This window comes from Carassius carassius, chromosome 13 (genome assembly GCF_963082965.1).
Source record: "Carassius carassius chromosome 13, fCarCar2.1, whole genome shotgun sequence".
Lineage (NCBI taxonomy): Eukaryota > Metazoa > Chordata > Actinopteri > Cypriniformes > Cyprinidae > Carassius > Carassius carassius.
The window spans coordinates 20,108,924-20,230,015 of NC_081767.1; the positions used below are offsets into that span (position 1 = coordinate 20,108,924).

General features: G+C 36.6%; 5 protein-coding genes across 16 annotated transcripts; 1 reads left to right on the top strand and 4 right to left on the bottom strand.

Annotated features, from left to right (window-relative positions):
- Positions 1–1,785: 1,785 nt before the first annotated feature.
- On the bottom strand, positions 1,786–7,701 carry LOC132156057 (E3 ubiquitin/ISG15 ligase TRIM25-like). The gene is made up of 7 exons (XM_059564880.1): positions 7,377–7,701; positions 5,409–6,232; positions 4,888–4,983; positions 4,292–4,540; positions 4,154–4,176; positions 3,925–4,073; positions 1,786–2,525 (listed from the first exon to the last, which is right to left on the bottom strand). The coding sequence occupies exons 1-7, from the start codon at positions 7,600–7,602 to the stop codon at positions 1,969–1,971; spliced, it is 2,124 nt and encodes a 707-aa protein (XP_059420863.1). The 5' UTR covers positions 7,603–7,701; the 3' UTR covers positions 1,786–1,968.
- Positions 7,702–8,355: 654 nt separating this feature from the next.
- LOC132156060 (CD81 antigen-like) lies at positions 8,356–20,430 on the bottom strand. The gene is made up of 8 exons (XM_059564893.1): positions 20,161–20,430; positions 18,222–18,336; positions 10,921–11,018; positions 9,818–9,892; positions 9,618–9,731; positions 9,430–9,531; positions 9,082–9,165; positions 8,356–8,978 (listed from the first exon to the last, which is right to left on the bottom strand). Exons 1-8 carry the CDS (start codon positions 20,224–20,226, stop codon positions 8,916–8,918), a joined length of 717 nt encoding a protein of 238 aa, XP_059420876.1. The 5' UTR covers positions 20,227–20,430; the 3' UTR covers positions 8,356–8,915.
- A 698-nt stretch (positions 20,431–21,128) lies between these two features.
- On the top strand, positions 21,129–23,218 carry LOC132156061 (small acidic protein-like). Its single transcript, XM_059564894.1, has 5 exons — positions 21,129–21,282; positions 21,695–21,778; positions 21,889–21,949; positions 22,372–22,481; positions 22,655–23,218. Exons 1-5 carry the CDS (start codon positions 21,226–21,228, stop codon positions 22,856–22,858), a joined length of 516 nt encoding a protein of 171 aa, XP_059420877.1. The 5' UTR covers positions 21,129–21,225; the 3' UTR covers positions 22,859–23,218.
- Positions 23,219–23,619: 401 nt separating this feature from the next.
- Positions 23,620–110,701, bottom strand: LOC132156058 (pleckstrin homology domain-containing family A member 7-like). 12 transcript variants are annotated; one of them, XM_059564883.1, is made up of 29 exons: positions 110,553–110,701; positions 110,369–110,445; positions 110,181–110,238; positions 73,618–73,701; positions 66,711–66,825; positions 63,322–63,426; positions 62,320–62,392; positions 60,680–60,780; positions 52,576–52,691; positions 45,648–46,115; positions 44,509–45,037; positions 40,019–40,102; positions 39,662–39,769; positions 37,706–37,759; positions 37,376–37,459; positions 35,635–35,703; positions 35,474–35,554; positions 35,243–35,392; positions 34,855–34,956; positions 31,677–31,785; positions 31,428–31,591; positions 31,133–31,318; positions 30,437–30,527; positions 30,228–30,313; positions 29,487–29,705; positions 25,093–25,227; positions 24,214–24,347; positions 24,001–24,131; positions 23,620–23,901 (listed from the first exon to the last, which is right to left on the bottom strand). In XM_059564883.1, the coding sequence occupies exons 1-29, from the start codon at positions 110,633–110,635 to the stop codon at positions 23,879–23,881; spliced, it is 3,819 nt and encodes a 1,272-aa protein (XP_059420866.1). In that variant the 5' UTR covers positions 110,636–110,701; the 3' UTR covers positions 23,620–23,878. The 12 variants fall into 12 exon arrangements, with proteins under 12 accessions (XP_059420866.1, XP_059420865.1, XP_059420864.1 ...); XM_059564882.1 differs by having other exon boundaries at positions 31,461–31,591; positions 52,576–52,751; XM_059564881.1 differs by having other exon boundaries at positions 52,576–52,751.
- Positions 110,702–116,429: 5,728 nt separating this feature from the next.
- On the bottom strand, positions 116,430–119,777 carry LOC132156062 (protein phosphatase 1 regulatory subunit 15B-like). The gene is made up of 3 exons (XM_059564895.1): positions 119,318–119,777; positions 117,567–118,663; positions 116,430–117,277 (listed from the first exon to the last, which is right to left on the bottom strand). Exons 1-3 carry the CDS (start codon positions 119,463–119,465, stop codon positions 117,068–117,070), a joined length of 1,455 nt encoding a protein of 484 aa, XP_059420878.1. The 5' UTR covers positions 119,466–119,777; the 3' UTR covers positions 116,430–117,067.
- Between the last annotated feature and the right edge of the window lie 1,315 nt (positions 119,778–121,092).

Here is a 121,092-nt window from a genome sequence, read left to right on the forward strand (position 1 = left end):
AGTTCAAACAGCTGATAAAAACATCAGAATAATCCACTCAAGTTTATCAAATCAAATAACAAATAACAAAAAACAAATCCGAAATTAATGTTTTAAAATTAAACCATCAATTCTGACTAAAATACTATACTAGTGCTGGTCATATAATTTTATATATATATATATATATATATATATATATATATATATATATATATATATATATAGCAATGCCCAGACACATTATGGCAATGAGGATTTGGGGAGAAGATTGTCAAGAATCACAACTGAGAGTAATCAATTTACCTTTTTAGAAAAACATTGCTTGTTTTCTGGGATTTTCAAATGTTTTTCATTTTAAAATCTTTTTTTTTTTTTTTTTTAAATAGAAAAGAATATTGGATGGCTGACTACTTAACATTTAAGGAAATCAAATTAATTGGTTTCACTTGTCAACTAAAGGTTAATTAAGAAATATACAATATAAACAAATGAATAATTTATCAGCATGGTAGAAGTCATTTAAATTTGTCAATGCATGTATTGAGTTGCCAAAAGAGTCTTACCGCCTCTTCATTGTTATGTTTTCTTCATTTATCATTTGGTTTTATAAACCAGGCAATTTGTACTGATTTGAAATGAATTGGACTGTGTGAGGGTACAGAGAGATGTTCTTGGAACAGATGACTCAGTTCTCACTCTGTCTTGTTCTTGATGGTCTCCTCCCACCAGCGGCTCAAATGAAAATAAAAGGGCATTATTTACAAAATGCACAGAAAGTGAAAAGCTTTTCCCACAATACAGTACAGAAAAAAAGCATTTGTGCCGTTAAACATCTATTAAGCAGATAACACTGAAAATAATCAGACCAGATTTTTAAGAAACATCTGAATTTAATTCCTTAAACTTTGCAGCACAGTTCAACAATCCTTTTTTGATTTTCTCAGTATGAATTAAATTATTTTCTGTTTAGATATTGAACAATACTGCCACCTAGAGTTGAAATGGAATAACCACAATATAGACAGGCTGAAATATTACTCTGCCAACAGTGGTTCAATATTAGCAAAACCTATAAAAAAATAACATAGATATGGTAGTAAATATTTCAAAACCATCAGAAAATTGCTTGAGATACTGGCAAAATATATATATATATATATATAAAAGAAATCCTGGATAACAATGTTGAAAAACTCAATGTATATTATTACATTCTACATTGAAATAAGAGTTTCATTTGGAATGTTACACTTTGTTTAATCTTCATTAAAACTTTTAGAAAGGCTTAGCTTCGACAGATTCCTGACAAATATTTTTCCTGGCTTTCATTTGATTTTAGCGTGTATGAAAATACAATGCAATTTCATATTTTACTCCGTATAAAAAAACAAATTGATGTACGGTATCTAAAGTTACAAAATGAATCCTAACAAAACCATAAAAGGAAGCTCAATAAATGGTTGAAAAAATTAAAAAGACTGTGCAAGATTGTTTTAAAAAACTCCTTTCCAAGTGATATACTGTGTATATATATATATATATATATATATATATATATGGAATAGTTAAGGAATAGTTTAATAGTATAATAAAAAATACTGTTTATTTACCCACTCTCAGTCCATCCAAGATGTAGGTGACTTTTTAATTATTTCGATCCTGCTGTTGTAAACGACAACGACGTTAAGTTCACATTCGCGCATTTGTCTGAGGGTATGGATTACAGGTGATAACATTGTAAATAATTTTCAGTTTCTTACACAGACTAATCATCTAGCTTCATAAGACTTCAATATTTTTTTTTTTTACTCTCAAAAGTGACGGTACATCATTGACTGGCATTTTATGAATCACCAATTACAATGGGTTTCGGCTCAAAATCAAAGAAAGACACCTACATCTTATATAGCCTAGGTAAATCAACAGCAAAGTTTTTTTTTTTGGTGAACTATTTAGTTAACATTACAATAAAAGCACAAAAATGGTCTAGTCTGTAGTGGTCTTGGTAAATATATCACAGATGCTGAGCTGAGTTTTAGAAACGGCCAGCGCTGGATATAGTGGCTCAATAAACGTATGCTCAAAACTGTAGAGCAAAGAAAGAGAGCCCTCCCTGGCCACGCTATAAAAAGACAAGCGACCCTCATTAAAATTCAGCAGCACCCCAATCTTCCAGAGCTCAGCCGAACACACAGGTGATGCCACCTTATCATGCAGGGCTTCCACCTTTCCCTTCTCATAAATTAAGCACCAAGAATTGGGGTAGAAACCAATACGGCAGATGTCCTTTTGCCCCTTTCTGGCTATCTGTCCATCACAGACCCCCACCTTCCAGCGGCCCTCATCCAGAGGGACCTCCACCTCCCAATAACAGCAGCCTCCGTCTATGGCACGAGAGCTCAGCACCTGAGGGAAAATGTTGAAGCGTGACTCCTGCTCGGGGTAGTCCTGCTGGGTCTCGCTGTACTGCACTGTCCTGTTCTCATCCGACAGCAGCAGCTTTGGATGGACAGTATCAGGATCCAGAGTTGGGCTTATCCCATCTGCAGACAGAATCATCAGAGTGTCATACAACGTGTCTTCCTGTTGTATTACCTCACCAGGCAACAAATAACAGACAATAAATGACAAAATACTATCATAATAGTGTAATGAAGATATATATAACCTACTTTGTGTAACTACAATAGGGTGCCTGAGGGCAAGTGGAATTAGAATTCCACCTTTCATCTTTTGATACTTAAAAAAAAATATATATATATATTTAAAAAACTAAATATAGAGTTTAAAAGTTTGGAGTCTGTATGTTTTTTTTTACATTTTCTATTCACGCCGCTATGTTGACGGAATTCGTGGGATTTCATGTGTTGCGTGATATCTCTGCGCCGAAGTAGCAGTGCTTCGCCTAAGCAGCAGTGCTTCGCCTGTGCTTCCCCATAATATAGTCCCAAGTCAATATCTGCCTAGGAAATCGCCTAGTGTTAATCTGGATCGCTATTTGTACTCGTTGTGAATACGCAGGCCACAAGAAGTAATTAGGTGGGTTTTTTTTTTATTTTTTTTGATCACTTTTACTCAGGCCATGCTAGCTGGCAACAAAGGATTCCATTCATTGTGCTAAGCTAAGCTAACGCCGACCCAGTCATACTAAAACAATGCATGCACTGACACAAAAATGCATTTGCCCACCTATCTAAATGTAGGAAATAATGTGAATAAGCCCTATTTCAAAAAACGGTGGAGTGTTCCTTTAAGAGTTTCACCTTTAAGGGGTAGTTCACTCAAATTAAAATTCTCTCATCATGTACTCACTCTCAGGTTGTTCCAAACCTGTATGAGTTTCTTTCTTCTGCTGAACATATAAGAAGATATTTTGAAGAATGTTGCTGGCGCCCATTGAAAATACTATGTGAGTTTATGAGGTTTTGGTTACCCACATTCTTCAAAACTTCATCTTTTGTGTTCTGAATAGAAACTCATCCAGGTTAGGACCAACTTGAGGGTGAGTGAGCTTTGAAATGCTTCAGTTAAACTGTACCTTTAAAATGCTTGTTAAAGATACAATATTTCAGTTCAGTCATACAAATCAGATTTCAAAACTAGTGTTACAAACTACACTTAACCTCACAGCCATGATAAAATGTTGACAGCAGATACCAGCGACAGCCTAAACATCTGTTATTCATTTTACCATTTAACCAACAACCTAGAAATAACCTAGAGCCATCAAAATATTAGATTGCAGAATTACTGTAAAAAAACTAAAAAAAAATTTCATGTCCACTGCTTCAAAATATGTCAAAGTAATATACAAATCTCAGACAAAGAACTTCAATGAGCTTGTTCTGAGTTGATATAATCACTATAGCTCATTTGATACTTTTTATATGTTCTGCTAGTATTATAGTATGATTTATAGTATGAAGTGTGTAAAAGACTCACACAGCAGTCTGAAAGGATCTCGATGAGGCAATGATATGAGCACAGTCTCCAGTCTCCTTTCAGTCCAGTCATTGAGACAGTCCAGTCGGTTATGGTTCAGTTCTTCAGGAGAGTCAAGATCTTGCACGGGGTCAGACAATTCAGTCAGTCTGGAAGGAGGACGTCACACAGTTATACTTAATATACATAATAAATAATAACCAACAAATAAGTGAACCATTTTACTTACCGTCCTGCCATCTTGCTGTATTCCTGAAATAAACAGTAACGGCTGCTTTACATATATGCATTTGTAACTGCATTACTAAAATAAAGTATCCAAATATGCCTAAAAATATATATTTAAGAACACTGCTGCTTTTCATACCATGATGAAGGCCTGGTCCTGGTACTGTGATGCCCCTTCAGCACTGGTCATTCCCTGCAGGGTGTTTAATATGCTCTGGCTAGATGTCAAGGCACCCTGTAATGTGTCCAGCTGCTTTTCAATGCTTCCCAGCACTCTGTCCTCTTCCTGGGTCACACAGAGTAATGCCTGCTCCTGCTCTTGCTCCAGAGCCTCCCACATGGACTGATACTGCTGCAATACGGCCGTCCGCACGTCCTCCAGCCCTGCCTGCAAGAGTCAGAAAACAGCTGCTGTACAGACTTATTTTATCCGATGCTACTGCATCTCATTTATTACTTTCATTTATAAAATAAAGCTTTTAGTCATTTTAGTACTTCAACTTCAAATGATTTAAGGACAACATTTTGAATTTCAATTGAACAGTTTTAAGTTTGTATTTTATTTCAGCTTTATTTCAATTAATAAAAAAAGACTTTTAATAGTTTTGGGTTTCGTTTATAACAAAACTGGACAAAGAGAGCTTAAACACACGAACATTTTTAATAATAACAAAATAAATCATGAAACAATTAAACCCTCTCTCTAAACTGTCAACAAAACTTTCTGACACATACCTGGACGCCAAGTTTTTTCTCGCTGAGCTCCGAGAGTTTTTCCTGAATGGACTTTTCTGTCCTTTGTATTTTTTGCATCACGTCCTTCAATGAGCCCTGAGAGATTAACGAAGATAAATCAATGAGCAGCACCTTTTTAAAGTCAAAAATTAATACTCCTATTCTATACATACAATAAATTGATCAAAAGTAAGAACAAAGATGTTTACGATGTTACGAAAGATTGCTATTTCAAATAAATGTTGTTCTTCGTGTAAATTGCATTTGAAAATACATTAAAATAGAAAACAGTAATTTTGAATTGTAGTTTTTCACAATATTACTGGATTTTTAATAAAAAATTACTTCAAAAACATTAAATAAATGTTACTAACATTTGAACTATAGTGTACTTGTATAGATCATATGCCTAAAAACTAGTTTTTACACACTATCAAGTAATCTGAGTTCTGAGCCATATATTAAATCACCAGTTAAAATGGAAAGGGGAAAGTGTTTAGAATCATTCAATGGTCTCTCACCCTGAGCTCCTGCTCTGCCTCGCGGATGCTGATGCAGTCGTGCCCCTTGTGTGACCCGACCAGGGAGCACACGGTGCAAACACACACTTCACATGATCGACAGTAGATCCGGTTCATCTCCTGGTGCTCTTGGCATCTCCAGAGAGACACATCCTCCACAGCGTTCACCAGCGGGTGGCTCTGGAACACTGGCTTCTCCAGGTGTGCCCGCAGGTGCTCGGAGCACATGGAGGCCCCACAAACAAGGCAGGTCTTTACCGCCACCTTCTGTTCGGAAGTGGGACAGTAATGGCAAGGCACAGAGCTGCTCCTGGAAAGTCTGTCTGATGATGTTGCAGAGATCCCGAGGGGCTCTTTCTGCTTTCCAGGTGTATGAGAAGTGGCATTGACTGCTGGTAATGGGTTTTTTTCTCCCTGAGGTGTGTTGCGTGTCCTGGGTGAGCCTGAGTCACTGCAGGAAGCCACAGCATGCTGGTCTTGCTGAGAGGAACCTGTGTTCCTCTCAGGAGGTGATTCTAGTTGAGGAGGTGTGACCTCATCTGTTTCTGGAGGTGTGCGTTGTGAGGATGTGTCATGCGTAGAGGTGGTCCCCCAAACCACTGATGGAGACTGGCTTCCAGAAGAGCATTCGTCCGCTGCAGCCTTTCTTTTCCGCGGAACTGATGTGTCTTCATCAGCGTCAGTGATGCTGATTACATCATAGGGACTGACGGAGTTATGAGATGTTGCTCTGTATCCATCACTGTGGAAAGCTGAACTGAACTTCCTCTTCCCGTGCCATTTTTTTGAATGCAGGTCATACAGCTTCTTTCCGAATGGCCAATCTACATGAAAACATAGAGCTGCATTAATGTATATAAGAGTTTGATTGCTACAGTATGTGCATGCAATGTGTAACAAGGACACTGCAAAAGTTAAGACTCTGCCACGCCCCCTAAAACGGCTCATTCAAACACGCCCCCACATATCTACATCACTATGTGGAAATATTTGCGTAATGCTGCCCAAATGTTCACTCAAAGAAAGAAAGCGTGGTTTCAGTAACCACAGTTAGTGTTGAAGGAGTCATGTCAGGAAGATGCTGTGTGTATCTAGGAGAAAGCTTTATTTGACCGTTTCATGAACCGTTTCAGTTTATTTTTGATATATGAAAAAAGTATAATTGTCTGAATAATTTCATAATTAAATTTTTTGATTTTAAATTGTATTGTTTTACACTGTCCTAGACTCTTTCGATTTTATTTAGCTATGAAAATCATTTGTACGATTTCAAAAAAAACTGACAATGATTTCACTCATTTTTCAAAAATTACACCTCCAAATTACAGTTCCATCACAACAAACAGTTTTACCCTATACATATATATATATATATATATATATATATATATATATATATATATATATATATATATATATATATACACACACACACACACACACAAATATATATATATATATATTATAACTTGTATACCAAAGAGAATGACGACCTTGAGTTGAGTGTGGTAAATGAACTGAACTAGATATTTTTATTGCACAGCATTTAAAAATAATTTGTAATTGTAAAATTATGCGCAGTATAAAAAAATTATTCAACAATGTGTATTATAATATTAAAAAACTCCTAAAATATATCCTAAAATATATTATAAAAAATGTAATTTCTATGACAGCATGCTATAAAATATATAATATTGTGGCGGAAATAGTCATGACTGAAGAAAAGACACAAATATTCTAATTCTCCTGACATGTACAGTATGTTGGACACTGTCATGCAGACAAATTAAATAAATTAATACAGAAAAAACATTATTTCCTAAAACTTTAAACATAATGCTTGGAAACTGATAGGAGACAACTAATCAACTACAACAGATCAACACACAGGAGTAACGTAAGTTGTGGCCTACACATTTGCGCAACAAAGTCGGCATTTATTTTGTTCTCAGTTAATGGACGTACGTGTGTTTGATGTGTCTGTCGATGTTGACGCTCCGTCCGTGTAGTCTGGCAGATGCTGGTACTCGTATCTACACTCGGGGCAGTAATACGGTCCGGTCTGAGACCCGCTCCACAGCTCTCTGATACAAGCGCGACAGAAGCTGTGAGAGCAGGCCAGCGTCACCTGCTCCCGACACTCCTCAAAACACAGAGGACATTTCAGCGGTTTGTCATTAGATGCGCCCATCTTCTAAAGCTTTATTTACAGCAGAAAACGACTCTCGATCAAGAAACGAAACCTTCTTAACATAGTGTGGGCGGAGCCTCCCGTTTTGAATCTTGAAAACAGAATAATTACTCTGCTCTTAAAGCGACAGTGCACAATATTTTCTGTGCATGAGAGAACGGTGTTCCTGCACAACCAGTGCATTTCTAGGACCCTGTTCTTTTGTTACAGCGCCACCTACCTATTGGGTAATAAAGCGGAGGCTGCAGTTTCAGGACTGCATTTCTAGAACCCTGCTGGGTAGTTTATTGTAATGCTTGTACATGTTGTTAAAGAATTGTTTTATTTATTTATTTCAATTGTGATTTTTCATTTAATAAATGCATCAGATGTTAATTATACCTGCTTTGAGTAAACAATTTTAAATCTAAATTACTTCAAACTTAAAATATAAAAAATAAAAAATGTATTTCAGTCTTTAAACAACTGAAAAATTTGGGGAGTACCTTAAGTCTTAGTTTCTTTAAATATGAACACCATCTATCTATCTATCTATCTATCTATCTATCTATCTATCTATCTATCTATCTATCCTTAAAGCGACAGTGCATAGTACTATATCTTAGTATCATTCTATTTCTAGAGTACAATATTTCTAGAGATTTCTACAAGTACAATACATTTTTCTGTCCTTAACCTTTATGGAAATATGCTCCAAATAAGGTAAGATTCAATGCATTACTAACAAAACATTCAAAACAATAATTTGGCAGATTTGTTTAAATAGAAGTTTTATTAGAAATAAACTGAATGTCAAAAAAATAAAAATACCACAGGCTCATTGAAAGTTGGATTTGTTTCATGTGGGCTATCATTCGATAATCATGACATCATTATTATTATGGGTTGGTAAAGTCTAATGCATGATATGTATTCTCAGAAGACACAAAATTGACGTTGCATAATGGATTCAAAACATTTATCTCTAAATAAACATCACAATGATTTATTTAGCAAACAAGCACAAATTCTAAAAGGAACTAAAAGTTGTACAACAGACCATAAGAGTCTCGAGAGTTAAATCTAATAAAATGATTAAATAAAAGTAAAACAATACAGCATAAAAGCAATGTTATCCATACTACTGTCAATCACATTAATCCTCCTCCCTGATATTGGTTTATTATTAATAATTGCCCTTGGTGTTGTATTCTGATGCCATTGGAAGTCCTCTCTACAAACACAGGGATCAATGTTAAGTGTGTGGCCACTTGAACTTGAAAAGAGAGGAAATGCAGAAGTGAAATGCATCATGATGGTCATCATCCAGCAGCTTAATACGCAGGAGCATTGCGGATTGCACAGCAGAGGACCATGGTGAAGATCATCTCAAAAACCTAGACACACAGCAGAGAGAATTTACACACACAGTCGTTTTTAAGGGACATTTTTGTGATTCCTAGCACAAGTCTGTAATTGTGCATGTGTGTTCATTCTCACCATAATGACAGCAATCACTAGGGCGGCCAATCCAATGACATGGAGCTTCTCAGTGAACACGTCCCTTAGCTTCACATGGCAACTCTGAAGTGAACAACATACCCACAATCAAACACACTGTCAGGAATCAAATATATGACATTTGCTGTTGTTGTAGTTTGTTTGTTTTTAGATCTATACTCAAAAATTTGATTTCAGTAAAATTTTCAAAATGCATTTAGGTTTAAATTGCTTAGAATAAGCTTAAATCTGTTAATTGTGAAAACTATTAAACAAGTTAAAAAAATTAACTACTGTACAGTAAAAAGTGGTTATGTGTGGTTATGTGTTAAAACATACTGAAGATACCTGAGAGATGAGTGGGTCAACTGGGATGGTCTTTTCGGGACACAGAGAGGACTGGACAGCTTTGAAAAGTTGATTATCATCCCCTTTACCACAGCACTCCAGCTAGATATTGAGAGAGCAAAAAAACAGGGATTATTAACTCTCCAAAACAGAGAATTTTGATGAAAGAATTGATTTCGGCAACTCACTGTGTCATGGAAGACCTCCAGGACTTTGGAAGCTGCCTGTCTGGATGTCGTTTCCACAGGATCCACAGCTTTCATGTATGCAGCATCATAGAAGTTAATGAGCTCAGTGGAGATCTGGACAGATAGAAAGCGAGAGAGTGACGGTCTTAAAATACAGATTTTATGAGTGTATACTGTATGTACAGTATGTGTAGCCTTACCGTGTCCCTGTTAATAAAGCCCCATATTCCTGCTGCCACCTCACAGGCGAAGAGGATCACTAAACATGTGAAGAACTGCGGAAGAAAAGACATAAACTGTGTGATGAAAAAAAACAATCCTGAAATATTGAGAATGGTTCAGAAGATTCGAGATAGAAATTATCTTTAGTGAAATATCTTTCTGGGTTTGCATATACATTTACATCATTAATACTCCTGTGAAAAAAGTGTGCTTAATTGTTTGGAATGCGCAATGTAGTGCACATTAAATCTTTAAAGTAAATTTTTTTAAAGGTGTACATGCAGATTAAATTATATTAATAAAATAAAAAGCCACTTAGGTGTGTTTAAAGAAAGTGCACTTTCAAAGTTAATGTACTTTGCTTGTAAAAATTTCAGAAACTTCATCATTACGTGTATTTACAAACCAATATGTATTTACATAATACATTTATTTATTTGACACAAGTTTCAATAGGAATTCTATTAAAGTACATAAGTAAAGTATATAGTGTTCATCATAAATGCTTGTCAGTACATTCAGCAGTACACTTTAACCATATTTTAAAGACAATAGAAGTGCTTATAAAAATTGAATATAATGATTTATTTAAGTCCTACTTAAATGGGTCTTTAAAAACTTTAAAGTTCAGCTTATTGCATTCATTTAATTGCAATTAACATGTGGCTAAGTACCCAAAAACATCAAATTTAAATCACATTAAAATTCTTTTAAAGTAAATTATTTCTGTAATAAATACATAAAAATATGCTAAAAAAGTGTACTTCTTTTTCACATGGGTATTGTCATCTAGTAAGAAAATCTGATTAAATTGTTATTGAACAATGAATGCATAAATCAATGGTTATTAATCTTTATGGATGAATGCTAACTCCTGAGAAAATAATACATGCCAGTTTGTAAATAATGCATATTCAATAACTGCATCATCATCAAAAGCTACTGGCTAAAGTAAAACTACGCCTATAATTTGGAACCACAAGTAAAGTGTAATTTAGTTCTTTTAAAGATCTTTTGAAGATGAATTGTAAATCTCTTAAAGGCATGCAGCATGAATAGTATGAGTTGATTAAAAACCCACCGTTCCTAAGAGACACTGAGATTCCTGAATAGCTCCATAACAACCCAGGAACCCAACAAACATCATTATAGCCCCGATTGCTACGAGAACATACACACCTAAAAGAGCAACAGAAACAATGTATGTATGAGCTTAACATCACATCTGAGATTCATATTAATGCAGATTCTAGAACACTCATTCCTCAGTTTTTTATGAACAGCTGTTGAGATGTGTAGAACTGCAGTTAATGCAAAATGTTGCCACTAGATGGCATGTGTGGATAAACTATTTAACTGGAAAAACTCTAATGTGGATTTTCCTGTTTGATTTAACAGAGTACCTCAGGCTTTAGGTAAAAGAGCACTTCACCATCCAAACTATAAACAGGCATGGGAAGTCAAATCTAAACAGGAACCCACTACATAACAGAGCCAGATTTGCTCTATATGGCTGTTTTTTTTAACTTCATTCACCCACAACACTATAGCAGCAACTTAGCAACCGCTCTGAACACACTAACAACCATATAGCAATGCACTGCATTGTTTTCAGACACTTAACTGTATGTTAACTGCTATTTAATGAATATTTAGTTTAAATGTATATCCCAGTACTTAAAGGGAAATTTGACCCAAATTTAAAATTTCTGTCATCATTTACTTATCCTCCACTTGTTCCAAACCTATTATCTTTCTTCTGCTGAACAAAGAAGGTATCTTGAAGAATATTGGTTGATGGTAGCCACTGACTTCAACCGTATTTTTTTCTCCATACTATGGAAGTCAGTGGTTACCGTCAACTGTTTGGTTACCAACATTTTTCAAAATACCTCATTTTTGGGTGAAATATCCCTTTAAGTACATCATTTCACATAATTTCTATGTACTGACAAGCATTTATGGTAAACTAAAATACACGCCAGTGTCGTATTTAAACATTTTTTGTCATTACACATTTGTAATGGAGTTGCAGTTTAGTCCATTTTAAATATATTAACTTTAAAAGTGTATTGCATTCAATGCAATTAAGCGCACTTCTTTTTAGCATGGGTTGTTTTTAGATGACAGTGTACTTGACGTGATGCAACTATGGGGTTAAATAAGACAAAAAAAAGTTGTGTATATGATGTATATACTTATATCCTCATATCCTATGATGATGTATACTCTTTCAGATATACGTCTCGTTGGACAAAATACACAGCTATCCCTGCTAAACAAGCTCCACTCTCTGTTTAAAACTTATATTTAGGAATCAGTAAGTATTCTCCAGCCAGACTCCTCTCTAAGCTATAATGATTTGCTGGAGCGGCCAGGCTTGAACATATTTTTAGGGTTGTCTAACCAGCACTTAAGCGAGCCCAAGCACTGCTCATTTTAATTTGTGGTGTAATGGGTACATGAGCAGGGCTTTTTCAATTACACAGATGTTCAGTAGCAGTGGGACGGGAATGCTTCATCTCTTTCTTCTTTCTCCTGGTGGGCCAGACCATCAACCCTAACTTCTTTAATCAGAAAAGGTTGTTGCTGCTATAAAAAGAAACAGGCGGAGCTCTAGTTCCTCCATGTACTTATACTGAGTTGAGAGAGACAACCCAATGCTTTCTACAGAATTAATGGGCGCTAACTCTACACAATTGCCCACAACATGCGGACCTTGTGCCACTGAACTCTTTGGATTCATCTGCTGTGGTAAAGTGTGTAAACGTGAGTGTGTGCACATGGGTGGAGTATGAACACGCCCTGTGGTAACTTTTAGTCTTTCCCTGGTTCTTTTAAAACACCCTGTGGGAGTGTGTGTAGAATCACTAACTTCATGTGAACGCAGCAGAATGCAGTGTTATTAAAGAAAATACAAGAACGACATCATGACTACATGGCAAACAGGATCAAAGCTCTTATGCAATGTAATTGTGCTGCTGCCATCATAGTTGTTTAAATATACTTGAATAAACACACACACACACACACACACACACACACACACACACACACACACACACACACACACACACACACACACACACACACACACACACACACACGTAGGGTTTCCATGGTTTGTACAAAACTGTATATTCTATCCCATTACCCTAACCCTTCTGCTAATCCTATCCCTTACACAAAACTTTCCGGATTATTAGATTTTCAGAAAACCTCATTCTCTGTAATGTATAAGTTGTTTTCCTCATGAGGACCAAAAAATGTCCCCACAAGGTGAAATGTTATTGGTATTGTGGGGACATTTGGTACCCATAACATAGGTAATACCAGGCACACACACACACACACACACACATTGGTTTAGAGTACAGTTTAGACACAGTTTCCTATTTCCATCTTTTTAGGAGACATGCTAATCTATTTTAATAGTAATTGTTTCTCAAAGTTCACAGTGCTAAGGCTTCTAGATCATGCATATTAACAAACTATTATAACAGCTAAAACATCTGGGTGAGGACAATGTCTTGTCCATTCATTTTGTTTGGTGTTTAAATTATTAAGAAGGTAGGAAGAAAGAAAGAAAGAAAGTTCAAAACGAAAATCACCACCACCACTAATACTACTAATTATTATTATTATAGTAGTATTATTAATGATAATAAATATAACTAAATGTGTGAATTAATTCAAATGTAAATATTAAATTATAATAATTCATTATTATTATTTATGCATAAATGTCACTATTTATACATTACAATCGGTATAAAGGTCTCATGTACTGTAAGTGACTGCATTACCTGTTCAAGTGCTGTTATGTTTACTTCATTTATGAATTGTTTATGCATGCTCCTTGTCCTTCGGTTATTGTATGTCTCTTTTGACCTTTTTTGTTATTTTTGTTGTAAGCAGAAGTAGAAATAAATAACAATTTAAAATAATAGTTTCATAATAATGAATAAAATAACAATTCAAATATTTCACATTAACAATTTAAAATATTCTGCTCATTACATAAAATTATACAGGATTACATACAGTATGACAAAGCAAAATGTTAAATAAGACCCAACTTACATTTAAATTACATCTATTAATTTAGCAGACGCTTTTATCCAAAGCGACTTACAAATGAGGACAGTGGAAGCAATCAAAAACAACAAAAAGAGCAATGCAATATAAGTGCTATAACAAGTCTCAGTTAGGTTAACACAGTACACATGTAGCATGGGCTTTTAAATAATATTATAAATAAAAAGAAAACAGATAGAATAAAAAAGAATAGAGCAAGCTAGTGTTAGAGGTCTTTACACACACACACACACACACACACACACAAACAAAATTGCATGATAAATGAAAAGAAAATAGAATAGAATACAAAAAGATTAGAAAGGTAGATTTAAAAAAAATGGACTCAGCTGCTCGGATTGAGTTGGGGAGGTCATTCCACCAGGAGGGAACATTTAAAGGGACACTTCACCCATTTGCATTTAGCTTTGTATTGTTAGAAACCCAGTCATATATTATAATTATCATGGATTTTTCCTTTATTTTTCCCTGAGATGGGAGAAATAAGGATTTAAGTGTTTGACTTCTTGCTTATTATGACGTAAAAATCGTCATTTTGCGTCATAATAAGCAGGAAGTCAAAATTCATTGAAAAGTGTAGAGACTACAAACACTATCTTATTATTATTCCAGGGGGTGGGACCCACTCACCCTACAGGCCTATTACAGATCAGTGGGTGGGACTAAACTTACAGAAACGAAAATGAAAATCCGCCATCTTGTTTGGAAGCTATGTAGCTAAGCTAACAAGCGCTTACGGAGTCAGATTTACGAGAATGGCTGGAGGAACAACTCATGATATGGAAGAAGAGGATTTTCAAAGTCTGTTGCTCGAAAAAGATGTACATGGCTATCTATATAGCGATATAGCGACCGCAATATAGCGCAGAGCAGCTGAGGCTGATGGAGGAACAGGAGGCGGCGGCTGCAGCCGAGGCCGGAGACCTGCCTGTCGCGTCCGAGGAGCCCGGGCGTGCTCGAGCTGGTGCGGACTGGTGGTGCCTGTGCTCTCGTTGTGCGCCTACGGACACAGAGCTAGAGTCCGTCTGCTGCCAAGAATTTCAAAGATGCAAATTTCTCCTCGAAGAAATGTCTGAGGCAGACAAGGACACGGATGTTTGCGTTGTGAACCATCCTAGTTTCGCCCCGCATATGGACAGAGGCGTCCTGGAGACATACTTCAGAATTCCGAAGGTAAACTGGAAACGCCAGCCGAAGCCTGCAGGGACAAATGAACGTCTAACTGTAAAATAAGTGTTTCAATTTTATTTATTATTCATTTTGTGAAATGTACACAATTTCTTCAAGCATTATTATCACGAAATGATTCCCGGTTACGTAACGTCAACTGTAAACTGTTTGTGCAGTACCTTTTTTAATGCACAAAAAGCTTACTGTGGCATTGTTTACTACTGTGGCATGTAAATACCATACATCGCTAACTGTGTCCTCAATGTCTTGTAGACGATATCGGCCTAACAGCCTACCGAGTGGGAGTGGCTTGTGGAGCTGTGCAAATGTGTTGCATTGTGGGAGTTGTGGATTTCCATACAAATGAGCCCTAAAGTTACTTTCTGTAATAACTCAGTCAAAAAGGCACCAAATTCGAAAATTTTTATAGATTTCGACTACATATATGACCCACTTTCAATGAAGATCAATGTTCCCACGGGTGAAATGCTCCTTTAATTTAAAAGTCCGTAAAAGTGACTTTGTGCTTCTTTGGGATGGCATAATCAAGCGACGTTCACTTGCAGAATGCAAGCTTCTAGAGGGCACATAAGTCTGAAGTAATAAATTTAGGTAAATGGGTGCATAGCCAGTGGTGGTTTTGTAGGCAAACATCAATGCCTTGAATTTAATGCGAGCAGCTATTGGTAGCCAGTGCAAATTGATAAACAGAGGCGTGACATGTATTCTTTTTGGCTCATTAAAAATTAAACTTGCTGCCGCGTTCTGGATTTATTGTAAAGGTTTGATAGAACTGGCTGGAAGACCTGCCAAGAGAGCATTGCAATAGTCCAACCTGGACAGAACAAGAGCTTGAACTTCTTGATGTTGAATAAAGCAAATCTGCAGGATCGGACAGTTTTAGCAATGTGGTCTGAGAAAGTCAGCTGATCATCAATCATAACTCCAAGGCTTCTAGCTGTTTTTGAAGGAGTTGGTACAAATGGTTGATGTGCCTAACTTGATGGTGAAATTGTGATGAAATGATGGGTTTGCTGGAATCACAAGAATTTCTGTCGTGGCAAGGTTGAGTTGAAGGTGATGGTCCATCATCCAGCAAGAAATGTCTGTTAGACAAGCTGAGATGCGAGTAGCTACCGTCGGATCATCAGGATGGAATGAGAGGTAGAGTTGAGTGTCATCAGCATAGCAGTGGTATGAACAGCCATGTTTCTGAATGAAAGAACCTAATGATGCCATGTAGACAGAGAAGAGACGTGGACCAAGAACTGAGCCCTGAGGCACCCCAGTAGTTAGATGTTGTGACTTGGGACACCTCACCTCTCCAAGATACTTTGAAGGACCTATCTGATAAGTAAGACTCAAACCATTGAAGTGTGATTCCTGAGATGCCTTTTGCCAGTAGGGTTGATAGGAGGATCTGGTGGTTAACCGTGTCAAAAGTAGCGGATATATCAAGCAGGATAAGTACTGAAGATTTGGATTCCGCTCTTGCCAGTCTTAGGGCTTCAACAACTGAGAGCAAGACAGTCTCAGTTGAATGTCCACTTCTGAAGCCAGATTGGTTGCTGTCAAGGAGGTTGTTGAGTGTGAGAAATGTAGAGATTTGGTTGAACAAGGCTCGTTCAAGTGTTTTAGCAATGAAAGGAAGAAGGGAAACTGGTCTGTAGTTCTCTAAAAGAGAAGGTTTGAGGGTGGGTTTCTTAAGTAGTGTTATACGAGCCTGTCTAAATAATGAGGGAAAAACACCAGTGTGGAGGGATGTGTTAATGATGTTAGTGAGTGCAGGTACAACTGCAGGAGAAATGGCTTGAGGGAGATGAGATGGAATAGGATCAAGCAGGCAAGTAGTAGGATGATTAGAAAGGATGAGTTTTGAGACTTCTGCCTCAGAGAGTGATGGTGATATGAGCTTGATTGATTGTGGTGTGGAAAATTGTGCACTGATGTTTTTAATTTTATTAATGAAAAACGTGGCAAAGTCGTCAGCTATTAGAGATGAAGCAGGAGGGGGAGGAGGAGGACAAAGAAGTGAGGAAAATGTTTTAAAAAGCATGCGAGAGTTACACAAATTGTTAATTTTGTTATGGTAGTATGTCATTTTAGTAGTGGAGACATTAGCAGAGAAGGAAGATAGGAGTGACTGATACACATTAAGGTCAATAGTATTTTTGGATTTGCGCCACACCCTTTCAGCAGCTCTAAGCTTAGAACGGTGTTCGCGTAGAACATCAGATAACCAGTGGGCAGAAGGGGTGGTACTGGCTGGCCTGGAAGATAAGGGGCAAACAGTGTCTAAACAAGATGTAAGATTGGAGCAGAAAGTATCAGTAGCACTGTTAGCATCAAAAGATGCAAACAGTTTAGGGGAAGGAAGTGAAGATGAAACCATTGCAGATAGCCAGGAGGGTGAAAGTGTGCGTAGGTTACGTCGAAAGATGACACGTTGAGGGGTAAGTGATGTGTCAGGGACCATGTTGAGGTTAAGAGTGAGGAGGAAGTTATCTGACGTGTGCAGTGGAGTAACCAGAACATGATCAGTAGAGCAGTGTCGTGTATAAATAAGGTCCAGTTGGTGCGTGTGTGTGGTCACTACCTTCCCGGCACGGATACCAACACCCATCCACTCCTCACTTTCTGCTCCTCTGCTTGTGTCTTTAAATAAACACTAACTCATCTGTTACTCCTCTGTCTCCGAGTGATCCGTAACAACAACACTGACCAATGTATGCGATCGAGTACGAGACCAAATGCAGCACGTCAACTTGATGATGAATAACTTCCTACTCTGAAATACAATGCACAGTCCAAATGAATGTTTAGTTTCTAAAGTATACTCTAAGAGGATATAACTAATAACATCTGGAATAAGTGGGTGGCTAGTTTCAAATAACCAGGTTGGATAAATGGAATTAGAAAGTAGATAATATTTTAAATCTGAACCTATTTGAAGGATAAAACAGCTGTTGGTTCCACTCTAAAAACTGATGATTGTTTTTATAATTTAACTTAATATTAATCTTTGCACTTAACATATTAGAATTTGCAAGAAACCAACTTTGTGATCAATGGTTTAGCATTGAGCCACCTTTAGTTTGAGCGGCAATCACTTACTGATATGAAAGGTTCCTGGTGCTTGATTCCCTTCAAGCTGGAGCATTAGGAGGTTGCTCGTTTGACTGTCATGACGAAGCCATAAAGCTACACCCAAAATCACACCGCCAGCCAGCTAAAAATAAGAGAAGATGAAAAGAAAAAAAAACGGAATATTTACTTACGCTTTTCGGCAAAGAATTACCATTTAAATGCTTTCTAATGAATACAGCAGCAATTTAAAATACTTTAACAGATGTTATCGCCCAGAAATGTTTGTTATGATTCTATTTCCTGAGGTCATTCCAGGGGTAATTTCTTCCTTCATTTGGGGAAGAAATCTTTGACAGGTTTAGTGTTATTAATGCACAAAAAAGGGTGGAGGTTTTCTCAGCTCTGAGAGTCAGGCCACTGTGATACATTTTTATTTTTTATTTAATTAGCATAGCAGGAAGTGGCAGATTCAGTCACAGAATTATGGAAGTCAGGCTGATATATTTTTGTGTTGCTATAAAGTACAATGACAGGAAACAATACGTATCTCAAGAGGGTTTGGGGTTGGCGCTGTGGATATGATATAACATCATTCTCATGCAAGTTAAAGGTCTTGACTGAAAACACAAATTTAAATTTGTTTGCTCTTTATTAAAATGAATCTAAAAAATGACATGACTTTTATTTTTAGGATTCCAAATTGTTGTAAACATTATTTATCTTCAGTAATGACTGTTATTCCATAATGTTTCTCTTGCTGCTAAATGCTAATTAGGCCTTACTCAAAACTCATGATTAGTTTGACCCTGTGATGTCATTGTTTGAACATCATGTGATGTTTTTGTCAAAATAAGCTCTGCAGACTGCAAACATCTAATAAATGAATTGCAGAGGAATGACTGATTGAGCTATATATATATATATATATATATATATATATATATATATATTTTTTTTTTTTTTTTTTTTTTTTCTAAATTCAACGTGATTGTGATTCGCATGTGATTCTCTCTCTCTCTGTTCTTTTATGGTGTATTTATGTTATGGTGTCCCTGCAGCACATGGACATAATTATATGAGTGTAAAAATACAGCAAAGCCACAGCTAACCCTCACTCTACAGGAGGCTCTATACATTCAGAAGAAAAACTCTGATGACACCATTAAGCTGACTGTGAGATGCAAAATAAACCTAATGTATGCTTCACAAAATATTTTGCACAGAACCCTACAATTATCTATGACATGACATTTCAGTTCTACTAAATGCCCTTGAACAACATTAAACAGTGTGAAAAAAAAAATCTTTGAAAAGAATGGTGAGAAAAAATCTGGAGGAAATCTAATCTAATTGCTTCAGATGGGACGATTGTTTACAGAGTTTATAGGGCCACAAGAAGAACTTTCAGATATTGTTTTAGGCTCTAAAGACTTCTGTGACTTAAATCAGGTCCTTGGGATTCTTTCAACTCAGGAAAGTTCTAAATTACAAGTTTATTAATATAAATAGTATTTATAGTGTAGTAATAATATAGTAGTTTAATTTAAATAAGACATGTCAGTATAAAGACACATTTAAATAAGAAATAGCACAATATATACTGCTACAAAATAACTATAACTTTTCATTATCAAACAAAGCATTGCTTCAGAAAATTTCAATTACAGTACAAGAAACAAGTGAAGAGTGCCGTCTCAAATGTTCATCTAAAAATTAACATTTTTATCAGGCTGCTATATTTATGTTTAGTTCTTTCACTTTAATGGGTTAGAAAATGACCTATACATTGCCATTAAATCACTGAACCTAGTACTGAAGCCTGATAAAAATGTTAATTTTAGAAGAATATTTCATATTTTTAGAATATTTTTAGAGGCTTTTGCATCTGAACTCTTCAAGTAGTAATAATAGTACAAGAGACTTAAGAGAATTAAAATAATATTGGTAAACAAACAAACAAACTCACCCAGAAAATGAAGTTTAAGAAGAAGAGCATATATTTGATGCACTGAGAGCAGCCGGTAACAGCCATAGCTTGATATCGTCGATGTTTCTTTGGAGGAAGATGACTGAATCTAGTTTCACAGACGGATATGAGTCGATATTCAGATTGACCGGATCTCTGAGAGACTAGTCTACCCACGACCTCGTGTGTTTATATAAACGCACTGAGCCAGGAAAAAAAACACGAGAGGTGTCCGCTTTCTGTGCCAAGCTCTCCCCCACACTTACATAGAAAAACCATAGACTGTATAGATAAAAATAAACCTTGTTAAATTTGATTAAACTGCAATGCATGACGAATCTAAATTCACATCAGTCCGTACAAAGATTGACAATAATTTATGTAAGCCCATTATTTATATTATAGCTAGTCTTTATATTTTATTTGGTAATTAATATAATTTAGTCTGTTGTATATTATAGTTTATAAATATATTTGCCCTGAAAGAAACCGTTTTTGATATGTTGTGAATTAAAAAAGTAACGTCCAATTACTTTTACAATTAGGCTAAAATGTTTCTAAGAATGTGTTGATCAATAATTACGCGTTAGCATGAAAATGAACTTTTTTTCTTGAACTTGTTTGTCTCAGAATACAATTTACAGAAATAGAGAAAAAGAAATAGTACGATACATACAAATAACTAATCTATTTAATTAGGTATATATAACTAGTCAATAAATAAATGAATGAATCAAATAAAATTTACATATCAAAGGAAAGGATTAAAGAACTCACTTAATAAAGTGAATTGGTCCAAATACTGCTGTATAACATACAAAAGTGGTTTCTGCCTTAAACATTTTAATTCATGTATTTAACGTTTTGCTATCAAAATAAGAAGATTAATTTAAAATATTTTGTTTTTCTGTAAATAAAAAAAAAAGTTAAAAGGAATTCGCTTCGTTGTAACTACAACTCCCATGATGCATCGCGCGTGGGTCTGCTAGCTAACTGCTAAGCAAACGTGGGAGCAGACAGGCGCAAGCAATGTTGATTTGAGCACTGTTGTTTAAAATCTTGAAAATGAGTTCTTCAGACGAGACGAGTAAAGGCACAAAACGACCCGCTTCTCCAGATGACGTATGTGGTTTCCATCATCATGCATTTTTTTAATTTGCTACATCTGATTTGACATTTTGGTGAACCATGTTAGCAGATTGTTAGCAATGTGTTCTAACTCTTTATAAATGTTATTAGTGTGACGAAGGATTGATATATGCATGTTATTAGTGCAATAGCTGCCTGTTTGCTACTATATTGCGTTTTCTTCAATAATAATTTTTTCATAATATCTACAGTACCAGATAATTCAGTTTTTCAGGTTGTTATATCTGTTAAGACTTTTTCTGCATTCATAGATCTACGTTATTTTAAGTGGGATATATATATATATATATATATATATATATATATATATATATATATTATAATGTGATGCTTTACTGTAACGCACTAATGACTCAACTGAATCCGTTTTGACCTGTTAATGCAGACAGGAGCCGCACAATGGGGTTCGGCAAATTTAGGGACAGACGAAAGGAAGCAGAAGTTTTTGAGGCTGATGGGAGCAGGAAAGGTACGTTGCTTTCGGTCATTAATACTCATTTCTTTGTTTCAGAATTTTTTTTAATTTGAACATAACCACCATCACACGTTCTTGTTTCGAATGTTTTCATGTCCTGACAGAAAGAGCACACTGGACGTCTTGTTATTGGGGATCACAAGTCAACGTCTCATTTCCGCAGCGGTGAGTCTCTTGGGTGGAAGTGAAGAGTTGCTGGATTTGAATGCTTGAAGGTCCAAAAAGTGATTGCAACCTCCTATTGTGCTGTGTGGAGATCAGATGACATCCTGCGCACCACATATCTTTTTCCAAACAGTGATCGCTGGTCAGAGTTAATGCATCCACTGGTAATGTCCTGTCATTTATTGAGCACATAGGACCAGGTTACAATGCAATCTCCACTTGTAAAATATAAAACGACTACCTTAATCCACTGTTTTACTGATATACTCTGAAACCAGACATGAGGGAGTAATTAATGTTATGGGAAAGTTTTGAATGTCTATCAATGCTATATCAGTAACATTGGGAATATGGGCCAATACTGATGGCCTTTAACTCTGTGTAATGAAGAGAGTATATTTTGTGTATTTGTGTGTCTGCAGGGGCAGAGGATCGGAAGATTAATGATGAGCTTGAGCACCAGTATCAGCAGGGTCTGGATGGGAAATTATCCGGGAGGAACAGGAGACACTGTGGCCTGGGCTTTAGTGAGGTCAGAGCTCTCTCTCATAGGCTGCGGGTCGGCATAATGTTGATCAGTTGAGACTTGTGTATTGTGAATAACTCCTGGTAAGCTTTGCCTATGACTGAGATGTACTGTATGTACACACGTGACATGATCGAGTCTGTTGTTGATGTGTTGTGAACTGTGCTTCCTCTTCACAGCCCGATCCACCTGCTGAGAGTGCGAGCGCCGCTGTACCCGAGAAGTCAGAGAGTTCAGAAGAGGCCCCTGAACAACCATCAGAACCACACGAGGACGAGAAAACACCTTCATCCAACACAGAGCTCAAGAAACAGAAACAGCACACAGACTCAAAGGAGGACAAGAAAAATACTTTAAAAATGGCATTTGTAAAATCCACATAAATGGCTTCGTCATTTCTTGATCTCCTAAAATGTTCCAGTGAGGCACTGAGAGTGAGAGCACATTTTGTATTTCCGTTAAAATTTGGAAAATTGCGGTTTTCAGTTTGAAATGTAATCATGTCTGTTGTCAGGTTATGTGGACTTGCCTGGTCTTCTTCTCTACAAACTAAAGGCATAGTTCATACAAGAAGTGAAGCGCCGGTCTCAGTCTACTCAGCCCTTATGATTTCAAATACATATGAGGGCGAGCAGATGAAAGTTTTCACTGAACTACTGAAGAATTATCAAGAAAGTGAGGTACAGTAATTTGCAGACAATGTCACTTATGTGTATGAAAATATAAATAAAGAGTAAAAATTCTGTGATTGTGATTATAAAACTAAAAAGCTTTTAAACTTTCCATACACACACACGTGTGTGTTTCAAAAGGATTTCATAAAGACAAAAAAATTAAAGATGTCCAGCTGAAGACAGCAATGCATGTCTACAAACTGATATGAAAAGAATATACAAATTGAATAATGGTATATCTGGAACCTCTATTATGTTTTAATAAGACAGGAAATAACTTTATATGTAATAACTTTGTGGCATACAAACTTTAGAGCATGAGCGCTATAATAGCCGCTATAAAAGCACCGCTATTATACATGTGAAAATTATGAATTTTTTATGAAAAATCCAATACTATGAATATGACAGTTTTGCTGAAATGAAATTTTATATTTTTTATACAATAATACACAACACCTCAAAAGAATAAGTACCTTAAGTCACGATTACATGGTGATAAAAATAACATCATGCAAAATGAAAAAACTTTGTCAGCTATGTCAGAATTGTAAAACTAAAAGTTTAATTTCAAAGTGCTCACCAGTAAAATTAATAAAACCAATCTAACATATAAAAAGTTATAAACATCAGAGAACCTGAATTATTGAATGTGAATCATAAATACTTGGTACAAAACACACACACAAAAAGATCTTTGGGTTCCCCAGAAAGCTTCTCAACACTTTTTTAGCCCTCAGACATGTCTTTGGCTGCAAAACAAAACATAAAATTTCACTTTTAAATATCAGGATGGCAGTGTGTATGTTAAAAAATGATAATATTCCCAGAGATGCTGGATAATGTCTCACCTGTGACCTGCTTCCTCTTGGTGGAGGCCTCTGTGGCGAGAGCTCGCTGAACGCCCATGATTCTCTCCTGCTGCTGCAGCTCTTTATCCAGCTCACTGAAATCTAACTGCTCTGCATCCATGGACCTCACACTACAACGCCACAACAGAAGACTCTAGAACATCTAAATACATCATCCTTTTACATCTGCTTAAGTCTTATTTCCCACCATACCTCGACTTAGACAGTAGGCTTTTAATCTTCACTACGGTACGAGAACGAGTCTCCTTCTCTTCCGGACTCAGTTCTTCATCGGACTCCACATCCATGAGTCGCTCTGGGATGGACACCTTCTGTGGCGTAGACAGCTGGAATCCCACAATACACGGAGTATATCTCAAATAATACAAACCAGAGATCTACAACGTAATGGTTATAATTAACTATACTTTAAAAGCCAGTTCATACGTGATGTAATTATTAAAATTTATAAGATTTCTAAGTTATCTTACGTAATCAAAGCTTTGCTGATAATACTGTTATACATAATCTAAAACATACGTTTGGTCATCTGATTGATAGTTTATATTTTTGAGCAACTAATTCAGTTCGTGGTACATGTTTTTTTGGCAAACGTTTCAAATTTTTATTAAGTAAATGTAAGAATACGTTTTATATTTATAATAGTTCAAGATGAACACATCTTGGACAGAAAAACAACTTAGCTTTACTTTAATATCCATACATCATTATAATTATTTATATGAAACTTAATTATATGTTTCAAGGAACATTAATTTGTAAATTTTTCAATAATCATTATATTGCATTGCATTATATTTTGCCCCCCACAATAAAAAATCTAGAGCTTTGATCATAACATTTAAAGTTAATTGAATCTTTAGACAAAATATGAAAAAACTTATATATCTATATCTACCAATTATATATCTTAGTAAGATCATATTTTATTTAAATAATTAAAACATCTTTTTTTTTTTTAGGTGGAATATTATTTCATAAATCAAGCTTTACAGGTATACAACCCAACTGGGAAGGATTGAATCAGGTGATTTTGATTTGTCAGCAAATGTCACTCAAATTTGACTGTACCTCTCGAGTAAGATCGAACTCAAAGTCCACAGGCTCCAGATCCAGCTCCTGTGTGTTCACTGGCCGGGCCTCAACAGTCAGCCATTCATCTGATCCCAGCCACTGTGATTTGGCAGGTAAGGCCTGTTCTGGTCGCTGCAAATCAATTTTTTCCCATTCCAATTAGGCCAAAGACAACAATATACAGCTTTTATGCACCACACACACTCCAATACCCCTGGAAATGAGCCTTGATCCAATATATAAAACTTCATAAGGGTCAGACCCACAATATCTTTGTCAAATCAAAAAGATGAATAAAGGAGCTGATATCTATTTTGAACTTAAAAATTGCTGGCAATTCAACTGTTCCAAACAAGCTATGTGAAATATCTTTAGTTAACAGCTTGTGGAAAATCAAATGATGGCTACAAAGTCTTTCTGGCAGTCATTTTAATGCGTTTGTAGTTTCATCTGCACTTAAAGGAATAGTTCAGACCTCCAAAAATGAACATTTGCTGCAAATGTACTCATCCAAGATGTAGCAGTACATCACTTGCTCACCAATGGATCCTCTGCATTGAATGGGTGCCGTCAAGAATGAGAGTTCAAAAAGCTGATTAAAAACATCACAATAATCCACAAGCAATTCACACGACTCCAGTCCATCTTCTAACATCTTTTAAAATGAAAAGCAAGTGTTTAAGAAATAAATCCATCATTAAAGCGTTTTTACTTTAAACTCTCACTTCTGATCGAAATAGCAGTTTAAAATTCATAATAATGGTTCCTCCAATGAAGGATCCATCCCATTGTCCTCTCACATCAAAAATCACCATCATATTTGTTTAGAACTGGTTTTGACTGTTTAGTTTTTTTTCTAAACAGTGCTTAATCTGTGCACATTTCTCTCATGATTCAGGCAAAACGAGTTTTTCACTGGAGAAAGCAATATTATGGCTATAGGACTCAGAAGCAACAGCTTGAAGTTAAAAATGTCCAGATGCATTTTTAATGCATTTCTTTTCTCTTCACAAGACGATAACTGATGGACTGATGAATTGATTGGAGTCAGCTGTTTGGACTCTGATTCTGATGGCACCTATTCACTGCATTGGTGAGTAAGTGATGTAACAGATTTAAAAGATGTAACAGAAACATACTCATCTATATCTTGTATGGCCTGAGGGTGAGTAAATTTCTCTTTTTGGATCAACAACTTCATTAAATTTAAGCCTGGTTTTGTTGACAAATTGGTAAAGAGACAAAAAAATATAAGGGGGGGGGGGCAATAACATACAAGCATTAGGAAATTGTGCCACTATTACAAATCACACCCATAACCAAATTACAACATGCTGTAGAATTCTGTAGTTGAAGACATCTAACCATGCATAACAGCTTACAATCAACTTTAACAATTAAACAACCATGCAAAACCATCCATTCATTTACCCACTCACAGGCATGAATTTAGAGGATACACTAACTCAAGTTGTCAGCGATACTTTACATCTAGAAGTACAGTCACATTGCAATGAATAAAAAGTATTTAAAGAAAACTAATTTTATTTGTGCCTTTAGTGCAAACTTCAACATTAGAAAATGAAGAAAATAAGAGGTGATGAGTTCAGAAGGTGATGTACACAACAATATCATATTTGTCTTACAGCTAGTCTGCTATCACAGTTTTGTTGTTATTTAATTATGGTTCTTTTTGTCACGGTATACAGTTCATATCACATCATACAACATCACTGCCTACTGACAAACATGTTAACAGTGATGAAGGTGCTGGTGTGCTTAAAGACCCCATGAAATGCCTTGACATGTGCAGTTTTTTTGTCCTGCATTGATGTACAACTCTTCCAAAATGTCAGGTAAGTCAATTTTTATTTTTATTTTTTGTTTTTAAAAAATTAATACTTTTATTCAGCAATGACACATTCAATTGATCAAAAGTGACAGTAAAGATATTCATAATGTTACAAATAACTAATGGCCACTGAAATTTCCCATCACAGGAATAAATTAGATTTTTAATTATATTATAATAGAAAACTGTTATTTTAAATTGTACTAATATGTCCCAATATTACTGTTTTTACTGTATTTCGATCAAATAAATGAAGCCTTGTTGAGCATTAGAGACTTAATTATAAAATAAATATGTAAAAATGTATTTCCCATTACAATGGGAAGCTGGGGCATATTAAAAGATCTTATCCATTGTGAATTGACTTTCTTCTTGCTAATTTTAGTCAGGTGGTACAATGGTTTGAGGAACATTCTTACTCTATAAAGAAATATTATTTTTTTGGATAAAAATTCAGTCATTCATATTTTTGGTCTGTTTTCCAGAAGTGAAAGCCCCAAGAAATTGTACATTTGGGCTTAAAGTCAAATTTAAGAGCACATCAGCATAGACGGCCTCGAAGCTTTTTAATTCATGGGGTCTTTTTGCCAAAATATCTACAGAGATATAAAGACATTCATGTGTGGGATTTGAACAGTTAAGAGCAAAGTCTGTATCAGTTGATAATGATGTCAAGTTTGTCAGTTTGAAACAAGGGTTTGTAAAAAGTTGCATCCCTCTCACTGGCAGCTGTTAGAGAAACAACAATAAAACATCACCATAATTTATAGAGAAGTGAGTTTCAGTTTTCACTGAGTGAGCCAAACTGGAATTGGTGTTAGTAGATTTAATAGATATTTTCCTAAAATGACTCAAACTAAACTGAGTATTGTAGTTTCTAAATGCTGTAATATGAAAACCATCAGCCAATTCTTTCTCATCCTCTTTTTTAGACATACAGCTGATAGCAGTTATAACTATCTGATAAAGAATGTTCATAATTTGCATCTGAGTGGTGTTAATTGTCCCAGGAATCAAAACAATGGGGCAATGGGCAGCGTGACTCTCTGAAAATGATGTGAACTGACTATTGCAAGGGTTTCCAATTGGATTAAGTGCTTGATTGGAAATGTGTTTACCAAATGCAATCCTCAACATTGATGTAAGCAGTCATTAACTAAGAAGTCAGTCAAAGACTTTAGAGCAAGAAAGCAGCAGAAACACCTCTGAGTGCAGTATATTTAAAAAAAAAGACAAAGGCGATTTTGAGCAAAGGGAACCCACACATCAGGCAGTTCCTGCCGATTACTCTGATTGCAGTAAATTGAAAGGTGGCTAAGTGTTTGATTGGGCAAAACACTCTTTTTGAGCCACAGACGCAGCAATAATGCTTGCTAATCAAGACACAATGGTCCTACTCAAATGGTTATTTCCTACGATTAGCAATTAGCTAACAAAGCAACTGAGTGCAAGCTCTCAAGACCACATTATATGAGCAATAGAGTGCTACAGTCTGGTTCCAAAGTAAAAATCACATTCATGATTTTTAACAATAACCTATAGACTGTTTAAGACTGTTTAAGACTGAATAACTGTTGAAGCCAGTTATTTCAACATATTTTTTAAACAATCCTGTTTAACAGCAGAATTTCTGGTGAAAAACATTTTTCATGATTCTACAAAGAAATCTCCACCATATAGAAAATTGTGAGAATCAAATTGTGTGAAGAAAATGTAACATTGTGTGTCTGACACTTTTTTTGATGCAAATCAAAGTTTGTAATGCTGTAATTCACCTTAAAGCTGGTTGGTTTGGTTCATGACATATTACATGGCCTAACTGAAGAATTATGGGAATCCCCATGGGAAAAATTAATGGTTAAACTACTTCTGGAACCAAAGCCCCTGAAAACAAAGTGGATGGGCGCTGTTGCACTCCATAGTTTAATTTGAAATCATTCTTCAGTGTTTGAGCTGAAGCAGGATTTTCTGACACTGATGTTCAGGTTAGAATTAAGAGGCACTTCACTGATTTATTCTTCTATAGGAGATGATGATTAAGAATGATTGCACACAGAAATCCCTTCATACCAACAATAATTAATTTGTGGTTAATACGAGGCAGCAGGGTCGAAAATTGCCACCATATTATGTTCATACAAAATATAGCTTCACAAATTATTTCAGAAAATAGATTTAGATTATAATAAATAATTAAAAAAAAATGTTTCAAATCCATTGTGAGAGATCGGAAAGGCAGTCGGGGATAATGTTATCCTTTTTTCTTCACATTTGAATATATTCACAGGTCTGTGAAGGAGAAGCCTGGAGTCCATTGCAGGACAGTAACCACTCCATGCGTCTGTCCACACTCTGGCCAATCCTTAAACACACCCACAGCACGGCCCTGTCCCACCCATGGCTTGTTAATGTAAAGCTGAGTTTTGTTCATGGGGCAAAAAGTGTGTTAGCAATTAGCATGTTAGCTTTGTGTTTTGTGGCCTTATCGGGGAGGGCCATAGCGAAGGTCCCTGTGCTTATTGGGGAGGGAGTAACGTACTGATCCTGGGTCAGAGTTGATCGGTCGAGTGGCGGCGCGGGAGCTCACGAGCTGTCGCTCACCCTGACTCAAGTTACGTTTGCGCTCACGCATTAGAGCGCTCTGGTGCCTTTTCATTCTCTCCAGCTGCTCCTCCACACTCATCCTCGCTCTCTGCAGCGGCTGATCTGGCTGAGACTCTCCCAAATACAGCCGCTCCAAGGCACTCTTTGGTCTCTCCTACATGGCACAGGATAAAGACTGAACATCTTACATGTAGCTTTTTCTAGACTTTTTTTCTTATTTATGTATTTTTTTTTATTTCCACAATGCACGAAGACAATCTATCTATAATGAATTAATATGATAATATGAAATAATAAATGTTTGATAAAATAATATCAGGTTATAAAAATGACAATGTTCTATCTATCTATCTATCTATCTATCTATCTATCTATCTATCTATCTATCTATCCATCCATCCATCCATATATCTGTCTATCTAATAAAAATTATGTTTCAATGAATTCATTAATATGATAATATAAAATCATAAATATATATGTATGTATATAATACATATTTCAGAAAATTACATCATATATATATATATATATATGTATATATATATATATATATATATGATATATCTTCTACATTAATAAATAAAACATTTGTATTTAATTTGATAAATTATAGATAAATGTAAATATGAATAAATTAAATGAAGTATCAGTTCTACAGTAATCAGGTGCTCACTGTTGATGATAATGCAGAATCTCCTCTCCTCGGTGAATAGGAAGTCACACCATACTGGTTTATTCTGGAAGAGGAGCCTGACAGGCCTAAGGGATCACAAAAATGGTTCATTTTTTCAGGTAGACTGGTATTACAACTTGGCACTTTACCCCTATGAGCATCATATGTTTTAAAGATAAGCCGAATGATCAAAAGCTGTAATATTTCACCTCTTCTTTGAAGAGTCAGGTAGCCTGCGTCCACTTGATCTGTTCCTGTTCCAGGAAGCTCTGGTTCACTCAGGTAGGACCGCAGTTCCACCTAAAACCCAAACATTTGATTTAATCCTTATTGCAAAGCAATCACAATGCAAAGACTAAAATATTACGGTCACATGGATGGTGATAAAGTTTAAGGAAATTATTAAAAAACTTCTTCTGAAGACATTCCATTATTCAAAAACTACATTTTACTCTTTTTTTTTTTTTTGTACATTTGAGGTTTAGTAAGATGAATTACTTGAATTAAGCATTTTTTTATTATTACTTGGCTCTGTGGAATACTTGATTCTGAACTTACGCCATCCAGCGGTAAGTTATTCCCAGATAACAACCGCCAAAGTGAATAACACACCACTCATCCGGGTACTAATTGTTATCTTGACTGGTACTGTACTACTTATATGCTTATGGAGTCACTCCGCTATCGTTGACTGTCTGACACCATCTTGTGACTGAAAGCACTTAACCACCGCGTGTTACAATGGTAAAAACAAATCTTTTTAGCCATGTAATAAGCGGGATAATGTACATCCAGCCGGTTGTTATCTCAAAATATACCCCTTATTTTAATTTTTAGTTAACAATTACAACACTAATGAAAACAAACTTCACAATAACAATGACCTTCACGAGTGAGTTTATTACCCTGCAGTCTCCATTCACATAGCTGCTTTCTCTGTCACGTTTCCTCTCATCAGATTGTCGCTTGAGGCCACGGACAGAAGTGTGTCTAATGACCGTTGTTTCTTTAGGTAGGGGCGGGACAACAGGGGCTGTGTCCTCATCATAGAGGAGGGGCAAAGGTGGTCTGGGTGGAGCATCATCCTCTTCCTAAAAAACAAAAAAATTACATGCTTAAGTAAACCATTAAATATTGTTAATTAGTTGCTGCCATACAATACAATCATTTTAGGAATAGCACTAGTCAAGTAACTCATACCCATTTGGGCACAGAGTAAGGATTCTGAAAAACCTCATTGTCTAAGGGCAGTGATAACGGACTGGAGGTAAGACTGCGTCGGGGTGACCGCACCTCGACTGCAGACGGGGTCATGCACCGAGAAGGCACTGTTGACTCTATTACTGAAGGCACAAGTTTTCTCTCTGGACACAAAAGCAAGAGTTATATATTAAAAAGAACAAGATCTGTAGTAAATTTATTAACCCTATCTAAACTGTCCATTCATACCTGGGTTCTTGACTGAGTCTATGGTGATTTTGAAGGTTTCTTTGGATGAGCTGAGTCCAGTCATCACGTCCTCTATCCTCCAGAGCTCCCTCCTCAACTGATTTTTCTCCTGAGAACAAAAACACACCAATTCAAAAGTCTCCAAATTGTATTTTTATTCTAGCCAGGATTACTATTAATGAAACTAAAACATTTTCATTACTTGAAATAAAATAAAGGCCTGTTCACACCAAAGAATATCAACTATAACGATAAAGATATCGTTTTTTGTGTGTGTGTGTGTGTGTGTGTGTGTGTGCTTTTCTTAATGCTTTATTTTAACATAAAAAATAAAGAAGACAGAAGAATGACCACAGATAAATTCCACAAGTACATAGAAACATAAACCACAGCTTAATTTTTTTTTTTAATAAATAATCAAGGTTAATGCTCACCTAGTAAGGTTTTCCAAAAAGGTAGGACCTTAGATAAAGATATAGTTTAAAAATCTATTTACCGTATTTTTTGGACTATAAGTCGCATCAGTCCAAAAATACGTCATGATGAGGAAAAAAAAAACATTTAAGTCGCACTGGACTATAAGTCGCATTTATTTAGAACGAAGAACCAAGAGAAATCATTACCGTACCAAAATTGTTGTAACTAATTAGTTACAGTTACTAAGAAAAAATTAGTAATTAAATTACAGTTACTTATGAAATTTTTAACGATTACAAAGGGGATTACATTTGAATATTTACACACATCCACATACAGATTTAACTGATTAATTTCCCAAATTGCACTGACTATTTTGAGACATACCGCTCTGATAATTTCCGGGATGCGGAAATACAGTCTGGTTCGTAGAATCCAGTCATAAAAACGGAATGCCTAACGCGGACGGAATATGCCACATTTTGGATGACTAAATCAAAAGTAGGTCAGTACACTTGAATCAAAACATGACATGGACTAGTGTCTGTGAATATTAAGCCCCACAAATGCAATATATGACTTGCACATTCTGCGTGTCTGTGGAAATCAGGCGCGGACTGGACACCGGGAGAACCGGGACAATTCCTGGTGGCCTGGCAGCCGATTTGGCCCTCTATTTAATATCATTATTGTATAATTGCCTGCCGAATGTACTAAAGCGATCATTTGTGAATCCGCCATTTGATAATTAAATCTCTAATAAGTCATGAATTGTTAGTCATGACTCGCGCGCTCTCCGCGCCTCCGCCAAACGGTTTGGATCAGACTCAGTAATCAATGCGAGAGAGAGAGAGAGAGAGAGAGAGAGAGAGAGAGAGAGAGAGAGAAAGAGAGAGAATGAATAAGGTGGACTGCTGGAGCAGAGAAGCAGAACTAGTGTTCAGGGTTTTAGGTCAGTTTCATCTGTAAAGATGCTTTTTTGTCTTAGTTTTTTTTAATCAAGTAGCAGCACGTTGCTCATCAGTCATCACTCAAAATACTATATAAAGGACATCATTATTATCTGTAGTAATGTTACAGTAGTAATTTAACTGAAAAAAAAATCCGATTTTTAAAAATAGGTTTAGGGGGAGCTACGACAGACACAACCCTTACGAAAATTAACATTTTAATATTTAACTATAAATCCAGAGAAAATGGTTACTATTGTTTAACTGTGGTAACCAAAAATGTTAAATTATTTTAAAAATGTATTTATTTAAAAATAAATACAAATCCATTTGCAAAAAAAAAAAAAAAAAAGGTTATTTTACTTTTATATAGGCTAATAAAAGCATGGTTAATTTTTGTAAGGGAAAAACATGACTCGTTTACAGTATTAGGATTTTTCTATAAAGATATTGTAGTATTGTAGAGTATTGTATTGTAAAGTATAGTTTTGTTCAATCTTGAGTATTAAAGTCATGAGAGAGATGGATAACACGGCAAAATAAAGAGATTGAAGAGAAAAATGGAAGTGAAGGTGCAGTTCAGGAGAGAACTTTTAATTATTTAGCATGTCCCCAAATTAAAGATTTAAACCTTTTTTTTATCTCAGGTCCAAACAAAAAATTGTTTTGTCCATGAATTTGTTTGTATGAGTTTGAATTTTCCAGTCTGAATTTTTTTCCCAGTCCGCCCCTCCTGTAAATTAATGGCAAAGACATGGTTTTATTTACTACACATAGGCCTACTGAAACAGTGTTTTCAACCTCTGCCGCCTCAATATTCCTCATAATTCCTCATAAATCCTAAAACTGCTCTGTCACTTCATGTGCATTTTACTTATTTTGAGAAAACTATCATCATATACAAAGAGACAGCAGTTTAAAAAAACACCAATGTTTCAGGAGTTTATTACACAGAATACGACACATGCTTATTAGATAACTGTATTTAAGTTGATGTTTATGCTTTAATTTATTATTCTTTAATTTCCACAAATTTATAAAAGTAATCAAAAAGTACTCAAAAGTAATTAGTTACATTACTTTAATAAAGTAATTGAAAAAGTTACACTACTATTACATTTTAAACAAGGTAACTTGTAATCTGTAACCTATTACATTTCCAAAGTAACCTTCCCAACACTGGATATAACTGCAGCGCACGTTTATGATAAACAATGTTAGCGTGTGTTGATGTGGATGTTGATATAGTAATCCTTCTTGGTGTGAACAGGCCATAAACATTCATTAAAATCAAATTTTTATGTAGTTAAAGCATACAGTAAATACTAACATAAAATGAGCAAAATAAACTAAAACAATCCAAATAAAATAAATAAATAAATAGTATTCACATGTGTACATGTGTGTATATCTGTATTCATATATTATATACAAATATATTTAAACAATATATTTTTCTTAAATATATACAGGCATGTTGTGTATTTATATATACATATATATATATGTATATATATATACAGTACACACTATGTAAACAAAAACTTTTATGTTGGATGTGATAAAAAAAACTACAGAATGTTTTTTTTATTAATTTTAAATTAAAGGCTAATTTAAAATATGAAACTATGAAAATATGAAAACATAATAGTATTTCAATGCTACTAAAATAACATGGATTCTAGCTAAAGGTGACTGCAAAAATCTAAATGAATAAAAATAATAATAAAACAGCTGATCAAAAAAACGAGAGAAAAACATGATAGCAAACTATAAAAAATAATTCAGAAAGAGAGAAGAAGAAAAAAGACCTGAGGTGATGTGCAGAGATTCATCTGAGACTGCAGGACATCCTTCAGCTGTTCCACTGACTGCTCCAACCTGCTGTAGTCCACCCACGCTCTCTCCATCTCCTGAACAATACAAACATATGAACAAAACCTACTTATCATACATTATATTGAACATCATATCATATAACCTGTGACCCTACATATGGCAAGCTGTTTGGAGAATGGATATTATATTATATTATTATAATGTTAAATTACAGAACAAAACTACACACTGAAATAGTTTTTCTAAAATTGTTGCACTTTAAATCTTCATGTCCTGTAATCCCTAATGTATTAATTTCAGATCATTATGGATTAATGGCGATAGGAATCACTGTAGGTCTAAACCATGTAATATACTCACCGTTGACACTCTAGAAGTGTCAGCTCGAATATGCACCAGGTCCTCTTGAAGGAGTCGCTGCTGGTAGGCGATCTTCTCAGCGTGAGCTGGCTGATCCTTGTACTGCTCCATCTGCTGGTGGGACACATCCAGAACAGACTCAAGCTTGTCCTAGAAAGAAAGAACAGAGATATTAACACTGACAAAGGATCAAAGCCACAGCCGTGCTTTTCTTTGGAAAATGTGCCTCACCTTATCATCCTTGAGTCCACTGAGTCTGAACTCAAGCTCCTGCAGTATTTTGTCTTGTTCACACAATCGACTCAGTGTCACCTGTAGTAGGAAACAGAGCATCATGGTCCAGTTCAGACTAGGGAATTGGGTTAAGGCACTGATTTGTCCTCTATACTCACATCTACATCACTTTCTGCCACCTTCACTGGCTTTGGAGACCGTCCTTTCAGACTCTCTGTCGCACTCACCTAATAAAACAATTTACAGATAAAGGCTCCTTGTCTTAGAGCTCACGAGACAGAAACACATCTATTCAACACAAGCAAAGCAAGACCAACACAATACAATGGACACTGTATCGAAAATCGCAGTGAGACAGTATTCTTCATTTCTAATGCACATATGTAGGAGCTGAAGCTTTCTGGAAGCACAATGGCAAGATGGTGTCTATCGATCTTCATGCCAACAGAATACAGCTGTGGGACATAAATGCAATGTCTAAAATAAAGGCTCCACAGAAAACGCTGCAGGGTCAACTCATAAAAGAAACCCAAGCTCTGGACAAAAATGAACTGGACGGTGTGGGGGAGGAACTAAAAAAAAAAAAAAAGCAAAGCTACAACTTAGCTTAGCTAGTTTCAAAACAGTGCTACCTGAACTTTTTATTTTAGCATTATTTCTCACACAGCCTTGCAGCCAAGCCAGGTTTCTCTCTTTCAAATAGTGCTGGGATTCATTTAAATGAACTGGATCAAAAACTAATTTACAGATGCATATTTAAATCATTTAAATCAGCATCTTAGGTCTTCGTTTTGTAGTGATATGCAGTTATTTCAGGTGATATGTAGTTATTATTATAATATATTTTTTAGCAATAAAAAGTTTCTGGCACTGTTTTTGTAGATTTAGTTACGCTGCTTTACAAAAGTCAGTAAAAATCTTTATGTTTTTCACATTTCTTTTGCTCACCAAAGCTGCATTTATTTGATAAAAATTTAGAAAAACAGATGTATTGTGGAATATTACAATTTACCATTTATTTAAAAACGTACATTTACAATTTAAAACTGAAATATTTAAATCTGAATTTTCACCAGCTGATTTCTTATTATTATCAATGCTGAAAACAGTTGTGCTCCTTAATATCTTAATTCTCAGGATTATTTGTTGAATAGAAAGTTTAAAAGAACAGCACTTATTTAAAATAGAAATCATTTGCAACATTATTATTGAATTAATCAAAAGGGACAGTAAAAACAATGCATCCTTACTGAATAAAAGTATTTTTAAATCTTATTGACCACAAACTTTTACAGTGTAGTTTTATCATTTTAAATGAAGTTGGATGCTGTTAGTCTAGTTTATATTATTTACTAATACTATATTACTAACGGATTTTGTTTGAACTCTTGCTATTTTTTAATAAATCATATCTGCCCCCTTCAATGTAGTTAGCTACTTTTTGTTAGCAGCTTGTAGTGAAGCTAGTAAGTTTTCTCAATAAGTGTTTCAAGAGGAATTAAGAAGCATTTTCCCCAACGCTGATACTGGAGGTCGAAAGGGAAGTTTCAGAGGAATTCTCTACCACTACAACATCTAGGCACACTTACCTGGAAAGCTACACATACGACTGATTACTAGATATCATATTGATGGACCTTATAAGATAAATAGCTTGAAAAGAAAAAAAAATAATGCATTGGAGAATCAGCTGGCTAAATGTGGGTCATTCCCTGCACATGCACTAAGCTTGCCCGTCCCATCCAGACCTGCCGTCTCACACATACCCACAGCACAACATATCACTCACAGAAGGCAGGGAGGATAGGCGTGCAGGTGCCAGGCTTGTGCCAACACAAAGCTATGTGCACCATGTAAAGCAATGGGAACGCGGACACTCTGGATGCTGACAGTGCTTACGTTCCAGAGTGGTCTCAAACCCCCCGCATAGCAGGTTTGTAACACACTGTGAACCATGAGGATCAATGGCTCTAAACTTTTCATCTGTGGCAAATGGAGATAGACAGTTACAGTCAAAGGATGACCAGCCTTGACTGGATACATTACCATTACCATTCTAAGACCGTGTAATTCCTGATTATGCCACAAAGTTAGCATACTAAATGTAAACAGTTTCTGAAATAAAGCCAATTCTTGATTCCTCGCCTCAAGTGAGGTTTCTGTGCTGTGTTAGTGTGTTAATACAGAAGGTAAGACAGGAATAGAGACACAGAAATGGAGAGGTCCCACCTTCAGATCTAAATATTCCAGGTCCTTCTTCAAGTGCACGTATGTGTCATCAGCCTGTAAGAGCAGGGAAAATATTTCAATTGACACTCTTCTACTCTTTAATTAACACTAATCAGATGTTTCATTTATCCACCACACACTTTAGGCTGACACTGCGCTAGCATTAAAGAAATAGCTGGCTATGCATCTGGTACTCCAGCTTTGGGACATACTACACATATCGCACTCATTTTTATTGAACACTGTTCGCATTTACATGCAAGTGACAGCTTATACACACTACCGCTCAAAAGACTGGGGTTGGTAAGATTTTTTTCAAATATGTTTTTAAAAGACTTCATTTATTTGATCATAAATACATTAAAACTGTATTATTAAATATCTTTTTCTATTTTGAAAATGTAAATTATTTCTGTGATGGTAAAGATGTATTTTCAGCAGCCATTACTCCAGTCTTCAGTGTCATGTGATCCTTCGGAAATCATTTTAATATGCTGATTGTGTGATTGCTTGATTTTCTTTTTTTAGAAAGCTTTAACATTCTAAATGTCTTTACTCTCACTTTTGATCAATATATTTCTTCATAAATCGCCCTGACCCCATACCTTTTGAACAGTAGTTTAAATTTACATGAGAAGCAATGTCAACTTTATATACACTTCATATTTCATAGAACATATTTTTAAATAAGTTAACCTTTTCCCCCTTTGGCAGGAAATAGTGTTTGTTTTGAGCATAAACCTAACAATAGGTTTAAGCCTTTAACCTAAGCATAAAGCAAAAATAAGTCTAAAAATTAATTAATATAATATGTAATTTTGCTTCTTAAGTAAATTTATGTTTGTTTAGGCATATATATATATATATATATATATATATATATATATATATATATATATATATATATATATATATATATGTATTATTTTTCTTTTACAGGAAAACAAAACAAAAGTATAGATTAAGAAAATGCTTTTCTGAGTGTGTTATGTTGATATCAGGTTAGAAACAAAATAATATTTGGTAATATTTTACAATAATATTTCATTTGTTAACATTAGTTTATTAATTTTAGTTTATTAACAATTAACAATAATTCTATATCATTTGTTAATGTTAATCTCAACATTTACTAATGATCAAATGTTGTATCTGCACTGCAAAAAATGCTCTTATAGCTTAGATTGTTTGTCTTGTTTCTGGCCAAAATATCAAAAAATTCTAAGTAAAAATTATTGTCTTGTTTTCAGGAAAAAACAAGACAAATTTAAGTGAGTTTTGACTTGAAACAAGCAGAATAATCTGCCAGTGGGGTAAGAAAAATAATCTTGTTTCGTGTTTGAAATAATTTTTTGCAGCGTGTTAATGCATTGCGAATTAACAAACATTTTTAGGTTCATTTCAAGGTTAATAAATGCTGTAAAAATGTATTGCTTATTGTAAGTTCATGTTAGTTAATGCATTAAAAAAATATACCTTATTGTAAAGTGTTACAGAATATTTGTTTGACTTTAGCACAGTCCTTGATGCCAAAGCATTCGTTACAAAGCAAAGTAATTACACTTTGAGCAACATAATATTACTACCAGTAACAAAGCAAGTTTATTATAAAATTACTGCTGAAATGATCTACGCATATCCTGCAACTAGATCAAACCAGAACTTCAGATAAGGCTCGCACAGACTCCAGCGTACACCTGCTACTTCATGCATGCAAACAATTTTGATCTTTGCATCTATGATGTTTGAAGCAACAGCAAAGCATACTCATGTAGTATGCATAATGCCTCAGACCAGTTACATATATAATTCATGCTGACGGTGGGACATCTAGATACAGCCCCTAAGCATGACATGCCATGTTGCAATACAAAGAAGCATCATGTAACAAAGCCAAGGGAGCTACAGAGAGCCAGGCGGGGTAAATAACAGCAGCTGGGCAGGCCGAGCCCTGACCTTCACCCGAGACAACATCTGGAGGTGGGCCAGCGCATTGTTGCGCACACCTGCCATCATGGCTTGGTGTCTCCGTAACTGGATGAGGAGAAGGGTGAGCTCCTCCGGCTGGACCATAGGTTGTGAGGGTACAATCAGGGCAGAGAGAAAGTTATGTGATCAGATTATTTACACAAGTGCCCATTAGAGCCATGAAAACAAGAGGACTGGCTCCACCAGCAGAGGTTTTTTGGGTGTCATTGTACGACATTTTGCTGATATCGTACAGCAGCACAAAAGAGACAAAGTAAACCTTCAAATCTCAATTCAAACTATTTGTAACCGCATAATATACTTTTTTCCCCAAAAGAAACTTACCGTTTTTCCATGCAGGCTGGGTGTACTGACTGTATGTGTGATATAGCCGGATGGAGGCATTGAGCGTCTCTCTACTGTGGCTGACTGCAGCAGGATAAAATGAAAAGAAAATAGATGAATGCATTTAAATATACTTAATCAAAAAACAGACATAAGCAATAAGTCTTTCAGTATGTGTTCATCAACATGTCACACTATAACAACACTATCTCCATTAATTTATAAAAAAAATACAGTAAAAATAGGCATCTATTATTAGATTTTTAAAATAACTTTTTTTCTATTTTAATTTATTCCTGTGGTGGCAAAGGTGAATTTTCAGCAGCCATTACTCCAGAAATCATTCCATTATGCTGATTTGGTGCTCAGAATTTGTTTTTATTATTATTGATGATGGAAAAACTATTTCTGTGGAAACCATGATACATTTTTGCATGATTCTTTTATTAAATATACAGTTCAGAATAACAGAATTTATTTGAAATAGAAACCTTTTGTAACATTATAAGTGTCTTTACTGTCACGTTTGATCAACCTAATCCATTCTAACTGAAAGAAAGTATAAATATGTTTAAACAAAAAAATCTTCCTGAACCCAGACTTGTAAACGTTAGAGTACATAAAAGTGAAAATGACAGTACGCACCTGTGGCGGGGGAGGCGAGGTTTAGCGAAGTCTGCAACGGGAGAGCGAGTGAGGAGACGAGCGGTGGTAAGTGGATCAGGTGAAAGACGATTAACACCTGGGTCTCGTTACAGTGATTGGTGTGGGGAACCGGCATTTTAGCCGGCGGAGGACCAGCGGAGAATGATAGAGACAGGGACTCGTGGGAGTAAGGAGCTGGAGAGCTGCCGACCGAGAGAAACGAAGACTGCAGTAGTGAAACGTAGAAAGAGACTGTGAAGTGTGCGCACCTGCTGCGTTAGTTTGTTTTGTTTTATTAGTATTTAAATAAAGTATCCCACGAGCCCTGTACGCCGACCCCGGCCTTCTTCCTCTTTATTAGACTGACCATACCACACTGGTGCTGAAACCCGGGAGGAAGGAGAATGATTCAGCCATGCAGACTCCGTCAGGATCATCGACATCGCCATTTGCGGACATCATAACATCGCTCGCGGGCCTGCATCAGGAACACCACAAAGCCCTGCTGGATCTGCGGGCCGAACCATGAACACCGGTTCCAGGCCATGATGCAGGCCCAGCAGGAGGACCGCGAGCTGTTCCGGAGCTTGCTGGACCGGGAGGGTCGGATGAGGATGGCCTCCCCCAGTGCCAGCCCCACCCTCCACATGCCGCTCACGAAGATGGGGCCAACCGATGACCCGGAGGCATTCCTCGACCTCTTTGAAAGAACGGCGGAGGCATGTGGGGGGGCGGATGGACAGCTGGCCCATCCGGGTGATCCCACTGCTGTCGGGGGAGGCCCAGAAGTGCCCACACAACAACTGCCCGTCCCGAACCTCCTGGTCTATGCCGACCTTAGAAGAGCCATCCTCCAGAGGGTCGGCCTCAGCCCCGAACAACACCGTCAGCGCTTCCGGTCGCTGGAACTGACCGAAGCGGGCCGACCCTTTGTCTTGGCACAGCAGCTCCGGGACTCGTGCCGCAATGGCTGTTGGCCGGAGGAAGCGACGCCGAGACCATCATCAGCACGGTGGTACTGGAACAGTTCATCTCCCGTCTCCCGAAGAAGACTGCCCAGTGGGTCCAGTGCCACCGCCCGGCGTCGCTGGATCTGGCCATCCAACTGGCGGAAGATCAGCTGGCGGCGTGCTCCGGGGTCGGCGAGCCCCTTCCTTCTGTCTCTCTCTCTCTCTTCCCCTGTCTCCCCCTCCCCCCCTGCCCCAAAATCTGTCCTTCTCCTTAGGTCCCGTTGGAGGATGGGGATGGAGCCTGCAGCCGGGGCGTGAGGCCCTGTATGGGGAATGGCCACACCTCAACGAGAGGGGAGCGAGGAGCCTTCTGCTGCTTCCCCACACCAATCCCCTGACCCACTTCCTGCCACTAGGGTGGCGGGGAGGCCTGGGCCGGCCTGCTGGCTTTGCGGGGATCCGGGCCATTTTGTGGATAGGTGCCCGGTTATGGAGAATTTGCTTCAGGCCCAGGACAGACAAAGCCAGCTGTATAACCGGGGGACTAAGCTACGGGAGATAAAGTGCTCGTATTGCTGCCAACCTCTAGCTCCAAATTACTGGCCAAGTGGCAAGGATCCTTTGAGGTCACACGGCGGATAGGAGATCTCAATTATGAGGTAGTACGAACAGATAGAGGCAACTCACGGCAAATCTACCACCTCAACCTCCTTAAAAAATGGAGCGCGGAGGAGTCAGTGCTGCTAGCGACGGCAGTGATTGAGGAGGAGGATCTCGGGCCAGAAGAGATTACTAAAGAGAAATCCCTCGCACTGGCCCTAGGAGGGGATCACCTCTCGCCCTCGCAGCTCACTGACATTGCGCGTTTGCAGGTAGAATTTGTGGACGTGTTTTCACCCCTACCTGGTCGTACTGACTTGATTCAGCACCACATTGAGACAGAGCCAGGTGTCGTAGTTCGCAGATTGGCAGATCCCCTTATCTCCCATGTCCAAAGAAAAAACAGCCTTCACCACGCCGTTTGATATTATCTTCTATAGTGGGGACTGGCAGCGGCATATGGAGCATGTGAGGGCGGTCCTCAGGGCGCTGAGACAGGCGTGGCTAACGGCCAACCCGAAGAAGTGCGCAGTTGGGCGGGTGGAGGTAAAGTATCTGGGCTTCCACTTGGGCCACGGGCAGGTGCGTCCCCAAATTGATAAGACGGCAGCAATTGCGACCTGCCCCAGGCCCAAGACCAAAAAGGAGGTGAGGCAGTTCTTGGGGCTGGCGGGATATTACAGGAGGTTTATTCCTCGTTATTCGACCTCACCAGCCCGTTGACTGACCTCACTAAAAAGGAGGTACCGGATACGGTCCAGTGGACGGAGCAGTGCCAACAAGCTTTTAGGATACCAACCATGAAGGATACCAACACGCGAATCACCCGTTGGTATCTAGCTTTACAGCCGTTTAAGTTCAAGGTGATTCACAGGCGGGGGGTGCAGATGGCCTCTCCAGGAATGGGGGGGGGGGGGGGGGCTGCTGCAGGCCGGATGGCTCCCCGGCCTGAGTCGGGCGGTGGGGGTATGTAGCGGGGGAGGCGTAGTTTAGCGAAGTCTGTAACGGGAGAGCGAGTGAGGAGACGAGCGGTGGTAAGTGGATCAGGTGAAAGACGATTAACACCCGGGTCTCGTTACAGTGATTGGCGTGGGGAACCGGCATTTAAGCCGGCGGAGGACCAGCGGAGAATTAGAGAGACGGGGATTCGTGGGAGTAAGGAGCTGGAGAGCTGCCGACCGAGAGAAACGAAGACTGCAGTAGTGAAACGTAGAAAGAGACTGTGAAGTGCGCGCAACTGCCGTGTTTGTTTGTTTTGTTTTATTAGTATTTAAATAAAGTATCCAACGAGCCCTGTACGCCGACCCCGTTCTCCTTCCTCTTTAATAGACTGAACATACCACAGCACCAAAATATACTTTAATAATTTAAAACCTTTGAAATACAACATATTTGGATTTGATAATTCACCATGGATTCAGCCAAGTTTTAAGTCCTCATTTGGATTAGACATGTCTGCCTGCTGGGTGAAAACTAACTTGAGATGAAAGGTTTTTAAAGGACACACACAGGAACTTTAAGTAAAGAAAATGAATCATCCCACTCAAGCACTTTCTGTGTCTGGCACTCGTTCCATTACAGAGACACTACTGATAATTCATGCTGACTTACAACTCTGTTGTAGACAGATGGATTAATGCTGCCAGTCTGAAAACACTGAAGGCTGGTGTCATTTGATCAAGAGTTTCTGAGCAGTATTAACATCCATCATGATGTCTCTGAATGCATGCTTCTTTCAGACTCCATCACTTGTCTTTTTAAAGGAGAGCTTTAAATCTTACTGACGGACATTTTGCTTCTTGAAAATGCTTAGAAGCTTAGGTAAGGTTCATATTATGCATAATGGCAAACACAATTCTCTCTTTTTTTTTTTTTTACTTTAAAAATGTTTTTCTTCAACATGATGCATTAAATTAATATGAAAAAAAAATATACAAAATTAATCAACACAACAGTTTTAAACATGAATGTTTCTAAAGCACTAAATCAGCTAATTAGAATGATTTCTGAAGGATCATGTGACACTGAGTGGCTGCTGACAATTCAGCTTTGCCGTCACAGGAATAAATTCTATTTTAATATGTATTAAAAAAATAAAAAAGTACTTAAATTGTAATAATTACCGATATTACCGATCTTACTGTATGTTGGAAAATCAAATACATCCTTGGTGAGCATAAGAGACTTTTTAAACCTCAAAATGTTTCATAATCCCACAAACTTTCTTGGACATACTACTACTGTGGATTGTGATGTTATAGATAAGTAGGGTGTTTGTGCATGTCACCTACTGACCTTATAGGAGCGTCGATGGTGAGGAGAGTTTGACGGTGGCACCTCCACGGTGGGCCTGTCCTCCAGGGGTTTAACTGTAACGCGTTCTGCAGGTGTGTGGACTCTGCGTGGAGACAGTAGTCTGGGCCCAGGAGGACCGGGTGGAGGGATGTCTGCCAGGGTTGGAGGCACGGAAATGGAGCGAGCAATGTCAGAGTTGACTCTGGTGGAGGATACAGCTGTGGAATAGTCTGGAGCGGGAGTGTACACGGGGGCGGTGGGGCTGCCGTGCCGATATTGCTGTCGCTGTTGCCATTCGTAGAGCTGCCACACGGTGTCATGCGTCGCGGGTCGCTGGGTGTGGCTGTGGGTCATCTGGAAGTGATTGAGCCGGTCATGGGAATATTTGTATTCACTGGGCAACTGATGGGGAGCAGTTGATGGGCTTTGTCTTGTGGCCTTTGGTAAGGATTGGTACTTGTCTATTTTGCTGTACTTCGGATGAATGGGAGGGGTCCGACATGGGATTGTGCCATCAGTAGAAACAAACCTGTCACAACCAAATTATTTATTATTTTTAACATTTACTATGTATTATTTGGAGAAAATATGTGGATATTTCAGGGTCACTAAAGTCCATTCCAAAATTAAAATTAAAACAGAAATTTATGTTACATATATATATTCTTTAATGAATAGAAGGTTTAAATTTACATTTATTTTATGAAACTTTTGTAACACTATTCATGTCTTTACTGTCATTTTGAATCTATTTAATGCATCCTACAGTAGCTGAAAAAAAAAACTTTCAACATTCACATAAACAAATTAATAAATAAATCTGGCTGAACCATAACTTTTAAATCAGAAAAACTTTTAAAACAGAAAAGTGCAAGACTTGTCTTGTTAAAATTCTGACAAAAGTAAAATGAAGTGTGAATGGCATTTCATGTCTACTTAATAAACTAAATATTGGGCTGCTTTCAACCACTTGAGGGCGATAGATGAACTACTCTCTGTACAGTGTGTCTGTGACTGAATTCAGAGAGGCATACCACCATACTACTCCAACTACTTATGCCCTATCATTACATGGCAGAAAATGTACAAAAAATGTATACTAATCTGAATTTAGCTATGTGACAGATGTGTACGCTCACCCCTGGCATTCTTCCTTCTGTACTTTGACCCAGTTTTCCACCTTCTCCAGTGCACTCCTCCTCTGTACCCGAACAGGAGTTTGAGATGGTGGTGTAGGCCCCCTCTGATACCCAGGCATGCCGTTCTGCTCTATGGGTGTACCATTCCTCAGCACTGGCGGGGTCGAGACAGCCCTGGAAGGAGCTCGAGAGGGAACTTGGGATGCTGGTGCTGACCCTGGAGCTAAAACCTCCACCTCCACTATCCTGCTCACCGGAGATTTACCCCTCGCCTGCTCCATCTCTCTTGGAGCAACCTGAATCTCCACTTCTCCAATAAATCCTTCCTGCCTCTCCTCCTGCAGCTCGTCACTTTGGATGACTTCGGGTTCTGGAATCACGAAGCTGTTGATGTGGTTGGTCTGAGGAACAGCCTGCTGCTTGAGTTTCTCAGAAACGTTCACTTGCTCTGGATAATCTGACTCGTCTCTGTGTGGCAAAAACATGACATGCAAAGGTCAGTAAAGTTTTATGAGTTTATTTTATGATGCTTTTATCATGCTGTTGAATCACATGTCAGGTCTGTTAGATTAACATCATTCAACAGCATGGAGTCTGGACCATACAGTAACCCAGCCTTCACACGTGAGAGAATCAGCTCATGAAACTAAATATATCAATCACTGTAAACAGTCTTATTTAGATTCACAACTCTATAGTCTCATTAAACTCCAGGATTCAGGTTTTTACACAACACTCCACAATACTCCAGCAAGCGCACAGCAACTAGGGACGGGCAAATCGATCCTGAAGTATCGATAAATATCAATACTAATGAGAGTATCGAAAGTATCGATACTCAAATAAAAAATATCGATACTAAGGTGTTTTGATTTACCAGTGATTTTGTTTATTAAACAAAAAAGAATACCTACAATATGCCTTAAATTGGACGAATAACCTATGTTAGCAAATAATTGTGTGGAAGGGATTTTCCTGCTCATCTGAACACACGCAAATGTTGCGAGGCAGAATCAATCAATTACAGAGAGCGTTCGCTCACTTCTGACAGTGCATTTAAATAGAGCTGCGTTTTCCAAGAGTAGCCTATAATAAGAAAGCATTTATGTTTTTGGAAAAGGCAGCTCAGAACAATGCACGAAAAACATTGACTATATGTTTGAGTTATTTCACAATAAACCTATCGAAATTGTACCCTAGTTTGTGCAGTACATTTATTTAAATTTGAATGTTAAAAGTTCATATTGCTCATTTTCTGTTCTTTATTGTTAATATAAATCATACACTCTCCGAATAAAAAGGTTGCATTTTATGCATGCAACAGTCTATTACTGGCAGTCCCTTATGACAATGAACCATGGTAAAGTGAACAGTTTAACTATAGTATTTGTAGGTTTCCTTGGTTACCACTACAGTAAACATATTTTAACCATGTGTAAACAAAAATATAACCTAATAAGTTGCAATTAAGGCGTATTGAATGTTAAAATGCATTTCAAATAAAGTCGGTATTATTACCCATTGTACTCATAATAATTAAATACATTTCATAATCTAAAAGTTCAGTTTAGAAGTATCGTATCGATATCGGTATTGTATCGAAAACAATATGTGGTATCAGCCATCCTGAACAGCAACCCCTGGCATAATAACGTCCTGGCAACCACCCACTTTAGCAACTGCATAGGAACCTGTTTAAAAACACACAATATACCTTTGTAGCTGCAAAAAAACAATGTTTAACCAATTCTACAGCCTTGACAACTGCCCACAACTTCATATCATCCCACTATAAACATGCACAACTTGTAACTTGTAACTGTCCCATAGACTGCCAAGTAAAACATACTGTCAAGGTCCAGAAAGGTATGAAAGACATCGTCAGAAGAGTCCATCTGCCATCAGTGGTTCAACCGTAACGTTATGAAGTGACAAGAATACTTTTTGTATGCAAATAAAACAAAATAATGACTTTATTCAACAATGTGTCTCCTCTGTGTCTCTCCACATCGATGTACTGTAGTATCATTTTGGAGAATATTAGCTGAACGCAGGTAGCGTATGCTCTTCAGTGTCAGCCGTGACACAATGATACATATTCTATGTGTATTAATGCTTTGATTTGAAAGAAAACAGTTAGCTGACAGTTAGAGGTAAAGGCTTACTGCTACAATGAGCACTACATATTCTGTTGGACTTTGTAAATATACGTTGCTTGGTTTCTTCAAAAAAGAACTTTGGAATGAAAAATGATTCAGCACCACCATGCAAAATGACCACCAGCTTCAAATTGTCCCTATATAGCAGTCTAAATGTGATATGATTAAATCAGAACCTGAGTGAATCTACATTTGGAGAAGACATGGCCACTGGGAGCTTGGCCATCTCTACTGGAGCTCACTCGACAGTTAGTCTAATAATATCCAAGATGCACAGTCTAAAAAGAAATGGCCTCCAGTGGCTCTTTGCATTCAGACACACTCAAAGTCTACAACAGCCAAATCTCCATCTGCATTTTAACATGAACAGATGATCCTTTAGGACTGATAATATCTATAGTATTTAGAGATTATGTAATTGTTTGGGTAATGATTGAAAAGATGTGCATCTATTCTAATATTTAGACATGATTCAGTCCCTTGTGAGGAAGAAGTATACTTTAGCATACTTAATAAAAAAGTACTTGGAAATGGAACTAATAAAAAAATATACTTTTTTCAGACACTTAATGGCATGTTAATAGCAATTAAATTAAAATGTATTATAGTTTACATTTATATTAAATGCAATAAGCTGAACTTTAGAGATCTTATTAGCCCACTAAAGTAGTATTTAATTACATATTTATATGTAATTGGATAATTACTTCTATTGTTTTTAAAATATGGTGAAAATGTGCTTCCTAATATTACCAACAAGCATTAATTATTATAATTTCGATTAACGTGTAATGTCATGGATTTAAATATATTTGTATTTAAACATTTGCTATAATGAAGCTGCAATTTAGTACATTTAAAATGTACCTAATAGAAAGAATATTAAAATTGAAATGCAACATTAAATAACAATAGTTAAAATTATAATAAAATACTTTATGTGCTTGAATATGTTAGTTAACATTAAAATAAATGTACTTTTACTGTATAATGCATAATTATTAAAACAATAATTAAAAATAAAATAAAATTTACTTAAAAGGAAAACATTTAATTTAACATTTGACAAAGTACAATACTTTTACAAGGTGTGTAAAAGTGTACTTTGTAAGTCCAGTTATGTGGCCTTTGATTAATATTATATTATCTAGATGTACAATATTTTTATGTACATGTAAGATCTGAAGTACTGTACAAGTATCCATTTACTCGTACATTTTAGCGCACTTCGTCTTCTCAAACGTGTTCAAACCGGTCAACTATGATTTTCCCAAATAAACGATATTAAGAGGTTTATGCACTTCGTGGGCATATTGCAGATAATATACTTAGAGTATTCGCAAAAAAAGCGCAAACAGGCTGGACCAAAACAAAGTCTACAGAGATTCTCAGAATATATGAATCCCACATTCCTAGAGAAGGACATGAAAAGGCAAGGCGTAAGCATGACTGATTCCTTTCAAATCACCAAACAAATAGTACACGCAAGACAACTCTGGCAAAGGAGAAAGGGAAAACACAAACATAAGGGCATCTATGAGAATGAAAAGCCACTTTATGAAAAGAAATGACTCAGAATGGTGTTTTTATCCAGGACTATCACAGTCTAATTTTCTGCCTCGCTGAGTGCCAGCTCAAGCTGACACTAGTCTCATTAGTGTTTGGCTGCTATGACAACTTGGTGCCAATTTGGTGCCTTGGTTAACGACATCACTAGCAGTGACAGTTAAATATTTAATCTTTTATGGCTGAAATTGGGCGACATGCATTACACATGTCAAAAGAGAGCACATAAATGTTTATGCAGCCTATATTCACACAGTCAGTATTTGGGATTTACTGTATTTAAAAACAGTGTGACTCCAGATTATTCCAATTCATGTTTATAGTATCTGAACTAGGGATAATTATTTTGTCATTTTGACTATTCGAGTACTCTGAGTCCACATCTGAGCTGAGTTTGGGCTCAGTAACTGTCTCAAGGAAGTGAGGTCGGCCCAGACAATATAGAGATAGAAAGCTGAGTCACTGCTCAGTACGCGTCTGGTCTTCTGCACTGGCAGAACAAGACACACTGCGGCATCACTGTCAATCAACAAGACTGATGCCCGACAAACACTTTCAGACTCACAACGTCCCTTGACGCAGACTGGGGAAGACTGAATTTGACAGTACACTTTAAACACAACACATGAGAAAAACAGCTGCAAATGAACATTCAATCAAAAAAAGAAATTCATATTTTTAGGTTAAAATATAGAAAAATTAAGAAAAACATATGGCTAAATGAGAACAGTGTTTATTTTAGATTATAATTTTTTTTGCATATAAAATCTCCTAAACTAATTTAAACCAATAAGCTAATAAAATGGGATGCATTTTTGTCAGTCATACATAAATGGAACAAGTACGAGTTCTGCACTCACAAACACGATTACATGAAAATAGTTTATTAATATTTGCAATAGGGCTGCACGAAGCACGATTATGACAAAAATCATAATTGTCGATTATTCACTTGAAATTGTAATTGTAATGTTTAAATCACAATTTACATAGAATGATGTTTATACCATTATTTGATGCAACTGCATGCCATATTTTCATATGAAAATAAGCAAGCTAAAAAAAACACTAACTGAAAAACTTTGTGCTTTTCTATGGTATTAAGCCTCAAATGTCAATTATACATCAGATTGGTTTCTTCTTTAAATTATAATTAAGTAAAAAATATGAATGGTATTACAAAGTTATACTAAAACTAAAATTAAAATAAAGGGGAAAACCCTTAAGATAACATGTAGAAAAAAAAAACATTTCTTAAAGCGTTAGTTCACCCGAGAAAGAAAGTTGTCCTTGCCTTTCCAAGCCTTTTAAAGGGGGTAAGCGGGTGTTTGTTGTCAACAGTTCAGAAGACGTGAAATAAAGTGCGTGCATCTGTAATAAAACGTCCCTCACACGGCTCCGGGGGGTGAATAACACTACAACATCCAGCAGAAGTGAGAAAAAAAAGGGTTTATTACATACAAAATATTTATCTTACAAAAAGGCATTGATTCCCTACAGGTGGACTTTATTCACCCCCTGGAGCCATGTGACGGACGTTTTATTACAGATGCACGCACTTTATTTCACGTCTTCTGAACTGTATATATATATATATATATATATATATATATATTAGGGGTGTAACGGTTCACAAAATTCACGGTTCGGTTCGATACAATACACTGTTGTCACGGTTCGGTTCGCTACGGTTCGGTACGTTTTAGATACAGCAAAAAGAAAAAATTGGCAGATAAATTTCCTTGATTTTTAAAAAAAATGTTTTATTAAAACTAACAAAGTATGTTTTTTTTTTTTTTTACATTGAACAATGATGGAGCTATTCTTTACCCATCTTCTATGGTGTTTTCTTAGCAGCATACTGTATAAAACAAAAACAGCTCCTTATAAAAAAAAATGAAAATGTTATATTAGTTATGAACAAATACAAAGATGTAACTTTTTATATGGAACTCTATAACTCTTTATATTGAGTGTGTTTTTACTCAATTTGGTTCTCTATAGGGCTTATGTTTTTTGGAACAAAGCAGGAATTACGGTCTGTCTGAAATGGGCTCGTGAAGGAATATTGTAACGGGGCTCAATTACATTAAGCATGTTCTTAAAACCTAGGCGCTCGCTCACTCAGTACGCGCTGAAGGCTCGTTGCAAAATGGCTAATGCGTTTAAAAGACCAGAAATAGAAGATCCTCCAATAACCAACGGCTCTGGTGTTTGGGTGCACGTTGGATTCCCTGTAAGCTATAATGGTGATGATAGAATGAATGGTAAATAGTAAGGTCTCATATCCGCGGCTATAATGTAAATGTAGCCTCAATCGCCATGGTGATGTCTTTTGCCCTGTTTGAATCCGTTGGAAATGTCTGTTTAAATGCTGCGGGGATAGTTTGTTGCGTGTATTTTTCTCCTTTTTTCCGTCTTTTCCCAGATACTGACACACTAAGGTGATGTCGGCGTAAATGAGTTGACATGTTTCAAGTATTCCCGCTGGTGTTTTTTTTTTTTTTTTGTATTCCCGCTGGTGTACCCTAGATCGTTGTTTTTTTTATCCACCACTCTCTTGCCATCACCATTATAGCTTACAGGGAATCCAAAGTGCACCCAAACACCAGACCTGTTGGTTATTGGAGGATCTTCTATTTCTGGTCTGTTAAACGCATTAGCCATTTTGCAACGAGCCTTCAGCGCGTATTACTGAGTGAGCGAGCGCCTGACTGAGTAGCCTAACATAAACATATAAGTTGGTGTTTTTTTCTTCTTCGGGGGTGTCAGGGGCGTTGCCTGTTACATCGTTTGGGTTATTGGGCTACCTTGTTGAACGCATATCATTATATTTCACAATTTTTTTTATTTTCCAAATGTAATTAATTAGTCCAACGAATCGTTCGGTCCATAATGCGTACCGCGTACCGAACCGAAAGCCTCGTACCGAACGGTTCAATACGAATACGCGTATCGTTACACCCCTAATATATATATATATATATATATATATATATATATATATATATATATATATATATATATATATATATATAACAATATAGCTCTAAATGTTATGAGAATATGTTTAAAACAAGACAAATAAGAATTTGTTGATACAAAACAAATGTCAAATATGTATTCTGTGAAGCAACCTTAAGTTAATTCTTGGTTTAATGACGTATAGATGGTTTTCCTTTTTTTTTTTTTGCCTCACTGACCTCTTCACTGTGTGGGTTTGCATCAGTGCAGCCTGGTTCATGGCCCTGACCCAGCCATTCATGTCCTCCTGTGTGTCCGCACTGAAATAGTACGTCCTCATCCCAGTGTGCTCTGCCTGTGAGCCAATAACAGAGCTTTGTTTGAAAATATAGGAGCGCATCCCTGTGTGTGTAGCCTGCAAGAGAGAAAGCACTACAATCAGTCCAGCCCTGGGACAAGGAGAAACACTGCATCAGCAGATAAGTACTGGCCAGAGGAGCATCTGAGATTTCAGCATGATAATTAGAAGCAACACAGCGGACATACTGATGAGACAGAAGTCAGAATGAATAAAGGAGCACATGCCGATCAAGCCAAAGCCAAACTATTACAAGAAACACATACAGTATACACACCAATTTAACCCTGACCCTAACGTTTCAGTTATGTAATCAAAGCTACAGGAACAATGATATGAATCAGCATGAAGGACAGACGAAAAGACCAATGGTCAGAATTGTTACAATAAGCACCCAATAAAAGTAAAGCGAAGACAGTACACATTTGCAAATACTAAAATAAGTCATATGGTATCTCATATGGTATTAGCAGAGACAAGTTTATTAATAAATAAACTCCAACTGTTATGTTTATGTTATCACAGTTTCTGTGTTGCACAAATTATATGCTACTGATATAATATAATATAATAAAAATATAATAACATAGTAAAACATAATAAATGTAATATATTTTACCCCGTGTTTCTTTTAGAGTATGAGTATGTTTATATATATATATATATAAATTAAAAAGTAATTAAAAAGTAAAGTAAAGAAAGTATAGGTTTGAAAATACTATAATAAGTTATTAGTCATTCATTATTTTCAAAGACAAGTTTAATTAAATAAGATAAGACAACTATCGTGAATAAGTTATAATTTAAATGTTATGATTTCGGTAACATGACAGTGTTTCATAAATTGCAAGTTATTAAACATAATTTATGGAGAAGTCGTGGCCTAGTGGTTAGAGAGTTTGATTCCTAACCCTAAGGTTGTGGGTTTGAGTCTCGGGCCGGCAATACCACGACTGAGGTGCCCTTGAGCAAGGCACCGAACCCACAACTGCTCCCTGGGCACTGCAGCATAAATGGCTGCCCGGCAATACCATGACTGAGCTGCCCACTGCTCTGTGTGTGTGTTCACAGTGTGTGTGTGTGTGTGTTCACTGCTGTGTGTGAGCACTTTGGATGGGTTAAATGCAGAGCATGAATTCTGAGTATGGGTAACCATACTTGGCTGTATATCATGTCACTCACTTATGATGTACAGTACAGACCAAAAGTTTGGACACACCTTCTCATTCAAAGAGTTTTCTTTATTTTCATGACTATGAAAATTGTAGATTCACACTGAAGGCATCAAAACTATGAATTAACACATGTGGAATTATATACATAACAAAAAAGTGTGAAACAACTGAAAATATGTCATATTCTATGTTCTTCAAAGTAGCCACCTTTTGCTTTGATTGCTGCTTTGCACACTCTTGGCATTCTCTTGATGAGCTTCAAGAGGTAGTCACCTGGAATGGTCTTCCAACAGTCTTGAAGGAGTTCCCCGAGAGATGCTTAGCACTTGTTGGCCCTTTTGCCTTCAGTATGGGGTCCAGCTCACCCCTAAACCATCTCGATTGAGTTCAGGTCCGGTGACTGTCGAGGCCAGGTCATCTGGCGCAGCACCCCATCACTCTCCTTCTTGGTCAAATAGCCCTTGATGCCTTTAGTGTGACTCTACAATTTTCATAGTCATGAAAATAAAGAAAACTCTTTGAATGAGAAGGTGTGTCCAAACTTTTGGTCTGTACTATATATTTTTTCCTTTTTACTTAACGTATTACTAAAATAAAACACACAGGCAAACTGCCAACTAACAAACCAGCACAGACACTTTTAATTAACATGAACTCAGCCTGCAATTTCCTCATTAAAAATAGATTCAGAGAGAGTAACTTGCGCTGCATTCGATTACGTAAAACAAAACAAAGAGACAATTATGGTTCATTAGAGACATCCAGTCTCGTTTCTTCACTAATCCATTTCCTTTCTCTCTAAGTGTAAGCAGAAAGCACAACACAAAATACACAGTCGCATGAAGACTCGTGTGTTTACATGACTAGCTCATTAAAGGCAAGCAGTGAGGTGCTAAGCTGCTGCCTGTGTTTTAATGGTCCACTGAGGGAAAGCTCTGCAATGAGGCTGTAAAACGCAGACAGATGGCTGATCGGTTTGAATCATGCAGGGGGCCTGGACCACTTCAGATGACTAGATGATAAACACCCAGCTGAAACATGGACTGAACTAACCCCTATCTAATTTCTCCAGGCAAATGAAACTCATCTTATACAATAAAAATAGTGTCTTTATTTATTCATATTCATGCCGTTTCAAACCAGTGACTATCGTTCTTCCACAGAACACACTAAGCGATATTCTGATGAATGTGAATGCTGCTCTTTTCCTTACACAAGTATATACACTGACCAAGGGCTGTAACAATAAAACTAGACCATTCCAAGCCTTCTTAAAGGAACACTCCACCGTTTTTTTGAAATAGGGCTTATTCACATTATTTCCTACATTTAGATAGGTGGGCAAATGCATTTTTGTGTCAGTGCATGCATTGTTTTAGTTTGACTGGGTCGGCGTTAGCTTAGCATAGCACAATGAATGGAATCCTTTGTTGCCAGCTAGCATGGCCTGAGTAAAAGTGATCAAAAAAAATAAAAAAAACCCACCTAATTACTTCTTGTGGCCTGCGTATTCACAACGAGTACAAATAGCGATCCAGATTAACACTAGGCGATTTCCTAGGCAGATATTGACTTGGGACTATATTATGGGGAAGCACAGGCAAAGCACTGCTGCTTAGGCGAAGCACTGCTACTTCGGTGCAGAGATATCACGCAACACATGAAATCCCACGAATTCCGTCAACAAAGCGGCGTGTAACGCATCAAAAAAAACAGAAGAAGAAGAACATACCGGCGTGACCTGCACCGAGTGTCTTCGCTTTTGGATGATTTATTTTGAGAAGTTACAGCAAACATGGTTATTACCTGCATAGCAAAAGGTTGTGAGAACAACCAAAGGACATACACGAATGTAATGTTTCACAGAATTCCACCTAATGTGGAACTGAGAAATAAATGGCTAGCAGCTCTGGAGATCTGTAGTTCAACGCCTCTCAACAAAATAAAGCAGTATCGTGTTTGCGAAGAACATTTTGCACCAGAGGACTACTTTGAAAACACAGGAAGAACAAAGTGCACATGTAAGTTGTCTTTTATTTCTCTTCCTATATAACCTATATTGCCTGTGAAAACATCAACTCTATGTGAATACAGCTATAATATGGGTCGATCTATACATGCGTCATGATTAAAATAATCACTTACTCTGTGGACAGCTGTCCATTTGGTCCATTCGGCGTGGGGCGTTTTTTCCAGTTCACTTTGTCACACCGGAAAAAAATCGAATACTGCAGAATGGATCAGCGCCGTGAAATCCTCTGTAGATGTGACACAACTTCGGGCACGCTCATCTTGATCTGACGTGTTGAGCCTGGTCATCAATGTTAAAAACATGTCCCACTCTCTACAGCATAGACGCTCTATTTCCGTCGGCATAGATTGGCATATTCCCCCACATTCACACCACCAGTTCATGTTGGCTCTCATCACGAGCGATCGCAACCTCCTCCTCCTGTCGTTCTATTTCCAAAGCACGCAGCTCGTCTTCTGTAAACTCTGGTTCAAATAGGTATGGTTCTGGTTCTTGACTGTCTGAGAAGTCACCCTCTTCGTCTCTCTCAAAATCAGCCATGTTCATCGCCATTCGTGTAGTGTAATGAAAATAGCCAGGCAGCTACTATTCACGCCGGTATGTTGACGGAAGTCGTGGGATTTCATGTGTTGCGTGATATCTCTGCGCCGAAGTAGCAGTGCTTCGCCTAAGCAGCAGTGCTTCGTCTGTGCTTCCCCATAATATAGTCCCAAGTCAATATCTGCCTAGGAAATCGCCTAGTGTTAATCTGGATTGCTATTTGTACTCGTTGTGAATACGCAGGCCACAAGAAGTAATTAGGTGGGTTTTTTAAATTTTTTTGATCACTTTTACTCAGGCCATGCTAGCTGGCAACAAAGGATTCCATTCATTGTGCTAAGCTAAGCTAACGCCGACCCAGTCAAACTAAAACAATGCATGCACTGACGCAAAAATGCATTTGCCCACCTATCTAAATGTAGGAAATAATGTGAATAAGCCCTATTTCAAAAAACGGTGGAGTGTTCCTTTAAGCCTCATATGACAAAAAGACATAAGTTGAAAAAATCCTGTCATAGTACTCATATTTCATTTATACTTCCGTGTATTCAAACTTGCTTACAAGACACACAGGATTCAATGGCATGTGGTGTCATTGACATGGCCTAAGGCAGTTTTCAGTGGATAATGAGTTAACCTCAGAAGACTTGAAATACATTGCACATGTCATCTGGACTACTTTTATAATGACATTTAGCTTTAAAAACTCTGTTTGAATAATTATTGAAAACACTTCTATTTGTGTTCCATGAAAAGACAAAACGTCATACATGTTTGGAATGACATGAGGGAGAATATGATGACAAAATATTAATTTGGGGGTGAACTTTTACTTTTAACTTCAATAAAACGTATGTGAACAGAAAAGTCCATTATATAATTTTAAGTTAAAAATGATCAATCAGAATCGGCCATCATTATTTCTCTTTTTAGTGTATGCACACAGAAAATGTTCCATTTGCACTTCAAAAGTTTACAGGCAGAAAGATTTTTTATCATTGTTTTTCAGCAAAAAACCAAAAGTTTAATTCCATGTGATATTAAATCATAATTCAGATCAGATTAAATAATAATTTATGAGTATGATCCAAAAGGCAAATTTACTGTATGTGCACACAAAAACACAGCAGTGTACACACAGGAGACAAAACAAAGAGCCAACAATAGCATGCAGCTTCCTTTCTTTTTGGCTCCCTGCAGCATGTAGGACTATTTGAAGATGCTTTTAGATTAAACTAGCCTTTCATTAAAAGCATTCTCTATTATGTCATCCACGATCCATTATAAGAACACAGTGCCCTGGTACAGTGAGCTTTTATTTAACAGCTCTGTTGGCTTACAACTGAACTGATTCCACAGCACAATACACATGTCTTGATGATACAGTAGTCAAAATGTAATATTCTCTAGAATGGTATATGTTAAATATGTCTGTTAGGGGTGTGAATTAATTGGATTCAGGGTTCACAGATTTTTGATACAATTCATTAACGATTTTTGCTAATTTAGAACTATTCTGTTCAATCCGGTTCACAATGAGAATCAATTTGAATTCATTTAATGGTTAGATTCTGTATTTGGATTTATAGGATTATGTAAATGCTTCTCCTGATGTGTTTTAGGTATGAAAAGCCCAATGGCTTTTCCACCATTGGGCCAAATGGTTTTAAGAACAGTGAAGGAACGCTTACATTGACATTTCCACTTGGTTCGACTCGATTACACACCATTCTCGACCTGGAACTGAACTCTGCCTGTAGAATGCATGTATTGATCACCCAGGATTGATTATTTGTTTGGCTGGCTACTAGTTTCTTTTTTAGCTGACCAAGAGTGATTTTGCACAAAGCAGAAATATCTCTTTATTCTCTATCAAGTGGTCACTATTTATCTCATACTGTATGTAAACACTTGCGTAAGCGTTATGACCTCGGTTATAAGCCCTACAGTGGAAATTGAAACCATATCTGTACAAGCTTGGCTTCAGAGGCACAGAATCAAATGGTTAAGCAATGAGTACAGTTTGGCCTGACAGTGGAAAAGCGGCTAAACTAAAACTGTTTATTGCAAGCAACTTGAAAGTAAACACAATAAATATACAGTATGTACATACATGATCCTATATACATCCAGGATATAACCAAGTTTAGTGTGTCAATTTTCCATATTCCATTTATTTCCATTACTTTTCTTGGTCTGGAAAGAACCATGGCAACCTCGACTCAGTAAACTAATCCAAACATTACAATATTACCCGATACATTCAGTTTCCTCAAGGTCTCATATGCAGCTAAATTGAAAAATAAAAAAGGCTATATCCTAAGACCGCTCAAATGTCCACTGTTTATTATTTTCTGAATAGAAAAAAATCATACATCTCAAAACGAGGAAATAATGTCAGCGAGAAAGGTCACAAACATTCAAAAGAGTTTGCACATGCCAGAGGTTAAGGCAGAGTTAAAATTTTACCTATTTACAGATGATGCTGAATGTGTCTCAGAGCCTTTCTGGACTGTCAGTCACTCATCACAGGCAGGAAGCCCACCAATGGGAACAGAAGAAGGACATAGTTCAGCAAATAAAGGACAATGACTGGTCACCTGAATCAACACCTACAAGCTTTTCCTGTTCAGGATATGTACTGGGAAATGATCAGTGTAATATAAGGACCGTCACCACCGTCGAGATAAGAGAATGACAGGAACAAACAGCAGGAGCGGAAGAGCACAAAACACCACGCCAGACCACAAAACAGCCCGCAACACAAAGCACAAATGCCCACAGTTAGAAGCCATAACAGAAATTAAGCCGAAGTTTGCTGAGCTCAGTAGCTTGGGTCTTTCCCACATGCGTACTGATAGCTAGTAGTTCATCACAGAATCAGTGAATGCACTCTGGCACTCTGCTGTGTCTGTACCAACATGTGGGGTGAGTTTGCTGGCTGAGCAGAATTCACTGCAGTAAGCCTTCTTTTTCATGGAGGATTAGTACAGATTACAGACTCATTGCTGCCCATCGGAGTCACTCAATACCAAAAATCTACATCTAGATACCAAGGTAAACATTCTCTCTTGTGTGAAGCTTACGGCAAATGATCTGTAACCCTCTAAAGAGAATGTGATACAACTACTAGCTCCTCGCCAACAGTTCTGGAGAACGATGTGACACCCGGCTGTGTAAAACTATCCGTTAAGGAAGGAAAGTGAAAGAGGAGTGCTGCAAAGTGCAAACTGAGAGCAACGTGTACCATTAAGCATTAAGATCTTCTTCTTGAAAACTGGAATGTTGTCTCTTTCCACTCCCACGTTAAAGAATCTCCTGCTTTGAGAACAGGAGCAGGAAGGAGTTGAGAAGAGAGAGGTACACAGGTTATGTAACCCTGTTGCCCTCAGGATGAGAACAGACCCATACATTCACTCTGTGTCATGAACCTCATGAGGACAACAATGAACCACACAAGCTGCAGGGGATGAAACCGTATGAACTAGTCTGCGCCTACAAAAACACTTGCACATAGATAAGCACCAAAAAAGATGAGCTGTACATGTATAAAAACAGCTTGTGTAATTGGTTATATACAAATTGACAGCCTTCATGAGTAAAATGTATTGTAAATGGTATGAAAATTTTGATGCACTAAATGGTTTATTTCTGTCTACAGGGCTGAAGCCATGCAAGATAATGAAGCATGCATATTCATAACTGCAGGGAGTGACTCAAAGTGACTCAAGTGACGCATGACAAAACAGCAAGACACAGAGGAAGCAGCTAGAGCAAGGAAAATGAGATGAATAAGCATTTACAGTATTTACAGTCAGCAGGTCATTAGCACAATATAAATTGTGACGGAGTTTAGAACCTGTTTTACCCTGAAGTTGCTCATTCGTGATCATTACATAGCTACAGTACCTTGGCTAATCGGTTACTTGAGAAAATTATAGAGTCACCCATGAAAATGAAAATAAAATAAAATAAAAAAAAAATGTTTTGGAGAGAACTATTTGTTCTGTGATAACAATACATTTGGATGGAAGTTTTCAATGTGTAAAAAGTATCATAAAAAGTGCTTTATTTCACATAAATGATAAAAGGTTAATTTTTGGGTGAACTGTCACTTTAAGTTGTACCTTCTATGTAAACATTGTTGCATAGCATACAGTTAAGGGTTGCACATTTAATGCAGTAAATAGCTTTTATAATTCTTTTAAAAGTGTTGCTATCTGTGTCAAAGATCTTACCTTGAAGGCATATTTTCGGCTAATGTGATCTTCAGGTCCCACGGGAGCGATAGTGTAGCTGGGCAGAGGAATGCTACCCAGCACCGACTCTTCACGACTGTCTGTGGGGTAAAAACCACCCAACTGAGCAACCAGTCTGGTTTTGACTTTGTGTCATTCTCAGTCTCTCTTCCTTCCTGGCATGCTCTCTGATACTCTCTGACCTGTGTTTCTCACGGCACTATGATAACATCATCACATTTCACACATTTTAGTTCAGCCTCATTCTGGCTCCTTGTTCCGCCCTGACCATTTCTTTCCAGTGAAACGCTGGTGTGTGTGTGGGAGTGAGAGTGTGTTCATGTGTGGGTGTGTCTGAGGCCGAGATCGAGTGGTGAGTTGACAAGCGATAAGGGTGGCTGGATTAGGAAGTAATGAGTTAAAAATTCTTCTAGGTTGTTTGAAGGAGAGATTCCAAAGCGAATCAGGTGACTCTTTCATTTGAGTGAGCAGAGAGCTGGGGGTCTGAGGCAGAGAAGAGCAGACTGAGTGGAAAATGAGGACAGATTACATCCCATTATGACCAGACGGGGGAAATAAGTAAACGTGCATTGACAAGCATCAAATGGTGAAACAGAGTAGATCTGATATTTGATGTCAGACCAGAAATAAATAATACATGATTTTCAAATGTATGCAGACTTTTTTGCTAATAAATAAAATAAATCAGAATATATGTCTATGAACAATATGAATATTTCAGAATATCAGTGATTAACGACTTAAATGTTGTCTGTTTTTCACACAAAGTTACTATAAGCTTTATGGTGAGCTGTGTAATAATTCCTTCTACTGTATTGCATATACTTTCAGTCTGTTTTTTTGTGTGTGTGTACTTATCAGAGATATACTAAATTTATACTTAATAAAACTTGGCATATGCTGACAAGTATAAAGAAAAATCAAGTATATTTGATCTATACTTTGGTCTGTACTTAATCTTTTGACTGAGATATAGAATTATATTCTAATCTAAAGTATAATTTATTATTCTAAGTATACTTAGTATAGTTTCTTGTTATTCCATCACTATGACAATGCCAAAAATGTGCTTCATTTAGACGTATTTGAGATACTGATCTAATAAACGCACAGTACATTTTCAAGTTTAGAGTAACAAAACAGATGCTGATTTGATGGACAGTTCTTCCACGGTGTGAGTAAACAGTAAGTACGATGTTAAGTTGTAACTAAAAACTCTCATTTTTATCTTAATTGACCTAATAACAATACATAATGAAAATAATAATAACTTAAACTGATTTAATTATCTTTATAATTACACAAACAAGGTTGGAGTCAGCTGAAATAGCAAGTTGGTGTGATCCAAGAAACTGCAGAAATATGATAAACCCCCAAAACATCATATTAATTTCCCTAAATAAAATACTCTTAGAGTTTGCTAATTATATCATGTTAAACTCTGGGGACAGTACATAAAGCTAAAAGATTGAAAGTACAATTAGTAGAATTAGGCCTTAGGGACCAACATGCAATTACAAACAAAATAATGCAAATAATCAATATCTGGGAGAGAAGTTAACATGTTATATAAAGGTCCATGTGTAAATGTGATTCTGATGTTTGCTAGAGCAACCCACCTTTATAGTAGAAGAGGCAATAATCAGCTAGAACAAACCATTTTCTCTTCCACAAGCGCATCCCCGAGCTGTCCTGAAAGTACAAAGCAACACAAACAATGATGGGAAAACACACACACACACACCCCCAGGCAGGTGAAGACATCTGATGGGGATAGACAGAACTTCAAACAGACTTCAAACAGGCAATTCGCAGCACTCCCCCTTGACAGCACAGATTCACTTCCAGTTAAAGAGTTTTTTCAAAGCCTATAATCATAAACTATCCATGTAAATACACTCCTGGTGTTTTCACGCTATGAAAAACCCATGTGTGCATGTGTGTTTGTGTCTGAATAACATTAAAAAAAAAGCCAAGCAAGCAGCCTACCTAGACTGCTTTTAGGATGCATTGAAAAGCTCAAAATACACATTTTAACTGTTCAAAAGTTGCTTTGATGCCCCAAAAATGCTGTGCCCCAAGGCTGTTACCACTACTGATATTTAGGAAGACACATCTCCAATATTCAGATCTGTGGTCAAACAAAATGGTTTTTAAACTTCATAAAACTGAAGTTAAAATTGGTCCCTCCAATTTGAATGATTAGGTCTAGAAAGACTAAAAGACTATACATTTCAACTAGGAGGTTCATGAATGTCCCTGAAGAACCTCCAGGGTATAGAGAAATATATTTTAGAAATCGTTCTAATATGCCGATTTGGTGCTTAAGAAACATTTATTATTACCATCGCTGAAATGGTTGTGCTGCTTATTATTTCTCTGCAAACCGTGATGAAGCATTTATTAATAACAGATGTTTTTAATCAATTTAATGCATTCTTGTTGAATAAAAGTATTCATTTTATAACAAAAATGATAATAATCCTACTGACTCAGAGTCAACAGAGATATAAATCAAATACATTGTAAAGTGTTACTGAGACAATCTGGCTTGGGTCTGTAAAGGCTGAAAACTTATCATGTAAAGTATACTTTAAAAAGCATTTGTCAAATTCTCTTACCTGTTTGTAGAGCCATCCACGTACCACTACAGGGACACTGGGATTCCGCTTAATGGCATGATCTCGTCTGCCAAAGCTATGGACCCTTCCACTGGACTTGGATCCCTATATCACACACACACACAAACTAAAGATGACTGGTGGATTGAAAGCTCATTCATCACCTATTAGTCTGGACCATCTGCCAGGGGTGCACAGCTGATCTTACACACCATCCGCTGGCATTCTGTGGGCAAAGCAATGTAAGACTACATGCTGCCCAGCGCTCACACATGCCAGAGCACTCATACAGCTAACACATCACCGCCGTCGCTGCCAACGACAAGAGCTCATTCATCTAGAACAGTCCAAACGCAGGCAGGAGATGACACAGGCAGCGTTCCTGCTGCTGCATTCCTTGGCATCTCTTTAATCAAACTTTGGCAGTTGCCCATCACAACAAGAAGTTACTTTTACACATGCATTCTGTGAGGTAACATAAGATAATGACGATGTGATTATAATATTACCAGGGCTTCCATTATAAAATGATAAACTTCATACAACTGCTGTTTTTGTGTAGCAAAGGTCTAGCTTTTTAGATCAATGTGAATAATCCACGTTAAACATCTGTAAGCGATACAAGATTCACAAATGGTTTAAAATAACTTTTCATTTAAGTTTTTAAAGAATAACTAAATTCATGACCAAAAACGTGTCATAAAATGTTTTGCATGAGTAACAAGCTAAAATCATAATCATTTTTTCTTCTAATCTTCACTTACATTCACACTGCTTTTGCAGCCAAAATATAAAATAAATTAATTAATTAAACACTTTTTTTTCAGAGCTTGACATATGTGTCATATGATCTGCATGAAGAGTAAATATTCTTTAAAAAAATTTAAAAATAATTTTAATAATTTAAAAAATCATTTTAAAAAATACCCCCTTGAGGAAAAAAACCCTTGATTTGAGTTTAATTGTACTGAATGTGCACTTGTAGTGTAATTTAAATCTTAAAAGTATATATATAGTCGTGGCCAAAAGATTTGAGAATTACATAAATATTGGAAATTGGAAAAGTTGCTGCTTAAGTTTTTATAATAGCAATTTGCATATACTCCAGAATGTTATGAAGAGTGATCAGAAGAATTGCATAGTCCTTCTTTGCCATGAAAATTAACTTAATCCCAAAAAAACCTTTCTACTGCATTTCATTGCTGTCATTAAAGGACCTGCTGAGATCATTTCAGTAATCGTCTTGTTAACTCAGGTGAGAATGTTGATGAGCACAAGGCTGGAGATCATTATGTCAGGCTGATTGGGTTAGAATGGCAGACTTGACATGTTAAAAGGAGGGTGATGCTTGAAATCATTGTTCTTCCATTGCTTACCATGGTGACCTGCAAAGAAACGCGTGCAGCCGCATAAAAATGGCTTCACAGGCAAGGATATTGTGGCTACTAAGATTGCACCTAAATCAACAATTTATAGATCATCAAGAACTTCAAGGAAAGAGGTTCAATTCTTGTAAAGAAGGCTTCAGGGCGACCAAGAAAGTCCAGCAAGCGCCAGGATCGTCTCCTAAAGAGGATTCAGCTGCGGGATCGGAGTGCCACCAGTGCAGAGCTTGCTCAGGAATGGCAGCAGGCAGGTGTGAGCGCATCTGCAAGCACAGTGAGGCCAAGACTTTTGGAAGATGGCCTGGTGTCAAGGAGGGCAGCAAAGAAGCCACTTCTCTCCAAAAAAACATCAGGGACAGATTGATCTTCTGCAGAAAGTATAGTGAATGGACTGCTGAGGACTGGGGCAAAGTCATATTCTCCAATGAAGCCCCTTTCCGATTGTTTGGGGCATCTGGAAAAAGGCTTGTCTGGAGAAGAAAAGGTGAGCGCTACCATCAGTCCTGTGTCATGCCAACAGTAAAGCATCCTGACACCATTCATGTGTAGGGTTGCTTCTCATCCAAGGGAGTGGGCTCACTCACAATTCTGCCCAAAAACACAGCCATGAATAAAGAATGGTACCAAAACACCCTCCAACAGCAACTTCTTCCAACAATCCAACAACAGTTTGGTGAAGAACAATGCATTTTCCAGCACGATGGAGCACTTTGTGCCATAAGGCAAAAGTGAGAACTAAGTGGCTCGGGGACCAGAATGTTGAAATTTTGGGTCCATGGCCTGGAAACTCCCCAGATCTTAATCCCATTGAGAACTTGTGGTCAATCCTCAAGAGGCGGGTGGACAAACAAAAACCCACTAATTCTGACAAACTCCAAGAAGTGATTATGAAAGAATGGGTTGCTATCAGTCAGGATTTGGCCCAGAAGTGGATTGAGAGCATGCCCAGTCGAATTGCAGAGGTCCTGAAAAAGAAGGGCCAACACTGCAAATACTGACTCTTTGCATAAATGTCATGTAATTGTCGATAAAAGCCTTTGAAACGTATGAAGTGCTTGTAATTATATTTCAGTACATCACTGAAACAACTGAAACAAAGATCTAAAAGCAGTTTAGCAGCAAACTTTTTGAAAACTAATATTTATGTAATTCTCAAAACTTTTGGCCACGACTGTATATATATAACTGTACTTTCAAATAATATAATATTAATGAGATAAAGGTAGTGTAAAAAAGAACATTTTCACAATTGTTTCCCTAACACACTTGAGAACACTTTGAAAAAGTGCACTTTATAATAATGTCAAATTATGTTTTATTTTAAAGTACATTTTAAATCATTGCTTTATTAATGTTTTGTCATGTTTTAAAGAAGTTATTTTTATGTTGACTAAGATACAAGTTTTTACTGTAGTGTGTTATCTGATATGACATATAATGTTCAAACATTTTCAATGTAGTAAAATGCAACTTTATTACAAAGTTGTACTTACATTATATTTAAATGCATACATAAGTTTAAATAGAAGTTACATTAAAGCATAGTTTGGAACTGTCCTAAATATGAACAGAATTATTGGGTGGATTACGCCCTTAAATATAAAAAAAAAGAAAAAGAAAAAAAAGCAAAAGCATGTTATTCAGCTCATTTGTATCACATCTCAAACAATGCATCCTTAAACAGATATGCATCAAATCACTCACAATACGAATCCTTTTCATTGGTCTTCTTTGTCAGCTCAGAGATGGTAGTCAAGGGCTCTGATCACTTGTTTGTGTCGCCAGCACTAGGGAATTGACGCCTCAGCACAGAGGAATAAACACTCTAATTACCAGAACAGATGCTAACCAAGCATAGAGAATGTTCTGCATCAGGTGTCTTGTCAAGCTATCTTGCTCATCTCGTTCTATATAGTCTTCCTTGTATATACAAAATACCAGGTCTATTTTCTTACCGTTTGACTGGTTATGTTGTTTGTCCAGCAGGATCAGGTTCTTACTGACCTTTGAGCCTGAGGTGGTGTCCAGAGTTGAAGAGGTGACAGTAGTCGAGGCCTCACTAATGGTGCTGGAGGGCCGTGTGGTCGCCTGTGGCTGCTTCAGCATGTGTCGGCCAGTCCTGCAGAGAAGAGCACGGTGATGGCTCTGTTACGCTATGAAACAGCTTTACATTCAACACAATTCATTACGGCTGCATAATTGAATCAGAATAAAACTGTAATTGTGATATGGCTCAGTGCGAGCAAAGGCTGCAATTTACTGAAGTATATTTGCTGCATGTTTCAGAATGAAGCGCAGCATATTGTTCATTTGAACGCAAGCAGCTTACGATGCATTGTTTTCAGTGTCTTGGAGCAGTAACTGCTCTTGAGTTTGTAACAGCTTTTATTGAAAATCCAATGCTCCAACCATCTTCCCAAACTTGTCAAGAAGCTGTTAAACAAATAAGTTTAAGAAAAGAGAGAGAAAGTGACATACAGCCAAGTATGGTGACCCATACTCAGAATTCGTGCTCTGCATTTAATCCATCCAAAGTTCACACACACAGCAGTGAACACACACCCGGAGCAGTGGGCATTTATGCTGCAGCGCCCAGGGAGCAGTTGGGGGTTCGGTGCCTTGCTCAAGGGCACCTCAGTCATGGTATTGCCGGCCAGAGACTCAAACCCACAACCCTAGGGTTAGGAATCAAACTCTCTAACCACTAGGCCACAACTTCCCATTTTAAAGGGTTACTCCATCCCATAATTAAAATGTTGTCATTAATTGCTTACCATATCACCGTGGTGCGTATGCTGTTCTGTCTCCTCTGTGCCACAAGGATGCAGGATGCACACGCAGTACAGTGATATGGAGTGATGCAGAGGAGACCGTTGACAAAGGAATTACTGAATAAAGTTGTTATTTTTGTTTTCTTCGCTTACAAAAAGTGTTCCAGTTGCTTCATATAACCCAGATTGCATGTCATTTCATACCTTTTATGGACCTTGACACTGTTATTTACTTCTTTTACGTGTTTGGAACGACATGGGGGTAAGTTATTAATTACTAAATTTTAATTTTAGGGTGGAGTATCCCTTTAAGGTCTCTCTGAGGCTTTCCACTAAATTAAAGCTTAGTTTATTATCTGAAAATGTAGCTTCATTTAAAATTTTTGTAATTTTTATTTTACAGTGAAATATTACAATAATATTTCTTTCTTTTTGTATATATTTTTATTTACAATATAATAAAATAACAATAATTTTAATCATGATTATGATTATTATTATTGTTGTTGTTGTATAGCCATATTGCTATTTTGGTTGCAACTAATTGCAACTACATTAAAGCCTGGTTGCTGACAAACATGATGCTAGATGATGACTGACTATGTGATGTAGCCTATGATAATGCAGTTATATTCCCCTATGGGATTTTGTTTTATATTCATATCATATGATATAGTTTAGTAATAATTTCACAGACATGACTTCAAATATGATATTGATTTTATAAAATAGTTCAATAAACAATAGGTTAATATTGTTACATTTTAAAACAATTTTGTCAATGTTGTCTGTTTTGCTCCTTCGAGCTACACACGGTGTAATTTCCCCCCCGCATCTGTATGACTTTATTCTGTAGAACGTAAAAAAAGATATTTTGAGAAAAGTGTTTTGAATGGTCAACAGTAACCAAAATGTTTGGTTAGCAACATACTTCAAAATATCTTCTTTTGTGTTGAACAGAAGAGGAAAGTCATACAGGTTTGGAACGGCATCCTGGTGACGACAGAGTTTTCAATTTTGGGTCAACTATCCCTTTAGATCTGCCATACAGAGTGCTATTAGTTTGTAGCTGCCAATTCAAAACACTCCAAATTAGTCACTTATGAGGTTTCATGACTGTTAGAAATCATCTGACTGACTCCGTAGGCAGTAAGAGTTATAATTTCTGTAAAGCTAATGGCTATAGATGGTATATGAAAACAAGCACCTACCAAAAGTGACAACCAGTCACATAATGCAGTAGTGCTCTGCATCTGCCCTGTTCATTACTAATTCACACTAGAGATACATGTGTAGCGATACATAGTACCTGTTTTTAATATCACAGGCTCACTTCAAAAAGCTTTTAGTAAATTAGAGTTGTTGTGATGTGTCAAATATAATTCCCAGTGATTATACGGAGAATGAACTTTCTGTAAGGGCTCACTGACCTGGATGACAAATTAAATCTCTCAGGCATTCAACAGGTAGGTTACTTTAGTGGGATATGAACTTATGCAAACTGACTGGTATGATGTCAGTGTGATCCTCAGCCGTTTAGTTTACGATGCCCAGTAGTTTTTCCACTGTAACTATTTACAAAGTAAACAAGTGCATGATGCCTAGTGTTTTAAAATTTTGTTCAGATGTATTTTAAATCTCTTTCTATCCTTTATCACAAAGGCACTGCCTGACTAAAAGCTGTACATAGATTGCAGCCTTTTCTTTTCAGCTTTTTCTGTTTACAGATAAAATCTCTCATCTGCTGATTCCAGCTGGCATAATTAAAGGAAACTGTCTACAAGGACTACAACATTTAGTAAATACAATCTACTGCCTGCACAACAATAACAACTATGTTAAATCATAAGAACAGTGTGACAAAATATATTATTTCTGTCCTCTTCAAACTATTCTTATATAATACTCCCTAAACCTCACTCGCATAAAATGCAACTGTGTTATAGTTATGGCCAACTATAACCCAAACCATTAACATAAACCTGTATGACATTACGTTTGTTATTTTTCATCAATTTTAATAAGATTCTCCTTATATAAGAGGTAGAGTCAGCAGGAAGATGGTTGAGGAAACTTCACAGCATGAGTCTCACACTTAGAATCTTAGAACAGATGGCCAGATATGCAAAGAGCCAACATACAAAAGAAAAAGAAAAACAGACCATCCTTTTAGATATGCACATTTGAAGAATCTGTGGGCTTTGGGCCCTCAAGCCACTCTAGCAACTTTTATTCAGCGGCTCTTAGTAAAGGTGTGAAAAGAATCAGTGCGGTATAGCAGCATGGTGCAGCACTGACATGAAAGGATCAGTATTTCTAAAAACATTGCTTTTGAAGTTTAGAAATCTTTTAGGTCTGAAAATTTTGATGGTCAAAGCTAGCCTAAAACATAAAAGCTATACAAACTGATGCAATCTGACTGTGACTGAGTCTCTGGCAGTTATGTTACTGTTAACTAAAACTAAAATTTTAGATAAACATTTTTTTTTTTAATTAACCGAAATAAATGTTAGCACTAAAATGATCAAAACTTAAATAAAAAATATATTAAAGTTAACTTGAAATTTATTAATAATAATAAAATTCAAAAAAAAAAATTACAAGTGCACATAAAATGACTAAAACTTCTACTAAAATGAAAATGGAATGCATTAAATAAATGCTTATTCAAGTCAAGTCACCTTTATTTATACAGCACTTTATACAATACAGACTGTGTCAAAGCAGCTTTACAGTGTTAAACATGAAAAACGTCTGCTGATGATGAAATAGGACAATAGAAAACACTCAGTTTATTAGCTTATGTCAGTTAATATTTGGTTCAGTGATGTCAGTTCAAAATATTACCTAATATTATAATAGTATATAAATAACACCAAAATAAAACTGGGATATTCTGATGCTAAGATACAGTATGTTGAGGGGCCTCTGGGGCCCCATACAGGGCCTGTGTATACAGGTGCATCTCAAAAGAAGGTCTTTATTTTTTGTAATTTAATTAAAAAAGGCAAACTTTCTTATATTCTTTTCATTGCATACAAACTGAAATATTTCAACACTTACAGCTTAGGAAATAAAAAATGACAAAAATGGCAAAGACTAATGACTTGACAGTTGTCCAGAAGACGATCATCAATACCCTCCACAAGGAGGGAAAGCCACAGTAGGTCACTGCTGAAAGGGCTGGCTGTTCACAGAGTGCTGTATCAAAATATATTCATAGAAAGTTGACTGGAAGAAAAAACTATGGTAGGAAAAGGTGCACAAGCAACAGGCATGACCACAGCCTTGGGAAGATTGTCAGGAAAAGCTGATTCAAGAACTTGGGAGAGCTTCACAAGGAGAAGACTGAAGCCGGAGTTAGGGCATCAAGAGTCACCACACTCAGAGGTCTTCAGGAAAAGAGCTACAGCTGTCACATTCCTAGAACCAAGCCACTTATGAACCAGAAAAAACATCAGAAGCATTTCACCTGGGGTAAAGAGAAAAAGAACTGGACTGTTGCTCAGTGGTCCACAGTCCTCTTTTCAGGTGAAAGTAGATGTAGCATTTCATTAAGAAATCAAGGTCTGGAGTCTTGAGGAAGACTGGAGAGGCACAGAATCCAAAGTCCAGTGTGAAGTTTCTGAAGTCAGTGATGATTTGGGGTGCTGAGAAGTCTGCTGATGTTGGTCCATTATGTTTTTATCAAGTGCAAAGTCAATGCAGCCATCTACCAGGAGATTCTGGAGCAGTTTATGCTTCCATCTGCTGACAAGCTTTATGGAGATGCTGATTTCATTTTAATGCAGGACTTTATCACCTGCCCACAGTGCCGAAACCACTTCCAAGTGGTTTGCTCACCATGATATTACTGTGCTTGATTGGCCAGCCAACTCACCTGACCTGAACCTCACAGAGAATCTATGGGGTAATGTGAAGAGGAAGATAAGTAACGTGACAAACAATAGAAAGGGCCGCTGAAGGCCGATATCAAAGCAACCTGGGCTTCAATAATGCCTCAGCAGTGCCACAGGCTGATCGCCTCCATGCCACACTGCACTGAAGCAGTCATTTATACAAAAGGAGCCCCTACCAAGTGTTGAGTGCATAATTAAACCTGCTTTGGAGATCTTGAAAATTTCTGTTTTGTAAAACTTTTCTTGATTGATCTTTGAGAAAACATTCAAATTTTTGGAGATACTGAATTTTTAATTTTCCTAAGCTGTAAGTCATAACCATCAGAATTAAAACAAAAAACTCTTGAAATATTTCAGTTTGTGTGCAATGAATCTAGAATATAAGAAAGTTTGCTTTTTTTGAATTAAATGACAAAAAATAAAGAACTTTTCCATGATAATCGAATTTTTTGAGATGCACCTATACTGTCCCAAAACAAACAAATCCTCTCCATGTCTCTATGATATATTAGATATGTCAATAGGATTTTACTGCATGTTTTCCACCAGAAAATTGTATGGTCACTTAGAAAAGCAATATATGTATGTAGTTACATACTATATGTATGTAAACCAAAGTCTCTTTCACAATTATACTTCAACAAAAGTGTCAAAGGAGAACAAGTTCTTCCAGAACAATCTGTCCTCACACTCTGCATGTTTAGTTATTATATGATCCCTACAGCACATTTTAGATCTTTCCAGCATGTGCCTGGTCTGCTGATACATTAAGAGCCAATGACACATTACCTGCGGTTCTCAGAAAGCCTCATGCACCCACACAGCTGTTAATGAGATGCATCCATTAGGAAAATACAGCCTCCCGCTCGCAGACAGAGGCTAAGAGAGGCCCAGTCATTGTAATATATGAACTAATATGAGCTGCTTTCAGAGAGATCCATGTGGGCAGCTGTTGAATCTATGTTCTAATTCCAGAAGATTTTGATGTATCTCTTAACAACATAAAGTGAAACAGCCCTAAATTTGTTTTCGATAAGGAATACTACTGAATTAAATTTTCCTGCAAAACCAATTTGAAGAGCATAACAATCCAAGTTTGAGTAAATAGACAGCTATAATATAAGTTACAACTTGAAAGCAGCAAAAGAGATCTGAATGTGTGAGACTACTGACAAATGTCAATGGAGACATGTGATACTTAAGGCAGCTGTATTTTTCCAGCTATGCATCTGCCAACATATAGATCATTAACATTATTAACGTATGATGGTACTGATCTTTTAAAATGCTTTTTTTTTAAGTCTCTTAAGTTCACCGTGCCTGCATTTATTTAATAAAAATATTGTAAAAAAAAAGGTAATATAGTAAAATTTCATAACTATTTAAATAACGGTTTTCTATTTTTATATATTTTAAAATTTACAGCAATTACTCCACTTTTCAGTGTCACATGATCAATCTAATATGCTGATTTGGTGTCTAAGAAACATTTCTTATTATCAATGTTGAAAACAGTCGTGCTGCTTAATGAATTCATGATATGTTTTATCCAGCATTCTTTGATAAAAATAAAGTTCAGCGAAACATTTGATTAATGCAATAAATCCCTGCAGAAAAAACAAAAACAAAAGATAACTTACTGACCCCCAAATATTTAAATGGTAGTGTATACTATCAAAGAAGGAATACTCCTAGTTAATTACCAGTGTTGGGGAAAGTTACTTTTCTAAGTAATGCATTACAATATTAATCTTTAAATACAATTTTGAGAGAAAATGTTGGTTGAATTATTTTGGTCCCATATGCAATTCACTCATAATAATAATAATAATTCCTTAGATTTATAGAGCACTTTTCTAGGAACTCAAAGCACTTTACATAGTCAGGGGGTATCTCCTCATCCACCACCAGTGTGCAGCATCCATCTGGATGATGCAATGGCAGCCATATTGCACCAGAATGCCCACCACACCCCAGCTTACTGGTGGAGAGGAGACAGAGTGATGAAGCCAATCAGCCGATATGGGGATTAGGGGACCATGCTTAATAAAAACCCTTATTGACATGGAGCACAAAACAAGCAGCCTGAGCTCTTTAGCATCTTAAAAGTATATGAAGTCTCAATATTTCATCTATGTTATCAGAAACCTGATTTTGCTGAGTTAGATGTGTTCCTAGGTCAACATATTTTGTATTTGGTAAAATCAGGTTCTGCAGTCATGCCAAAAAGAAAATACTCACTGGTCCTGGAGTCTGAAATCAGAATTCTCAGCAGAGATCTGGCCTGTCACTGGATGTATGAATGTAGTCGTCCTCTGGTTATGGCTACAGATAAGACAAAAAACAAAGCAAATTAGCATGGTGATTATTATGCAGCAAAAACACCATCTGAACATCAGAACAATCAACGCCTTGGATTTTCCCAGACATGTCCATCACAAAACAAATCACACACACCAGTGATAATCAGTGGTGTTTTGGTTCTTTAATCATGTTGTTTACAGAGTAACCACAGATTAATGGAAACATATATGCAGTATATAACCTAATATCATTTATAATATTTCAAACGGTAAGTTAGTAAGGTGCAACTGGAAAAGATTTATACTTTTGAGTGTAACATAGTCTGAGGTTTGGCAACATGTCAGCATGACATGCATTTCCAATGTGCCTATTTTAGGAAACTGCATTAACATCAAGAGTGGTCTGTTACATTTGAGGGGGACACGACTGCACAGCAGAAACAGGCTGTTGTCTCTACTATGTATTAAAGTGCTTCATAATATGAACAACAACAAGAGACTAAATAACTGTGCAAGCAAACTGTGTAATCAAGAAAACTGTGTAATCAAAGTAACGCTGCAGTCTATGTCTGAGCTTGAAAAGCCGTTAAAAAACCTTTCAAATCTGTTTAATGGCTGCACAGTGTTAAAAGAAAATGTCTACCTAAAAGTCTGATAGAAAATCAGAAGGTTATGTAATTATAATTATATGCTCAAACTACAACGTTTATCTTGAAATATAATTTTTTTTAAAGCATTCTAATAGTACACTTACTTCAAAATAAGACAAAATGTTTTTGTTTCTTTCCCATGCTTCCCCCAGATGTATGTATTGGGAGTATGCAAGTTTGGTGTAATTCAGTGCTTACTTTAAGACAGCCAAAGCCACTTGTACAGTTATTCACTGTAATTATGACATGAATTTCACTCAGACTCTTCATAATCGAAAACAATACTCAGAACTACGTAGAAGAATTGATTTAAGGTATGGTCACATAAGAATTGCTTTAAGGTATGGTCACATTGGACCTTGTTTTTCCTATTAGTTAAAGACTATAAGCAGTGAACCAAACCAAGTGAAGCACAACATTACAAACTTTGCATCTTTATTAAAAATAAATAAATATTTGAAAACCAGAGACAATGACAAAGGTGCAAGACTCCGTACTTAATGCCTTTAATGAGGGTAAGATCCCATCCCATGAAACAATCATATTAAAAAAAAATGAAGAAATATTAATCTATATTTAAAAAAAACTGATTATATTTAAAGTAACACTTTATCTTAAGAATTAATTCTCACTCTTAACTAGCATGCATCTTAGCTGTTTATTAGTACTTATAAAACACATATTAATGCCTTATTCTACACTTCCATATTTTATATCCCTTAATCCTACCCAATGCCTAAACTTAACAATTACCTTATGAACTATTAATAAGCAGCAAATTAAGAGTTTGAGACAAATGTCATAGTTAATAATTATAATTATAATATAGTTATGATTTATTGCAAAATATGCATATATATTTAAATATTCTGAGAGCGCAGGAAGCAGACTCAATTAATTCATTTGCAGTGCTTTATGGTAGTGGGTGGAAGCTAATCTTTTGATGCAATTTGATTTATCTGCAGAATTATTGGGTAATATAGTTTTTAACCAGTATTCCCACTGTTAAAGATGATTTAAAAAATAAATGAATAAATAATGCACCCAGTGGCCTCAACAAAAGCATATACCATTTATTAAAAACCTTGCTTCATTAACCTCATAGCTCTTTAAAAGTTTCAAAAACAATTCCCCTATGAAGAAAATTAAAATTTTTTAACTTCCAGAACCCGAATATTTCTTGGTATTCAAGCTAACTAAAAGTGTTATACAGTAAGAGTATGCAGAAGCGCTGTTCTATTGTAATAAAGAGCCAAGAAAAATTAAGCCTTGGAGATTGTAGTAGTATTTAAGCAAAGCGCAGGAAGCTCACTGGTTCCTGAGAGATAAAGCAACTGGTATCAGACATGAATCCACCACCATCAACTCCCTCGCTACGTCCTAAAACATTTGGCAGACAAGCCATGTAGAAGAAAGCTCTGAAATGATTTAGAATAAAATACTAATAAATGAGATGAAATGTAACTTCTTCGCATAATAATAGTTGGGTGTTGATTTTTTTCCCCTCAAAATAGAAGCAATTTTTTAAATGGATACAAACTGATCTCAAAGCCTTTAATGTAGAACACTCCCTATCTGAACAGGAATGCTCTGAAGTCATGAGGCATCGTTTCAACGGCAGTGTGCATCAAGAGAGTAAACATGTGAACTCAACACGCTTTTACACTTCCACTGAGACAGAGAGAGGTAGAGGTGAGGTCAGAGCACATTGTTTCCTTTCCAGTCGCTCCTATGTATTTAAAGACCTTAATTCACTGCATGGAGATGCCACAGGTTGCAGCGACTATATAAGCTTTATGGTTGTTTGTAATGGAGCTCTTTACTATTCTGGCTGACAGCCTGTGATAAGTGAAGGATTTGTGTGCACAAACATGGTGTGCATCCTTGAAAGGAGCCCCTGGATCTTTATAATTGCCACACCTGTTTAGTCTCATGTGATTGGGTAGAAATACTCGCTATGTCTTGCTACAAAGCCACATCAGTTCCACCTTTTAGATATACATCATTATATGTAAAAAACTGAAATTACATAAAGGCTATATATATATTTGTATATAATAATAATTGTTATAATAAACATAATTTTTCCCAAATTGTGCTGCCCTACATTTTGGTTTGGTGTCAAATTCGATGGAAATCCTTTTTAATTTTTTTTTCATACTGATTTTGAATAAATGTTTTCCAGACTGGTTCATTATCAAGCTATGAATTATTTCAGATAAACATGCCTCATACATGGAAATAGAAAAATCTAACTAGTTATTTGCTTAATGTGTCCGTCCGTCTGTCGTTGAGACTAAGCTGCAATATGAACCAGACTTTTCTCAATATTTCTCAATATAAGTCAATATTTCTCAGCCGGCCTATTGATTTCCCTCAGTAGCTTGTCTTGTCACCTGTTTTTTTTTTAAAGACGTCACTGCCACACTTTATGTTTCTTTTCAATTTGTGACAAGACTCTCTAAATCATGATGACTGGAAGTAAGATCAAGTGGTCATAACAGCCTTCCGCCGATGAGACCCTGAAGCAAACTTGACTCAACACAAGCTAAACTGCAAGTGAAGAACTATAAATGCAAATGCATTCATTTATCAGAGTATCCAAGGCTATATCCAGCTAAGTAAGGCACGTCGAATGACAACATAAATGTGTCAGAAACAAATTGTTAATTTAAACAATTTGTTGATTAAACAGACAACTCGTCCAAAATTGAGGGATTTGTCTCTGTATTGCTTGGCACAAGCCAGTTGGTATGTTTTACAGCCCCAAAATAAAGTGCCTTGAACCATTATCTATTCAATGGCCATAATGTCTATTTAAAAATGTTCAGATAAGCTGTGTTTAAACAACGGAAGCAGATTGAAAAGCATTTTAAATGGAAATCTCACTGGGACGAGGTCATTCCCATTCACATCACACAGAATGAGGGAGAGAGATGAAAAATGACAGAAAGCGCAGATACAAATTTCATCTTCTGACATTTAATGCGGGACCCGATTACAATGAGGACAATGAATCACCACATAATCAGTTAGAAATCCCACACACACTGATCCAGTGTTAGCATGCAATATAATGCTATATAGAGAAGCCAAAAATGTTTCATATGACAGCCATTTAATATAATGTTATAGGCTGTGCAATGATAAACTGAGTAGTTTAATTATTGAATTCGACTAACATTATTAAGTTTCACATTAAAAGCTTTGTTAAACTTAAACTCGCAAATCTCACGAGGCACATAACAGTAAATCAGTTGAAATTTAACTAAAGCAAGACTGAACTTCACACTGTGTGAACACTCTGCAAACCAACCAGCCACTGCCTTTAGAAAACACCTTTTTGCACAATGGTGAACATTACCTGGTCTCCACTTACAATCAATAAGCGTCCATCTGATGCCATATACAGTGTTGCAGAGCAGCAGCAGGCTTTTGTTTACCTGTCTCTTCCCAGCTTAGGCTTCAGCGCTCTGTCTCTGTTGCGGGGGCTTTAGAGTGTCTGGCTGTCTCGTATGGTTGGGAGGGTAAAATGCCAGCAGTGTAGTGGTGTCTTGTGTCAGTGTCGAGGCACTGAGAGAGCCGACCCCTGAAAAGAGCCGCTAGAGCTTGCAAACACTGTGAAGTAATAACCCTTCTGCATGTGTTAGGCTATTAGTTAAACCTTAATGCTTGGAATATACACTAGTACCAAAAGTTTGGTGTGTGTGTGTGTAAGATTTTTTAAATGTTTTATGCTCACCAAGGTTGCATTTATTTGATTAAAAAAATACAGTAAAAACTGTAAATTTGTGAAATATTATTAGTTTAAAATATCCGTTTTCTTTTTTTAAATAATGTAATTTATTTCTGTATTGACAAAGCTGAATTTACAGCAGCCAGTCTGCAGTCTCACATGATCATTATTACTCTTGTAAACAGTTTTTCTGGGGTGGAAACCATGATTTTTTTTCATAATTCTTTGATGAATAAATGTTCAAAAGAACAGCATTTATTTAAAACCGAAACCTTTTATACATGTCTTTACTGTCACTTTGGACCAATTTAATGCATTTGTGCAAAATAAAAAGTTTTAATTCCTTCCAAAACAATAACTTCTGAACTGTTTCCTACAGAATACAAAAATGCAAGGATTTCATACTAACTGAGTTCTATATGAATTTCTGTCATGCAAAGAGTGCAAAATAGTTTAATAAGATGAAACCATTATAAATGTCAAATTTGGCAAATGTGCTAAAAATATTTATTATTATTATCTTGATTTCTGATAATTTTGTTGAAATGTTGCTACATAGAAAAACAGCTGTATATTTCATTCCATTTATTTTATACAGCCTTGTTCATCTGACAACTTAAAATGCCTTTAACAACCCAATGACAAGCATTGCCACAATGAATTATACAACACATGCATCTGTATGTTGAATGCTCAGTGGCACAGTTTTTTCCAAAAATGGGTTTCCTAAAGCACAAAAAAAGACTGCAACCGTATGCCAAAACAGTGGTCAATGCAGCAACCATTCACTGACATATACTGTACATATGGTAACATATGCATGGTTTAAACTTAATATGTATGGTTTAAACTACATATGACAAAATATATGCATGAATTTATGTATGAGGTAATAGTTCTCTTAGAGTTAGTATAGCTAAACTGCACAATATTAGGACCTGCTAAATGCATTTTGGACAATATAATCTCAGGATTTAACTGCAACACCAGTTGAATTACTGACAACCTGACAAAATGTGTACGAAACAAAATCAACAAACAAGTTTTGATTCAGATGGACAGTAAATACCAACAAAAGGAGTTAAAAGTACCTGCATACTGACTAGGGAAGTGTCAGACTTGTTTCATTAGTAAATAAAAGACATTAATACTGTGTACATAAGATGATTTGTAATAGAATCCTGGGATGCAGCCAAACTTTGCCTCTAGAGACTTGCCAGCAGTGTAATAAGAATAGAGCATGGACTCGAAAGAAAATGCATCTAAAAATATTTGCTGGAGTAGAATTCAAGTATGCCAAACTATGCCGTCTCTCTTGTAATAGGAGCTGGGAGCCAGCAACATGACACTTTTGTACGCTTGTTTTTGAAGGATTATGTCTGTTAAGAAATGTAGCGTCATGCTGTATCGTACCTTGTTATTTTGTCTAAACTGTTCATCATAACCATAAACCATTCAGTGCCAGCTGTTGCTTACCAACTGTTTTATCCCTCAAGAGCAAATTCCCACCAACAGATTACTCATTAATCTGTCATTGGAAAGGTAATGAAAATTTTGCTGTCAGCACTGTATATACAGTAACGGCCGAGTGGGAATTGGCATTATGAAATGGTTTAGTATCATAATTCTACAACTGTCTCAGACACCACCAAACTAGCAGGTCACGTGTTTACTGAAATTGAGTTTTAACAGAACAGCTACTTAAAGGAATAGTTCACTTTCAAATAAAATTTTGATATGTTTTAGCTTACCTCAAGGGCGTCCAAGATGTAGATGTCTTTGTTTCCGCAGTAGTTTACATTTTGATATCACGAACTACTCGTTTTGTTCAATTTGTACTTACGATGGGGAATTGTTTAATTTGGACTCCTCTGTGCATGCTCTTTGAGGTGGTGACCATAGACCTCCATTATTTGAGTCACAGACAAGAACGGTTTGACCTAAAATTATCAAAATGTAAACTACTGCGGAAACAAAGACACCTACATCTTGGACGCCCTTGAGGTAAGCTAAAACATACCAAAATTTTATTTGAAAGTGAACTATCCCTTTAAGGAGCAATGGTAAGGCAGGAGAATTGTGAGTGCAACTCAGGTCTGTGACCTTGCGTCTAGGGTTGGGTGACATTGCTAAAAATATCACAACATGTTTCCAAAATGTGACTATATTCAATATACACTATACGGACAAAAACAAATGGTAAAAGAGCAGCCTACATGGTAATAATCCAAGCACTCCATCGCAGTGCAACGAATGAAGCTCTCAATTCTCATCATTTCATTTTTGGGGCATTTTATATGCCCAGAGACTCCAAGCAGTTCAAACTTGTCCAAACACTCTCACACTCGGTACAGCAAATGAACAACTGTTACTCTCCTACACCTGTGCCTAAATGGATTTGATTTCCTCCATTTGCTTCTGACTCCTCCTACATGCTGCATTGCATTTTGGTCACTGTAGTTCATTTTTGTTACTCTTTTTGAAGCGAATTCTCTCTGATAATGCATGAGTTTCACTGACTTACTTAAACATCCCTGATTGGCCGGTGCATTCTTGTGTTCAACAGACATGTCTGTGATTGACTACAATGTTTAACACTGCAAAGCACATTATCACAATATTCATGATATTCACGATACTCCTTAATTTAATATTGTCAGCATAATTACCATGCCAATATTCAATGCATCGCCCAGCTTTAATTGCGTAAAGCTCTAGATTTATACAGTCCTGCTTAAATCTCCTACATTCAAAATGATGGCAGTCATTAGGGCGTTGTGTGGCTAACACTTTCTCAAATCACAAAACGTTTTTCTGATAGTCAATAGCCCTGAAGATGACATGGAAAAGCCACTTCAACTGTCAGGCCAATGACCCCTTTGAGAGGTATGTCTTTAAAGACAGATAAAGAGCAATCTGAAAATGTTCAAGCCTTTGGCAACACATCATGAATATGAATTCAGTGTCTTTATGGCACAAATTTATATCCTCACTAGTCAACCCAAGATACTTATCTCAGTTAATGTCTGTTTTACATCCTGCCATTTGATATGGAGGCATCAACAAGCCACTGTCAAAAAATGAGCTCATTCACGGATAAATATAGATGACAATTTGACGTAATCCTTCATGCAGCTTGGAGATTCTTGGCAGTGTGCAATGAGACTTTGAAGGCTCCTTATCTCCAAAATCAATTGTGACAGTCAGAGAGGCAGGACGCTGGAGAGAGAAAAATACAAGAGGGATCAAAAGGAAGATGAATCAGGCAGGCTAAACACCACTGGAATAAGAAATCACTTTCACATGCTGTTACTCATCACCTTCTGCTTTAATACTGTGGTCTTATTTAACAAGTAAGATCAGCTACTATCAGCCTATAAATGAAAGCCAACGGACAGTATTTCAAATGTACGGAACCCCGCACATGACATGCAGGAACAAATTGTAGGCTAAATCGTGTGCACGATTTACTAATTCGTTCCCTCACTGTACTAAAACGTGCACACGATTACTATTGCGTTCCCTCGATTTACTATTTCGTTCACTCAATTTATAAATTGTGCGCACAATTTATTTATTTTTTCTTCCATGTCATGTGCGGGGCTCCGTAAAAATGAATGCATATTATTGTTTCAATACTAGAATACCATGAAAAATATGGATACATGAATAGGATGATGAATATTTTAGAATAGGGATATTAATTATTTTACTTCACAGTAACAGTTTCTTCACTTTAAAGAGTCAAACCCTTAAGGTTTTATTTATTTTGGCCGGGAGGGAGTCAAAAAAAGAACATACAAAAATCAATATTGATGACAAAACTAGTTAAGTCCTGGATTCCTTTGACCAAAAACTGATGGAACTAGCAGATCTTTAAAAGCCCTCCCGCTTAAATTCACAAAGGTAGAAATGGGATTCTTTTGATTATTTTTCCTTTGTAGGATTCCAGCACATGATATTAAATAGAAAGTAAGATAAAGGTTTCATCCCGTGGATGAAACAAGGTTCAAAAGATTTTTTCAATTAACTTTCCAACCCCTCTGTTATGCAAACCGCTGTCTCTTCCTGTCTATGATAACAGAAGTAATTCACAAGCCTCCTTCACCTCAGAACAGCAGCAGAAGAGAAACATCAAGAAACTCAATAGCTCAGACATCTGCTCAGACATTATCCAGTCGCATCAACAGTGAGCAAATTAAGCCTTGAAAGTTATTAGGAGAGAAAGTATAATCCTTTGTCAATACTTCGTAGAGCAGAATGTTGTGTCTTGAGAGTGATCTTACGATCTGAGAGATATTGAAAGCAAAATATAGAATATATACAGTAAATAAATGAATCGCTTCAAAATCAGCCATGCAGCCAAATTCTCAGTTTTTATCAATAATATATACTGAATTCAAATTAAAGGGGTCATATGTTTTACATATATGGTGTATTTGGTGTAATGCAATGTGTTTATGCAGTTTAAGGTTCAAAAGACTTTATTTTCCACATATTGTACATTATTGTTGCTCCTATAAGCTCCGCCTTTCTGAAACGCATCAATTTGAACAAAACTCATCGGCCTGGAAAGCGAGGTGTACACTGATTGGCCAGCTATCCAATGTGTTTTAATTAACCGAAAGCCTCAAGCGTGTGATGGAAATGTTATACTCCTTACCAAACTGTGATGCCATGTCACGGTGCAATGAGACAAAACCAATAAAACAAATTACAAACGAGGCATTTGTTGCATCCAGTGGGGACTGATTATAATGGCTTATACTGTCTTTTTACGTGTTGTGTTGCGTATGGGACTTCCTAAACATAAAATCATGTCATCATTTGTGATCGGAGAAACGACAAACAACAAGCGCTATTCCACACTGCTCAAAACTCATGTTTGAATCATCAGTGGCAAATTCTTTAAATAAGAAAACATACTTACAGGCTGTGAGTCAGAAGCACCAGACTGTCCTTGCAAAATTGGAATTGAGACACTTTAGAGAAACAGCCTTTGTGCACAGAAGCATTGTAGTCTACTCTGTAGGTTCAGGAAACAATTCTCCATAAAATGCACTGCACACATCTGAATATTTGGGTTGAACTGTTCTGGAGTGTTGTAGATACAACTTAACCACTGATTTCTAGTTGTGTCCTCTTTTGGAAGGCCAAACAAAGTAGTTTCGCTTTCACAATGAAACAGCATCTCCACACATGGCGGTGGCAATAATACTACAGTGAGAATCAAAGTTACGCCTTCTTCCTTTGCGTGAACATTTGGGGCGGTGTTATGCAAATCTTCCCACACAGTGACATAGACATGTAGGGCGTGTTTAAATGAAGTGTTTTAGGGGGGCCTGGGCGAGTCTTAACTTTTATAAAGAATATCTCTATGGATTTGCAACTTTAGGGATCATATCTTTTCACAAACAGCTTATAACATTCCAAAAAGAAAGGAAAATTTGAAATTGCATTATATGAGCCTTTTGAAAGACATGCCCTGTTGTTACTTTACAGACATGTGGGTGGAACATTATTTTAACATCTTAGCTAACAACAAATGACAAAAAAAACTATGCAATTTATATTGTTACAATGGAGTACATCAGCTATAGGTGCAAAGATAATTAACTTTGGGTGTAAAAAGACAAGACAGAAGCCCTTATGATATATTTTAGTGTGGGAATATCCCTTTCTGTCTTTCACTCTTATCAAGTTTCAGTGAACCTGACAAGTCATGGGAACATTAGACTATGACAGAGGAGTGGTAAACAGGATTGTTCTGATGACACGGTATTCAAATGACATGTTAAGCAACTTTACTCGAACTCCAGTGTGACCCAACTGGACAAACTGGAATGACATGTTATGCTGGTTAACAGTTTAAAGAGGATCTTAGTAATCTTCTGGAACAACGTTTCTCCTGTTGTCAATATTTGTTAATACGTCTAAACAAACTCTTATATTTAGTATGATAGCTGAATAATTCTATGGAAACAAATTTGTTAAGTGTTCCTTATAAATGTCAGCAATTTCTGGGCCAATTTCGAAGCCAAACTCTATGCCAGAATCTCATTCTCAGCAATCACTCATCATTTAAAAAATACTGAAATATCTGTATTGATAGCATATTGCCATTATCAATCACAATTATTTAAGTGACATCATCAGAATGAGACATAAAATAGATTTTTATATTTTCTGAAAAAAAAGAGAGAGAGAGAGAAAATCTGCCACTTGAAAAGATATGATCCAGAAACATAACTACTGGATTTTCTTTCACCCATAAGACATTAGCAAAATTGTGTTGGCAAAAAAAAACAAAAAAAAAAACACATCCATTATTCATTGTCAGCAGTGTAGCAGTGTGTGATTTTTTTTAAACCATTAAATTCACAAAACAACAGTAAATGTGACCGAAAAAAAACCCCGCCAGAGTAACAGATTTATCAAGGACAAAAGAAGATTCTTGCAATGTTTAGCCTCAGAGAGAGCTATTAGCATATATCTCAGAAAAAGGAAAAAAAAAAACAGCTGGCACTTGTGTCTGCAGATTTGTTAAACCCTGATAAGAAGCCCAGAAGGTATGAATGGAGTAAATAAAAAAATACACCACATTTAATTGAGATTTGTTTTATCTGTTCATACTGCTCAGTGCTTTAATGATGCTGATGAGCGGCATTAAAACTGATACTTGACGTCTAAAGTAAAAGCAGAGGCGGAGGTCCACTGAGGCCAGAGGAAACATGGATCTCAGTTTAAAATAGTCTCCAGCTGCCTCGAGGCCCAGCAGTGTGGCCCTTCCTCTCTCTGAGAGATGTTGTTTTGCTATTGAGGAGGATGAAAGAAGAATCAAGAGTGCTGCTGTCGTGGCCTACAGAAGGTAAAATGAGTCCGGAAACAGGTAATACGGCTCTTTGATCCATGCCTTTTCCATCTGACCATTTGTTCTGCTAAAATCTATTGTTCCCTCTTGATTCAATCTGCTGCCTGTATGAGTCACTGGACTCATGCCCGTACACACACACAAACACACAGAAAAAGAGACATACACACCCACACACACACACAGAGGCAGAGGAAGGGCAGATTATGTTCAAACAATGATGTGTGATATTGTAATATTCCTGGTCACTGAATGTTTGTGTTTACATGATGAGTCATGCAGACCTGACTCTAGGTTTGACTTGCCTAAATTTAGCTTCCCTAAATAGCTTAAAATTCAGGCTGGTTTGAGATTGAAGGTCACATGTTATTTATAAGTATTTGTTTAGGGGAAATAATGAGGTCAAAGGTCAAAACTAAAAGATAAACCCAATAAATCAAGCAGGGTTGGGTTATTTTCAGGTTTTTGATGCTACAGCATGTTATATACAGACCACTTGATCAGAGGAAGCATTATAAATAAAATACAATCAAATCTAGCTGAATATAAACAAACAAAAAGAACAGTTTATAAAAATTGTGTTTAATAGAGTTCTTTTTTTTTCATTGATGTTTACACATTGTTCAAAAGTGTTGGGGTTGGTAAGATTTATTAATTGTTATCTTTTTTGTGTGTTTTTGAAAGAAGCATTTATTTGATCAAAAATATAGTTTAAATGAGAAATATTGTGAATAATTACCATTTAAAGGGTTTTCTATTTCTATATAGCCAATGACTGTCTTTGATGTCACATGACTCTTCAGAAAGAAAAAAAAAAAATATATATATATATATATATACACTAACCCTAAAACAATATATTTTACACTTAATATACATTTAAATACATATAAAAAAATGTTGGAAGTTGGAAAATTATGGAGTCAAAATTGAACAGAACAATTTAAAATATTAACATATTCATCTCCACCAATGCCCCGCCTCCTGCTGACCAAGATATAAATGAGTGGTACAATAAACTGCACTGTTTTTGCATGCATAAACATATTAGTTATCAAACTGTTTCTGAAGCAGCTAGCTCAATTATGTAAATAATGAAATTATACAAACATGGTACTGGACAAAGCATGAATTTCTCTGATTATGTTATTTTTTATTACACTACAGGCTTCATGAACACCATCAAGCAATGTTTTGGTCTGTCTGTGTGGGACATATTTTGCCAATCCAGTATCACCTGCTCCCTCAAATTCCCTCTGATTATGTTATGCTCCAAATTTTTTTTTATTCCTGTTCCACCAAAGGTTTTTATGATGTTGGTCCTCGTTCCAGCAATCCAGCATTTTTAAAGCTGTTTAAAAGAAACAAATTTGCAGATATGTATCAGAACTTGCCAAACTTCAGGGAACTGAGAAATGTGCTTCGCAAATGAATTATTTAGAAAAAAGAACAAAATAACAGAGCCAGCTCCAGCCAACAACTTAGTTATAGCTCTGCCCACAACTACAACATTTTCCTCACACCACACAACAAATCTAATCAGTGGGAATTCAGACCTCTATACTAACAATACACTAAAAGTACAAGAAAATACCATGGGGGTTTACAGAAACTGTTTTTTTTTTTTTGTGACTCCCCAACAACATAAAGCAACATTATTCTGAAATATTTACACTCTGGAATTTTCACCACCCACCATGACATCTGAAATTATTCAAGACATTTACGACAAGCTCTCCCCCTCCATTTCTCTTGGACTTCATGAAAGCCCTTTGCCCTTTTCACAACAAGAATCACTGGTTTGCTATATGAGTAAAACATCTTGAGCATTATACTGGAATTAAGGAAATTCATTTAGGAGTCTCATCCATGTTCTTGAATCTGGCAAAAAGACAAATATATTATATCAGCCCCTGAACCCAAACACCTGGTGCTGATCCACTCACTCACTCATACACACACACAGACACACACACACACCAAAGTTATTTTTAGACTTCTCTCATCCCACAAAGACAGATGATGTTCATTTCTTTATTCTGCACAGCTCTATTCACATCAGTGTCAATCTTTGCAGGGCTTCAGATTCGTTTAATTGGGAATTGCACTGATGCTGGCCTCGACTCATTTACAATGCCAGATTTACATTCCGTGATTTCACACAAAGCTAAGAGAGATTATAATGGATCTCTCAATTAAAGATAAAAGCATTCCTCAGCTGCAAAAAGAGACCTTTATAAATGGCTAGCATGAATTAATAATAAAGGTCTTGCGTCCATACAGTACACACATTGACAGACGGGGCATGTTAGCAAGACTTATGCTGCTGCCTGAGTCCCTTGCTGAATAGCGACATTTAAATGTCAGGGAGCTATTTAGACTTAAGCTATTTAGGCGTGAGAAATTTTGAAAATGAGGAGGTGAAACTTTTTTTAATTCACTAAAAATATTTAAACATCCCTGAAGTAAGATCAGTTTACAAGATGGCATATACTATCAAAAGTCTGTTTTTGAAAGAAGAATTTCATGCTCACGAAGGCTGCATTTCCCATCCAAAGGTGCTAAGTTAGATCTCTTATGTAAATAATTGTGGATTTTCTAATTTAGCTTTGTAATATATAAGATGTTAGATTAGCAATTTGTATTTTTTTTTAATAATGGTCTATTTTTTTGTTTTAATTGTTCTTAAACTGTTGATCGATTTCATACTGATGTTTCAATGTAACAGAAAAAAAAGAGTTTTTAATTTGCAATGGTTTTTAAGAACCTGTAATAATGCTTAAAAGGCTATTAAAACATAAAACATACATTTAATTTGAACAAAATACAGTAAAGACAGTAATACTGTGATAAATTATTACTATTTAAAATAGCTTTCTTGTTTTTATCAATGTGAACATTTTTGTGAAACCTGTGATACATTTTTCAGAATTCTTTGATAAATAGTTGTTTATTTGACAAAAAAAGCTTTTGCACATTTATAAATGTTTTCACTGTTAAGTCCAATTCACAGCAAGAAAAATAACTTTAAAGATAACTATAAAGATTACAAGTGTCCACACCAGCAAACGATATCGTCTGTTAATTATAAGCAGACGTGTATCTTATGCTTTAAATTCTCGAGCTTGTTATAGCAGGATGGATTCTAATTGGCTGTAGACATGTGCCGGTATTCGGTAATGCGATAATGCATTATCACGGTAATGAATATGCACAATATTGTTATCTTGGGCACTTCCAAATACCGTGAATAATTATATATTACAAATTATTCCGAATTTGGAATGCATTTTAAGAATCATTTTCCCAAACATGGGGGAACACGTGAGAGACACGCTGAATGAAAAAACATTCACTCTCTGACAGCAGATGGCGCTAAACTGCAGAAAATGCAGCCCTTACCCTGGAAACCCCATAGATAAAGCAGCTGCTCCACTTTCTAAAACATATTTAAATAATTTTAAATAGCCATTCAGATTTTGTGGATTCACTTTGGTGTTCATCACAGCACCAAATAATTAAATATTCAGACTAAATACGCTATTTTCATTTTTTTGTTTTTCATTTTAATCTGGACTACAACATGCCCTAGATATTGTTTTGATTCTTTATTGTTCATTTACACTTTACATTAGGGCTTCATAAGTTACCATTAGTTAATTCATTAGTTAACAAACTACCAATGAAAAATTATTCTGAACATTCATTAATGTTAGGTATTCCAATATTTAATAACACATTGTTAAATTCGAAAGTTGCAGCTGTGTTATTTAATAAGCTAACATGAACTAAGACTTGTATTTTTTTAACAAAGATTAATAACTTCTGTAGCAAATGTAGCTATTGTTCATTGTGAATATTAATGCATTAACTAAGGTTAACTAATGAGGTCTTATTGTGATAGTGATACCGATTGGTCTTTATAGTTCTTTTGCACTTTAAACTGTGTAAAACTTTTAACTGTATATATTTTTCTGCATTGGTTTATTGTATTTAAATGTTCAGTTATTTTTGTTATAAGAAAAAAGTGATTTAACCTGTTACAGTGTATTATGACAATTGAATTGAATTGAATTAAATTTAAATACCGTAATAATAACGTATACCGTGATAAAAGCATTAGCAATTAATCGCGACTGGAAAATTTGATACCGGCATATGCCTAACTGTCTGTTAATGTTTGTGTCGTTCATCAGCTAGAAAAAAAAAATTTCTGGAAATTATTCCAACGATATCGTTTCTCTGTGCCTTTATCGTTATAGTTGTAGTGTGGACTCTGCTATTCTTTAATATTGAGAATGATTTTTAGAACTATACTAACGTATCTTTATTGTTATCTTTATAGTTATCGTGCTTGGTGTAAACAGGCCTTTACTCTTGATCAATTTTAATGCATTCTTGCTAAATGAAAGTTAAAAAAATATTATTATAGGGCTGGGTAAAAAAATATAGATATCTCAATATTAATTGATTCTCATTTTTACGGAACGTTATCGATTTTCTTAAATCCCAAGAATCAATTAGTGTAGCCTGTTTTCAGTTAATGGACAGAGCTTGGAAGGCCACTTCCTATCCAATTAAAATATATTGCAATAAGCATTGTGCTTTGGTACTTTTAATATGAAACAAAGTCTCAGATTTCAAATTCTCTCTATTATATTTCAGTATTCAAACAATAAATGCCATTTTGGCGCTGTTTAATGTGGAATGACAGATTGCTGTAGTGCATCAGTTGAACAGACGCCGCAATGCGAGGCGCATGTGAACTAATCATCTCCTCAACATTAATACCAGTTTCAGCACAAAATAGACATGACTAAACATCCGAAGGTAAGTTAAAAGAAAGAGTACAACTTTACAATCCGTATCCTGTCTCATGTAATCCCTCAGTCAGTGTTTCAGCTGCGCAAAGAAGTCAATGTAACGCCTTGTAAACAATGTCACGTAACGTCACATTTACCTCAGAAAAAGTTATTTGTGACCATAAACATATCAGTCAGAAAGGAAACTTAACTGTGGAGAGGGGCATTTTGCTAAATATATGCACCAAATAACATATTGATTATACATTTTTCTGTTCTTCAGTGTAAGAAATTATGATATTATGTAACTGTAACTTTATTATTTTAAAAACTTAATTAAGTGTAATTTTAACAAATCAGTCAATTTTAACCTTCAACATTATAGTAATGTACGTTTGTACCAACTGACTTTTTCTTTCCTTGAGAAAATTTGGCAAGTACTGTACATTATAAATATTTAAAAGAATCGATATTGAATCGAATCAAATTGATTTGGCTTAAATTAAAATAATAATAACAATAAAATATTAAATTAAAAAACAAGGTCAAATACTTGCCAATTGATTAAGAAAAGATATTTTAAAATAAACTAATTCAAGAAAAAATTACTCTTTTTGAGTAAATGTATATATTTTTTAAAAGATGCTTTGAAATTAAAACTTGGAAACAAGACTAAAACAAACAGAACACATGACAAATATACAGTATGGAGCAGTGCATCCATCTTCCTTTTTGGTCATGTGATACATGACGTTGCTGCCAAAATTCCCAGGTACCTTTCAAACATCAAAACACTCAATTAGGCCTACCTTACATGGTTCAGTCCCATGCAGCACTGAAAACAGTTACTTAGCCTTTTAAACCTTTAGTGGCCTCAAGAGAGACAATATTTCTTGCTGTAACATCTACTGTCCTCACACAGAAATAAAAAGGTTCCAGTTCACTAGCAGGATGTCCACTCATCACAGAGAAAGAGTCATGAATGAATCTGAGGCTCTCATAAATCACATATCCACACATCTGGATCATCCCTCTGATCTTTGCTCCTCTCAATCTTCTGAGAGCACTGGGTAAATCACAAACGTAAATTACTAGGCAGGATCCAGCTCAGATGAGCGTGGGGCTTTTTTTAGTCCTTTTTTGGGGTCTCAGTGTGGCCTCTCTGGGACCCATGCTGAAATGTGATTGGTTCGCGCTGAGCCTAGAGAAGGAGATGCATTCCAAGTGCAAATTCTGTTTTTTTGTAGATGGCACAGATAATCACACAAAAGACACTGCTGTAAGTTTTGTCTCAGATTCAAGGTCTTTTTGTGAAGAACTGCATTTATAATCAGCTTTGCACATAGGAGAGGCCTCTGAGAACTGCATGATAAAAGTCAAAGAGCTATTTAGTATACTCAACAGACTGACTGATTGTTGAAGTGTGAGATGAGGAACTAATGAAACAGTCAATCAATTAAGACATACAGGTAAGTTATTTGTCATCATTAGGGTTGGGTATCGAAAAACGGGTCCATTTTAGAACCGGTTCCAAATTTCCAAATACTGGGTATTCGATAAGAAGCCTGCATTTTGATTCTGCTTAACGATTCCTTCATTCACATTTTAATGCGATTTAAAATTATTTAATTGCAGGAATGGAAAGAAATTAAATGAAGCGCGTACAGAGATCAGCAGTCACAGTGTGGGTTCCCAGTTTGTATCCATTCTTGTACCGTTCCATCTATTTCCACTGTAGAAAAAGTTGTTCCAATCCAGGCCAAAACTGACTTCTTTTACAATTCTTTTTAACATCTTTCATTTATTGCTGTCTGGTTTGTATTTGGCTTGTTTGGAGAAAGCCTCACCAAACCTGACCAGCTAGGCGTTTGTGATGACAGGAACTTGAAGACACTACAAACGCAGATGGGTGACATGAATGGAGATGGCTCCAGATCGGTGATGTAGTATTTGGTTTCCCAACAAGGTCCATCGTCCAACACAAAATTAATTTGCTGAATGCATAAACTGTATTTTCCTGTGCTCAAACCTGCCAATCAAAACAAACGCTGTGCATAGCATTTGAGGTAATTTGTGAATTACCCTAGACCATAGTCAAAATAAAACAATTTCCAACTATTACTGTTGTTACACTTGTAAACAAAACTTTGTGAAGTCAGTTGGCGCGGTTGTCACGGCGACCGTCACAGCCCTAATAACAGGAAATTATTGCAAAATCTTGGATCTTCTATCATATCTTGTAGCACCTTGAAGGGATTTCTTATGTATATTAAATATTAATAACACTTTACAATAAGGTACCATTATGCACTACTAACCGTATTTATTCATCTTTGTTGACTGTTAGTTCATTTTTATCACAGGTCCATTACATAATATTAACAGATTATTAACAACTTTTGGTTTTATAATGTATTAGTATATGTTAAAATTAACATTAGCTATAAGATCAGTAAATGCTTTAGAATAATTTTTCTTGGATAGTTAATTAATGTAGTTAACTAATGCTAACAAATTCCCCTTATTGTAAAGTGTTACCTAAATATTGAGGATCATATTGAGTTAAAAATTATTTTATTACATGAGGGGGAATAAAACAGACCATAGAAGTTAAAAAAGACATGGCCATGGGAAAATGGTCAGATAAATATTGCCACAATTACTGCAACTAACCAAACAGAATTGTCTGGCATCTCAACCAATTTGAATAGTCACATATTTTAAACTATTTTCAACCGGCTCGAGGTTAATCCTTACATCCCTACATGTGGAGCATTAAAACACTGCTATAATCCAGATGATTCAAAAACCCCAAAATGGTGTCTGCTTTCCATTGTTGAATTCAGGTTAAATTAAAAAATGGAATTTAAATTGAATTTAAATTAAAATGACGCCGTCAAAATAAAAGTCCCACCTCGAACACATTGGCAGATGCCGATATTTAAAAAATGCCAAATATTGGCCGATATATCGGATTTGGCGATATATTGGTCGACCACAAGCTTAAATGTCTAAAAAAATACCACTTAAAGCTGATCATTATGATATTGATTTTGTTAGACTATAAACACAATGGAAACCAAACACTATAATGGATAGTGATGTATAATGTGAAGCCTATTACTTTATTCTGTTGTTAACTGAAATAAGTTGCGCTAAGATAAGTCTTATTAGTTTCAGTTGACTATATCACTGCAATTTCAAGCTACCTAAAATTCACTGACTTTTGAATTGAATTACTGAGTACAATCACTCAATCAGATATACCAAACATAGAATATCAAACAGACAGACTGTTACTAAAAATCAGCATAAAAACACATTCAGCAAAGCATTATCAGTGGAGTCAAAAGCACGCCACTCACATTTGTTGTTTAAACAAATGCTAGAGAATAGGCCTGCTTAATTGGAGTCAGTTTTATAACAACAAATGTAGTTATAGTGAATTTTCCAGTAAATAGAGAGGGAAAGTGAAAGGCAAACACACGGACAGTTATTAGAGAAGCAACTCATAATAATGGGTTTGGTATAATTATTTCAATGCAGCAGAAAACATAAAGTGGACTATATTAAAGCAACCCCTGCTGTGCCTCTGAAAGTATAATAAAATAGAAACAAACTCCAAACTAACATTAGTATTTCCACCAAATCATGATAAATACATCCGAGCAAGGGGCCTGCAATGAGTAAATAATGAAAGAACAATCTCTGTCCTTTCTGAGCTATTAGGAAACACTAAGTTATGAGGTAAGTAAACACACTTGCAGAAGTATTTGGCTTCAAGATTGGAATGCTGCCACTGGTATTCAAGAAATACAAAACTTTCAGTCAGGAGGACAATGAAAAATGGAGGCATGCTGTCAGACTGTGAAGCACACCGTACACCTTCACACAGAGATAGAAGGGAACTAAAGCCACAACGAGTGAAGTATTTATGAAATGTTTTTACACATCACATCTTCACTTCCACAGAACTCACTCGACTTGCCAGTTCAACAGAACCTGTTGGAATTCCAACAATGTCTTGACATAAAGAAGTTCATTCATTCTTATCTCAGCGTAATCTCTGCCACAGACGCACGTGGTTTAGATTTAATCTAGTATTATCCAACATAAACCTGCCAAACGGTTTCAGCATCAACTGTCAGGCAGATCCATCCTGAAATGAACCCTCGGCAGCAATCTGTGGACATTCCCCATTACAGGAAGATGAAAATGAAAGCAAAATCTGTAAACATTGTTGCCAAAATCCTAGCTTCACTTACTTTATCATTAACTTCTATTGTGATCTAAAATAAAACAGGAAGGCCAACCCACCTGTTGGGTTCATGGTAAAAGGGGTGAGGAGAATGAAGCTGGTGGTTGGAATATCCTGACTGGCTCCACATGTTTAATCCAAACAGCTCCAAGTGCCAAACTTCCAACTGAATGACTGGCACTTACAGAAAGTCCAGTTCTGCTTTAATTTTAATAGCAGTAAATTCAGGTTTCATGACAGAGACGAAAACACTGCAGGAGAAGGAACGAATCAGTCTGAATAAAAGGAAAGAGTCCTAATGGAATAGTTCCAGGATCTGATTTTCCAAAAAGAGCAGCAGAGATGTTTCAGAGCTCCATGGGCGTCAAAACGCAGAACAGGTAAGAAGGGAGCGTCCTGCCGTTGAAGCGGGCAAAGGCGTAAGCATCTGGATTTTGCTGTCTGTGTGGAGTCTCCTGTCTCTAATGCTCCTGTTTCCTCACCAGCTCACAGTCACCAGCCTGTGCGCACACACACACTAGTCTTCTGCTCTGACGTACCAATGCACATAGTCACAGGGAGGAGGGAGAGAGGAAGGGAGGGGTGAAGACTGAACCTACTCTTTTTGAATCTCTGCCTGCCTCTGTCAGGCAGGACGTGCAGTGTTGTTGGGAGGAGAGACAGACTGAGCACAGGAAGGGAAATATATCATATGTATGAGACAAAGACTGAGAGAATAATCTGTAAATGTCATTAATCAGTGAATAAATAAACGGTACAGTTGCTCTTCAAGTCTACTTGGATATAAATCCCAGCATTCCAGGCTGAAACTGAAAACTGCTGCCTTCACAGACAGTATAAAAGGCATTTCACGTTTGCATTCCACTTCACTGCTTTTACATTTATTTTCCTATGAAAAAATCATTTGTATTTTTTGATCGAAATGTCATAAATCGATCTTCTGGCGAAGCGACAGACAGTTACCTTTTCACAACTGATTGTGAGCTTGCATTTAGATCTGCCTCCATCCAATCATCAATTGATGGATGGAACCAAGTCCCCTACATTTTTGATCATCTATTTTACTCAGATGCATGTCAAAATGCATTTTAAAAATCCTTCATTACCTCCTTTACATCAAGACTTAAAAGGTTTTAAATATAGGGGAAAAAAGTATCAGTTAATGAAGTGTGAGGGGCATTGTAATCACAGTTTCAATCTTTATAGGCTTCATGCTGGTACTAGAAAATGATCTCGTTTAGATCTCACTGGAGTTGAATGTGAATTTAAGTGAATTGTGTGAAAGCTAAAACTTTGGCTCCACAAAGCAGTGATTAAAATAGGAGAAGATAAGTCATAGTCTGTCTTCTCCTAAGATAGGTTTTGTTTTTAGTTGGAGTCAGCACAAAGAAAGCATTAAAATAACTCCTCCATGTATTCATTCCTGCTTACTCTAGTTTTTTAGTTGTCTTAAAGCCATCATGGAATGAAAATTCACCCTATCCGTTCTGTAAAAAATATTATAGATCTTACTGTGAATGATTCATGTTTCATATTTCATTTTTTTGAACTTGCAATTAAATTAAAATTGAATTTTGAATTAAATAAAAAAAATGTCTTAACTTTCAATAAAAACAACAGACATTTCTCTGGTGATGTATGCTGGTCTTTAGTCCATTTAAACCCCCTCCACCGTCAAAATCCCTCCACTCTCAAATGCAAGCTCACTTTAATTGAGAGCAATGCCCACATCTCAAAATCTTATCAACAAACTGTGTATAGAACCATATATATATATATATATATGTATATATATACATATATATATATTGTATAATGTCTAAAATGCTCTTTTTCATAACAACGAAGAATAGAATATAACATAATACATTACACCAGGTTTAACATGATCAGTGATGGGACACAAAAGAGAAAATGATGTTAAACTTGGAACAAAGGATTTTAATGTGGCATGTCTGATCAGACTGGATTTGAGATTTATGGATATTACAAAAAGAGCACTTTACTAGACCACTAGACGTTCTACAACAACAACAAAAAAGTCACAGAAATCGAAATGACACATAAGTGATCAGCGTAAAAAATGGGAGCAGAATATTCATTATAAGGTATCCCTTTATGGCAACGAAGGTTATTGCTGAAAAAATATAAATTAGAAATGAAGCAAACAAACATGTATTTGAAAAATCCTTCTTTAAACGGAAGAGATCATCACCCTCTTCTCCATGAGCAATTACATGGAAATCCAACCTTGGGGCATTGAAGGGCTGACAGAGCTTTATTTAATCAGTGAGTAAGAGTAATGAAATACATTAAATAAGCCCCAGAGGTTACTGACCAGAGCTGAATATCAGCAACCACCTACTCTATGGTACAGTAAATATGCAATGCCTCATGATTCAATATATCACGATTTATCATAATATCCCAATATATCCAGTGTTGGGAAGGTTACTTTGGAAATGTAATAGGTTACAGATTACAAGTTACCTTGTTTAAAATGTAATAGTAGTGTAACTTTTTCAATTACTTTATTAAAGTAATGTAACTAATTACTTTTGAGTACTTTTTGATTACTTTTCTAAATTTGTGAAAATTAAAGAATAATAAATAAAAGCATTTACATCAACTCAAATACAGTTATCTAATAAGCATGTGTCGTATTCTGTGTAATAAACTCTTGAAATATTGGTGTTTTTTTTAAACTGCTGTCTCTTTGTATATGATATGATGATAGTTTTCTCAAAATAAGTAAAATGCACATGAAGTGACACAGAGCAGTTCTAGAAATTATGTTTATGTGCTTGTGTACTCCTCCTATATTGAGGCGGCAGAGGTTGAAAACACTGCGAGTTTCAGTAGGCCTATGTGTAGTAAATAAAACCATGTCTTTGCCATTAATTTACAGGAGGGGCGGACTGGGAAAAAAATTCAGACTGGAAAATTCAAACTCATACAAACAAATTCATGGACAAAACTATTTTTGGTATGGACCTGAGATAAAAAAAAATGTTTAAATCTTTAATTTGGGGACATGCTAAATAAATAAAAGTTCTCTCCTGAACTGCACCTTCACTTCCATTTTTCTCTTCAGTCTCTTTATTTTGCCGTGTTATCAATCTCTCTCATGACTTTGATTGAACTGATTGAACAAAACTATACTTTACAATACAATACTCTACAATACTACAATATCTTTATAGAAAAATCCTAATACTGTACACGAGTCATGTTTTTCCCTTACAAAAATTGACCATGCTTTTTTTAGCCTATATACAATAACCTTGTTTTGTTTTTTGCAAATGGATTTGTATTTATTTTTAAATAACTCAATTTGTAAAATCATTTTAAATTTTTGGTTACCACAGTTAAACAATAGTAACTATTTTCTCTGGATTTATAGTAATATATTAAAACGTTAATTTTCGTAAGGGTTGTGTTGTTGTCTGTCCGTAGCTCCCCCTAAACCTATAAAAAAAAATCTGATTGTTTTTCAGCTAAATTACTACTGTAACATTACTACAGATAATAACAATGTCCTTTATATAGTAGCCTATTTGACTATCGCGAGTCATGACTAACACTTCATGATTTATTAGAGATTTAATTTATCAAATGGCGGATTCGCAAATGATCGCTTAAGTACATTCGGCAGGCAATTATACAATAATGATATTAAAATAGCGGGCAAAATCGGCTGCCAGGCCATCGGGAATTGTCCCGGTTCTCCCGGTGTCCAGTCCGCGCCTGATTTCCACAGACACGCAGAACGTGCAGGAGTCATATATTGCATTTTTGGGGCTTAATATTCACAGACACTAGTCCATGTCATGTTTTGATTCAAGTGTACTGACCTACTTTTGATTTAGTCATCCAAAATGTGGCATATTCCGTCCGAGTTAGGCATTCCATTTTTATGATTGGATTCTACAAACTAGACTTGTGTTTCCGCATCCCGGAAATTATTAGGGTGGTATGTCTCAGAATAGTCAGTGCAATTTGGGAAAGGAATCATTTAAATCTGTATGTGGATGTGTGTAAATATTCAAATGTAATCCACTTTGTAATCGTTCAAAATTTCATAAGTAACTAATTTAATTACTCATTTTTTCTTAGTAACTGTAACTAATTACAGTTACAATAATTTTGTAATTAAATTACGTAACGCCGTTACATGTAACTACTCCCCAACACTGAATATAAGCGTGACTGAACCTGCACCAAACACACCTCTGTGTCATGGATTCTCCTTAAAGCTGTGCACATGTTAACCACTGACTTGAGATTGTGCGGTCATGAGATTTGAATGCGTGGTCTGCTGAATGCTATCTGCTAAAGGGAAGTGTGTGATTAGTGACGTACATACAGCTTATCAGCAGCGCACAGAAGTCTCCAACACATACAGTCATCAAAGTCAAGGGGACATCTTCCAGGATGCGTAAGGATTTGCCCTATAAATCTTTCTCTGTGTTTCAACACAGAAACCCAAGCTCACAGAGTTATGACCTTGTGTAGACTATTCTGGTGCACTGAACGAGTTCAGGCTTGCAAGAGATTATTTAAGGAAAGCAATATTCTCCAATAATTAAAAAAAAGAAATCCCAATTTAAGAGACTAATATAGAAAACCACTGCTAGAGAAAAAAATGCATTTGTGTATTTAGACATTTGACTCAAAACTACTGATACCTTGTGACAAGTTCTCCTTACTCACAATACAAATAATACCGCAGGAAGCTGCACACGTACACTAATATTCAAATATTTTGAGTCTGTAATACACTTTAGACCAAAGTTTGTATGAATTTTTGTATGAATTTTCAGCATCCATTAGTCTTTTGATTTGATTCTCAAGAAACATGTTATCATTATCAATGTTGAGAATGTATTGCATACAGCTTTTCTAATCTATTCTTTACTGTATGTATCTTTACTGTCATCTCAAGAGCATCTATGAACCAGATATTTAATTCAGAATCCCAGCAGATGTACAGAACTTACTATTAATACATCCTACTATTACATAGCCTGCGGGTCTTAACCACACTATTCCAAAACCAGTAATGCTTGTGAATGGTACAAGACGGAGAGATATTATTGGACAGGAATATCAATAGCAACAGCCATTTGGATTCAGCTTACAGCTGAGATGCAGTTAAATTAAATAGGTGGTTAATGTATTACAACAAGTAACAGACATTGCATTTCAAAATCAGTGAATGAATAATGACTTAGTTTGATCTTCTTCTTAATATTTCTTATTATTCATTGATCACGATTCTTTAAGGAATATCATGAAACATAGAAAGACTCCGTTTCAGAATTAAATTAAAGGTCAAGTATTTACTATTTGAAAACACTCCCTCTCATTAAAAACATTGTATAATGCTCAAGACTTGCACCCACAGAGTTGCTTATATGTGTATAATAGAATGACCCAAGACTAGCTTGTTGGCATGAATATATTCTTCTACAGCGCATCCAATATCAGTCAGTGTGTGTGAAAAGCTTTAAATAACGGCCATGAAAATGAGCCATGAACTAGTCAGTCAATCATCTTCTTTTAGTAAGTGACGTTTCACAAACGAATTTCGGGAGAAGCGTGCACGGATAATTAACACGGCCAGTTCATCATCATCAGCAATTACACTGGTTACCAATCAGCTCGAGAAAACGCCTATAAATTAAGTTTCTACCCCAGCTCAGGTAGAAGAACTTAGGGGAGCAATTGGGCTAAGCCGAACTCCGAGCTCAGACCCCTCTCCCCGGACGGACGGACGGGGGGGGGGGGGGGGGGGGGGGGGTTGGGGTGCCCCGGGCTCGGGAGTCTTGCCGGGCTCGGAGCTCTCCCCCCGGACAGCACGCCAAATACGCATAACCTTTATTTAATTACAAGTAAATGCGAACTCGTGAAACCTCTATTATCCTCAATTACCTCCTTTAAGAAACATTTACTGACCAAGTCTAATAAAAGACGTGACATTTCAGTGTAATGGAGAGTCCAGTCAAAACATCAAAGGTTCAATTTTAAACTAAATATGGGTGCACTAAATCAGTGTTCACAGTTCGGACAAAAAACCTCATTCCACAGGCCATGCACTTCACTGAAAATCTGAAATTGTGATAATATCTCACTTTGAAAGGTGTCTGTGGGGAAGATTTTCTTTCAGTGTGTGATGCAAACAGGACAAATTTCTACAGGTCACAAAGAAAACAGAAAACTGATTACTATTTGATTCCTAAGCAAAAAGAGTAAACAACCTTTCAAAACCAATTTATTGGAAATAGGTCTTGACAATAAGGACTGCCCGATAGCATGAAAGATGCCATTGATAGTTGACAGAATTGTAGTTGACATAAACTGATGAGAAAGAAATCAGATGTTTAAAGGGTTAGTTCACCCAGAAAGCAAAATTATGTAATTAATAACATACCCTCATGTTGTTCCAAACCCATAAGACCTCCGTTTATCTTTGGAACACAGTTTAAGATATTTTAGATTTAGTCTGAGAGCTCTCGGTCCCTCCATTGAAGCTGTGTGTACGGTCTACTGTCCATGTCCAGAAAGGTAAGAAAAACATCATCAAAGTAGTCCATGTGACATCAGAGGGTCAGTTAGAATTTTTTGAAGCATCGAAAATACATTTTGGTCCAAAAATAGCAAAAACGACGACTTTATTCAGCATTGTCTTCTCTTCCGTGTCTGTTGTGTGAGAGAGTTCAAAACAAAGCAGCTGGATATCCAGTTCGCGAACGAATCATTCAGTTCACCAAATTGAACTGAATCGTTTTAAATGGTTTGCATCTCTAATACGCATTAATCCACGAATGACTTAAGCTGTTAACTTTTTTAATGTGGCTGATACTCTCTCTGAGTTCAAACAAACCAATATCCCGGAGTAATGCATGCACTCAAACAGTACACTGACTGAACTGCTGTGAAGAGAGAACTGAAGATGAACACCGAGCCGAGCCAGATAACGAACAAAAGACTGACTTGTTCACGAGTCAAGAACCGGTTGCATCGGTTTTCAGATCACCAGTATTTCTTTCGGACAGTTCGATTCAATAAACCGGTTGAAGAAAACGGTTCACCGGTTCTTTTGCGCTCGACGTAATGGCGTCATTTGCGATGATTGCCCTTGATTCAAGCCTTCAGTTTACCCGCGCTCATAACACTAGCACAGAATCAGTTCAGAATCAATCACCAAAAGAATCAGTTCGGTTCAGACGCTCTGTGTGTCAGTCTGCTTCACGCTGAATCACACATGCGCAGTATCATCAGCTCCTCGATTCTTCTTATCTGGCTCGGCTCGGTGTTCATCTTCAGTTCTCTCTTTCTCTTGATTCTCTTTCTCTCTCTCAGTTCGCTATTTTTGGACCAAAATGTATTTTTGATGCTTCAAAAAATTCTAACTGACCCTCTGATGTCACATGGACTACTTTGAAGATGTTTTTCTTACCTTTCTGGACATGGACAGTAGACCGTACACACAGCTTCAATGGAGGGACCGAGAGCTCTCGGACTAAATCTAAAATATCTTAAACTGTGTTCCAAAGATAAACGGAGGTCTTACGGGTTTGAAACAACATGAGGGTAAGTTATTAATTACATAAATTTGCTTTCTGGGTGAACTAACCCTTTAATTAGTTTGTGCATTAGGTCTTAAAGGGAACACAGCCTAATATACAGTAACTGCTGCTCTCTCTGTCATTTATGCTAATCAAACAATAGAGAAAAGACAGAAAAAAATCACTCACTGCTCTTGACTAAATAACGTTTGTAGCTTTAACAAGGATTAATCCATATTTAATTTACACAGTGAAGAATATGTGTTATTTTGCATATGATTATTGAATTTCTGTACCTTAATGCCACTGTTAGACCTGCTGTACCTAATTTAATTTGTAACTTTATTCTGTTGTATTTATATATTAGTGATATTGCTTAGAATTTGTTTATTTGTTCTTATTTTATTACTGACTGTTCACTTCTCTTTAATAACTTTACATAAGTAAGGCTAGTTTTTGCTGTGGGATCGAGAATTCAGGGTAATGTGGACTGTGAAACTTTACTGGTTTCGAAAATTCTGATGTCATAAATTTATTTTTAGAGTACAAATTTATGAATAAAGCTATGAAAACAATAACTGACTGACTAATTGATTGACTGATTGCTTGATTGATTGATTGATTGATTGATTGACTGACTGACTGTAGGGTCACTGAAAATTTTGGTAGGGCAAGAAAAAATGTAACCACTGGCCAAACTGGGTGAGTATAAAAAATTCCCAGAGTTGAGCCCTGGGAAGTGACTTTAATTTATGGGCATGATCTACGTGAACAAGCTAAGTGATGTTTTCAGAGCTTCAATTACATAAACATTGAAAACCCTTTAATTCACTCTTTCAAGTTTCAAAGAGCTTTGTCTGTGGTGAAAACTGATTCAATCCCATTTAAAGTGCCCCTATTATTCCATTTCCAATATTGCCTTTCATGCAGTGTGTAGTGTAGCTGTATGTGAATGTAAATGATCAGCAAAGTTGTAAAGAACATTTGCATAATGCCTATATTCTACGTTGGCCGGCTTGATCCCGCCCACAAACACACCATTTTACTGACAACTGCTTCTCTAATCGAGGAGAGTTAAGAAAATATATATAAAAATTTCGGATTTCGATATTTGTGAAAAATCTTAATTTTGTCTCGAAACTATATCATCCGCCATTGTCTTGTCTGTCTCATCTCAGTCCTCTTGTCAGTCAGCTCTCCTCACTCTCCTCAATGGATAAATGAAATCTGATCTGTGATGTGACTTTCGTTCGGCACACTTTATTGAGCAGCTGTGTTCAGTTTTTAAATGTAGTGTCTGTTATTTTACTAAACTTAATGATTTGTATTATTATAAAATGACAGTGGTGGTCGGTGTCGCAGTGGGCAAGTGATGTGCGATGCAGGACTTTTATTTTGACGGCACTGAGAGCGGCAGCACCTGAGGGCACACAGTGCTCACACTTTATCTCTTGTTTGTCATCGTCGTTAAAAGTTCTGTCTAATACGGACAGAAGTCTCTCTAATAATCAGAACGGTTAAACAAAGAAATTAATGTATAAAGAAAGTATTATAATGACTGCTTTCATATTAGGCCTATTAGTAATAGAAAGGCAAACATTATAATACTTTCTCGTTTGCCGTCAACATTAAGCAAGTACGCATTTATATAATTTAAACAAATCTTTGAATGACTAATGAACATTTAATTTCACAAACCTTGCAAACTTAGTCGAAACCAGCTGTGAGATCTTGTGAAGTGTGCATTTTTATCCAGCATGATCCCATGTTCTCTGCAGGACTTTCAGTCCATGCGATTTGAATGATTTATTCTCTAAACTCTTGATTTCAAATTATGCATTTGCCCACTGTCATATTAATTACATTTTCACTGTATGCTGTATGTAAAATGAGGGTTACCCTGGATTTATTTGAAAAATATGATTCTTAATGCACACAAACTTCAAAAATACTGAGTGCCCTGTTGGTTACAGTGTTTAATTTCTTTTCAATTATATTTTTATTAAATATTTATTTATTTGTGAAAAATACTGTCATCTAAAGTATAAGTATGTTTCTTTTACACATTTATTTTTGAATCCATTGTCAAATGATTTCAAATTTCTTAAATATTAATAATAATAATTGTTAAAATCATATTGGCTTTATATCGGCTATCATTTTACAGGTATTAATATCAACTACTGAAATTTTGGAACTGCAGGAACCATTTTTCAATGTGCTTTTTGCATGCAGATTTTTGCACAAATACCATTCCATTCAACTGCTGGTATTCAGCTGTAATATCCAAACAAAACATCTAATCAATATTCACTTATCTGTGTGCACCTGTGACCAGTCATCTCTCTTAATAACATTTATTGGACGGTTTCCAATCATGTTGGCCTCCCTAAAAAGTAACTGTAAACAGAATCAGCAAGCTGCAATCCAGCAGCCGGTTCACTTCACTAGCACACTATTCAGTACTAAACACTGCAAGAACACTGTTGAATGCAATACTATACCTTTAAACTATAAACATTAGTGCCAAGCTGCACCTCATCTCCCAAACTGACTAGAACTGTGTCGGAAACATGTACCTGTCTATTCCAAAGATGACCCTGTCCGTCTTCGGCCATGCCAACTTGTGTCTGACCAGCACCGTCTCATGACCTGAGTCCCCTTTACAACCACAGCAGTTCCCCATTCCTGACCCAGTCTCTGTCCGCACTAACTCCTGTCTCTGCCTGTCTAAGTCTGCCAGGGCAGGACACTCGATCTGATGCTGCACTAAGATGCCAATGCTAATGTTTGCAGTGAGGGCACTAGGGGTTCAGAAAGCCAACGCCTCCTGTTTTCACAAAGCATGCCTTTAGCTAGTAGCCTTGTCTGCCTCTCAATTTCTCCTTTGTCCCGCCACCTCCAGCTAGTGCTCTTTCCTACAGAACCCACCGCGCAGCCCACAGCCACTGAAATCCATCACAAGCAATCATGCCAGAGAACGCCGTTCCATATGAATGCATGCATTTGTCTGTGAGACAAAGACAGACATCAAAACTTATATCAAACACGTACCTAACAAGTGATGTACTGTATCATATCTGCTCTGACCTTGAAAAGAGATAAAAAAAGATAGAGGACAATTGTTTGATTTTGATTTATTTCCCTCACTGTCTGTCTTAATGCAATGCCAAAAGAGAGCATTTTGAGAAGGATTTCAATTCAGATATCACCATCTGTGGTCTGTAGGATAGTGATTCAGGTATATATAAGAGGTATAAAAGAGAGCAGCATTCTGTGGTGCAGTTTGTGAGCCTGATAATCCAGAAAGGTGACCTGCTAGATGGAGGTGGAGTGCCTTCAGTATCAGATATGGAACTAGGATGAAAAGATGGGAAAAAAAATCTTCTAATCGGACCCCCTCTTTCATTTTTATGGGTCATTTTAATTGACTTGTCTGGCATAGCTATGATAGCGCCAAAGAAATTACAATGCAATCAGATAGTCTGGGGGAGCTTCTGAGAGTATCTTTAATCACAAACAAGCTCATGATACATATTTAGCTCAATAGTGTTCTTTCTCTGACCAAAAAAAAAAAGGATTTCTCTGATACTATCTTTTTGTGGTGTGGAAGGGATTTTTGGATGTCCAACATTGTTATCTGCACTCTAAAGTTTTTATATCTATTAAATTGAAACTAATATTTTACTTTTTTTTCTCCACTTTTCCCCCTGCATTCTAAAGTTCTCATGCCTAATATAGATTTTTTTTTATATGATTACATCAGATCTTAAAGGGGTCATATGATGCCCATTTTCCACAAGTTGATATGATTCTTCAGGGTCTTAATGAAAAGTCTGTAACATAATATTTCTCAATGGTAGGGTACATCAACACCATTTTTAACTGTGTCAAAAAAAATCTATTTTCAGAGCATGCAGTTTTGTAACATTTTCCTTTAAATGTTAATAGCCTATCTGTCCTGTGTGCCGCAGCCCTTTAAAGCACACAATATGAAACAATTATCTGGATAAATGACTTAGTTACTACATTTCTATTGCTTTTCATGTTGAAAAACTTTGTGTTGTTTCCATTTTAACATACTTTTAAAGTTCACATTAAGAGCTTAATTTGCACATTATGAATGAATGATGATGCATTTGTATTCAGTCCCTCACAGCCGCTTGCACATGTTTTGCACTTGAGCCACACACTGCCCAAAATTGAATAGAATTTTGAATCGAATCATGAATCGACCATGATAGCTTTAATCGATGGCATCTCTTATCCCTACTCCTTGCTGAATAAAATAAATAATTTCTTTATATATTGATAATATTGAATGGTAATTTAGATAGCCTGCAAATTAGAAAAAAAAATTCACACCAAGAAAAGGCATATATTTACAAAAAAAAACTCATGATGACAAGTTGGAGTGTCCTGGTTGTCCACTAAATGGCACGCCATCAAGGACTTCATTTCCCATAATCCTCTGCTCATTGTTTGCACCTGTGTCTCATTAGCATGGTTAGCTCATCCTATATAAGCCCGGTTCTCACAGTCATCCTTTGTAAAGTCTTGTATCTGTCATTACTGTAATATTAACCCCTGGTTCCTGGTCTGGTTATTCTGTCTGTTTTCTGGATTACTCTATTTGTCTCAGCCACAGTCTTTTTTTTTTTGAGGGGGCTGCCTGTTTGTGCGTGACCTTTTCCTGTCTTTAAATTACATTTTGTGGTTTAGCAATTCAATAAACTACTGCATTAGGATCCTCTACCTTCGTATCACCATGCAGTTTCATGACAAGAACATGTATTTACTGTATTTATCCTCATTATTTCTGTTAATGCTGTATAGGAACTAGTTGTCATAGGATCAGTGACCTAACAAAAGCTGTGATATGCCACATCTGAATTTTCTGAAATGTCTAATTGTCTTTAAAACCACTGAATACAGTGTGCCTTGTCCTCATACTTATTATCTCTCAATATCAACCATTTCAGTGCTTGCAGTTTAAAAATATTCTTCATGAAGGTCACATAACTTGTCAACCAAGTCTTTAAAAAAAGAAAATACTAGGTCCACACAGACTTTGACTCAAACTCAGAACAATAAAAAAACAAACGTGATGGAGATGCAAGTGAAGTGTAACAGTAAAGACAGGATCTGAGAATCAAGTTACAAAGACTCAAAGTGTGCTCAGTGGATTTCTCCCACTCTCACAGCCTGGAGGCACATTAATATGTAATAGCTCAGGAAAGCTCACTCATCTTTATCATTTATCATTTATTTAACAAGAGATTCATTAATATGAACCACTCTGAGCTGCATGGCTCACGCCCCCCTTTAGGCCAGAGAAACATCCTTGTTTCATATCCCAAGGGTCTAAGTTGTGCATGATTAATCATGTAGTTGCTATGGAGCTTGAAGCCAACCACAAACAGTTAAGAAAAAAAGTATTCATTATTTATTTGTGGTAAGCATGTACTACACTCATGAGAAATGATTCTACATTTATAAAACTGAAATGATCTGTAATATCCATAACATTATGATCGAAACCTGTTGAGAACCAAAAACGTGACTCATTGAGAATACACTTTATTCTTCTTCAGTCAGATTCCCATATACACCCCCTGCTGACTGTTAGGGTAACTACAGAGTGGCTAGGTTCATCTTCAGACAGCACGTTGACAGTCTAAAAATGGTGTGCATTGCACACTGGAAGTCAGTGTGAATGGGTGTTTTCCACCAGTCTGCCAAAAGACTACAAAAAGTGCTCCTGAGGAAATTTTGCACTTACGATATTTAAGATTTATGTTAGAGAAGCCTATTAGAACATAGTTCCTCTGGCATACCTGCACTTTGTTTGCAAAGCTGCGCTCCATTTAGCCACCCCTAAAATGTAATGTGTAGCTTTTGGACAAAATTACACTGGCCTTAATCAATTATTGCTTTGCTGCATAGCGCCCAACTGATGATGAGGACCAATCCTAATCATTTTTGCATGGAGAAAAGAAAAGTGCAGATCTCTTCAGAAAAAAATCTTGTTTTACATAACATACTATCTGATAAAATGAATCAGCGTAAACCAACACCAAGTGGGCAAAAAAAGTCTATATATTACGCAAAGTAAGCAGTTTTCCTGCAAAGGTTCATGTAGTAATGTGTTTCACTGAATACAAACCCATAATGCACTGTCTCAGACTCTGGGGAAAAAATATAAATCCAAGATGGCAGATGCAAGATGAGACAGTACACTAATGTTTAATAGTTTAGAGTCAGTAATATTCATTTTTTTATTTATTTAAAAATGTATTTGATTTGGTGTGAAAATTAAAAAAAGAATTACTACGAACACAAGAATTGTGTGCATAGAGGGTTGACAGGAATAAATTCCTTAAAATATATTTAAATAGAAAAATGATAATATAATTTAACAATATTACTGTTTTTACTATATTTATTGATTAAATAAATGCATAAGAAAAAAAATGGTGAGCATAAGAGACTTCTTTAAAAAACATAAAAACTGAACTCCGTATTTTTAAATGATTTCACTTATATTTCACTTACACACACACACACATACATATATATTATATATATATATATATATATATATATATATTCTATATCACAATGTAACTAGGGCCTCCTAAACACTGGATTTATGGCAGCGCTGAAAAGGCACAATAGGCATCAGATGTGCTTCATCAAGTTATGCCAGCATTTTTCAGAGTCCATCTCTCAGCCCCACAATAATCGTCAGATAGGCAGACCATCAGTCACAGTAAATCTACTTCAAACCTTGAGTAAAGACAGCATTCCCTCATAAAGAAAACAGCTCACATTCAGCAACTTATTAAAAGTTAATCATTTACTTGATCCAGAGGAGCACAAGTTTATTTCCTCTTTATTGGTTTTGTTGTTGCATGATCGAACACTCACACTGCTGGATGCCCGAATTTTATCGGTGGCCTGCATAACTAGCAATAGCTTTTACTACATCTTCCAACCTTTTTAAGAATAGATTCATACAACTTCTCTATTGCATTATTTTGTTCAACCCTGTGTCTTTTAGTTTCATTCAGGTTTGTGTTCCCTAATCACATTAAAAGTCACACTATCCAGAGTCAGTCAGGTGAGCTACAGAAGGAAGTCACCACTGCATCCTGTTTGTCTTTAATCAAAAAAGCTCCACCCATGCAAGATCCTCAAACAGACTGGCATGTGAATGCCATGTGATGCATTTTTTGATTTGTCAGAATACATATTTGTCTTGCAGACAAAGGCATTAACTCTTTCATAGAAGATCACAGCTTTGACTGCAAGTATATGATCATCATCTTTGCACGTGTGTTGATGTGACCTGCATCTTAATGCCAAATTAATCCCCAAACCAGCACTTCATGAGTTAAAATCTAGACAGCCTGACGGAGACTCCAACTATATTCATTCAAAGATTTCTTCCACTCATCCTTAGACCCTGAGCCAACTCTGAGGATATGAGAAATCACTGGAAGAGATTGAGATTCAAATGTGGAGTATACTATACAAGCCAGATAGGAGATTAAACACACTCGCACAGATCCGAATATGAGATGAGGGCTCAATACCAACACAAACAACTTGGAGCAAAAAAAAACAAGGCAAACCATAAAAAGACTATAATTTTAGGCTTTTTTCTTTCTTTCGAGATGCACTATGGCCAAGTCAGTCTATAGAGGAGGCTCTCAATCAGAAGACTGGACTAGAGAGCCTCAGCAAACTTCAAAAGAAGTCTGTAGGATGATTTAAAATTATTAAACATTAATACTAATAAATAAACTTTTATTTTTTATAAATAATAAAAAATAATATGTTTATAAAAAAAACAAGCAGTTTTTCATAATTACAGCAGAAATACTTAAGGAACCATCTTACCTTCTATGGGCGGCCTTTGAAAATTGTGTTGAACAATAGGGAGGCGAATTGCAGTCCCAAAATGCAGTCATTTCAAGAAGAATCCACACTAGTGCGAACAAAGATATCCCCACGCAGATTTTGCATTGGGTTCAGTCTCGGCGTTTGGAAAGTGAGTTCTATGTGAGCAGTACTTCATACAATTGCAACACTACTGACGATAGATAACGGAACAATGCCTTCCGACTTGCAATTGCAGAAGGTCAAAATAACTTACATACTGTATTCATAATGTACTGTATGTACAGTATAACAAAAATCTTAGACTTATATACAGTGCACATGCATTTCAAAATAAAAAATTAGCCTACTATCATTTTCAACACTTGTTCTTACTGGTGTGTGCATAAAGCATCTCTGAAAGACATTGTAAACAGCATTTTGAGGAATAAGCTGGGGTTTTGACATCAAGCCAACATGAGACATCAACTGTAAACTGAAAGGGGCGTGTACACCTGTTCTGTAGACTTTGTTCTTCAATGCCAGGCTTCAAAGACAATAACGATGCATGTTTCTTACCTTTGATAGCCCTCATGCAGCATTCTTACTATTCATTATTTCCTGATCAGGAGCAAGACTACTAGCATGAAGCCCGCTTATGAGCTGTAATTCACCTGACGCACTACTGGACCGCAGTGAGGTGTAATTACTGTAAACACATCCACTTACTCAATGAAAAAACTCGCTCCTTCCGTCGTAAATCCTTCCTCCCAACCCGGGGGTAGATCTAGGAGGCAAGTAAAATAGCACGTTTGCGAAACTTTTAGCATTCTTTTATTCTGTAATGCGAATGCAACACGAAATAACACTTAAATACTGAAATCCCTAAAGCTAAACGGAAGCAATAATGCACTTACCGGATCGGATCATGTGTCCAGAATTGACAGGTTCACCAGTGCAGGGATGAAGCCAGGAGGTGGTCCTCGTCTCATCGCTGGCAGGAAAACAAACCACCTGTTAGCGATGCAGTTGGCTGGGAAACACTCGGACGGTATGGGAAAGAAATTATTTTGAATTGCCATATTAAACATATATCCTCACTTTATGAAAAAGACCCTGCCGTCGCAGCACACCCCATAAGAGTAGTTCTCAGGTAAGGTGTCCCGCCGGAGCGGCGCCGCCATTATTCCCGTGTAAAGTCCCGTCTACCTCATATTCCCTCCTCGCTGTCCTCGCTTTGTAGCGATCAAGCGATCGGGCGAAAGGGCGATTAAAGGGGAGGGCTAACTTTGCACTTGGCTTTCAGTGACTAAGGTTGGCCGACAAAAAAAAAAAAAAAAGATAAATTCCTTACAATACAGACTATCGTCCTGCAACGTGAAGGGGAAAATCATTGCTCACGCTCTTGAGATATCATATAAAATTAATATTTGTATTTTTTTTGTTTGTTTGTCAAAACAGATTTAGTTTACACTTATCTGTATTTGTTTTGTAGTGCTTGGTGTTCCAATGCATTGCATGTTCCCCATGCATGTCTTTCAAAGCACTGAATAATTTATTTATTCGATTATGCTGTTTGTGTATTTTTTATTGCAGAATATCCTGTGGGTTGCTAGGTATGTGTAAACGCATACAGTTCCGCTTCTTATCCATAGGTTAGCTTTATTTACACCAATGCAGATTTGATTATGTTTCTGTAAATTTTATGGCATTTAACAATGACCTGATAATTTATTTTAATCCGTAAAGCATCCTGATTATTGATTTATTTATTATTTTATTTATTTATTGTGGTTGTTTATTTATATCAATCCTGCTTGGAATTATTGTGGTTGTATTGTATTATAATAATAATAATTATTATTATTATTATTTCTGTGGACATACTACTTCAGTTGTACATTCCCTCAGTGTTTCCATCGAAAATAGTAGCCAGGTTACCTGTTTTCACTTACCATCTGCAACAGTTCCACAGACTTGGCAACCTGCCTGTATTACTCATAGTCACTTTGCATATTTACAACAAAACTGTGCAGTTGTTAGCTTACGTTATTTCTACTTGATCCACTTAAAATTACTTTCATATGTTTAAACATAATGTATATTAACACATTTTCTTTGCGGTCCTCACGGTAGACATGGATCATTTGCCAAGATTATTTATTAGGGATGCCAATACTGTACATAAAATGTTCACTCTATATTTTGATGTGGTCGTATTGTGACACCTAGAGGCGTGTCAGTATAAAGCAAAATATATTATTTACTGATACGAGGAAGGAGTGTTTTGTGAAGCTGAGTCTGGGTCAGGACCAAGCTACTTTCAGGGGTCTTGAAGTCCTTCCTCCTGCAAATCAGCTCCAAACCCCTGGACCAGGGCCAGCCAGTGCAGCTTCAGTTCACATTAACAAAGTGGCATGACAGTTGAGGGTGGGTTTACTGCCATAACCCCAGACATTTGCACACACTGTCAGTGCTTGAATTTTCATGTTGACTTCAATTAATCATTTTTTAATAGACATTTTTATCCCAAGCATGGTGATCCTCAAGATACGCCATCTATTTTACATACAATATTAAGCTATCAAATAGTTTTATTTCAGAAATAAATGTTAATAGTTTAATTATTATTACTATTATTATTTTATTTCACAATAGCAAATATTTTTTTCTCCCTTTGTCCATGTCAAATCCATTTAGGCTATATATTATATCAACTTTTTATTGCATTTGACCTACCTCACTAACAAAAAAAATGATAATGGTTAGTAACAATACTTAATTGTTTTAACTCACTATTGGAAATTGTTTTATCTCAATCTGTCCAGTGAAAATGGCCAGAAAGCTAAAGAACAAGGAATACATAACTACTGTAAGTCATCTATGTTTTCTATGCCCACTGGGTTTTTTTTCTCCACAGGTTTAAAATTAAAATGTATACTATTTGTCCTTATTTCAGAAAGTTCCTCCATTTAATAATCATTAAAAAAAAGAAAAACATTCTAGCCTGCTCATCGCTCACCCCTTCCATTAGAGGTCAGCCTTTTAATTTCTTTTAATGGGCCCCAAAATTCCAGGGTTCATTTGGCTGCTGGACTGAGAGGACCAGCCTGACCACTACATCCTGGTCTTGGAGCCTTTCTTACTCCTGCAGCAGAATCCAAGCTGGCAGATGGGATTGAAATAAATCCTTCTCCGTTCATGGTTTAAGCCATAGAGTTTTCCCAGTTTCTTAATTCAGTTGAAGTGAGTGGCCAACTCTCCACATCTTGTCCCAAAATGCCCAGTCACTGTTAACCATAGTTCCAGAAGTTCCTGAGACAGATGTTTCTACACAAGAGGTTCATGTGAAAGCTGATCCTGTCACAGCTGTCCCAAACGTGCCTTCATTATAATAATTTAATAAATTAAATCACATTTGTTTTGGTAAGTTTACTGAAGACCATAGCAGATGTATAGTGAATGTAAAAGAGTACGCAAGCAAAAACAACAACAACAACAACTTTTATATTTTTATTTTACTTACGATCTAGGCTGCCAGGCTATCTATTTACAGATTAATATATTTATTTTATATGTATTTTTGTAAATAAAAAAAAGATCGTAATCTGGTTGTATTTTGTTTGCGTCGTATTTTAATTCAGGTTGTGAAAAAAAATAAAATAAAGATGGATACCACGCCTGCTCAATCATGCCACCTTGTGATGGTTGTCATGCAGCACATTCAGCGAACCATTGAAGAGAGATGAACTGTGCCTCTCTTTGAAATCAAAGGTTTATGTTCTGGTTCCTTCATTTGTGCCACATGTAACAGACTGTGTGAACATACAGAGAGCTGCTCCAAAAAATAATTTCAAGAAATGTATGCAGGCTACACTGAACTATATCATTCATTCTCTTGTATAAAGCAATCTGGTTTGATTTTGATGGTAGTCTGATTTTATCGAGGCAGCTAAATAAAGATTCAAACCCTTTTCAGGGACACTTGAAATTCAGCTCAGGAGCATGCATGTCACATGCATGTCGATATTACTGCATTTTGAGTGGAGTTAACCTGTGGCAAATTCAGCTGAATGGGTATGATTTGGAAAGGTACACACCTCTCAATAAAAGGTCTAACAGCTGAAAATGCATATCCATGATCATATATGAAAGTGATCTGTGCTTTATGGCGGTATGGCCAGACTTAATCCTCTCCTTGGTAAACACACATGAAAATCCACTTGGAATTTGCACCAAAAAAAAAGGCACCTAAAGAAATCTCAGACTGTGAGAAACAAGAATCTCTGGTCTGATGAACCTCAGTTCAAAGCATCATGTATGGAGCAAACCAGGCACTGCTCATCACCTGCACAGTAGAACCCCAACAGTAAAGTGTGCTGGTGTTTTTCAGAGCCAGGGACTGGGAGACTTGTAGAAGTAATGCTCAACACAGCAAAATACTGAGATGGAAACCTAGTCCAGACTCCAGAGCATTCAGAAGCTCAGACTAGGCAGAAGGTTCACCTTCCAACAGGACAATGAGCACACCACAAGAGTGGCTTATAGACAACCGTGTTTATGTCCTTGACTGGCTCATGCAGCCATAGCCTGAGCTTGAACCTAATAAAACCCCATCCAACCTGGTGAGGAGAAGAATGGCAGATGTTTGCCAAATGCAGATGTGCAAAGCATGTCGCATCAAACAAAAAAGACTTGAGGCTGTAAAGGTGCTTCAACTTCAAGTACTGAGTGAATATTTATGCTTAATGAAGTACTTAATTTAGTTTTTCATTTTTTTTATAAATTTGTCAAGTTGCCACATATCAGTTTTTTCTTTGTCAGTATGGTGTATGGAATGTAGATTGATGTAAATTTGACATAAGGCAGCAGCATTAAACGTGAAAAAAAAATTAAGGGGAATGATATAAATAACAATAACAATTTTATAATATGTATTTAATATAATGGTGCATTATATTGACAGTTAATACTTTTACAAAAGATTTCTATTTCAATTAAATGCTGTTCTTTTTTTTCTATTCATTAAAGAACCATGAAGAAACAGAAACAGTTTCCTCAAAAAATTGTAAGCACATTAAATATTAAAAATAATTAAAAGTATTACAACATTTTAAAGAATCCAAACTTTTGAACAGTATTGTATTTACAAACACACACAAACACAAAGCAATTGCCAAAAAAAAAAAAAAAAAAAGATAGGCCTCTCACTCACATTCACAAAATGACTCTGTGCAGCTGCTGCATCTAATTTGAATACTCAAATATTTTTACATATCAGACAGGGAAGCATCACCATTTGTAATAATTTGTGTTTTTAACCATTAAATGTACACTGACTCTGCACATCACTGACATTCAGTACTATTTAAAAGTGACTATGTAATGACCATACAAGCTCAAATTTCTCTCTGCAACATGAGATGTCTATGTTTTTTTTGTCTCACACTGTGGCTGCTGACTGCTCTATTGCATCAGGCAGTCAGCGCTTTGTAATTGAGACTCCAGAGATCCTCCTTCTCAAGCTTTGGACTCCCCAGGATGAGTAACAGAGGCTGGGGCCATGCTTGCTGCCCTCCCACAACACACAAGCCCCTGCTGCAATCAAATGCAATCCTCTCATTACCAAATAGTGCTGTGATTGGTTGCCTAGAGACCAAGGTCACCTGGGTGAAGGCACCTTAGGAGAAGAAGACACCACAGCACTGCCACATGCATGCATCCAGCTAGCAACCCTCCTACAAACTGATCTCAGATCTGTTACTTTCAATCTGGCACTGCTTCTACAAGCAAAAACTAAATTACAACCAGTCAGCCTTGTTACTGCTAATACAGAGTTAAACACTTTCATAATAGCATGTTTCCATCTTCACATTATCAATAAATGTGTCCGAAATGCCATCTTATTAAGTCAAGGGCAAAGCATTATTAAATTAGACCTGCAGTCTGCTGTCACAGCATGAAAGATTGCGTAAACGATTGCTTGTCTTTGCACCATGCAACCTTATGTTGCAGCTGATGTGTCGAGGGGAGATGTTAAATGATTACTCCTCAAGGGAGAGAGTTTCATCACGCTTTGTTTTTAACCCTCTCTTACATGGGCTGCACATGATGGTCTCGCAGGAGTTCTGCACCTCTACATTCAGAGTCTGAGACACAATGAACTAGTATGATGAACCAAAACATATGAGCAAGGACAGTGTGCAAGGAAACAACTTTACATTCAACAAATGCATTTGCAGAGTAATAGTGTAAAAAAATGTGATCTGGAAATCTGGAAAACGAGACTTGCAGTCATTTCATTTATTCTTAAATACAAGCTGCAATGATCAGTGAAGTCAAATGTAGCAGACAATTTATCAGCATCTGTTTTGTAGGAAGTACGGTGTTGATGTCATTTTCAACATATGCACTACTGCTCAAAAGTTTGGGGTCAGTAAGATTTTATAAAAATCATCAAAACTTTCATCAAAACTGCATTAACAAAAATATGTTAAACAGTAGCCTAATATTGTGAAATATTATTACAATTTAAAATAACTTTTATTTGTAATTTTATTTGAAACATAATTTATTCCTGTTTTCCTGTCTCACGTGATCCTTTAGAAATCCTTTTAATATGCTGATTTGCAGCTTAATAAACATTTCTTATTATTATCAGAGTTGAAAATGGTTGTGCCGCTTAATAATTTTGGAGAAACTGTGATATGTTTGAACAAAACATTTATAAGAAATTAAATATTTTGCAACAATATAAATGTTTTTACTGTTACTTTTTATTTCATGTACACTTGCAGAATAAAAGTATTAATGAACAGTATTAAAAATGTAATAATAACAAAAAATCTTACTGACTGCAAAAGTTATTAATGGAAGTGTATTTGAACAAATATATATCTATATATAGAAAACTGTAAACATTGAGGTGGACTGTAACTTGACCTTGTACTTTTTTTTTTGCATTTTCTTCAACACCAACAACAACAATAATAATAATAATAATAGCAGCCTATTTTCATGCCATTTAAAACCATTGGAATAAACTAGGTACAATTTACCCAAAAATGACTCATATCATTCCAAATCAGTGCGACTTTCTTTCTGTTGTGAATCACAAAAGATATTTTGAAGAAAAAAAAAATATTACTGAACTATTTAAAGCTATTTCCCCTGAACAAAACAACAACCCTCTGTCTTTCATTGTATAGGGGGAAAAAAGGCCATGCCATTTTTCAAAAAGTCTTCTATTGTGTTTCACATAAAGAAAGTTATACAGGTTTGGAATCGCATTTTGGGGTGAACTATCTCTTTAAATAAAAAAAAACACTAGTTTAGTACTCCAACATACTGTATCAACAATTTGTGTTAAAAAATATATGTGTGATCAGTCACACTGAAGAGTCTGTAAGGCATAGCCAAAAAAAATAAAAATAAAATAAAAATTCTGTAGCAACAGCAGTAGTAACATTCAATAGCAGTCAAGGTACAATGTGTGTTGGGACACAGCAGTGAGGTATGAATGTCAATTTAAGTCAATATATCAATCTAGAGGCCGGCCGGGGGAATTTAAGATCAATAATTACAGTCAGAAACCACTTTTGCAGTTCAAGGGCTGGTTACTTCTGTACGCTGTCCTTACAGGCCCACAGCTTTTCCCTGTGTGACAAACTTAAACAGTAGCCAATGGCCTTCTCAGTTTCACTGATCCTCTTTCGGAAACGGTCTCTGTCCCGTGCAAACTCCTCCCACGGTCCCTTGCGAGAGGCTTGAAAGGCAAAGGACCAGGCTTGCATCTTGTGGACTTGTACGATGGGAGAAAATTTCACCTGGAAAACATTAGCAACATGCTGTTATCAAGCAATGACTGTCAGCTGAAATGTTGTCTAAAGCGCCTTAAAGGTGCGGTCAGATAAGCGAATTTCTGGCAGAATTTTGCGGGCAAAAAGGTTGCGTGGTATGAAGCACAGCTCACACAAAAATCACTTTCAAACCAAGCAGCTTTCTGTTGGACAGTGTGGCGAGTTTGCATGAGCAACTTGAACATGTTGCAAAATCTGCATGGAGAAATGGAAATTCGCTAAACAAGAGTGACCACACCTTTAGACTGATAATTACCTTCTTAAAAGGGGGACATTTCCTCTGGTTTCCCCGAACAGCAGTCAGACCAACATGTCTTCTCCATGGCATCACTGATAATGTCTCAACGGGTAATTTGTGGCAGCAATGGCGAGCGACTTTCCTTGGCGGTAATGGCGGCTTTGAGCGCCTTGAAGATTTTAAGAGTCTATCAGTTTTATTTTGTGTGTTGTCGCTGGGCGAATCATGTATTGGTGTAGCCGGTGAGCTTTGAAGAGGGGCTCTGAAATTCAGTGGATGATATGGGTCATCATTCTGAGAGAGGGACCTCCATAAGGCCTCTTCTTCTTCATCTTCAGAACCTGGTTTGGAAGAATCGGAGCCTGTGGACACAGTGGACCGTGATACAGTGGGACTCTCAGCCTTCGAAACCACCTGTGTTTTGCTTTTTTCATTAACCGCACTGGACAAACATGCCTTGAAGTACAGAGGGTGATATGGATCCGTCGAGCTGGTCAGAAGGTCCCAGAGTTTGTCATTCTCCTCTCGTTCTCCTTCAAAACAAGAGCTGTCTGTGCTTCCCCAGCTGAACTCACTGTCTGAGAACTGACCGACTGACTGCACTGGACATGGAGCTTGAACATCCTCAGAAGATGAACTACATGAATCAGGATCTCCGCTGGGTTTCTGATGCTTTCTGAACTCCTTTGGAGAAAACCCGGACACATGTGCAGTAAACGTGCAGGTGTTCTCTTCACATTTTCTTTCTGATCCTCCTAATATGGTCCAGTCGTATCCATGTTTCCACATAGAGTGATCTCCAATATAAAGATCTTCAGTGTCATTGAGACACTCTGTTGCGTGGGACACAAGGTCTTCCACTAAAGAGCAACAGAGTTCATCGCCGACCAGACTGGACAGGACAGCTCTGGAGTGGGAACTCACATCAAAAGGGTCCCTGCCGAATTTGGAAAGTGGATTGGAGCCCCCGACCACTATGTTTTTGTTGTTTTCAAACAAGGACGAGAGCAGGAAACTGTCAGAAGGGTCTCCTGACCCGCTTGTCATGTGCTGAATGTGTTGCCCTGTCTCGTCTGTAATTCTCAGATGGACTTCAAACCTGAACATCTGGAAAACTGGGGACCAAACAAGGAGTTACTGGATGGATGGATAAATGAACGAATTATGTGTTTTTAATCAAAAATAAAATGTTAAAATACTGATAGAAAAAAAATTAATATTATTCATATTTTATGCATTACAAAATAAATAAGTCAATAAGTAAATATTATTATTATTATGTAAATTAATAAAATGTTTAATAATACAAATTAAATACAATAAAATATTAATAATAAAAATAATAGTATAAACATAATATAAAAATATCCAGGTAAAATGAAAAATATAAAATCACAATTTTATAATAATAAACAAAAACCCTGCAACAAAAAAAATCAGCATTGCATTAATGTTTTCTTTATACATCTTTGTCACTCTCCTCTAAAGAAAATATTGTTAAAATCATAATTGAAGTTTTTGGATAAAAGCTTAATGAATGCTTTTCATTGCAAATGCAACAACATTAATCAGCAGCACTCTTTTTTCATTTTTCACTTTTTACGCAGTTTGCACTTTTAGTCTATAAGAATAATACATCTATACAGCAATCTACATATACATAAGTGCATCTATCCTGTAAATAATTATGTAATCCCGCAATGGCAAAGCATAAAAAAAAAAGCAAAACATTTCAATGCAAACATTTGAGTCAGTAAAACCAGACTTACCGGTCATCAGAGTGCAGCAGATGACCTGGCCCAGCAGTCTGAGGTGCTCCCACAGCACCGTCAGGATCTGTTTAGTCCAGGGCAGAAGCATCATGCCGCTGTCCCCGAAGCGCCGCAGCGCGGTCCGCTCCGCTCCGCTCCCTTCCATCCTCAAACAGTCACGCTACGCTCTCACGTATTCTGATATTCGTCCCTTGGTTTGTTTTCTCTGTAGTAATCTATCGGCTGGTGTTTGAAGTTTGCCAACCACATCTTCCCAGATATGTGAGCGTTAACTCCGAGCGAAAGCTGCTGAAGTACACATGATCACCGAATCCTGTTCACAACACCTCCGAGTGACAATAGTGAACGTGTGCCTGTGAGAAACGACTCCAATTTATGAAAACGCTCCACTACAAACAAATATCTCCAACCCTGCAGCCGTGCAACTTTTGATTTGATCGCATCTGTGTCACTCACGCTGGTACCGCCCTCTTTCGCAACAAACCACGCCCACACGATGCGTAGCCCAGCAGTGACGCATGGTTTGTTGTCCCTTGTGAAATATCTTGAAACAGCAGGTTTACATATTGCTACTATTACAACACACAATTACGGAAAGCGATTTTATATTTTAGACACTTAATTATTCAATTTATTTTAATGATGAAGTAATGATTGAAACAATTATATAATTTGTTTTTGTTTTTTTCACTCGATACGTCCAGACTGGAATCTAGCTGTGAATTCTGCTCTCAAACAAGATGGAACTTTATATTTTTGTATTGTATACATGTAAAAAAAAAAATAATGCACTAAAGATAATTTGTATCGGATATCAGATTACAACTAAAGCCTCTTTAAACTTGCTAATTATTGCTGAGGCAATAATTAAACCTTGTTGCTGCTTCTTGCGTCATACTGTACATTACACTGTTGTTTTTGAACAATGTTCTACTAACGTTACCGAGGGGAAGAAAAAAAAAACACTAGATAATTACAAGAGATATATCTTCCAGTATAATATGTCAGATCTGTAACAAGACGAAGTGCAACTCATTACACTTAATAAAACTGTTCCATAGATCACAAATGTACCTAGTTTACTATTAGGCATAATATTTAAAATGGAAACTTAAGTTAGTGTTTTCATTCATTTTCCTGTGTGCATTACTGTAGCACAAATATTTGTGACAATTAGGTTACATTATGGGTCAAATAGTCAAGTCAAATACATAAAATACAGTCAAATACAAATCATAAGTATGATTTTAATCTACCAATGTATTATTTGATTGGAATTCATTATCATATCTATCCCTTTGCACTGTTTTTATATCTTATAAAATACAAAATGTACATCTATAGCAGCCTTGTATGACTGTCAAGGAGCGAACCCTAGGGTCAAATCATGCATACTTCATCAGTAAGCCCTCATTTTGGAGACAAAGCAAATGGCCTGAATTAATAGCATAATAGCATAAGACTGGCCTGCTTTTCTCTTTCTCTCCAGATGCTTTCTCACAGCAACCGCCTGATTAATGAGGTGGTACAGAAACGCTGGCAGATCTGAGGTCAGGCCTTTTAGACCTTTTCAATTTTACTGCCAATGACAAAGTGCACCTGGGCCACACCACAAGAATCCCTAAGGTTCACACCAACACCTCATCCATAGTTACTCAACATGATGAAAGAATTAAATTTTTTGGACGAACTATCCCCTTAAGATGTGCTCTTGCAATTCTTCAAATGGCAGCTTTAACCACAAATCACCAGTGTTGTTATTGTCATCTAAA

Excerpts from the sequence above, each read along its gene's own strand:
- LOC132156057 (XM_059564880.1), bottom strand. The coding sequence starts at position 7,602 with ATGGGCGCATCTAATGACAAACCGCTGAAATGTCCTCTGTGTTTTGAG. Across the intron at positions 6,233-7,376 it reads GACAGACACATCAAACACAC|ATTGGCCATTCGGAAAGAAG; the intron begins GTACGTCCATTA and ends GTTTTCATGTAG. Across the intron at positions 4,541-4,887 it reads AGAAAAAACTTGGCGTCCAG|GCAGGGCTGGAGGACGTGCG; the intron begins GTATGTGTCAGA and ends TGACTCTTGCAG.
- LOC132156060 (XM_059564893.1), bottom strand. The coding sequence starts at position 20,226 with ATGGCTGTTACCGGCTGCTCTCAGTGCATCAAATATATGCTCTTCTTC. Across the intron at positions 9,732-9,817 it reads GCTTTATTAACAGGGACACG|ATCTCCACTGAGCTCATTAA; the intron begins GTAAGGCTACAC and ends CTATCTGTCCAG. Across the intron at positions 8,979-9,081 it reads TAGTGATTGCTGTCATTATG|GTTTTTGAGATGATCTTCAC; the intron begins GTGAGAATGAAC and ends CTGTGTGTCTAG.
- LOC132156058 (XM_059564881.1), bottom strand. The coding sequence starts at position 110,635 with ATGGCGGCGCCGCTCCGGCGGGACACCTTACCTGAGAACTACTCTTAT. Across the intron at positions 62,393-63,321 it reads GTGGATGGCTCTACAAACAG|GACAGCTCGGGGATGCGCTT; the intron begins GTAAGAGAATTT and ends TTGTACTTTCAG. Across the intron at positions 52,752-60,679 it reads GCCGAAAATATGCCTTCAAG|GCTACACACACAGGGATGCG; the intron begins GTAAGATCTTTG and ends TCTCTCTTGCAG.
- LOC132156062 (XM_059564895.1), bottom strand. The coding sequence starts at position 119,465 with ATGGAAGGGAGCGGAGCGGAGCGGACCGCGCTGCGGCGCTTCGGGGAC. Across the intron at positions 118,664-119,317 it reads CTGCTGCACTCTGATGACCG|TTTTCCAGATGTTCAGGTTT; the intron begins GTAAGTCTGGTT and ends TTTGGTCCCCAG. Across the intron at positions 117,278-117,566 it reads AATGTCCCCCTTTTAAGAAG|GTGAAATTTTCTCCCATCGT; the intron begins GTAATTATCAGT and ends AATGTTTTCCAG.
- LOC132156061 (XM_059564894.1), top strand. The coding sequence starts at position 21,226 with ATGAGTTCTTCAGACGAGACGAGTAAAGGCACAAAACGACCCGCTTCT. Across the intron at positions 21,779-21,888 it reads GGCTGATGGGAGCAGGAAAG|AAAGAGCACACTGGACGTCT; the intron begins GTACGTTGCTTT and ends ATGTCCTGACAG. Across the intron at positions 21,950-22,371 it reads AACGTCTCATTTCCGCAGCG|GGGCAGAGGATCGGAAGATT; the intron begins GTGAGTCTCTTG and ends GTGTGTCTGCAG.